General features: G+C 47.8%; 4 protein-coding genes across 8 annotated transcripts in view; all 4 read left to right on the top strand.

Moving 5' to 3' along the window:
• Slc43a2 (solute carrier family 43 member 2) overlaps positions 1-36088 on the top strand; it is a 42409-nt gene extending 6321 nt beyond the window's left edge. For both annotated transcript variants that reach the window (XM_051180028.1, XM_051180027.1), the window contains exons 3-14: positions 4090-4297; positions 5736-5791; positions 6820-6896; positions 21256-21348; positions 23459-23592; positions 23679-23881; positions 24200-24346; positions 27617-27755; positions 28940-29069; positions 32836-32909; positions 34080-34203; positions 34599-36088. In XM_051180028.1, the coding sequence (XP_051035985.1) occupies positions 4090-4297; positions 5736-5791; positions 6820-6896; positions 21256-21348; positions 23459-23592; positions 23679-23881; positions 24200-24346; positions 27617-27755; positions 28940-29069; positions 32836-32909; positions 34080-34203; positions 34599-34760 (1547 nt within the window). In that variant the 3' untranslated portion in view covers positions 34761-36088. The remainder of the gene's footprint in view (positions 1-4089; positions 4298-5735; positions 5792-6819; positions 6897-21255; positions 21349-23458; positions 23593-23678; positions 23882-24199; positions 24347-27616; positions 27756-28939; positions 29070-32835; positions 32910-34079; positions 34204-34598) is intronic.
• A 13317-nt stretch (positions 36089-49405) lies between these two features.
• Positions 49406-90239, top strand: Pitpna (phosphatidylinositol transfer protein alpha). The gene is made up of 12 exons (XM_051180045.1): positions 49406-49719; positions 53418-53448; positions 60004-60152; positions 66663-66754; positions 71041-71048; positions 72006-72080; positions 74206-74289; positions 79496-79573; positions 79723-79833; positions 80486-80608; positions 86660-86728; positions 87716-90239. Exons 1-11 carry the CDS (start codon positions 49700-49702, stop codon positions 86702-86704), a joined length of 816 nt encoding a protein of 271 aa, XP_051036002.1. The 5' UTR covers positions 49406-49699; the 3' UTR covers positions 86705-86728; positions 87716-90239.
• A 2390-nt stretch (positions 90240-92629) lies between these two features.
• Positions 92630-112048, top strand: Inpp5k (inositol polyphosphate-5-phosphatase K). The gene is made up of 12 exons (XM_051180043.1): positions 92630-92935; positions 94791-94898; positions 95196-95304; positions 99034-99150; positions 99489-99664; positions 100224-100335; positions 101142-101251; positions 108975-109161; positions 109908-110045; positions 110305-110388; positions 110517-110621; positions 110806-112048. The coding sequence occupies exons 1-12, from the start codon at positions 92880-92882 to the stop codon at positions 110863-110865; spliced, it is 1362 nt and encodes a 453-aa protein (XP_051036000.1). The 5' UTR covers positions 92630-92879; the 3' UTR covers positions 110866-112048.
• A 1577-nt stretch (positions 112049-113625) lies between these two features.
• Myo1c (myosin IC) lies at positions 113626-138323 on the top strand. Of its 4 annotated transcripts, XM_051180008.1 has the most exons (33): positions 113626-113847; positions 120393-120548; positions 120639-120754; positions 121190-121388; positions 121471-121551; positions 123025-123204; positions 123286-123384; positions 123588-123701; positions 123787-123858; positions 124201-124320; positions 124439-124521; positions 124723-124828; positions 124933-125013; positions 125260-125351; positions 128074-128168; positions 128245-128291; positions 128391-128471; positions 130827-130932; positions 131018-131135; positions 131624-131737; positions 131814-131890; positions 132152-132220; positions 132320-132404; positions 132506-132665; positions 132884-132967; positions 133539-133632; positions 133726-133781; positions 133895-134030; positions 134113-134183; positions 134265-134362; positions 134442-134541; positions 134902-134934; positions 138312-138323. In XM_051180008.1, the coding sequence occupies exons 1-32, from the start codon at positions 113773-113775 to the stop codon at positions 134926-134928; spliced, it is 3192 nt and encodes a 1063-aa protein (XP_051035965.1). In that variant the 5' UTR covers positions 113626-113772; the 3' UTR covers positions 134929-134934; positions 138312-138323. The 4 variants fall into 4 exon arrangements, with proteins under 4 accessions (XP_051035965.1, XP_051035964.1, XP_051035967.1 ...); XM_051180007.1 differs by lacking the exon at positions 138312-138323 and having other exon boundaries at positions 134902-136188; XM_051180010.1 differs by lacking the exons at positions 113626-113847; positions 138312-138323 and adding an exon at positions 114573-114719 and having other exon boundaries at positions 134902-136188.
• Positions 138324-140307: the final 1984 nt, after the last annotated feature.

Genomic DNA, 140307 nt, shown 5'->3' with positions numbered 1-140307 from the left:
TGGCCCAAAGAATGAATACTACCGATCAGTGGCCAGTACTCAGGCTGCCTGCAGGAGGTTGCTGTTGCCACCGGGACCTGAGAGAGAGAGAGAGAGAGAGAGAGACAGACAGACGGGGGGGGGGGGGGCAGCAGTGCTCTGATGACTATGTCCTGTCCTGCCTGCTGTGTGGCTTATACGACCTCTCACCCACATCTCCCCTGCTGGGCCGAGATGCTGCTTCCTGTTGCCGGATAGACTAAGGATGGGAGAGTGGCAGGAGATGCTGGGGCAGGTACCCTCCGGAGGGCTGGCCCGAGGTCAGCACCATGGAGGGGAGGGGCTCAGTCACCAGCCTGAGAAAGAAGCCTTCCCTCAGCACTGGCAGGGAGATATTCTGGAGTTCCCCACTCTCTTTGTTTGCCTGGGGTGAGGGGAGGACTCTCGCTGACCCTAGAGAAGCCTAGGGGAGCTCTGAGTGGGGTTACAGAACTCTCTTGCCTCCTCTGCCTCCTCTGCTAAGATTTTGTTTGTGAGTCTTCTGAGTGGGGCCAACAGTACAAGGCATTGTTCTCTCTTCCTGACCCTGGCAGCCTCAGTACACTGTGGTACACCAGTTTCTTGTCTGTCTTCTTGTTAGCCCTCCTTGGCTGTGTTAATCTGGGCTGTTCTGACCACCCCGAGGTTGAGGCACCTATTTAATAACAGGTACAGGTGGGACCCAAACAGGCTGGCCTGAGCTGGGTTGTCGATGGCTGCACTCTAGACTGAGCAGGGCATATCTTGGGACTTGACACTTCCTAGGTACATATCTGTTGGTCCCTTTCCTGGCTTTCTGTGGCCAGGTGGGAGAAGACAAAACTGGAACAACCTGGGTATGACTAGGCATGGGACCAAGATAACATGTGTGGGCTGTTTATTGCTAACAGAGCTCTAGGCTCCCTGAAGGTTCAGTTCCCTCCCTATGTAAAGGACATTTAAGTTTCTTCCCCAGACAAAGAAAAGAGGTTATTTGGTCCCCCCAATTTCCAGATCACTTTCTGGAGGGAGGTAAGCAGAGGCCTGGTGGCTGCATTGAAAATATTTAAGAACAGATATGGGTGATTTGAAGTATTGATCCCTACTGCTGGGTATAGGGTATAGTGGCTCCAGAATGAATGAAGAATAGACACACATTCTTCTACCCCAGCCCCCCTCATCAGAGGCCCCGTGTCTAGTTGTAGACTGGGCAGATCATCAAATAACTTGAAATGTTGCCAGATGGTGGCACACACCTTTAATCCCAGCACTTGGGAGGCAGGGGCAGGCAGATCTCTTGTGAGTTTAAGACCAGCTTGGTCTACAAGAGCTAGTACCAGGACAGTCTTCAAAGCCACAGAGAAACTGTCTCGAAAAAAAACAATAATAACAACAACTTAAGATGTCTATCCTCATGTGCTTCTACTGTATGAGGAGACAGACGATGTCTTTGGATTTAAATTTTCTAAATTACATTTAGATATGTTTGTGTGTGTGTCTGTGTGTCTGTGTGTGTCTCTCCGTGTGCATGTGGAAGTCAGCAGGTGTTACAGGTGTTGGCTCTCTGCTTCCATCATGTGAGTCCTGGGGACTGAACTCAAGTTGTCAGGCTTGACTCCATCTCATCTGTGCTGGCTGCCATACCTGCATAGTTGCTTAGAAATGCTTATCATTGCTGAGTGGAAGCCTGGTCCCCATACTCAGGTCTACTTCCTGTTCTGCTGCCAGGCCTGACACCCGAAACCATCTCTTCCCTTCCAGGAGCTGCTCACACCTGCTAGCCACAGCAACACATGGGACCAATGGGCTCAGAGAACCCCGTTTGCCATGTGTTTTGGCTGGAAGATATCTTGTAAAAAGGGGATTGAAAGTGGCTGGGTTGGGAGTTTGTCCTGAAATGTTTTGTTTGTGTGAGTCCAGGCTGTTAACTTGTGGCTCTGATCTCCCCAAGTCCCTCTGTCTTCATCTTGGATCTGCATGTTCTATTATTTCCTTTCCCTTCTTGATCTCTTTGGCTACTGGGATCTGGTTCACTGTCTCTATTCATCCAGTAAACAGCATCTGTGGCCTGGGCCCACTGAGATAATGTGACACGGGGGCCAGAAGACAGTTTCTAGCCTCAGACTCAGCCCAGTGGACAACTAAGCACAACACTCATCCATCCCATGTTGACACAGCACTGTGTCCCCTGCCACTGTGCCATCCTGTTAAGTCACCCTCATCCTGAGTCCCAGTACAACTGACACTAGCAATAACAGTTATTTACCAAACACTCTGTATGCCCACTAGGAGCTCTATAATGCTATCTGTTTTTTTTTCATGAGTGTTTGTCCCTAAAGCTCTAGAGGTACATACTGTCTGCTATATTATGTCAAGTCACATTTCTAAGGATTTGCAGCAGGAAGCAGGGGAAGGGAAATTAGAATCCAGAGGCAGACTCTGCCATCATGGTCTCCGCATGCCCCCAGCAGGGCTTATTGGTGGAGGTTGGCAGATGCCATTAGCCCCCCCCCCCACTGCTTTCTTTTCACTTTTCTTGGGTGGCTCTGAGAGGCCAGGGCAGACTCTGGAGCTCTCAGCTGAGCAGCCCCAGTTGCAACTGGGAAGGGAAGCAGTTAATCTGAGGAAGTTTCTTTGGCTCTTTGGTGGAACCTCAAAGCTCACCAGTCGGCCAGTTTCTGCAGGATTAGTCAGCATCACTCAAAGAGTGAGGTCTAGCAGTCCCATTCTCCGCCCGTCCCCATCCTCCTGCTAGTACAGTACTTCTCTCTTCCTGTTTTTGTGCTGTTTTGAATCTGGCTGAACTTTGGGGGGGGGGCACCCATGTGTGCAGGTGTGGCTGAGAGCAGCTCTGATGTAGTCAAGGGAGGGAGTGAACATCAACACTGACTCCAGTAAGAGAAGTAAGAATAGACAGACCGTCTCCATAAATAAAAGAAGGTGACTTGGTCCTGTTCCCCAAACAAAAATCCAGCTGGGGGTGTAGCTAAGTGGTAGGTAGCTTGGTTTATACACGTGGAGTCCAACCTTTTTGGCTCTGAGTTACATGGTGGTTGAAGGTGTGGAAAGTCTAGGGTAAAAGTGTCATGTGACTTGAGCTGTGCTTTAGAAGTAGAGGTGAAGAGGTTCATCCACTTTGCTCAGAGTGGCTGAGGAAAGCCCAGGTGTTCTGGTGAGACCAGCAGCTTGCCTTTCCCAAGTCCTCCTCCACACTGCCTGCAAGTGTTTCTGTGGACAGAGCTACTAAGCACATTTGAGACAGCCAAGGCTGGACCCTGAGCTGCTGTTACTGGGTATAGAGTATAGGATACTCTAGATGAAAATCACTTTTTTTTTTTTGAGACATGATATCATGTAGCCTAGACTAGCTGCAGATTCATTCATTATCTGTGAATGATTTTGAGCCCCTGGTCCTCCTGCTTAGATAACAAGCATTCACCATCATTCTAGAGTGGAAATCCCAATCTAGGACTAAGGGTGGGTGTCAGAGGACACATGAAGGCCTTTTGGACAAGACTTGTCTTTTCTGAGGAATGGCTTTCTTTATTGGATTCTTTGACTGGTCTGTGATTTCTATAAATGTTGAAAACATCTTTGTTATTTCTGCAGGGGTCTGGACGAAGAAGCTATGCCTTGTCAGTTGCCGGAGTCTTTTTTTTTTTTTTCTTTTGAGACAGGGTTTCTCTGTATTGTTTTTGAGCCTGTGCTGGCACTTACTCTGTAGATCAGGTTGGCCTCAGACTCACAGAGATCTGCCTGCCTCTATTTCCCGAGTGCTGGGACTAATGGCGTGTGCCACCAACGCCAGGTTTTTTATGGCCTTTCAAGACAGGGTTTCTCTTTTATTGCTTTGGAGCCTGTCCTGGAACTCACTCAGTAGACCAGGCTGGCCTCAAACTCACAGAGATGCACCTGCCTCTGCCTCCCCAGTGCTGGGATTAAAGGCATGTGCCACCAACACCCAGCTCAGTTGCTGGAGCATTAAGGCTCTCAGAGCAAGCTCTGAGTTTCTCAGTAGTATAATTCTGAAGGAATATTTGTCTCTTGGGTCTTTGCAAATGCCTACCGTGGTCTCTTTCTTTATATACACAGAGAATGTCACCAATGACACAGTTGGGGGCACCGCAGAGCCAGAGCATGAGGAGGTGAGCCTGGTCAATGGCTGGCTCAGCTGCAAGGCCCAAGATGAGATTCTAAATTTGGCATTCACCGTGGGTTCCTTCCTGCTCAGTGCCATCACCCTGCCTCTGGGCATCATCATGGACAAGTATGGCCCAAGGAAACTCAGGCTGCTGGGCAGGTCAGTATGGGTTCCTTGGGGGCAGAATGAGGCTAGGTGATACCTTGAGCTGCATTCCCTGCTGTAGGGAATCTTGGAATATGCTAGCAGGTGCTCCATGGGGCTCCCTAAATGCCTGCCTGGGGCAGGGTTACTACATTATCTGGCACAGAATCAATAGATACAGTGACTCTCCCGTGATCTACATGCAAGCCACAGGTCTCACACACATCTGGGATGACCCAAACTTGCTTGACTTGTCTTTAATATTAGTTAAAGATGGCTCTTCAGGTAAAGACACTTGCCACCAACCCTTATGAGCTAAATTCTATCCTTGGAACCCACATGGCAGAAGCTAGAGAACTGATTCCGGCAACTTGCCCTCTGACCACCATACTCATGCCATGGAATGCACACACCAGTGCAGTACCTATGTGCCTATACACACTAAAGTAAAATAAACAGAAAGGAACATTGGTTTCCAAAATTTTGTTTTGTTTTGTTTTTTGAGACAGGGTTTTTCTGTATTATTTTGGAGCCTGTCCTGGAACGCGCTCTGCAGACCAGACTGGCCTCGAACTCACAGAGATCCTCCTGCCTCTGCCTCCTGTGTACTGGGACTAAAGGCGTGAGCCACCAATGCTCGGCTGGTTTCTAAAGATTTTTTTACTTTATACTTCCTCCAGGAAGAACATGTTGAACATGTATAAATATGTGCAAATGTGGATTGGGTATACATGTATCATTCTTCCTCCGTGTGTGTGTGTGTGTGTGTGTGTGTGTGTGTGTGTGTGTGTGTGTGTGTGTTTAGGGGATGAGAGGTGCTGCACATTAAAATCTGCCTAATGTGTACTGAACAAGTGTTTTACAACTGAGTTATAGCCCACATGTGTCATCCTTCATATTATGTGCTTTAACTACAAGGGTTATGGATGAGGCTTAGTGGTAGATTGTTTGTCCAACATGTGCATGGCCCTGGGTTCTACCCCCAGCACTACAAAAATAAAAATGTGAAAATAAAGTTGATCAATTCATAAAAATGAATGAAGTTTTGGGGTTTTTGTTTTTTGTTTTGAGACAGGATTTCACTGTATCCTTGACTGTCCAGGTTGTCCTCAAATTCAGATCCACCTGCCTCTGTCTCCCAAAAGCAGGCGATAAAGGGATGCACCTCCACTGCCTGGCAAAATGAATGAAATTTTAGCAATTATGAAAGGCCGCAGAGGCTGCAAGTCAGTGGTATAGCAGTTGTGTAGCACAGAAGACCCAGGGTTCAGTTCTCAGCACTGAAAACAAATCCTAAGAGCCCATCATCCTCCTAGTCATCTTGCATGCCTCATGAGGCATATGTCCCTGATCTCCCTAGAATTGTTAAGTGACAATTATAAGCACAGTAAATACTATATACTAACAGCATAGTGTCAGTAGTATCAACAGTACACTTTGTGTTTGGTTTTAGTGCCTGCTTTGCAGTCTCCTGCTTGCTGATTGCATATGGAGCAAGTAACCCAGACTGTGAGTATGCCTGTTCTCTCTGCCTGCCAGAAGCTGGGGGAAGCTGTATCATCCACAGGTGTTCACTGGCCCACCTGCTTTTGGATGCTATCTTAGGCTTGGTGCTCCCTGTTCAAGCCAGAAGGGAGGCTACTTGACCCTTTACTCACTTATCTCCTGGGTGGCTGGGCAGCTCTCTGGTGGTCTATTGCCTAGGATTTAGCTCTTTCAAATGTGTGGCTAGTAAGAGAATAATCACCCCATGCAGAAGTGTGAGAGGTGATCTCAGGGTGTCTCAACCCTAAGCCACCAACCCAGTCCCTGGTAATAGCCTCGCTGATGCCACTTGAAAGACAAGCTTTATGGACTAGGCCAATTACAGGACATGGCCTTCCACGGTGCAGAAATGGTAGGCTCAGCCATCTTGTCTTCCTCCTCTATTTTGTCTCAGTACTAGGAATTGAACCCAGGGCTTACAAATGCCAGGCAAGTAAGTACTCTGCCACTGAGCAACTCTTCCCCCACACTTGAGACTGAGGTAGCCCAAGCTTGTCTCAAATTTGTAGTCCTCCTGGCTCAGCCTGAAGGCTGGGATTACGGGCATGATATACCACACCCAGCTGAGCCATGCCCTCCAGGCAGCCTAGGCCAGCCCTTGAAAAACAGTTTAGGTAACACCTGGATCCCACCCCCAGTCAAGCAGTTTAAAGGGCTTTTAGAACAATACCAAACTAGGACCTGAATTTCACTAACCTCTTAGCCAAGCTCATCTACTAATTCTCAGGAACTTGGGGTTTTGTTGTCTACGAGCAGCCTTTGGGGCTGTTTGATTTCTGCTAGGTTAACATAAAAGAGAGTGGATTCACATCTTTTACTAGAACTCAAGTTCCAGGAGGTAGGCAGGAGGACAAGGGTGCGGGGAAGGATGTTCTCCAAGCGGCACTAACCTTTGATGCCCTGTCCATTATTTTTAGCTCATCTGTAGCCTTCTCAGTATGGAACACTGTGCTCCTGTGTTCCCCTACTCATGGCTTTCTGTCTGTCCACAGCGCTCTCTGTGCTCATCTTCATCGCCTTGGCTCTGAATGGCTTTGGGGGGATGTGTATGACGTTCACGTCATTAACAGTAAGTACTAGTTTGTTAAGGAACATTTTCAGCTGAGTAAATGGTGCACATTCGTTGGTTTTCAGATCCTTTCTTTCCATTGCCCTATGTGCTTGGATGTCCCAAGCTGTGGAGGGGCTGTGGGTCTGTGTCCTGATAGCATAGCCAATCTCATAGGTTCTAAAGCAGGCAGGCGTGACTCCTAGGTTGATTTGCAGCTGCCTCTGGCCTTGCCTGTGGCATGGAGGAGCAGGTCTCTGTCAGAGAAGACAAGCAGGGAAAAGAAAGGCTATATTGCCCATGTTGTGGTTTATCCTCCATGGCTGTTATCCCAGGCTCCAGGAACTCTGGCTAACAATACCATTTGTAGACAAGCCTGTTCTGGAACCACCCAGCCCCAACCTTTTGCAGGTGCCTGGGACCAAGTGGCAACATTGTGATACTTTCCTTGGCTAGGGCACAGATGTCTGGCTAGATAGGTGCAACTGTTTCTTGGAATATAGAGCATGTGCTTGGCAGGCCCACCAGGATGCCACAAAATGGGTTTCTTTTCAAATTGGGAGAAGGGGTGTGGGGGGAGTTGAAGGAATTTAAGGAAGGAATAGAAACATCTTTCCCCAGGGAAGATTGCAGACTTGCCTGGCCAGGCAAGGGTACCATTCAGAGGCTTCTATCAACAGGGACATCTCCTGACTCAGTTTACCTCTGAACAAAGTCTGGGGATACACTACCACCATTGCTGTCTGCAGTATGGTTCTGATTTCCTGCTAATGTTTTTGTGCTGAGAGCTCTGGGACCTTTTTGGTCCTTTGATAAAAGAGCATGAAGAGGTGCTGGCATAGTTGGGACCTGCCTGTAGGCCCACATCTTCTCCTTTCCCTGCTTTCCCTGTCAGGGAGGATTAGCCCTCTGGGCCTATGTCCATGGACAGGGACAGTCCTTCAGTAAAAAAGGCCCAGTGTAGGCAGTCAGCCGGTGTGGTGAGCCCTGGGTATGGGTATTTGAGGGTGAATTAAGCACATAAACCTGGGTGCCCAGTTGCTTCCCCTCTGCTGGTGCCTGTGAGGTTTACTTTGTATCTGTTGGGGCATTCTTATTTTTGTTTTTAAATCAGATTCATTTAAAATCAAAATAGATGTTTTCTCCTCTCATAATCCCAGAGGAAAACAAATGTTGAAACAGTGAGAAATATGTCCACACTGTGAAAAGTACACAAATTCCACTAGGTTGTGTAAATGTGAAACAGGAGTCATGCATGGTTCTGTTTGTTCTTGGACAGCATGGAAACCACCAACCATTTTTTTTTTTTTTTTATCAAGATGAAAAATAAAAACCTGGCATCGCCTTTGTTATTTTAGTCATGTTGAACATCTGTTAGGGCAGATCTGAATTTCAGGGATATGAGTTTGAGATGGTCCTGGGACTTGAGGAACTTAAGTGTCAACGTGCAGAAGAATGCTTAAGTCATCATGAAACATGGGCTGCTATGGGCTGGGGTGCAGCTCAGTGGCAGAGTGCTTGTCCAGCATGCACATGACTCCGGGTACCAACCCCAGCACTGGTGGTACACACCTGTGATCCCAGCACTCGGAAGGCAGCAGTGAGACAATGTGACTTTGAGGCCATCTTGAGCTTCAGAATGAGGCCTTACACCTGTACCCCTGAAATAAAGGAAAAGGATAGCTAGACATGATAATTTGTTCTTTGAATCCCTGCGCTTAGGAGTAGAGGATCAGGAGTTCAGGGTCATCCTCAGTTACATAGGAAGTTCAGGGTCACCCTGTCCCAAACAGTAAAGCCATTCTGGATACTGTTACATAGGAAGTTCAAGGCTACCCTGGGCTCCAGCAGACCCTGTCCCAAACAGTAACAGCCATTCTGGATACTGTTACATAGGAAGTTCAAGGCTACCCTGGGCTCCAGCAGACCCTGTCCCAAACAGTAACAGTAAAAGACAAATATATGAAAAGCACCATATGGGGAGTTCCTTATAGGAAATCTTGTAGAAGCCTGCTGTGGTGGCCCACATCTTTAATCCCAGCACTCAGACAGAGGTTGGAGAATCTTTGTGATATCAAGGATAGCATGATCTACACATTGAGCTCCAGGGCAGTCAGGACCATGAAGAGACCCTGTCTCAAATAAAGAAAGAAAAAAAAAAAAAAAAAAAAAAAAAGAAAGAAAGAAAGGAAAAGAAAAGAAAATTAAAATAAGAAAGAAATCCTGTAGGGCAGATACAGTGATATGCATATAATCCTGGTTCTTAGGAAGATTAAAGTCTACACAGCAAAATACTGCCTCAAAAAAAAAAAAAAACCAAAAACATTCCAAAAAGAAAGCAAGCCTTTGTTTTGTGCGCATGCTTCCTGTTTCATTACTCTTTTTTTTTGTTAGCACACAGAAGAATAGATTTTGTGATGACATTTTTACATATACCTATCGTTCTGCTCATTCATATTCCCTCCTACTATCTCCATCACATAGAGAAAGCCTTGAAAATGAAATTGGAAGCTGTTGTCCAAGTAATGAACATTTTAAGTATTCACCATTTCAGAAATTTAAACTGTAGACTGCAAAATTCTAAATGCCTTATCCTCATCAATTTTAGAATATATTGTTCAGTGTTGTTTTGTCTGTGCATCAGGGTTATCCTTTTGACCTTGCCTGTATCGGTTTGTTTTAGCTACATAATTTGTCTTCCATTTCCCTGCCAGTACCTAGAGCTCTGCAGTCTTCCTTTAGTCTCCAGTGATTGTCCTTGCTATTGCTCAGTTCCATGCTACCCTGTAGTAGAAATGAATATAATTTACTCAGCCAGTTTCCTACTCAGGGATCTTCAACTTGGTTTCCAGTTCTTCCCTTTGTGAACATGGTTGAAATGAACATCCTTTCCTTGTATTTCTGTAAAATAAGTTCCAGGAAGTGGGATTTCTAGGCTTCTGGATTAGCATGTTTTAAATTTTAATATATGCTTTCAAGAGGGCTTCTAAAATGGAGTCTACTATTCATTCACACTTGCAGCCCCAGTAATGTGCCTCTCTCATATCCCCCTCCAAGACTACATCACTCATCTCTGTGTAGCCCTAACTGTCTTGGAACTTGCTCTGTAGATCAGGCTGGCCTCGAACTCACAGAGATCCCCCTGCCTCTGCCTTCCAAGTGCTGGGATTAAAGGCATGTGCCACCAATGATTGGCTCCATCATTTATCTTTAACATTTTTTTTTTGTACATTTATTCAACTTGATTAGTTTGTTGTGTGTGTAGGCATGTGCACATGAAGCTCGTGCGGAGGTCTGAGGATGGATTTCTGAGTTAGTTCTCTCCTGCACTATGTGGGTTCACGGGAAGGAACTCCCTTGTTCTCAAATGTCTTTATTCACTGAGCCATCTTGCTGGTCCTCTTTCATCTTTTAGTTATTTATTTTCGTTTGTTTCTTTAAGGTCTCAGTATGTAGCCCTGGCTGGCCTGTTCCGTGCTATGTAGACCAGGCTAACCCAAACTCACAGAGCCAATTGCTGCTTTCTATGTGCCTCTTTCATCTTTTAAACACTGGATAATTTCACACAGCAAAAAATGTTGTGCCAAAGTTTCAGAGTTTTTTCTTTCATCACAAATGAGGTAAAACAGCCTCTTACTCTTTTTTATTTGTTATGTGTTTATTTCTAAGACAGAGTCTCCTGTAACCCTGGCTGCTTTTGAACTTGCTCTGTAGCCCAGGCTGGCCTTCACTCCTGATCCTCCTGCTTCTACCTCTCAAGTGCTAAGATGCAGATGTGTCCCTGGCCCCTGTCACCTCTTATTAGTAATTGTGTATTTCAGTGAATTTCTTTATTGTAACATTTATCTAATTTTCTTTTGGGTTTTTTTTTTTTTTTTTTTTTTTTTTTTTCTTTCTTTATACTTTGTAAAAATCTCTTTGAAGTGGGGCAGTGGTAGCACATGCCTTTAATCCCAGCACTTGGGGGCGGGGAGGGCAGAAGCAGGTGAATTTCTATGAGTTCAAGGCCAGCCTGGTCCACAAAGCAAGTTCCAGGAAAACTAGGGCTGTTACAACAGAGAAACCTTGTTTTGCAAAACAAAAAACTCTTTGAAATACAAATAATCTCACTATAGGAAATTATTGTAAGGAGATTTTTTTAAATAGGAATTTAAAAACCTAGGGTTTTTAGTTTTTTGTTTTTTGTTTTTTTTTTTAGTCCATGAATAGGCTCCAGAAAAACTATGCACTTGGCCCCCAGGCAAAAAGTATATCTGTTCTGCTCAGGGGCGTTGGCTTGCACAGTGCTGGTTGCCTTCATCATCACTCTCTGTGTGTGTGTGTGTGTGTGTGTGTGTGTGTGTGTGTGTGTGTGTGTGTGTTTCTGGTAGCTCCTGACTCTCCCTCCCACCCACTTCAGGTACCAGGTGCTGCTAGATGGTTAGCAGGTAGTATGTAAAGCATTTGGTAGGAGGGACCTGTGTAGGTGTAGGGCTTGTCCTCTGACTTCTTTATCTAGAGCGCAGGGGTCAGTACCAGCTTCCCCAGGCCTGGTACAAACTTCTGCCTGTTTTTATAAACAGGATTTTGCTTGAATCACATTATGTGGGTTTGCTCACATGTTGTCTGTGGAGGCTGTCAGACTGTCAGGACAGAGACCATATGGCCCACAAACACACAAGTGTTTACTCTCTGGCCCTTTATGGAAAACATCTGCCAGCCTTTGGTCTAGAGGCTCCAAGAGGCTTCACTGTTCTCCACCTGAGGGTGAGGATCAGCACCCCACAGACCCCCAGGACCCTCTGGTTGTTTAGGCTAGCTCTCTAAGCACTTTTTGAGTTGTCTCTGCCCCTCCCCCAGGCTGGAGGGATCTCCTTGGACATTCCCTTGTCCCATGAGGCTTCCCACGGGACCTGCTCTCTCAAGAGAATTAACCCTGAGAGAAAAGAGGAGGACAGACTGAAACTGTTAGGCAATGTTACTGGCTTTCTGCTGAGCAGAGCTGAATCTGCTTCTAACAGCGCAGGCCTTTAGAACTGTAAGGACCGGCTCCCAGACCCAGCGCTGGCAGCACAATGACACTTTCTGTTTGTGTCTCCCATCCATGTTTTCATTTTGGGGACAAAGGAGTCTTCAAGGTTGCCTTTAGAACTCCCTAAATCAAATCTACCAGGGCTTTTAAACAGAGAATGGCTCCTTGATAACCTGGGAATGTGGGGGAATGTGTTGTCAGGGAAACCCTCCTGTGGGGGTTTCTCAGGCCCAAGGGGCTTTGTATGACCTGGGCTGTGGGCTGTTACACCCATCCGTGGAGAAGGGGCCCCATGTTGGCAAAATGCCTTTTCCTCACAGACCAGGAGGTGGCCCCCAGCCTGTTCCCCCATCTTCGCAGAGCCTTGGGAGTCTATACTCTGTCCTCTGCCTTGTAGCCCTTTCCTCTAGTGTGAAGGGAGATTCAGAGGATAGCTAACAGTCAGGGCTGGTTCTCTCAGGCCTCTTGGGGCATGAGGCATGGGCATCCCTGAGGGAGGTGCACGCCTGTCTGCTGGTGCAAGCACACACCCCACAGTGTGGAGCCTTGGCCTTCCCCGGACATCTGGTCAGCACACTCTAGTCTGTTTGCTTAAGGTCTCTAGTTTGTTCAACCCTTTAGCTCGCTCCATCAGCTGAAGCACAAACACCGGCTGGCGGCTGAGGTGGCGTCTTTGGGTTGCCACCCCACAATCCAGGGCCTGGGTTGCTTAGAGATGGGAGCAGATGCAGCCAAAATTGTGAACATATCTTTTCCACTTCATTACCCTGACCCTTGTCAGTGTGGGCGAGTTCTGGTCTGAAACCCTCACAGAAAAGTAGTTACAAAATGTTCAGGGGAAAAAAACTCTCTGTGGGCTTTTCCCATCTTATTCATTGAAGTTTGGCTTTAAACCCAAGGAAGAAATGATCCCAAGGAATTAGACTGGAGTTTGAGGAGGTCAGAATATACATCCCTCTCTTTAGAGGGCTGAGGGAGGTGTGGAAACAAATGGCCCCATCAGCAGATGGAAGTCTAGCAGTCTTCCTGCTCAGCCCCATTCTAGAGGCAGGCCGGGTTTCGTTTGCTTCCCTACCTGGAGAGTCCAGGTGCCAAGCGGGTAGGACTGTCCTGGTAACAGAGCACACATAGCATCTGATTTCCTATTTCCATCCATACCTTGGGAAGCCAGAGCAGTCAGCTGACGGCCACTGGCTTGGGAAAAATTGGTCCTCAGAGTGGTTCTACCTCATGAATTTGCTCCACATGACATGTGCCGGTGTTGGAAGGCAGTGGGGTGTCGGCAGGGATCTGAGCCTGGCAGGTGGAACGGGACGTGGCTGGGAAAAGGCAGTTTCCCTCCCCACCCCTGCACCAGTGAAGCGGAAAGGTGATCGCAAGGACCTTCCCGGTGATGTGTGCCGAGGGGCGCCTGCCTGTTTTGGTCAGGGACAGCTCAGCTTTTGAGTCCACTTGTCCAGACTAGCTCCTGGTTGGATAGTCTGGACAAGATAGACTGGATCCTGGCTTATACAGGCATTACTGAACTCAGGGTGTGTATGCCAGCCACCTGGGGACGGGAGTCATCTCTTCAAAGGACCACAGGCCTAGGCCTAGAAATGTTAGCCCCTACCCACTGCTTGGCTCTGACTTCCTTAGAGTCAGGGTGTATTCAGGGCAATGTATCCAGGGGGACTTGGATATGAAAAAGGAGTGTCACCCCACAGGTTCCCCCGAGGGTTCCTGTGAAAAAAGGGTCCCTAAGAAGGATGGTCCAAACTGTCTTTTGGCATGGCCTCTGGGGATTCTTGTCCAGTGGCCTGAACGCCAGGGGAGGGGCTGCCCGCAGCTGCGTTGTCCCCTCTGGGAATGTGACACAGCTGGGCCTGTTTATGGTACAGCAGAGGGACTGAGGGAGAGTGAGTCATCAGGCTGAGGGAAGGCTTTCATGACGCCCAGGAGCCCAGGCATGCAGGCAGGTTTTTGCTTAGCAGAATAGGGGCAGCAGAGTGGCTGTGAGAAGAAACTAAGGGCTTGGGAAGGGACTTGAACTGCTTTACCTGTGAGTGCCTGGGAGCCAGGAAGCAGCCCCTGTGGAGTGTTTCCCCTGGTTCCTGGCACCACAGCATGGCTCCAGCTTCCCATTTGGCAGCAGGAGCTGGTTCTCATCTCCAGCAGGTCCTCGAGGACCCACTAGGGCAGTCAGCTTAACACTCCCCACATCACCACCACCTCCCCGACACCAGAGGCAGGAGGAGAGAATAAGCAAGGACACAAGACCAGTGGGACGGGGCTCCCAGACCTGGAAGAAACAGGATGAGTCCATATACAGACACATGCCTGGGTGGTATGGTCGGTATGGTCCTGGATCACAGGTGGAGTGGTCCTGAGGGCTGAGGCTGGTAGGTCTGAGAGGAACATCTGAAAGGATGTAAGAATCCCCAGTGAGCCAGAATCAGACAGGATGCTTAAAAAGAACATGGAATGGAAAGAGAGCTTGGAGCAGAAATGGTTTGAGAGCCAAACAGAAGTGTCATAGCAGGCCTTGATCTGGCTACCCTTTTTGTATCCTATATTTGACTTTTATTAGCTTGTGGGAGTCCTTTGACTCCTAAGTGTTTTGGTGAAAGGTGGGGTTTGGTGTAACTCAGGCTGCCTGAGGATGGCTATTGAGTTTTTGACCCTTCTACCTTCACCTCCAGAGGGCTGGCTGGGATTACAGGTGTGACCACTGTGTCCAGTGGAGACTCTCAAGGTTTTGTTTGTGGTGAGTGAACATGACATGGAGTGTTTAGACAGTTGCTTTCAGGGATTTAAAGATGCCATAGCAAGCAAGTGCTAAAAGTAGTTGCCGTTAGTATACATACTATCCAAGGGGAATGAAATCTCAGCAAACCGCTCCTGAGCCAGCCAATGAGGGAAATCTATGGCAGGCAGGGCAACTTTGGAAGGAGAAGGACCCAGCCTGAGGGAGAAAACACAATTAGCGTCACCACTTAGGTACAAGGTAACCAATACCACAGGGAAATCCTTTCTTTCTGTGCCTTACCCTCTTGTGAGTGCTCTGACTATTGCTGTGATGTTTATGCTTTGGGTTTCATTAGTCAAGGTCAGCCTCCTCCCTACAGAGCAGTATCATCCAGTACAAGCTGACACTCTATGTACACCAGGCTGGCCTCGAGCTCACAGAGATCTGCCTGTCTCTGCCTCCAGAATGCTGGAATGGGTCAAAGGTGTGGCCAGCACTGCCTGGCCTCCATAAAATTTTGAAACGTAGTTAAACTCGTTTAACCCAGACAGGCCTCAGACACCTTATTCTCCTGCCTTCACTGTGAAGATGCTAGGATTACAGAAGTATGCCATCATACCCAGCTTGATCGTCTATTTAAAATACGCCTTTTTTATTTTAAAAGATAAAAATTATATGCTAAGAGGTAATTAGATTACAAAGAGAAACATACAATATATGGACATACTGAATGACTTCATTTTTATTAATTTTTAGTTACTATGCAAAATAATAGGTTTCATTGGGACATGCTCATATGCATATATTATTGTTCCTTGCTGATATTTGTCCCCTACTACTGTCCTCTAGCCCTTTTTCCTCACAAAACACCTTTTAGAGATTTTAGAGGTTAAACCTAGGACCTCACACATGCTAGGCAAGTATTCTCTCTCTTAAATGACACTCAGACCATGACTGTCTTTAACATAAAAAAAGAGTCTTTGTAGAAGGGCACAATCAGGTTTTTCTCCTTTATACCTCCATCTGGATTATTTCAAATCAACTGTCAGTAATTAATTTCAGCCTTTCAGCCATATATGTGGCTAAGTGTGTGCTTTGAGAGCATGGTCCTGAGGATAGGATGTGGGGCTCTGGCACATACCAGGCAAGTGCATTTTAAAACAAGAGTGTTGGTGGAGTGGCTAATGTTAAAGGTACATGCACTGTTGACGGGGTATCAGTTGGTGCATCTCTTCTGGAAGGCAGTTTGTCAGCGTATCATAAATCCCTAGAAAGTGTGCATTCCCTTTTCCTTAACAGTTCTCCCTTTGGGGATTTGCCTTGAGGAGATAAAAGCCACCTGCACTTGCCTTCATTTTTAAGATTATTCCTTGAGCTGGTATGATAACTCATGCTTGTAATCCAGCTACTTAGGAGTCTGTGGCAGAAAGATCATGATCTCAAGTAGGAGTGTGTGTGTGTGTGTGTGTGTGTGTGTGTGTGTGTGTGTGTGTGTGTGTGTGTGGTTTTTTTGAGACAGGATTTCTCTTTTAACAACTCTGACTGTCCTGGAACTCCCTCTGTAGACCAACCTGGCCTTCAACTCACAGAGATCCACCTGCCTTTGTCTCCTAAGTGCTAGGATTAAAGGTGTGTGCCACCACCACATGGCTCACAGGTAATATTTTAAGACCTGGCTTTTTGTTTTGTTTTGTTTTTTAAAGCTAATTAGCCAGGTCTAGCAGTCCAGGACCTGTAATCCTAGTGACTTGGGAGGTTGGGGTTAGGAGATAGTAAGTTAAAGGCCTGCCTGGGCTGCAGAGTGTGTTCAGGGCCAGCCTGGATGAATTAGTGAGGCCCTGTTTAAAAGAAAAAAATAAAAGGAAGCCTGGAGATGTCGGTCAGTAATAGAGCATTTGCCTAACATGCTCATGCCTTGTGTTACAGTTCCAGTATTGCCTCCCTCAACCCTCCAAAACTGTACCGAAATTTTTTTTTTTTATGAATAAATGTAAAAAGACCTGAGGTCTAAAACCAGAGACATGGTTTCCTAAATTATAGACTATCCAGATAAGAAAATACTAGGCAGTCATTTCAGAATGTGTCAGAAAGGAACTGTAAGTACTTTTAGAAAATACTTTATAATAATTTTTCAGGTTAGAAGGAAAAATCAGTGACTCATGCCTGTAATCGTAGTTCTTAGGGAGGTGGCAACAGAAAGCCTTCTTTCCAGCCTCTAGTTTGAAGCCAACCTGGGCTACATGAGACCCTATCTCAAAAACAAAAGCTAAAAACAGGCTGGAGGGGCTGGAGAGATGGCTCAGCAGTTAAGAGCACTGATTGCCTCTCTAGAGGACCAACCTGGGTTTGATTCTGGCACTCACATGGCAGCTCACACCATTTGTGACTCCAGTTTCAGGGCATCCTTCCTTGGGTGCCTGCATGCAAGTGGCACATGGACATACGTGTCGGCAAAACACCCAACCACATAGAATAAAACAAAATACTAACCAAAAAAAAAAAAAAAAAAAAAAAAAGTCAAGTGGGGGTAGTGCATACTTTTAATGCCAGCGTTTTGGAAGCAGAGGCAGGCAGATCCCTCTGAGTTCAAGGCCAGCCTACAGAGTGAGTTCCTGGACAGCCAGGGCTGCTATACACCTATAGTCCCAGCTATTTGAAAGACTAAGGCAGGAAAATGACTTGTGCCCAGGAATTAAAGACCAATATTGGCAGCATAGTACAGCTACTTCATTTAAAAAAAAAAAAAAAAAAAAAGGAAAACGTTTATAAAACATTATGTTGGGCTGGTGAGATGGCTCAGTGGGTAAAGGCACTTGCTGCCAAGCCTGATGACCTGAGTTCAATCCCTAGGACTCACATGGTAGAAGGAAAGACCCAACTCCCACAAATTGTCTTTTTCTTCCAAATGTTTACAATAAACAAGTATTCCTTTTCTAATTAGGAAACGTATTCATAATTTAAAATACAAGATAATAGATTTTGGCTCGAAGCACTCTAATGCAGTTTGCCCCGAGGCTCTGTGCTGCCCTAGGAATGGCATACTGGCCAGAATAATGTGAGTTTTCTTGGTCTGGTAACACTGTTCCAGATAGGTTGCTGGGTTTGGTGGTCAGTCCCAGTAATCCCAGTGCTTTGGGAGACTGGGGTAGCAAGATTGAAAGATTCTGGGAGACCTTGTCTTAAAAGACATGAGAAAAGGAGTATGCTCCCGGCAGCTGGACAGGAGGGATAGCTCAGCGGCTGCCGCTGCCGTTGATCCTGCTCAGGGCAGATGGTTTCCGCATGAACAGGTGAACAGCCCTTTTGTCCCTGTTCTGAGTCTAGTGTAAGGGGATCAAAGCAGGACTGCGTGCCTACCTCAAGCCCTTGTTATGTTGGCCTCTATCCTGGGTGAGGGTTAAGGCAGGCTTGGGGTGAAGAAAGACAAACGAGCCAACCACCATGCCTGCTTTTGGGGTGGTGTTCCCTAGCTCTATTGAAGAGGTTCTGGCCAGGGCTGATTCTGATGTGGGGAATTTACCCTGAGGGCAGAATAGCTGTGCGTGCATGCGTGCGTGGAGTTTCCCTAGCTTGGTCCTACCTGGAGGAAGACTAGAGCTTGGCCTACAATTGCTCTTCTGTCCCCTCTGTCTCTTCCTTTCTCCACTTGTCCTGACTGGACTGGAATCCGCTGCAGGTGTATTTCCCTTTTTCCACATAGGCAGGTGTCGTCTTTGAGTCTCTCCTCCATGGCTCCATGGAGGCCTTTCCTACAAGTATGCTTTGCTACCTGAATATGTGCATTTGGGAACCGAGTATGACCTTGAACTACAGCATCCCTTCCAGGGTGAGCAGTGAGCACAGTTACTCTGACACTTACCTGGGTGTGTTTGTGTACACTTGACTGTGCCACATTCCCTTTGTCTCCTATGCCCCTCATTTGTCCCCCTCTTACCCTTCCCAGAAAGTCTAGAATGACAAGAAAGAGCTTTTGGTGTGCTAAGAATTTGGGAGGAAACTTGGCTGGTCTTCTTGGCCTCATACTATAAAACATATACATTTGTTAATGTTCTTTTTTAGTCCTGTGATTTCCCCCCCAAGACAGTCCTCTTCTTTATTAATATTCTAAACAGCGTCACTGACCTATAATTCCCATACCATTCATTTCACCTAGCCTGTGCATATTCAGTGAGTTTTAGTGTCTTCACAGAGGTGTGTAGTCATCTCTTCAATTAACTGCTCACCCCAAACAGAAATGTGTACCCGCTGGTAGCCCTCTTCCAGGTCTCTGGCCTTTGCCTGTCACTAATCTACTCTTTGGCTCTTTGGGGTATCAACTTGGGACATTCATACAATGGAGTCATAAAACTCAAGCTTTTTAAGGAAAATTACTTACTTTATGTGCAAAGGTGATTTGCTTGCATGTATATATGTCCACCACCCGTATGCAGTGTTCATGGAGTACAGAAGAAGGCATCTGATCCCCTGGAGCTGGAGTTACAGATGGTCGGTCGTTAACCGCCATGTAGGTCCTGGAAGGAGCCGTCTCTAGCCCACTTGGGGTCTTCTGTGCCTGGCTTCACTCTTGGCTTACTGTTTTTCCAGGTTTACTCCTGTTTTAGTAGCATGTGTTATTTCTTCTCTTCTTTGTATGTATGTATCATCTTTTGTTTACCTATTCATCTCGATGGGCATTCAGTTTCCATTTTTTGCTATTATGAAGAATGCTGTCCTAAACATTCGCATGTAGCACACACTTTTATTTCTTAGAATTTGTACCTAGCAGTAGAATTTCTGGGTTATGTGATTACTTTGTTTTTTGGGTTTTTTGTTGTTGTTTGTTTTCTCAAGACGGGGTTTCTTTGTGTAGCACCATCCATTTCCAGGCTGTGGTTACTTTGTTTTACTGTCTGAAAAAGTTTTTTGATAATGTGCATTGCTTATTTATTTAATCATGATCAAAACCAGGCAGAATGAGGAATAGGCAGAGCATCCCAACTACTCCCATTTTAGTAGCAAGGAACCGACTCACAGAGGCCTTCTTTTGTCTTGATAGGTCACGCTATGAGTCTCAGCTGGCCTAGAACTTTGAGACGATCTTTTCCTTAGCTGCGATTCTGGGTGTGTGTCTCTGTGTCAGACTGCGGTCACACTGATAATAAAACAAAAATGACCCCGGGTGACCAGGAAAGGAGTACAACTTAAGCCCACAGTCACTGGCTGAATTTAATGCACTAGATGGACATAACTCTCAGAAGAGTGTGCCCAGCTCCAATGACACTGCTTCATGACTTGGTCCAGGCTCCTGAGATGGGGGAACAGCTGTGGAGGGTGGGCTTTGTCCAGTGGGTTACAATCTATCCATGGCTGGGTTGTGGTAACTTTAACTTTTAAAAAAAATTTTTTTAAATCCATATAAATTTGTGGAGGCAGGGAACACTCTTGGAGGTCAGAAGATGACTTGGGAATTGGTTCTCTGGTACCATGTGGATCCTGGACTCAGGCTGTCAGGCTTGATGGCAATTTACTCCTTGAGCTATATCTCACCAGTCCAATGTGTTTATTGATATGTCTGTCTGTCTGTCTCTGTGTGTGTGTATGTTTATGAGCATTTTGTCTGTCTGTGTGTATGTATTTGTACCATGTGTGCAGCAGAGGCCAGAAGAAAGTGTTGGGGTTAGTGATGATTGTGAGCTATGCTGTCAGTGCAGGGAACCAAACCCAGGTCCTCTGCAAGAACAAGTGTTCTTAACTGCTAAGCCATGGCTCCAGCCATATGGTGTCTTACCAGGCCTGAGAATCATTGGGATTTCGTCTTGAAATCATTTCAGATTGTCCCACTCTTGCTTTGAGCCTTGCTAATCTTGGCTTTCTGGAGGTTCCTGCCAGGTGACTCTAGGCTAGAGTGTCCAGTGGAGAGAATCTTCTATTTATACTCAAAAACTCAGAGGCAGGAATTAGAGAGCCACCTGCCTTGTTAGGATTGTGATTGGTGCCTTCCAGAAACACACTCTCAAAACCAAAAGCAGCTTTTGCTGACATCTGGTCCTTTCTGGAACTCTGATACTTTTATTTATAAAATGACACTCATTTCCCCAAATAGAGTCTTATTTTTCATGGGCTTTTTTCCCTTTGCGGGGGGCCTAAGGCTCACAGCTTTGCTCTCTGACACCTCCTTCAAATATGGCAAATATGGCAAATATGGCAAGGGCCCTGGTCTGTGTCAGGCATGGTGGGGGAGTGTGTGGACAGTCAACACCGTGTCTCGTCTTCTGGAGTTGGATTTCTTCCTTACCTTTGCCCCTTCTCCATCTCTGCCCGGGAAGGGAAAAACTTGCAGTTAGTGGCAATTGCCTAGTCTGCTGCTATGCTATGAATTCCACAGAGGGAGAGGAGAGCAGGTGAGACGTGAGGCCTGGCCATTGCTAGCTGCTGTCTTCACCCCTTCCCTCAGGTGAGTCCGACTTAGCCCAGTACAGCCGTGATTGCAGCCCAACACAAAGTCTTAAGCTTATTTAGAACGGGACCTTCTTGCCATTCTTGTAAGCTCAATTGCGCAGTTCTCTGGTATGAATTTTGCAGATGACAGTGTTGCGTCACAATGTCAAAAGATGAGACACACCTGTGACCTAAGCCTTTCTTTCCTCCACCCATCCCCTCAGCTGCCCAATATGTTTGGTGACCTTCGGTCTACGTTTATTGCCTTGATGATTGGATCCTACGCTTCCTCAGCAGTTACCTTCCCAGGAATCAAGGTGAGGGTGTGGCCAACCACTGCCCCCTCCCCTCATGAATTATCCTAGCATCTGGGCAGAGACCCCGCCTAGGCCACTGCAGCCTCTCTGAGGAGAAATCATTATGGGCATTAGGGATGGCCCCTCAGCTGCCCCTCCCACCTGGGCAGGAAGCACCTGGCGCTGCAGGAGCGAGAAGAGAAAACTGCTGGGCCTTAGGGGAGGGTGTGAGTGTTGTTCGTTTTGTGTGACCACAGGCTGGCTGGGGAAGGGAAAGTAGGGTGAGTGAGCTGGTCCCCCGGTCATGAGGGTCTCCAGCCTGTTGATGTTGGGCCGATACTCCCCCATTAGTCAGAGCTCTGCTGTCCGCCAAGTTGGTTCAGCTGTTTCCCTCCCAGGCAGGATTCTGAGCCTGTGGAGTCACATGGCATCAGGAAGAAGCCTAGGCTCACAGTCGCTCAGTTCTGTCCCCTGTCCTGTCTGCTGCTCTGCCAGAGTGTCAACAGGGCTTTTCCCTCCCGAAGCACAGGCATCAAAGTGAAGCTAACTTTAGGGGCCTGGGATGCTATGATGATGAAAGGAAGCCTCGGATGTTGACTGGAAACCTGGGAATCCATGTGGTGGGTGGTGGGTGGTAGGAACCAGGCCAGCCATCCTGTGAACTTTCTCTTGCTCCTGGATGGTCTTCTGTATATACATATGTGCTGGGCTCCATCTTAGGGAGCTGGGCAGCTACATGCTAGGACACTAAGGGGACCCTCTCATTGGGTCTGGGAAGAAATGAAGATGGTCAAGACAGGCCTGGGGACATAGATCTATCATCATAACTACTAAGGAAGCTGAGGCAGGAAGGGATGGCAATTTCAAGGCCAAGTGTAACTTGGGTTACACTGCAAGTTCAAGGGCAGCCTAAGCAAGTAAGTCAGTATTTGTCTCTCAGGTTTTTGTTTGTTTTTTGTTTTGGGGGTGTTTTGGTTTGAGACAGGGTTTCTCTGTGTAGCCTTGGTAGTCTGTGCCTTGAACTCACAGAGATCTGCCTGCCTCTGCCTCCAGAGTGCTGGGATTAAAGGCATGTGCCACCACCACCCTGCTTGTCTCACAGTTTTTAAGGGCCAGGGGTAAAGCTAAGTGGTGGACACTTGGCCAGCACACAGGAGGCCCTAGGTTCAGTTCCTAGCACTTAAGAAAGGAAGGAAGGAAGGAAGGAAGGAAGGAAGGAAGGAAGGAAGGAAGGAAGAAATGGTGATAGTCAATGCTAAATGCACAGCAATCTGTTATCTGAGGATCACCATTTACCCTGGCCAAAACACCCTCCAAGTACCGTGTCAGTGCCTATTCCACGGAGGAGCTAAAGGAGCCATCCATGTCTGTCAGTCCCTTGAGCATCTTGGAGCACCTGTCATGTGTATTCTTAAAGGCTAGAGAAACATTGATGGATGAGGCTGCCATGTTCCTGTTCTTGGGGAATTAGACTGACAAGTGAGCCCAGCAACAGAATAAACTAGACTGCTTGTAATCCCAGCACTCTGGAGGTGGAAGCAGGAGGGATCAGGAGTTCAAGACTGCATAGTGAGTTTGAGGCCAGCGAGGGTTACAAAAGAACCTGTCTCAGAACAAAGGAGAAAAACCTCAGAAGCAGCAAAATAGTCTTAGCCAGACAGTTCACTGTGACCATGTGAGGCAGGCGTAGCAGTGATAAGGTGGTCACCTCTTAAGGTGGTCACATTTGCAGCCAGGGCTGTTACACAGAAAAACCCTATCTCCAAAAAAAAAAAAAAAAAAAAAAAAAAGATGGTGACATTAAGCTGGGCAGCGGTGGCCCACATCTTTAATTCCAGCACTGGAACACAGAGGCAGGTGGATCTTTGTGAGTTTCAAACCAGCATAGTCTACAGAATGAGATCTAGACAACCAGAGCTACACACATCTCCAAAAAACAAAACAAAACAAAAAAAAAAAAAAAAAGAGGTGACATTTGGTTCAAATTGGATTCCAAGGACAGAAGGATACAGGGCTTCTAATAACCGGGCAGCTCAGCTCACAGGGGTGTGCCTTTTCATATAGCCCAGCTGTCCCTCGCCCCATCCCCGCTCTGGCTCCTCACTGATAACTCTGCCCGCTCACCTGACAGCTCATCTACGATGCTGGTGCCTCCTTCGTTGTCATCCTGGTGGTCTGGGCTGGCTGTTCTGGCCTGGTCTTCCTCAACTGTTTCTTCAACTGGCCACTAGAACCCTTCCCAGGACCGGAGGACATGGACTACTCGTAAGTCAGCCTGCTCTGTCTGCCCTACCCTCATGCCAGCCAGGGTCCCAGGCAGCACCAGCAAACACCCTTCCTATGGCCTCTAGGGTGAAGATCAAGTTCAGCTGGCTGGGCTTTGACCACAAGATCACAGGGAAGCAGTTCTACAAGCAGGTGACCACAGTGGGACGCCGCCTGAGCGTGGGCAGCTCCATGAGGAGTGCCAAGGAGCAGGCCGCACTGCAGGAGGGTCACAAGCTGTGCCTGTCCACTGTCGACCTGGAGGTGAAGTGCCAGCCCGACGCTGCAGGTATCCAACACCCGACTCACCTTCCAGGTTGGCCCAGGAGATCCTCATTTACACGGCAGGGGTAGCCCAGGGCCCCCTTAGTAGGCAATCATTGGCTGAGGCTCTGTGGATATCGATATCCTCTCCCTGAATCTGTCTCAAAGGGGCAGAGGCACCACCTGTCCTGTTTTTACAAACACGCACACCACTGAGCTTAGGAAATCGGCCCACGAGCATCAACACCATGAATCTCACCGTGAGGTTTGCCATCCTCACCTCCTGCCCAGTCAGCTGAATTGGATGCTTCCCGGCCCTGAGCCCCATGCTTTCTTCCCACAGCGGCCCCCTCGTTCATGCACAGTGTGTTCAGCCCCATCCTGCTGCTTAGCCTCGTCACGATGTGTGTCACACAGCTGCGGCTCATCTTCTACATGGGAGCCATGAATAGCATCCTTGAGTTCTTGGTCAACGGGGACCAGAAAACAGGTAAGTGTCACCCAGGCCTTGATGCTGTCACTGTCAACAGCCAAGTGGAGCCCACCAGCCTTACCAGCTGTTGAGCTAAATCAGTAGGGCTGTGAAATTGCAGTGTCTGAGGCCCTGTCTGCTTGCTGGGGCTGTTTTGTCACAGCTGGCCTGACTGTTCTTTCCTGTCCCCATCAGGGTTTCCCGGCCAAGGAGGGAGAGGACTGAAATAGCTCCATGTGTTTAGGGTGTGGGATGTATGTTTCTAGTGCCAGTGGGGAGAGCTGAGGGCTGTGCCTGTACTGAAAACACTGCCCAGAGTAGAAGACAGCAGCCCCACCCTGCCCAGTCACATCACTGATCTGAAGGGACTGACTTGGCACTTGGACAACCTGGGGGCTGAGGGGAGGACCTTTATCCTGGCAGAGGACTCTGGGTCAGTGCGGGACCATTCTAGGATCGCTGTCCCGCCCTGGGAACTAGGGAAAACAGAGGCTTCCCAGGAACGAGGGATCCAGTTGAGACTTGTTCACTCTGGGAAACAGAACTGATAACCCACAGGAAAACAGCAGCAGGTCTTCAGCTGACGAGGGACTTTGCTTCGCAGGCAGAGAAAGTCAGGACTTCCCCAGGGCCTGGCTGACTCAGCTTTAGTCACCCTGAGCAAGCAGGACAAACACATTCGGCAAATCCTCTTTGTTGGCAGTCTCACCAGCTGCCACTTTCTTTTGTTGGCTAACTTGTTTTTTACTGAGGGAAAGATAACGCAAACCCAGTCCTTGCAAGGAGCCAAATACCAGTTTTCCACAGGGACAGGAAGGCCTGCTTTCACAGAGCGAAAAGCTCCAGACACCTTCTGGCTCCTCAGTAGGGAGAGAACGTGGAAAGATGCTAAATATCATGAGCAAAAACTCATGATGGGGCTCAGTAATGGCCTCGGGGTCATTGTGGGAGAAAAAGACCTTTAGCTTTGTTTAGCACAATCGTAACTTCCTAACTTTTACCCCTGGAACCTTTTTTGTTTTGCTTTGTTTTAAGAGACAGGATCTTTCTTAGCATTCGTGAAGCCATGCACCACATAATAAATCATTGTGGTGATGGATGCCTATAATCCCAGCACTCCAAAGGTAGAAGCAGGAAGATCAGATGTTCAAAGTCATCCGAGGTTACATAGCAAATTGGAGGCCTGCCTGGGTTAAAGAGAGTATGTCTTGGTTGGTCTCCACTCCCCACCCCACCCCACCCCTGCCTTCTGGGTGGGTCTTGCTTGCTGATTCGCCTAGACTCTCAAGCAACCTTCCTACTTCAGTATCCTGTAGCTATGACTACCACATAGTGGACCACCCAATGGGGTAAACATTTTTTGTTTTTCTGAGATGTGGTAGCCTGGGCTGGCATGGGACGTGGCTTAGTAGACCAGGTTGGCCTCACTGTATGGGATGCTCCTGTCTCAGCCAAGTACTGGAATTACCATGACACCCAGCTTAATCTTTGGTATTTCATTTAAATAAAAGTCTCTAGCTGGGACCAGCTCAGGAGGTAAAGGTGCTGGTTGCCTGTGTGGACTCAGAGCACTTGGAGGGGTCAGTTTTCTCCTTCCCATGTGATTTCAGAGACAACTCGGGTGTGAGGCTTGCATGACAAACAGCTTAGCTGTTAAGATGTCTCCCTGGTCCTAATTTTCTTCCTTTTGATTTTGCTTTTGCTGGACATAGGGGCATACCCCTGTTTAATCCCAGCGTTTGGGAGATAGAGGCAGATTTTGACTTTGGAGGGGAAAAAACAATCAGTTTTAAGATGGATGGATATCCTGCACCAGTCGGTGGTGGACCACGCCTTTAACCCCAGAATTCGGGAAGCACATGCAGGTAGATCACTGATTTCCAGGCCAGCCTGGTCTATATAGAGTAAGTTTTAGGACAGCCAGGGCTACACAGACAAACCATGTCTAGAAAAACAAACAAACAAAAAAAAAAATGACATCTCAATTTACTCCTGTAATCTCAGGTACTAGGCAAGCTAAGACAGGAGGAGGATGATGTTGGCGTCAGTCTGGCTATACAATGAGACCTAACCCCCAAAGAAAAGAAAGAAAAAGGAAGAGAGAGAGAGACAGAGACAGAGAGTGAGAAAGGGAGAAAGATCAGCTTCAAGAAGTAGAGGAAACCAGGAGAGGGAGTCTGAAGTATAGTAGACAGGTATTCTGGACCCCAGTCTCTGGTATTCACATCCAGGAGCCTGGCTCTGCTCAGAAGGGTTGTCCTGGGGCCAGTGAGCCAGGGAGCCAGTGACAGAAGACTGTGGTGGAGAAGACTGGCTGCCCAGGGAGAACTGTGGTGTCCGATAACTGTGGCTGGCACATATCCTTTGACCTTTCCTTCACTCAGAGTGCAGCCGGAGGTGACAGTGACAGTAGTATCCCCACAGGGCCACGTGGTAGAGCTCTGATTCTGCCATGCAGTCTGCCTTGAGCATGACACCTCCTGGTCATGGTGCCCCAGGCAGGGCCACGGGCCTGACTCACCAGCCTGCCCTTGATGGGTAACCAGCAGCCAGGATGTCCGATGGGCTGGTCCCTCTCATATCCGTCTCTGCAGCTGTAGTGGCAAGGCCTTCATTGAGTTCTCTAGGGGTCTCCTGGGAAGCCGAGTGTGTGTTGCTGGGCCCTACCTAGTCTAGCCTGTCTCCTGTCTTTTTGTATTTTCACCATTGACCTCTCCTTTCTACTTTTCCACCTTTGCTTTCTCGATGAAGTGATGGCAACTGGTAAGCAGGGTGGGCGATTGTCAGGGGACCTTGCAACACCCCTCACAGCTACTCTCTGTTCAACCCAGGGATGTCTCTCATCTGAAAATCAAAACATCCCTCTTGATTAAACTGGTGGAGTAAGGGTGGACCATTTAGTGGTCAACTACTGTTTCATTCCCCACCCCCTACAATTTTAAGTCTGAAGATGGGAAGCCCAGACGTCAGAGTCCCTGTGAATGGTGCCTTCCTGGTACATTTCTAGGGACAGAAAACGATGGTCAGTCACATAGATAGAAAGCCTGGTCATGAGCATTGGTAATTTTGTGGTTTCCAAGTTGGAGTGACTTCCTGAAATTTTGGTGTGTGGGAGGGGGTTGCATTGTGACATACTGGAGCAGAAGATTGGCCTTTGTTCTAGCTTTGATTTCAGAAGTTAAGGTCCGTAGGTTCCCTTCAAGCCTCAGTGGCCAGGGGGCAGATTCCCCTCAAGCTGTTCCCAGGGCTGTGCCTGGAGCTCCCGTGACGTGCCCTCTTCCTTCCTAGTTGCCCTCTATACCTCCATCTTTGGCGCACTCCAGCTGCTCTGCCTGCTGACAGCTCCTGTCATCGGCTACATCATGGATTGGAGGCTAAAAGAGTGTGAAGATACTTCCGAGGAGCCTGAGGAAAAAGACAACACTCAGTATGTAGGCCACAGCCCACTCTCTGCCCCCGGAGAAAGACAACGGGGGTCATATTGCGTGTCAGGCCGGGCCTGGTGGGCAGCAGGGGCAAGCCTAGCACCCATTGTTCTCACCTCTGTGGAAATTCTCTGTTGGGATGAAGTGGGGGCCGCTGAGGTAGATGAAAGCCGAGGGAAACCCATCGTTGACATGAGCTACACAAGGGGGCTATTTTAAGCCACTTGCCACTGGGATTCATTCACTTGCCACTTACTTGAGGCATAAGCTATTCCAACCTAGTGTGCTAATGATGTGCTGATTCTGAAGATTAGGCAGGGCTCTGCAGTCCTGCTTTATAGAAGGGCTGGGCTCAGAGATCAGAGGATGAGTTAAATGCTGTCTTCTACAACTCCCATCATGTGATAGCTGTTATTTATTGTATCAGGCCCAATGCCAAGCACTTAACACAATGTCTCCCTTCAGCTTCAGTACCATGATGCAACATGTGTTAGTGTTATACCCATTTTACAGATGAGGGAACCAGGGCTAGGTGTTCACTTCTCCTTACAGAGGTGATGTAGTTAGAAAGTGGTGGATCTGGGAATTGCTGCCCTGCACTGAACATTTGCCATTCTTTCTTGTGATCATCCGTGGGGTTTCAGCGTGGGTGGCATGGCTGGAATCAGTAATAGTTAATCCACAAGGAAATAATTACAGAGACTCTCTGTTATCTAGGTTAGGCCCTAGAGCCAAAGGGCTATTTGCCATCCTGGTTCCATCTGCTGTGTATTTGTTTCCCCTCACCCTATCCGCCCCCCCCCCAAGGAGAAACCAACTCACTCCCTTATTTGGCTTATTATCTGGCTTCTAACCAGCTCCCTGCAAGATACAGGTGCAGTGAGGCTTTGCTGCACCCTCGCTGGGGCACACTCTGCTCCTCCCCCTCCCTGCCATCAGCTGAGCTCGATGAGCAGGGTTGCACTGTCTTCTCAGCTGTGAGAGCCTCTGCTCCAATCAGCCTTCTCTCAACTGAGAGGGCAGCCAGAGAGTGTCCGTAGTGCTGGTCTAAGGTGTGGTTGAGTAGCCTGTGCTGCTTGCCTCAGTTCACACCCTGGGATCCCTGAGATCTGACTTTTGGGGGAAGGCCCTCCTTCTTCCAGGGAGCCTCACCCCACAGCAAGTCCTGTGTGCTCTTTCTCCACAGAGGTGAAAAGAAGCAGAATCGAGACAGGCAGGTCCAGAAAGTTACTAATGCCATGCGGGCCTTCGCCTTTACAAACGTTCTGCTCGTGGGCTTTGGGGTGACCTGCCTCATTCCTAATCTGCCTCTGCAGGTAGGTCTGGGGAGAGACCGACCATCCAGGGGATGGGACACAGATAAGGGGTGCTTAGAGGCTGAAACGTGCATGTGACTTAATTCGTTCAGTTTGGCCAGCTGCCAGTATTTGCTGGAAGTCTGCTTAGCCTCCTCTACTCCCCAGCTGTGGGCCAAAGAGGAGAGTGAGCTGTGAAGACCAATTTTCTTTCATAGGAAGGACCCTTCCAAGAAAGCCCACTGTTCTCTGTCCTTAGGCACCTTGCATGCCATGGGCACCACTGTCGTCTGTTTCTTGGAACTGTGTGGCTTTGCATTTTCTCGGACACTTGAAATCTGATGTGTAAAGAGTTGTGGCCAAGGCAAAGAGTGTGATGGCACACACTTGTAATCCCAGCCCTCTTAGTGACAGACAGCAGTGTCCACATGACTGTTCTCCTAGAGAGAATGCTTGATCCTGGCTGGCTTACTTTCTTCGTACGAGATTTCTTTTGTCTGAGACAGTCTTCCTGTGTGTAGCGCAGGCTGGCCCCAGACTTGATCCTCCTGCCTTGGCCCTGCAAGTGCAGGGATTATAAGAATGCACCACCATGTTTCGCCTTGCATAAGATTTCTGAGTTTTTTGAAGCCTGTCTTGCTAGTATTTGCAAGCCAGCTAGACTTTGCACCTGCCTGGCCCCACCCATTGGTCTTTGCAGACATTTCCCAAGTCCAGTTGGGCCCAAGTCCCAAGTTTATAAGGTGAACGGATGCACCTAATAGCATTGCTTCCCTGTGGGTGTAGCCAAAGTGCAGATATGTCTCAAGCCAGCTCTGGGAGGAAATGAAGAGGCTCTTTGTTTACAAGGTGCCAGGTGTTGAGCTACGTTGAGTGCACAGGTGTACACACCCACAGGTACTGTCACACATACTGGCACTGGGTGTGTAGACTGGAGTAAGCCGTGGGAGACTTGCACCAGTTCTAGGGAGGACAGACAGACAGATTCCTGCCGTGGCCATCTTGTCCAGTCAAGGGATGATGCTCAGTTATAGACAAGTCATCCACTTTTTAAAAAAAGATTTATTACATATACAGCGTTCTGTCTGCATATATGCCTGCATGTCAGAAGGGGTCACCAGATCTCATTACAGATGGTTGTGAGCCACATTGAACTCAGGTCCTCTGGAAGAGTATCCAGTGCTCTTAACCTCTGAGCCATCACTCCAGCCCAAGTCATCCATTTTTTATTTAGCTCAGTTTTCACTGAAGGCCAGTTGTGAAAAGGCAGCAATGCATGTGAAAGAAGAAACAGGGCTGTGTAATCCATAGCTGCATAACCTTGCAAGCCTGTCAGGAGTAGCCCTGGCCCCTCCACCTCCCACAGTCCTGGGAGCAGGTCCTAGCTGCTAATGCAAGATGGCAGAGATGCATATGGAGGAGAGGATAAACACAGGGCTCCATGGTGGCTTTGACTAACATTGACTAACAAGGCCTTCTCAGAGATTTGCTAACAGGAAGAGGCCTTTCAAAGCCTATGATAGAGATTTGTGAGGCAGATGAAGATAGCCCCTTGCCAATAGGGCCTAGATGACCAGGCAGGGAGACCTCTGGGAAAATCCTCACATAAATGTAGATTCTTAGGATTGGGTAAGGAGATCTTAGCCTTCATGCATTTGCTTGTAATGTCCATGGTGTGAATACTCTCTCATGGCTGAGAGTATATGGAAGATGCCTTCAGAACAAACAGTAGTAATTCTGGTGAAAGAATTGGGAATTGATAAACTTTGATCATTCATTGCCCTTTTTTTTTTTTTCTTAAGACATTTAATTTAGCTTCTTTGTTCATTTGTTTACTTATTTATTGGTTTTTTTTTTTGTGTGTGTGTGTGTGTAATAGCTGTGTCTGTCCTAGAACTCACTCTGTAGACTAGGCTGGCCTCAGAATCATAGAGATCTGCCTGCCTCTGCCTCCTAAGTGCTGACATTAAAGGTATGTGCCACCATGCCTGGCTAGTTTCTTTTTCTTTCTTTTTTTTTAATTTTATTTTATTTTATTTATTTATTTTTTTGTTTTTCAAGGCAGGGTTTCTCTGTATTGTTGTGGAGCCTGTCCTGGAACTCACTTTGTAGACCAGGCTGGCCTCGAACTCACAGATATCCGCCTGCCTCTGCCTCCCGAGTGCTGGGATTAAAGGCGTGCACCACCAATGCCCATCGAAAAAAATTTTTAAATGCTATGATTATTGGTGTTTTGTCTGCATGTGTGTCTGTGTAAGGGTGTCAGATCCCCTGGAACTGGAGTTACAGACAGATGTGATCTGCCATGTGGGTACTAGGAATTGAGCCCCGGTCCTCTGGAAGAGAAGCCAGTGTTCTTTACTGTGGAGTCATCTCTTCAGTCCCCCAGCTAGTTTCTTAGTTATAAGTTTATATAATTTAATTTTTCATAATGACTGTTTTGAAACTGGCTACAAAATTCATGAAAGGGGTTGGGTGCTGGTGGCACACTCCTTTAATCCCAGTGCTCTGGAGGAAGACTCAGGTGAGTCTGTCACTTTGAGGCCAGCCTAACCTGGTCTACAGAGTGAGTTCCAGGACAGGCTTCAAAGCTACACAGAGAAAAACCCTGTCTCAAAAAGAAAAAGAAAAAAGAAAAGGTCTTCAGGGTGACTTAGTTGTGAAGCCTGATTTTGACCCTGGGACCTGCATGGCAGAAGGATTGAACCAACTCTCAAAAGTTGTCCTCTGACCTCCATACACACATCATGACACTTGTACACATGAATTAAATAATGTAATATTTTTAAAGAAAAAAGTTTAAAATTTCTTTCTTGTTTGTATGGGCACTTTGCCTACATGTGTAAGTCTGTGTACCAAGTGCATGCCTGGTGCCTACAGTGGTCAGAAGGCATCGGGTCCCCTAGAATTGGAGATGCAGACCATTGTGAGCCACCATGTAGCTGTTGGGAATTGAACCAGGTCCTCTGGAAGAGCAGGCAGTGTTCTTGACTAGTGATGTAATATATTTTTTAATTATAAAAATATGGACCAGGAAAGGTCGTTCTGTGGTTAAGAGCATTGAGTGCTCTTGTGCAAGGACCTGGGTTTGTTCCCAGCACTCACATGGTGACTCACAACTCTGGCACCAGGTACACACACAGTGTGTGTACATATATATTCAGGCTAAACACTGATAACATAAATAACATTAACTATTCCTCTGTGTGTGTGTGTGTGTGTGTGTGTGTGTGTGTGTGTGTTTGTACATATACAGAGACAGGCCTATGGTTACCAAGCTGTGACTACTGGATTTTTTTTTTAATGTTACAAAAAGTTTTATCAGCCTGGTGGTGGTGGCACATGCTTTTAATCCCAGCACTCAGGAGGCAGAGACAGGTGGATCTCTGTGAATTTGAGACCAGCCTGGTCTACAAGAGCTAGTTCCAGGCTCCAAAGCCACAGAGAAAACCTGCCTTGAAAACCAAAAAAAAAAAAAAAAAAAAAAAAAAAAGAAGAAGATTTTAGCAGGGACCAGGCACGGTGATACATGACTTTGATCACAACTCAGTTTGAGGCCAGCCTGGTCTACATGAAGAGTCCTAAGACAGCCAGGAGTACACATTGAGACCTTGTCTTGAAAACAAAACAGCCCCCCATGAAAAAAAAGAACTCCTCACTGGAGAGCTGGCAGCAGCCAACTCCAGGCCTAGTGCCTGTGCCTGAGTCCCAGGAGCCAGAGGGAAAGGACCGTGGGGTCCTGAGGGTCTCATGCTCATGCTCCATTCTTCCTCTTTGCCTCCCGCAGATCTTCTCCTTCGTCCTGCACACAGTTGTGCGAGGATTCATCCACTCTGCAGTAGGCGGCCTGTATGCTGCTGTGTAAGTCCCGGAAGGTCTGGGTGGTGTGGCGGTCCTGACCCCAGGGAACTGCTATTGACATGGGGACCCTGAAACTGGCTTATCCTTCCCTTCTGGCATATTTCATCCTGTTTCAGGGGACAAGTACTAGGGTTACTGCTGACCATGTCAGTTAAGGCCACCAGTTAAAGCCACCATACATACTGGCAGCAGGTGAGTCAGTAGGCAGACAGTTGGGTGCCCACAAGGCATGGCATTTAACAAGAAGTCAGTCTCTCAGCTGGGGTCAGCGCCTTAGGGCCTCAGGGTTTGCTGTTCAGCCGAGTCCTGGCACTGTCCCTGGCTGCTCACAGGGACAGGGTTGGGTTTTGGCTGCCTGAAGCTAAATACTAAAGTGTAAATAGTCCTCAGTAGGGGCAGTGACATGGATAACCCAGAAGTACTGGGCTGCCCTCACCCAGGGCCTCAAAGGGCCCATTTGCTGGCCCCAGTCTCCTTAAACCCTGCCTACAGTGACACCTACATCTTTTCCAAGAAGCTACACAGCTGTTTCTCCTTCTTTTGCCCAGGGCTTGGCCCACAGATTGAAACCCAAGTTCTGTTGTCCACCATGTGTGACCATGAATGTAGCTCTTTTCTTGCTTAGGGCTGCCTTGTACCTCGGGGGCAGCAGAGCCTAATGTTCCCCAAGATTAAGCCCAGGACTCCCTCCCTCTTTGAGCAGCATCTTAACAGGGGTTATTCCAGGTCTGCCTGTCCCCCGCCTTGTTCCCCCTTCCCCAGGCGTGGAGGAAGTTGTGGCTGCCCTGGCAGGGTTTGAGGGAGTCGGGCAAGAGCTGTGATGCTGAGTTTCCGTGATTGCGCAATGCTCTTGGAGGGGGGTACAGCAAAGCCAGGCTCAGCCTCCAACCTGCTTCCTGGGAATGTTTCCCAAGCCACAGACTCTGCTGGCACCATCCTTTCCACTCTGCTCAGCCCTACACCCTCAGGCTGGGGGCACATCTGAGAACGGGAGAGGCTTTCTCCAGTCTGAAGCCTCAGGCCTCAGGGGCTCGTACCCAACCATCCTGAGGCTGGTCCATAGGCACCGATGGTGCAGCCCTTGTTACCAGCATACCTGAACCAAGCCAGTTGAGGGATTTGGGAAGCCTGTGAACGGTGCTGGCTGTGACGGGTATCCTTACCTCGCAGGTACCCCTCCACACAGTTCGGCAGCCTTACAGGACTGCAGTCTCTGGTCAGTGCGCTCTTTGCTCTCCTGCAGCAGCCGCTGTTTCTGGCCATGATGGGTCCTCTAGGAGGAGACCCTCTGTGGGTAAGAACAGTCGGGGTGTCTCTCCATTCTGCTCCTGGGAAAGTGGGGCCCAAGGACAAAAGACAGTGTGGGAGCTTTGGAGAGAACCAGTTGGGTCCCTTGTGGATGGTGACCAGGCAGGAGTAGAAAGATGGCCTCTCTGGATCTGATTCCTGTTTCCATCCAAAGACCAACGTTCCAGTCCAGGTGTCATGAGTTGTCCCAGTCCCTGAAGGCTGCTGCTGAGTGACACATGGAGAACTGGGGAATTTAGATGCTGGAATGTGGGTTGACAGCCCTGGGACCTCTTGACCCTTCCTGTTTAATTTTCACTGTTTTCTCACCTGCGTGTGGGGGAGGGTACTGCCCTGTGATGCACACAGCTCCTTATGCCAGCCCGCTCCCCACCCTCCCAGGTGAACGTGGGTCTGCTCGTCATGAGCATGCTAGGCTTCTGCCTGCCACTTTACCTGATTTGCTACCGGCGACAGCTGGAGAGGCAGCTTCAACAGAAGAGGGAAGACAGCAAGCTGTTCCTTAAGGTCAATGGCTCATCCAACCGGGAAGCTTTCGTGTAGGGCCCGCCCACCGCCTCAGAGCTGTGGCCTCCTGCCTGTGCTTCAGTGACTGGCCGCTGTCATCTCCCCGCCCCAGAGGATCCCATGTGCTCCCTGGATCCTGCCTTTCAACACATTGGAGCCCACACTTCCTCACAAAGCCTGGCCCTGCCCTGGAGTGCTGGTGTGGAAGGACAGGAGAGGGCCCAAGACAAATGGACCTCCCACTGCCAGAAACTGGGCTGGCCCTGGCTTAGCTGTCACTCAAGGGGTTCTGGGGTCTTGAATCTCCATGGGGGGGCCTGTCCCTGGAGCCAAGGGGAGCCCCCAGCAAGCAGGCTGTCCCTCACTGATCTGGATTCTGCCCCTTGCCAAAGCAGAGGGGCCTGCCATCCAGTCCCCACACTACCTGTCCCTGAGCTGCATGCCCACCAACCACGCCTACCTGAGGACAAAGGCTTGCACTGTCTGCACTCCCCTGGCCTGGCTCCTTACCTCCCCTGGCCAGTCTGTGGCTGCCTGGAGGAAGGAAGGACCCGCTTCCTGTTGTTGGTGCTAACCCCTTTGTAATCCCAGTGTCCCCCACCCCCCTACATGACTAGTCCCTGGCCTGTCCTTTCCTTGAAGGCCTGTGGAGACAACACCCCCACCATACCGCCCACACCCCATCTCAGTCTGGGGAAAGGATGGAGAACAGAATAGTTATACAAAGCCTCAAGAGCCACAGCAAGGCTTCTTCCCTCAGACTAGGGGAAGTACATCTCTACTGCCACCCTTGTTCCTGCCTGCAACCTGAAGGGGACTGAGGGGACATCACAAGGGCACCCTTCCACACACACACAGCTGTTTTTCGGGGGTGGGAATAAGGCCATGACTGGCAGACATGGAGAGCCAGGCCTAAGTAGGGAAGAGGGCTAGTAAGTAACCAGGGGTGTGTGTGTGTGTGGTGTGTGTGTGTGTGGTGTGTGTGTGTGTTCATGTGCATATATGGTAGGAGAAGAACCTCAGGGTCTGCTTTTATGAGAGTGGACCAGACCAAAGCCAGCTAGGCCTGCAGTAGGCTCAAGATGGGAGAGTAAGCCTTGCTTTATGATGGGGACCTTGTGTGTGACCATGTGGTCACAGTGCCCCCTGCTGGCAGACTATCAGGGCACTGGGGCTGTTTGTGTGGGAGAAGCCTAGCCGGCTTGCCTGGCTCAATAACCCACTTACTTTGACAGCCCCTAGAAACCCTGTCTGAGACCTCTTAGGGTGCGGAGAGGGGAGAATTAGTTTTTAAGTCTATGGTCTTTCTCTTAAGTTTTATCAGAATTCTTTTTATGAAGCAATAAATCCATTTTCCTCTTGGTAATGGATGGCCCTCCTCACTAGTTGACCACTCTGTGCCTGTTTAAGATTGAGAGGGAAAGAAAGGACAAGAGGGTCTCCCAGGAAGAGGAATTAAAATGCCAGACAGAGTGGCACATGCTTTCATCCCAGCACTTGGAAGGCTGAAGTAGGCAGAGAGCTTAGGACCAGCCTGGGCTACATGGAGTGTTCCGGGGCTACATTGTGAGAGTCTGATATGCTGCTCGTGACAAACCCAGTTACACCTGGGTGTTCTGTCCTGAGTGACACGTCCAGGAAGGGGCATGGGCAAAGAAAAGCTCTGACTATCCCGTACTCCAGGCAAATAGGGTTGTGGAGAAGTGTGGGCGGTGCCCTCTGCTGTCGGTTCTTAGTGGACAGGCCAGTCCAGAAGCTTCTGTCTCTATGGTTTCCTGTCAACTCATAACCTCAAGGGTTATTATGTGGTAACTCCAGGAGAACTATAGGCTAAATAGCTTCAAGATGGTGTGAGGGTGGACATAGGTAAGAGGCCCCAGGCCAAGACAGTGAACTATGTCTTGGCTCCAGTCCGTTCAAGCTGTAAAATCATTACCCCCATAACAGTGCGCTGCAGGAAGATCATCTCTGGCTCCTTGCAGCCCACTGGTAGAGCTTACTCTTAGCATGAAGGACTTAGGTTCTGTTTCCCAAAAGAACTGGATGGGCATTTTCCAAAAACACCTCAGAGCGATGGTTCTTGATGTCTCGCTGGTTTTCTTTTGGAAAGGGTCTAGTCCAATATCGGGCACGCAGAGTTAGGGTGCCCGCCACACTTTGCCCATGCTTGTAAACATTGCAGCTATCTGAGAAGGGATGTAGCACCAGGTGTGGTGTCAAGAGGGTCCTCTGAGTTTGAAGCCACATCATGAGTTCCAGGCTAGTCAGGACTACACAATGGGACCCTGGGGTTTGTTTTTTGTTTTTTTTTTGTTTTGTTTTGTTTATTTTGAAGGAAACCCACAAGTGTGGTTTGAGGCAGACTTGAGAGTTTAATGCATTGCTGTCAGATGGTAGAGCTGTCTAAATGTGGCACAAGCCTGCAATGCCAGCATCAAAAGGCAAAGAATGGAATGTAACTGAACTGTAATGGTGCTTCACGCACAAGGTTATGACATGCAGCTGAGTGGGGAGTGACTAATCATAGGCGCTGTGCCCTTCTTGCATGTGTCACACAGGGGTCACTTGCAGAAGGTCCTGCAGTATTAAGACTATAGACTCCAAGGCAGGGCAAGTATGTGGTTCAATTGGTAGCATGTTTGCCTAGCTTAGACAAAGCCCTGGGTTTGATGCCCAGCCCCAAATAAAACTGGGCGTGGTGGTACATGCCTGTTATCCCAGCACTTGGGAGGTGGTGACATCAGGATCAGGAGTTGAAGTCGTCTTTGGTCACATAGTGAATTTGGAGGCAACCTGGGTTCCAGGAAATCCCATCTTTTAAAAAACAACAATCTGCAGGCCTCCCCTGTGTCTTGGCTTGATTCTGGTGCCTCCCAGAGGTTCAGGTGCACAAAGGAAGAGGGAAGCAGCTTGAAGGAATGCTAACTGACAAAGCCCCTCCCTGCTAGAGACATACTGAGGTTGGTTAGACATGACCTGTGTGGTCCCCATCACCACTGAGGGGCCACACCTTTTGAGCATGAGAATTTACGGGAATATCCTAGGATTGAGAAACTAGACCTTCACAAGGAAAAGAGCCCAGAGCCAACATTGCTTGAGGATCAGAGGTGTGGCAAGCCAGATGAGTTGGGGACTTCCTTGTCAAGGGCCAATCTGTCCCGACTTGGCGCAAAGTTTTCCTAGTGTCTGAGTCACAGTAGCAACCCAGAGTAGAGCAGATGCTTGGAGAAACAGTCCCAGAGAAGGAGAGGGACCCACAGTGAAAGCAAGGACTATCATATGTCTCAGTCACTAAATTAGCTAAGGCCCTCTAGGCCAGAATATCCCATTGGAGGCAACAGCCCAAGGGGTGCCAGGCTTCCAACAGAGCAACAAAACCCAAGGAAGGGGTTTTGCAAGCTCACGATGGTCAAAGTTTTCACAGGTATGGGGCAAGCTATCTGAACAAGGGTCACATGAGCCATACAGGCTGATGGGAACTTGAAAGAATAATTCTCTGAGAGGGGTAGTCTGAGACAAGGACAGAACCACGGGCAGAAGCACCAGTGGCCTGTCTTTTCATCTTTCCCCTTACCCTGCAAGCTCTGCAGGAGGAAGGAACAGGGAGCGATGTCCAGTCTTGTGGCTCACTTGGTGAGGACAGAGCCAGTCCTCTGGAAGGCCTTTGTAGTCTAGGCACTCAAAAAGAATGTCTTCCCCTTGGGGCAGTGGTGCCACACGCCTTTAATCCCAGCACTCAGGAGGCAGAGGCAGGTGGATCACTGTGAGTCTGAGGCCATGCTCCACAGAGAAGCCCTGTCTCAAAAACCAAAAAAAAAAAAAAAAAAAAAGAATGGTTTCCCTTAGGCCACTGCTGTCCACAGCTGGCTCCAGCCTTCAAAGACAAAGTACAGGCCCTTGGGGGCCACTTTCTGGGTTATGTCCCCCATGTTCACATCCATAAGTTCAGGTCAAAACTTGTACGTAGACAGTGGTGGTACACACACCTTTAACCCCAGCACTTGGAGGCAGAGGCAGGCAGATCTCTGAGTTTAGGACAGCCAGAGCTACACATCCTATCTCGAAAAGCCAAAACAAACAGAAAACCAAACACTTGCATGTAAGCCCTTACCATGGTCTTGTACATGCTGGGCAGTCTAAAGGGACTGGTAGGTCCTATGGACACTGAAGATGGGCAGAGGGACACATATCCAGGATTGCATTCATGTGGACAGGACTGTCCCAGACAGTAGTACAAACACATTCAGCTAAGTAAAGGTGTAGGAGTTCTCTTGTTTTGCTTTGAGGCAGGATCCCACTTTATCTCTTTAGTTGACTTTGACCTGGCTATCTTCCTGCCTCAGCTTTCTGAGTGACTAGGATTGTAGGTGTACACAGATATGCCCTGCTCAGTGGGATTCATTGCATTTTCGTGACAGCCTGTGTGAACCTAGACAGATACACCATCTGCAGTGACTGGTGATGGGTGGGGACAAGTTTATGACAGCCTGTGTTGAGGGTGTCCTACTCAGAGCTGTGCAGTTGTCTCCACAGAGCCAGGCTCTTGGGGGCCATTAGAGCCTGGGTGCTGTAACCGATGAAGGGCACTAAGATAGGTTCCCATGGTCTTTTGGGGCAGTGAGGTTCCTTATCTGTGCAAGTTACCAGGGCCCAACCTAAGTGTACTGGCTACTTTCCTCACACACAGACCATGGCCTGTGAGGATAAGAGCACCCAAGTGGTTTAGGGGGCTTGCTTATCCTCTGGCTGTAGCCCTTCTCTGGGTCAAGGTGAGACTGTCCCCACGCTCTAACTCACCCTGAGCCCTAGGGTGTGGGCAGAGCCTCCTTAGGGTTCAGGAGAGTCAATGTCCTCTATGAGGCAGACATCATTGCCCTGCCAGCACAGCCACCATCTGTGCTCCTTGGTCCCTGCAGTGAGTCATTCTTACATGGACAGGTCCAAGACAAGACCATGGGTCGCTTCCTAACCTTGACTGTTCTCTGAGGGAAGCACAGAGGTTAGCAGCCACATGTCATTTTCAGGAAAATCTTGAGTGTCATTTCCTCCAATGATATGGAGGCATCTGTGCCCTCACAGAGTGGCTGTAGCTAAGTCACATGAGCACAGTGTGTGTAGCATGAGGCAGAAACTTAACTATCCTGGCGCTGGGAAGGGAAGCCAGTACAGGGATTGAGGCATCCCCTCCCTCTTATAACAGGACACTGATTCAAGGTGACTGGCAATGCCAGACTGGTGGCCAAATAAAAATGGTAAGGTTGGTACCACTGACCTTGGTCCCTCAGAACTTCTACAGTGGAGCCTTAAGTTCTCTCCTTGCCTGCTTTTCCATTTTGTCTTTCGCACTTTGGGAAGATGCTTGGCCAAAGAGTTTTAGGGGCAAAAGTCCCAGCCATGGGGTGGCCCTTCTATACCACCTTTTTGAATGACTGATTGGCCAGGTGTGTGTGTGTGTGTGTGTGTGTGTGTGTGTGTGTGTGTTTGCGCGCGTGCGCATATGTGTTCGTCTGAGATGTGGTGTTCCTGTGTCAAGAGAGATGTGTAGGGATGCCTGAGTGCTGTAACACCTGTGTGTGCCTGTGTGCATGTATGTGTATGTGTGTTCTGAGATGTTCTGGTGTGCCTGTGTGCTATAACATCTCTCTCTGTGTGTATGTATGTATGTATGTGTATTCTGAGATGTTCTGGTGTGTGTGTGTGTGTGTGTGTGTGTGTGTGTGTGTGCGCGCTGAGATGTTCTGGTGTGCCTGTATGCTGTAACACCTGGAGGTAGAGGAAGGAATGGCCCATTGCATCTCTTTCTGTTACTAGGAGCATCAAGGCAGGTTAGAATCCAGGCAGTGTCAAAGGCCCATGCCTTAGAGGGAGGCCCAAAGGTGTGAGCTTATGTTCACTAGGGTCACATCATGTCTCTGATGACTCAGCTCTTACCTGTCACTTTGTTGTTCCTAGTCCGTCCCCGGCATACTCCTAGGCGCACAGTAAGCACGGAATAAATGGATGCTGAAAATGATTAAGAACTTTGTGGCTCCCATGTCTCTTCCTGCCAGGATCATACCACCCTTGCTCAGGCTACAGCCTGTGTGGGAGGGGCTCTGAGGGGAGAGGGGACAGAGAAGACCTTTGGGAAGGGATTCAGGGAAGAGATGCTAGGAGGTGAGATGAGACCTGCATCTTGGACGGTGGGCTCTACCCCCTCCCCCTGCTTTTGTCAACATTTCCCACCCCCACCCTGCTTTGGATAAAGGCAGCACAAACATCTCTTTCTCCAGGATAAGCAGAGCCAGTGTAAGCTCTGTGGCCAGGCAGGAGCAGCTTGACTTTGACCTTGACCTCAAGGACAAACCAGGACTTGGATACTGCAGCCCCCACTTGAGGAGACAGCCAGTTCCAGTCAGGTGGAGATGTGCCCCATGGGGCCAGATCTTCTGATTTTTTTTTTTTTTTCCCCTCCTGAGAAGCTTGGGATCTTGAGTTTTACATAAAATATCGCCCCTTTCAAATGGTAGCTCAAAATATTTTTTTTAAAGAAAAAATCACAGCTGCTCAGATCTGTTTTAACCCTATGTAGGCCAGTGTGAGAGGAGAGGGGGAGGTGAGGGTTCCCTTGCCTCGGGCTCAGCAGATGTTGCCTCCCTCCTGCACTGCAAGGGTTTTTTGTTTGTTGGTCTTGTTTTTTACTTCTATTTATTTCTGTCTTTCCCAGCCTAGATCATAAGGAATGCTGTTCAAAGACCGTAAATGGGTTAAACACGACTCTAATTCTCGAGCAGCACAAAGTCCCTATTTAGTGATAGGGACTTGTCAGGCTACTCAGCAGCTTGCCTCAAGCCTGCCTACCCCTGTGCATATAGGTTTAGCTGGGTAGCTAGAGTCATGGGTAATGGGGTTATTTGTTTTCATTTCTTTTTGTAGTACTGGGGGCAGAACTCAGGGCTTCCAGCCAGCTAAGAGTCCCAGCTGCAGCCTGGTGTGCTCTTTGTCTGATGTCTGTCTACCATCACAATGAATGTTCCTTAAGAGCTGGCATGAGCCCTGTGTTGGTCATCACTATACCTCTAGGGACTCAGATGGCACTGGTGTGAAATAGCTACCCCAGATTTAAAAAGACAGAGCCAAGAGTGGTTCTGCCAGTGATCCAAGCAGCTGAGGCAGGAGAAGTGGGTTGGAGGATTATGAGTTTGAGGCTAGCTGGAGCTACAGAGCGAGGCCTTGTCTTATAGCCAGAGTGGGGGAAACGGGAGGAGACCAGCATGACCTAGCCAGCTAGGCAGAGGCAGGTTAGAAGATGGAAACAATGAAACACTGTCTCCCAGAGATAGCAGAGATGGGTTACAGGTGTGACTGTAACTGAGGTGGTAAAGCAGGGGCCAGCTGGGGGCAGACTGCAGGGGGCTGAGCCATGAGATCTGGAGACAAAGATGAAGGGCAAACAAGGGCCAGCTGGGGGCAGACTGCAGCGGCTTGAGCCATGAGCTCCAGACACAAAGATGAAGGGCAAGGGCATAGTGTGAGGGAGGCAGGGAGACCGGCAGAAAGAAGACAGCCTTCAAAGAGAAGATAAAAGACACATAGGCTGGAGGTATGCTCCCCAGAGTCCAGTAACAGACATACAATCGAGAGAGGAGGGTGCTGGAAAGATGGCTCAGCGGTTCTCTTCCAGAGGACTCAGTTTCAATTCCCAGTCCCCACAGAAGAGAGAGGAACTGAGAAAGATGGATAAGACCAGAGAGAAGATGTAGAGAAGAGATTTTTAAAAAGAAGGAAAAGGAGAAAGGGTGTGTGTGGGGGGGTGGATAGTGGGGGGGTTGTGTAGGGGGGACAGTGTCTGTTAGTAACATGGAGTGAAGACCGAGAGGTGTGGATGCACACAGTAAGACCATAGTCTCTTCTTTGTCAAAGCGTGCAGAAGTAGCTCTGATGTATAGTAAGGTCCTTCTTCACAACACACTTTCCCTGTAAGAATACCACAGAGCTCATTGTGGAGGTGCACAGATCTATTCCAGTACTTAAGGGCAGAGAGGCTACCCTCATCTACCTAACAAGTTCCAGGCCTGCCAGGGCTTCATAGTGAGATTATGTCTCAGAAATAAATAAGGGTTGGGGGATGGCTCAGTGGTTAAGAGTGCTTGCTGCTCTTGTCAAGGACCCAGGTTCATTTCCCATCACCCACATCGGGTGGCTCACCACCTCTAACTCCTGTTCTAAGGGGTCGAATACCTTTTTCTGGCCTCCTCCTTCATCTATATACATGTATATGCTACATATACTCAGGCAGGCTTATACATGAGATAAAAACAAAAAAATGAGACAGGGTTTATCTGTGTAGCCCTAGCTGTCCTGGAACTGACTTTGTAGACCAAGCTGGCCTTGAACTCAGAGATCTGCCTGTCTCTGCCTCCTGAGTGCTGGGATTGAAGGTGTGCAACACCACACTTGGCTAAAAATCTTTAAACATATATATATTTTTTTTTCCTGAGACAGGGTTTCTCTGTATTGCTTTGGAGCCTGTCCTGGAACTAGCTATGTAGACCAGGCCGGCCTTGAACTCACAGAGATCTGCCTACATCTGCCTCCCTCAGCAAATCCTACCCGCGTGAGCCATCACAACTGGTTAAACATAATTTTTATAATTTAAAAAAAAATTATTTTATATTCATTGGTGTTTTACCTGCATGTATGTCTGTGTGAGGATGTTAGGTCCCCTACAGATAGTTGTGAGCCACTATGTGGGTGCTGAGAATTGAGCTCAGGTCCTATGGAAGAGTAGTCAGTGTTCTTAGCCACTAAGCCATCTCTCCAGCACAATTTTTATCATTTTTAATTGTGTAGGTGTATGTGTGTCTGTACATGGATATGTGCATTCAAGTGCAGTTGCTCTCAGAGGCTAGAAGTATCAGTCCCTCTGGAGCTGAGTTACAGGGGACTCATCTGACATGGGTTGTGGGAACTAAACTCAAGTTCTCTAGGCTGGAGAGATGGCTCAGCAGTTAAGAGCACTGGCTGCTCTTCTAGAAGACCAGAGTCTGAGTCCCAGAACCCATTTGGCAGCTCACAACTATGTGTAACTCCAGTTCATGAGGGATCTGATATGTTTTTCTGACTTACTGTGTACCAGACACACAGTGGTACATAGACATACATGAAGGCAAAACACCCATACACAGATAATAATAAAATAATTAAAAATAACACGGACTGGGCTGGAGAGATGGCTCAGCTGTTAAAGGCTAGGCTCACAACCAAAAACATAAAAATAACACAGACTTGTATCACATGCTGCAAACCCTGCTTTAGGCTCACGGGGCTCCACTAACTGAGGCCCTATAAGTCCATTATGTAGGCACTTACGGCACTTACCACAGTTCTCATTTTACGAATGAGGAACTAAGGCACAGATGGGTTAAGTAGCTCACTCAGCTCACATGTAGGAAAGTATTAGGGCTGGGACTCCGAGACATCAGGCACCAGGGATGTTTATTGGAAGGAAGCGGTGGAGAGTGGGGCATGGTTGGAGAACAGTGTGGTCCTTGCATTTGAAGGCCCAAACTTGCTACTTGCTAGGGTAAAAGAGTGATGTGGGAAGTAGAGTTCAGAGGCTGGGAATGTGGCTCGGGTGACAGAATGCTTGCCCAGCATCTGTAAAGCCCTGGCTGGACTCAGCCTCCATCACCACATGAATCAGGTATGCTGGCTCATGGCTGTAATCCTCATACTCAGGAGGTGGAAGAGGCAGGATTAGAAAATCAGGGTCATCCTAAGATACATAGTAAATTTGAGGTTAGCCTGAGCAACATGGAACAGACAAAACAAGAAAAATCCCATAAGTCAAAATGTGTAAAACCAACAAACACAAGCAAAAAATACAGATAACCCTGTCTTTTATTAAAAAACAAAAACAAAAGCCGGGCATTGGTGGCACTGGCCTTTAATCCCAGAACTCGAGAGGCAGAAGCAGGCAGATCTTTGTGAGTTTGAGGCTAGCCTGGTCTACAGATCCAGTTCCAGGACAGACTCCAAAGTGATATCCTGTATCAGAAAAAACAAAACAAAACTGGTGAGATGACTCTATGGATTTAGTGGCTTGCTGCTAAACCTGACAGCCTTAGTTTAATCCAAGGGACCCATATAAGGGAGGAGAGAGCTTTACAAGTTGTCCTCTGATCTCCACTCATACTGTGACACATGCACATACACTCACTTTTGGTGCACACATGCCACAGCACATGTGTGGAATTCAGAGGACAACTTGGAGATTCAGTTGTCAGACTTGGCCACAGTAACTTAACTAACTCACTAAGCCATTGGGCTATCCCCTATAGTGCAAAGCTTTTAATAATAATATAATTATAATTATAATAAAAGATTGGGACTGGAGAGATGGCTTGGTGGCTAAGAGCACTGGCTGCTTTTCTAGAGGATGTTGGTTCAAGTCCCAGTAACTTCATGGCTTCTAGAAACTGTAACTCCAGTTCCAGGGCCCTGACACCCTCACACAGACAGACTTGCAGGCAAAACCTCAATGCACATTAAAAAAAAAAAAAAAAAAAAATCTTTAAGAGAGAGAGAGGAAATGATTCACCCGTCTAAGTGTGATTACAGCGCTGTGGATTCCTAAGACAATCAGCATTCTAATAGACATCTTGAAACATGGAGGGTGGGATGACCTATCCAGAGGACTTTGAAATGCTTGGAGAAAGAAGTCAAGCAGGAGTGTCAAGCCTCCCAAACTGAATCTCAACAGGAAGTTAGGACTTTCTTAAGGCCTCCTAATTGCTCCCTTATCAGATGGAACCTCTCAACGGGAACTCAAAGCCCCAAGCTCAGCCTTGTCTGTAGGCCCGACTCATTTTCCAGTCACTGCAACCAGCATGTGCTGCTCCCCTACTTTGGAGGCCAGCCCTGCCCTGTACCTGGTTCTGCAATGCTTTCCCTCGCAATGGCTATCCTTCCTAGTCTCTCCTAGCTCAAGGTGCCTCCACACCTCCTCAGTTCTTTTTTTATTTGTTTGTTTGTACTTTTGAGACAGGGTTTCTCTGTGTAGCCCTGTAGACCAGGCTGGCCTCGAGCTTAAAGATCTGACTGCCTCTGCCTCCTGTCTGTGATTAAATGCCACCACTGCCTGGCCCTTTGCCTTTTTTTTTTTTTTTTTTTTTTTTTTTTTTTTGAGATAGGTTTTCTCTGTGCAACAGTCTTGGCTGTCCTCCTTGAACTAGCTCTGTAGAACACACTGGCCTCAAACTCACAGAGATCTGCCTGCCTCTGCTTCTGGAGTGCTGGGATTAAAAGTCTGTCCCATCACTGACTACTTTTTCTTCCATGGTTTTTAAAAATTATGTATGCAGTGCTCTGTCTGCATGCCTGCCTACACTCCAGGAGAGAACACCAGATCTCATTATAGAAGATTGTAAGTCATCATGGTTACTGGGAATTGAACTCAGGACCTCTAATAAAACAGCCCTAAACACTGAGCCATCTTTCCAGCTCCCCAATTTTTTTTTTAATTTTAAAATATTATGTGTATGTGTTGCTATTTGTGGGTAGCTATGTGCATGTGCATGCAAAGGCAGGAGGAGGTCAGAGGCATCAGATGCTCAGGAGGCTGTAGTTGCAAATGTTTACTGTCTGCATGACATGGGTGTTGATAGGTGCTCCAGTCTTCTGGAAGAGTTGCAAGCACTCTTAACTGAGATAAGCCATATTTCTGGCCCTTTTGTTTCTTTCTTCCTTAATTTTTCTTTTTCTTTCCTTTTTCTTTTTCTCTCCTCTCTCTCTCCCTCCCTCTCTCTCTTTCTCTCGCTCTCTCTCTTGGATAGGGTCTTGTGTGGCCCAGCCTAGCTTTAAACTGAATGGGTAGGTAAGGATGACCTTAAACTTCCTGTCTCTACAGAAGTGTTTGGATTACAGGCATGGGCTACTAGAACTGGTTTATGTGATAACTAGGGGCTTATCTCAGGACTCTGTGAGTGCCAGGCAAGCATTCTGCCAGGGGACCTATGTCTCCAGTGTGTGGCACTGCCCTTCAGTCTCATGTCTCAGCCTTTATCAACTAATTAGCAGCAATCTCTGTCTAAATAGCACTCCTGTGTGTTTGTTTTGTGCTTCCCTTCATTCAGCACGGGAGGGATCTTGTTTGCTTGGTCATCCCTCGTGTCTTAAGTGCCTAGAAAAGGACCTAGGACAGGGCCAGGTCCTCAATCAATATTTATTGAGTGGATGAGTAAATGTAGTCTCCCTAACTAGACTGCCAGTTCCCAGGGGGCACAGGATCTGGTTACTTCCTGGAGAGAGCCAGCATTTTCTAGAGAACTATCCATTGATGCTCTGGAGGAGAAAGAACTTTGTGCAGGGAGACAGGGGGACCAAGTCCCAGGCCATTTCCTGATCTGGGCTTTCAGAGTGCTAGCCTTGGGTTTCTGGGTGAACCTTGGGTTTCTGGATAAATAGTCAATATATGGAACACTTAGGGCAGCTGTGGCCATTGGTCACAGCTGTGTGGCAATATGGCACCTGCTCCCCAGTTCCTTCTTGAGCCACCATCTTGGGTAACTCACTATTGTACCCAGATCCCCTTCAAGCACCTGCTCTCTGAGTCCCACCTGTCTGCCACTGCGGTTCATTGCCTCCACTGAGTACAGTACTAGTCACTCAGGCTCCCAGGCCCCAAACTTTGTCAGTTTTTCTCACTTCCTCCCTTGCTTTTCCCCTGTAGCCAACAAGTCTTGGTTTTTTTATTTTTTGAGAAAGGATTTCTCTGTAGCTTTAGAGCCTGTCCTGGAGCTCAGTCTGTAGACTAGTCCGGCCTTGAACTCACAGAAATCTGCCTGCCTCTGCCTCCAGAGTGCTGGGAGATTAAAGGTGTGCGCCACCACCCCACCACCTTTTATTATTAATTTTTGTCGGCCCTGAATGCTCCCTGGACTTCTGCAGCTGCCTTCTCTCTGGTGTCCCTGCCTGTCACTGTTGCTCTGACACAACCCTCTCCTTTTCCCTCCCTGCTCCAACATTCAGAGGGAAAAATCATACCATAATCTATCACTGCTGAAACCCTTTCCTGTGGCCTGTAGTCCACATCACCATCACCAGCCAGGAACCTTTCCAGCTCTCCAGCTTCCAAACCCAATGCTTCAGTTATCTCTTCCAGTCATGAGCTGATCAGATTTTTTTGTTTTGTTTTGTTTTTGTTTTTTTTTTTTTTTTGTTTGTTTTTGTTTTTTTGGCAGCTTGATACAAGCTAGGGTCATCTGTGAAAAGGGAACCTCAGTTGAGAAAATGTTCCCATCAGATTTGTCTGTAGGCAAGCCTGTGGGGGTACTGTCTAGATTAGTGATTGATGTGGGAGATCACAGCTCACCCTGGATGGTACCACTCCTAGGCAGGTGGTCCTGAGTTATACAAGAAAGTAGGCTGAGCAAGCCAGTAAGCAGCATTCCTCCATGGCCTCTGTTTCTGGTCTCTGCCCTGTTTTTCTTTGATAATGGACTCTAACCTCAAAGATGTAATACATCCTTTCCTCCCCAGGTTACTTTTGGTGGTGGTCTTTATCTCAGCAACAGAAAACTAAACAAGGACAAGTCCCCAAGTGCATCCTCTTCTTTTTGACTGCATCCTTTACATACATATGCCCTCTGTTTGCTGTTCTTCCTGCCCCAGCATCTGGCAGACCTACTCTTAAATCTTGTCTTCTGGAATGCTATCCCTGGGACTCCTCCCACATATCAGGTGCCCTCCTGTGTAATCCCATCAAGCACAACTTTCACCCTCATGCTTAATGACTTGTTACCTTTTTCTTCTTGTGCTTCTGGGATTGAACATAGGACCTCCTGAATACTAGGCACGTGCTCGACCACTGAGCTGTATCCCAGCCTTCTCCTTACCTTTTATGAGACAGTGGCTTTGAACTTTCCACCCCTCTGCCTCAGCTCCCAGATAGCTAGAATTACAGGCCTGGCAGTCCCTTTCCTTCTAAATGCCTGTTAGCTTCAGCCATCACCTGCCTCCCCTCCTTTTGATCTCCAACCCCTAAGGGCAAGAAAGTACCAGTCTTGTTCTCTTTATCCAGGATAGCACAAGCTCTGGAGCACAATAAACTCTCAGTGTTGATTGGATACATGAGAAGACATTCAGCTACACCCAGAACTCAGGAGCCAGAGGCAGGTGGATCTCTGAGTTCCAGGCCAGCCTGATCTACAGATCGAGTTCCAGAACAGGCAAAGCTACATATTGAGACCCTAAAAGACAAAAAGTCATGGAGAAGCTGTGATAAGCAAATCTTACTTCTTCTGCCTACTTATTGGTAAATGAGGACACTAACAGTACCTTTCTGCATTTCTGGTGAAGTTGTGGAGTCCAGTATTTAGAGAACACATATACACACTTTTGTCTTATGATTTTTTTTTTTTTTTTTGCATCTGAATTAGGCGAGTGCTTCCCGACTAAATTAAATCTCCAAGCCCCTCATTTTATTTTTGATACGCTTGGCTCTCAACACACCCACCAGCGAAGTCTACGCATCTAGGCGCATCAATTCCTGCTGCAGAAGAACATTTACACCAGAAATGTCCCTTTAAATTCTGAGTTCTAAAACTGCCTGGGCCCCAACTCGGATGCTGACATTGACCCGGAGCCACGGCCCATTTAAGGGTAGAGGGGCGGGCCCGGGAAGGCTCCGCCCCGCGTGAGGTCAGCGCGCACTGCTGCGTCTGACGCTCTGGTTGCCGCAGAGACGCCCCGCCCCCGCGCGGCGCTGCGGAACCGGAGCTCCGGGCGGCGTCGGCAGAGGCGCGGGAGGTGCCGAGACCAGGGCAGGGCGGCAGGAGCCCGCGCGGCGACCGCAGCGAGAGCAGCAGAGACAGAGCAGACCACGACGAAGGCGCACAGGCAGCCGGGCCGGGCCGGGCCACCGGGAGAGCGGCCGCCGGGAAGCGTGCGGAAGGCCGGGCTGGCAGCTGGCAGCCGCCGAGCCGCGAAGCGACATGGTGCTGCTCAAGGAGTAGTGAGTGTCGGGTCGGCTGTGCGGAAGCGAGGCGGAAGGGAGGGTCGGGATGACGGCCGCGAAGGCAGATCGCCTGCCAGGGGATGGAGAACACCGGATGGGGCTGTTGGGCTGCCTAGCAGGGGCGGAGGGGCCAGTGGGTGACAGATAGCACCTGAGGTGGGGTCGAATAGGCCAGAGAAGAGGCTGGGAACCGGTGCGGGCCGGACAGGGCCCGAATAGGGGTCAAGGGGACAGGGAGAGCCAGAGGGGGCATGAGGAGGGCCCCGAGGAATGGAGGGCGCTGGATGTGGTGTGGCCCTATAGTGGGCGCTGGGGGATGAAGGGGCAGACTGAGGAGTTGTGTAAGGGACCAAGGAGCAGTGGGACAAGGGCAGACAGCGCCGGTGAGTTGGCTGACGGTGGGGAGGGGTTTGAGGCTGGGCTCTATGTACCAAGGGGCAGGGAAGATCAGATAAGATAGCTCCTGGAATGGAGTTGAGTTGGTGGGGAGGAGTGCTGAGGCGGAACCTAGGGCATGGACAGTGGCTGCCTTAGGCAGCAGAGGAAGGATTGTAATAATTGGTTGCAGAAAAAGAAAAAAAGGACTTAAGTCAGGGCCATGCTTGGGTGATGGGAAGGGAGAAAGCTTAGGGGACTAAGATATCAGGGCTGGGTGTGGATGGCTGGAGTGACATGGTAGGTGCACCTAAGTAGTAGGTGCAAAAGAGGAGGTTTTTGGAAAAAGCTCGGGATGCCTGCTTAGGACTTGGCAACACTTGAATGAGGAGTCTGTAAAATACCGGGCAGGTTCTGAAGTGGTGTGAAGGAGTTTCAGCGATAGAGATGGGCAAGGAGTTAGCAGGGAACAAGACCATCCAGAAAGATAGTATAAAAATGAATATGCCTGCTAATGGACGTCGTGGGTACCAGGATTTCGGGTCTTGGTTCAAAGAGATGAGGAAATTGCTTGGGGGAATTAAGGTCCCCACAAATGTTTTGGGGGTGAGGAACTATTGATTTGGGGGACAGGTGGGGCTTGCTAGATGTTTGCTCCTGAAACCCAGGGGCTTGGCTGACAGGTAGGGTTATTTTGATTGCTAAACCTTTCAGACATTGTGACCCATTCCTGAGGATCATGGTTCCAAGTGAACATCCCAAGTGCGATTGGATGTGTGTATAGACTCCATCTGAAACTAAGATTCCCGGAAGGAGGAGGCAAGGGGGCAGCATTGGGTCTTAAGCCCCAGAAGTTCAGAAATGGAAAATGTCCAAGTAGAGACACACTTGTGAAACTCTTAGTGACCAAGCAAGTGTGCAGAGGATTCTTTCCTCTGCTTTGTCCATCCCCACAGAGCTTGCTTCTTGGGGGTGTTTAAGATGTCATAGTGTGCTGTTTGAATGACAAAGTAGAGAGCCAAGAGTCATCCCACCTTGACTCTCTTGCAAAGAGCAATATTTGGAGGCCCTTTTTTGATGCCCAGGGTCAATCCAGCCAGCACTCAGAGCTTTATGTGGCGAAGAACATTCGGGTGCCAATGTTCTCCAAGGAGGACATGGTGCTCTTTGCATTTTAATCCTCAGTGTCCAAACGAATGAGCTCGGCTCACTTTTCAGTTAAAAAAAAAAAAAAAAAAAAACAAAACCCATATATTAAATGTGTAGAAGTGTCTGTAGAAATGTGTAGTTTTGAAAAGGTCAGGCAGGGGGAAGAAAGGCCTTCTGAAGAGATGAAGCAAATTTGGGAGACAGGCATTCCTTTCCTATTCTTTGTTTGAAGCCTGGCCAGGGAAAGGCCCAAGGTGATGCCTAGCATCTCTATTACCTTCCTGATGGACTTGTATCCTGTGTGTGCATCCCTGGGTGGGGGACAGGAGGAGAGACAAGGCAGGCGAGGGGCTGTAGTTGCAGTACTATGGTTCTGAGAAGGATGCAAGTGAAGGTCATGCCATGGGGAGGATGGCTCCAGTATTGGCCCAGCTGGGCCTCTGTGGCCCTCTCCCTTCCAGTTGTCCCCTGTGGCTGCTGAGGTGGTTTTTGTTCTGTGGGGGCAAAGGGAGAAATGTCTGGTTGTATTGTAAGCAGACTCAGAGCATCCTTGAAGGCACTGGCTCCTCTTTTGAGAGGAGATTTGGATCTGAAGGTTGTCCCTGTTGCTTTTTCTGACACTTCCTTCAACAGGATTTTCCTTGGTTTGACTTCTGCTAATTCTTGGATGTGATTTTCGCTGTGTTCTTGAAGATAAAAGGCATATTGTTTTCTAGGAAGTTTCTTCTGAGGGTGCAGAAATTGTGCCCTCTAAGTTGAAAGTACTTCCCTGCACCATTGGCTTTCTATAATGGAAGGATTTACATTACTGGAATCTTTCTGGAAGAAGGGGTTAGCAGGCAGTAAAGAACCTGGAGCCCATTTTTCCCCCTCTGCTGCCTATTCTGCTTGATGCCTGGCTTTTACTGTGATGTTTTCATCAGGCCTCACTGTGTGTTTTCTTGCTATCCAGAACTCTGTGGGACTAGGGAATAGCAAGCTGTTTTGCAGCCTGGAGCAAAAAGCCATGCTTGAATCTCTGCTTAGGAAGAACATGCTCATGCTTTACTGAGCAAAGACATAAAGATGCCTAGGGCCCAGCAGGTTCCAGCAAGGTTCTGAGAAGTGAGGATCTTAGCTTTGGCTCTCGATTCTTTTTTATGTATTTTATCTTGAGGCAGGGTCTCTCTGTGTAACCCTAGCTGTCCTGGAACTCAATCTGTAAACCAGGTTGGCCTCAAACTCAGAGATCCGCCTGCTTCCTCCTCCTGAATGTTGGGACTAAAGATGTGTGCCACCATGCGTGTCTCCACTTGTCTTACTTGGATTACGTGGATTTTTTGTTTTGTGTTTTGAGACAGGGTTTGTAGCCGTGGTTATCCTGGAATTCACTCTGTAGACCAGGCTGGCCTCGAACTTAGAGATCCGCCTGCCTCCGCCTCCGCCTCCACAGTGCTGGGTGGCTTGACTTTTGAGTATGATCAAGGCCTTTCTTCTCATCTCTCTGACCTTAGAGTATTGAACTGGGTGGGGTGAGTCACTGGTCTGTTGCAAGTGCAAGCCACCTGGGTATGTGCCGCTAGTCTTCTCAGTGCTTTGCAATTCTGACCCTTTTGACAATCTTGCTGGGCATGATTTCTCTATCAGCTTATTTGTGGTACCTTCCAATAACTGGAGGTGGTCAAATGCAGGAGGAAAGAAAGTGATGGGTTGGAGTGCCTTTGGATAGCTCCCAGAGGTCAGAGCTGGGTATCCTGTCTAGAACTGCCTGAGGTAGCTTGCATTGTAACATCTTTCAGAGAGCAGAAGTGGGGGCACTTGAATCTCTAGGGTTGATTAAGCATCTGGGGAATTGTCCCCTTTACAGCATTTGATCCTGAAGGCTGATGTTAGAAGTTGAGCCCACTGATGCACATCACCAGGGCCACATTCTGTGAATCTGAATCCTCATCATGATGAGCCTTCACTGTTAGCTTCTGTTCTACCAGACTCATGAGCAAGTCTAGGAGGACAGAGGGTCAAGGGAGTAGATGAGAAAAGATGTGAGTGGTCTGCAAAGTAGGTAGTGGGGAATTCAGGTTTGCTCTGAATTTTGGGATTCTACATGGGATTCCAGCAACAACACATGAACACTGTGCCAAGGTGACGCTTTCAGAGCCTAGAGTTGATACCCTCTTTTTCTTCTTTTATAGTCGAGTCATCCTGCCTGTGTCTGTAGATGAGGTAAGTCCTTTTTTTTTTTTTTTTTTTTTTTTTTGTTAATCATCTCATCCATAGTTGTTCATAATGAACATAGGCTTAGTTGGACTGGAGTGGCCACAAGGTTTGTAGCTTTCATTTGTGTTCTAATATAGAACATAAGTCTCAGTTCAAATATGCCTGTTGCTGCTTTCTGCTAAAGGAGGGCACTTGTGTGGTGAATCTGGTCCCTGAGTAGTACAGCCAGTCTCAAGCTCTTGGCTTGCTGGGTAGCTTTGAGTAGAGACTAAGGCAGATCTTCATCTGCTGGGACTGCACTATGTGGGACTATGTGGGACACATGATTGACGACGAGCTGCAGCGTGCGTGCCTGTGTGGGGCCTCCATGACTAGGCTGAGGACAGTGCTTTCTGGTTAATGTGCTTGAGGCAAACCAGCAAGGACAGAAATCTCAAGTCCCTAGCCATGCTCGTAGCTTCTGGAAAGACCAAGGCATAGAAACCTCCTTTTACGGACGGCAGAGGATGACAAACAGGCTTGGCTCACCCTCCGTCCTTTTATGGTTCCTAGGTCTGACAGCCCTGTGCCTGTGGAACTGGCAGCAGTAGTTGCCACAAGAAGGTCCATAGGCTCTGCTGACTCAGAGCTATCTATTGGATAGCACAAAACTGCCTTGTCCCGCCCTTTCTGTGAACTTCCTCTCTTCTCCCTTCCTGGTCAAGCTTGTTCTTGACTTTCCTCCGAATCCATAGCTCCACCCCAGCTTCCAGTGAAACGAAAGCCAGTCTGAACCCCAGTTGTTGGTGCAGCTCTTTTTTTTCTGTAGGACCAATAGGAAACCCCTGTGCTCCACATAGGGGCTGGATCTGTGAGGGATGAAAGCAGAGCTGGAGCATCCTTTAAAGCTGTATGTGTGTGTGCATGAACATATGTGCATGTTATATATGTGGGGTTAGAGTCACAGGTGGTTGCCAGTTGCCGGTATATAACTGCTTAGAGTCAAGCATAGGTCCTCTAATGGGGTACAAGTGCTCTTATCCACTGAGACATCTCTCCAGCCTAGGGAAGCATTCCTTAGATTAGACAAATCATCCCCAAGAGTGACACTTATGCATTGGGCTCTGAGAGGATTGTCTCCAGTGGGGTCCTGAGTAGTTGATAAAAGCAGCTGAGATCTGGGAGAGAGGGACAGATGTGAATTTGAACATGGTCTGAGAAATCTGAGAAGTAAAAGAGACATCTGGGTGCTAGTGGCAGAAGAATTAACAAAGAGTTTGAGGCCAGCCTGGGTATGCAGCAAGATTCCACCTCAAAATAAAATTTTAATTAAAAAAATAGAAGCTGGTGGTGGTGGCTCATGCTTTTAATCCCACACTCAGGAGGCAAAAGCAGGCAGATCATTGAGTCTGAAGCCAGCCTGGTCTACAGAGTGAGTTCCAGGACAGACAGGGCTACACAGAGAAACCTTGTCTCAAAAAAAAAAAAAAAAACAAAAACAAAAAAACAAAACAAAACCAAAAGCAACAGTAGCTCACTCTTCTAATTCTGACACTTGGGAGGCTGAGGCAGGATGATGGAAATCAGCCTGAGCTACATAGTGGATTTCAGGACAGCATGGGCTACAGAGTGATAACCTGTTTCAAAAAATTATAAAGAAACATGCCTTTTAGTTCTAGTACTTAGAAGGCAGAGGCAGGTGGATCTTTGTGAATTTGAGGCCAGTCTGGTCTACATGGCAAGTTCCAGGCTATCCAAGGCTACATAGTGAGATCCTCTACAACAACAAAACTGGTTGTTGGTAGTGCACGCCTTTAATCCCAGCACTTGGGAGGCAGAGGCAGGTGGATCTCTGTGAGTTTGAGCCCAGCCTGGTCTACAGAGGGAGCAGAACAGGCTCTAAAACAAAAACAGAGAAACCTGTCTCCAAAAAAAAAAAAAAAAAAAAAAAAAAAAAAAAAAAAGAAAGAAAGAAAGAACCCAGAAAAGAAAAATAAAGCTGGATATAGTGGTGCCTGAGTTTAACCTCAGCACTCAGGATTAAGAGATAAGCAGATCTCTGAGTTTGAAGCCAGCCTGGTATATAGAGTAAGTTCTAAGACAGCCAGGGCTCCACAGAGAAACTCTGTCTTGAAAAAAGGAAGGAAGAAAGGCAAATAAAACAGCAAATAAATAAGTACTGGGGAGGAGGGAAGAGACAGATATAAAGGAACCTAAGGAAAAGAGAAAGTAACTATAGATGTTGTGATATGCCTGGGTCCTAGAAACCAGGTGCCTGGTTGTTAGCTTTGGGAGAGTCAACCCACTTCCTTTGAGGGTCTTGCTGTCTATGTTAAAAAGTGAGTTCAAGGTATCTTGGCCTATATAGTGAGTTTCTGGCTAGCCAGGGCAGCATAGTAAGAACTTATCCTAAAGAGAAAATAAAAAAGTCTGGGTGGTAGTGGCTCATGCCTTTAATCCCAGTGCTTGGGGATAAAAGAGGCAAAGGCAGATAGATCTCTGTGAATTAGAAGGCAGCCTGGTTTAAGAAGTGAGTTCCAGGACAGCCAAGGCTCCACAGAGAAACCGTGTCTCAAAAAGCAATCAGAAAGGGCATACAACATGACTTCCTGACAGAAAACCTCTTATGTCCCCTTACCTTAAGTGGTCCAATGGCTGCCTCGATGCTGTACAGGATCATCCTTCCCCCAATCAGAAAGTTCCTGAGGAGTGTGGGACTGTCTCCATGTGGGTTTTCAGGTACAGTGGGTCAGAGAGTCTTGATGGGCCAAAGGCTGAGACAGAGTGCTGCAGAACGGGGTAAGAGTCATCTGGGAGCACCCCTGTGCTACTCTGACCTCTCATGGTGGCCCATGGTTGGAAGGAAGGGGCGATGCCCACCTTGAGAACACCCTCGGCTGGCAGGGTTTAGCTTGTGCTGTTTTTGCAGCATGGAGGAAGTGGTGAGACAGCAGGGCGATGGGAGCCTGGGCCAAGCCAAAGCCTGGGAAGTGCGTGCTGGTTCAGGGGCTGGCTGTGTGGTGCTGGTCAGCCTGTTCTTAGCAGGAAAGCACTGATGGGCAAACAGTAGGGGCGAAGTTGCTCTATTGGTAGCTTGAACCTTAGTTCCGGATAATCAGAAAATTCTAGAATGGGGAGAGTGAAGAAGTAAGAAACAGCCTCTGTCAGTAACCCCTTTCTGACTCACTGTTCCCATGAGAACAGCCCAGTATCATGTGACTGGTAGATTCACTTCCTATATTGGAGACTGTGACTTGAGTCCCCCTGGAGCTTCTGATTTGGGGAGAAAAAAAGGAAAGGAGAAGGTCATGGCTTTATAACCATCCTGATGGCCTGAATCGATATTTGGGGGCAGAATTAGCTTGTTTGGCCAGAGCCTTTAGTGTAACACTACCTTGGGTTTCCAGGCATCCTGTAGCAGAGCAAGAAAGCCCTGGCCGTTTGATATGGGTGTGTCCCCAGCCGTTCCTGGCCCACCTTCTGTGGACAGGGCAGACCCATGGCACCATTCCTCTATGGAAGCTGGCCTGGCAGGGCTGGCTGGGTGGGTCAACAGAGTGCTGTTTTCTTGACTTTTTTTTTTTTTTTTTTTGAGACAGAGTCTTACTGTATATCTTTGTCTAGCCTGATGCTCAGTGTGGCTCAAGGTGGCCTTAAATTCATGGCAGTCCTCGTGACACAGCCCCGTGTGCTGGGGTTATAGGTGTAGGCCACTGAGCCTAACTGACTGCATTTTCGTTGTGTGTGCATCATCCAGGGTTTCTGCTCCACATTTCACCTCCCCCGATTCCTACTCACTGGTTATCCAAGTGGTAGAGTCACTGTTTTGCTTCATTGAGTGACTTAGTCTATGGGACAAGGGGGCACCACTCAAGGGCAGGGTAACATTGTTTTCAGCCTAAGGAAGTTGGAATCCTGGTCTCCCTGGGGCTCCCTATCTGATTTTGTGGTCTGATCCCACCCTACTGCCACCCAATCATGAGTCTGACAGCTTCCCAGGATGTAGACCAGCTGTGCCAGAGGGGACCTGATGTGAAGTGTCCTGCACTTGGGCAGATCTGTCTTTACCTCTTGGATTAACAAAACTGCCTCACTTGTCTCGTTGGGATTAAAGGATCAGAATATCAAGAGAGATTAAAGGGGAAGAGGCCAGCACCCAGACTGATCCTCTTAGAGCCTGCTCTGTGATTTCCTGCAGCTGAAGGGAATCCCTGAAGACCAAGGTCTCTGTCAGCCCCAGGCCCCTCCCCAAGGGGCACTCCCAGCAAGCTGCAGCTAGTCCTGTCTACAGGCCCTCTCCCCAGCCTGCCCTTTAGGATTTGCTGAGTCAGTTATTCAATGTCCTTATGACTCTCCAAAGCAGAGCTCCTGCTGCTTCATATGAGGAAGCCCTGGCTCAGTCAAACCCAGGCCCACTTGATAAGGGTTTCAAGTGTGCCTTAGCAGGTAATAGGACTGGAAGGCACAGGGGCTAGTGTGGGGTTCCATGAGGCACCAAAGCAGCACTGGTATTCCTCAGGATTAGCAAGATCGAGGTAACTGGCTCTCACTCTCTCAGATATTTCTCTTGATGGGACTGACTGAGTCTCGATCACTTACCTTTGCCTTCCCTTGGCATTCTATGCTGGACTTTTGCTTTGGAAACTCGAGCTTCTTAAGCTTTAGTGGTAAGTAGTGAACTGTTGTGGACCACTGCTTTCCCCTCTAGATGTCACCCTGAAGTTTCCTTGCAGTGCTTAGGAAGCTGAGGTGGAGAAGGCTTCCAGGTATGACAGCCAGCCTGGAGCTTCTGTGACCTGCTCTTGCTGGCAACAGTGCCTTACATCAATGTCAGTGGTGGATGCCAGAGTTATAGCTACTTGATTTTAATTTGAGGGAGAGAACACCCCTAGTCTTACTCCTGGGGGTACCAGGAGTTCAGGGGAGGGTGTAGAGGGCAAGGAAAGCTTTATCCCACTCCCCAAGCAAGTGGGGTAATGGAGTTCTTGTCTGTCGTTTCCTTGGCCTTCTTGCCCTTGGCAGCCAGTGGAAGACACATCTTTTGAAATAGATGTAATTTCCTGCTTTGTCACAGCTCATTTTCTCTGCACTGTTCATTTTCTTTGTGTTTGCTTTGATTTTGAAACATGATCTCACAGTTTAGCCATGGTCACCCTAGAACTTGTTATGTTGACCAGGCTGGCCTTGAACTCACAGAGATCTACCTTCTCTGTTGAATGCTGAGATTACAGGCTACCATGCCTAGAGTCTTCAATATGTTTTCTTTCTACAGATAATTTCTCTTAGAAATAGGGGTCAGTCATTATGAACGTCAGTCATTAAGGACTTAAGGACATTAAGTCATCAGTCCTACACCTAGTGGTCCTAAAGGGTCAGAGGAGGCCAGTGAATTGATAGGGTGACACGTGACCCAAATAAAGGAAAACCAGGCTTTGCCATCTAGTGGCTGCCAAGGCAGAGGGGCGTGCAGCCAACACAGCCTGGGGAAGGACCTGTGATGCAGGGAGCAAGAACATGGCTTCAGCCTACTGGGAATGGGGAAAATCTGGAGATCTTCAGCCTACTGGGAATGGGGAAAATCTGGAGATCTTGTCTGAGAGGTTCTGGGGTCCCTGCCGGGTGAGGAAAACCCACATGGGAGGAAAAGGAAGTGGTTTAAGTAAGCCAGTTTTTGCCAGAGGTGGGCTACACAGCACTGGATGGCTTTCTTGAACAATAAGTCAGAGTCTTGGTCTCTGATAATTTATGTATGTGTTTTTGTTGGTGCTTTTGGGTTTTGTTTTGGCTTTTGTTTGTTTCTGTTTTGTTGAGATAGGGTTTCTCTGTGCATCCCTGGCTTTCTTGGAATTTTGCATAGAGCAGGCTGGCCTGGAACTCAGGAACCCACTTGCCTCTGCCTTCCTAGTGCTGGAATTAAAGGCGTGTGCCACCACTGCCTGGCTGCTTTTGTTTTTGTCTCACCCTGTAGCCAGAGATACCCAGGTTGCATCATACTCATGGCTGGCCTCCTGCCCCAGCCTCCTCAGTGCTGCCATTACAAGGATGTAAAGCTTTAGGGTCTGTTTAAATAAGTGAGATAGAGAGATTATTAGTAACTAACTGAGGTCTGATAGCTGAGCTGGGGCCAGGCAAAAAGAGACCCTGGACTCTATATAATGTTTTCTGGATGGTGCTGTGAGATTAAGTATGCTTTCTTTAAACTCATGGGTTTGTAAAAATAGGAAGATGAAATTGAATACTTCTGATGGTTAAAGAGAGCCTGCAATCCCAGCTACTTGGGAGGTTGATGCAGGAAAACAAAAAAGAGGGTTGAGCACTTAGCAAGCAACATAGCATGCTTGAGGCCGTGGGTTCAACCTTTAGCACTGAAATAAATAAATAAATAAATAAATAAATAAATAAATAAATAATAGAAGAAAGAAAAAGTGAAAACATGAGAGATGCCAAAGTACAGAGTTCTGCATTGCTTTGGAAAGATTTTTGACAAGGACCACTGAACCCAGAGATGGAGTTCCTGGACTACAGTTGCAGTTGGGCCATGTGTAACTGTTGAAAATAATGCCTGTCTCTTTGGTTCTTTAGTATCAAGTTGGGCAGCTGTATTCTGTGGCTGAAGCCAGTAAAAATGAAACTGGTGGTGGGGAAGGTGTGGAGGTCTTGGTGAACGAGCCGTATGAGAAGGACGACGGAGAGAAAGGCCAGTACACACACAAGATCTACCACTTACAGAGGTACGTGCCCCAGGTGGCTGGGCGGGAACATGGCCTACCTTGACAGTGGTCATATTGGCTAATTGGGAGTGTCTCCAGGTTATAAAATGGCAGCCTGAATTGCTTCATCTCTCAGATTGGGAGTGGGTGGTACTTCTTTATTTAAAGATTTTTTTGTTATTTTTTTTAAAAAAAAAAAGGTGGCTTCACTTACCCTATCATGCTCTCAGGCCTTAGACGCTATTTTGAGCTATTTTGGCATCTTGTGGGCCCTTCCATTGTCCTGAGTGCAGGAGAATATGGGTACCGTGTATAAGCAGTCACTCATTCCTACATTATGTGTTGATCATACTATATTATACACACTGTTCTTTCCTCTGTAGTTAGCTCTCACGTAATAGCTGTCTTCCACACCTTTCTTGCTTGGTTTTTGCTGGGGATTTAGCCCAGAGCCTCACTTATACTAGGCTGTGGTCAGCTCCTGAGCTTCTTCCCCAGCCCTTCTGCCTTACGCTTTCAAAGCATTGGTGGTGCACGCCTTTAATCCCAGTACTTGGGAGGCAGAGGCAGGGGTATCTCTGAGTTGCAGGCCACCCTGGTCTACAGAGTGAGTTCCAGGACAGGCTCCAAAGCTACACAGAGAAACCCTGTCTCAAAAAGTCAGAACAAACAAACAAATGAATGAATGAACAAAACTGGGCATGGTGGTGCTTGCTCAGAATCTCAGCACCTGGAATGCTGAGGCAGGAGGATGGTGAGTATGAGGCTAGTTAAGACTGTAATTAGTAGCCCTACAGACTACAGCTAGGATATCTGAATCTTCTTCGAATCCCCCAAGACAGCGCCCCTTACCAGCAGGAAGTAGTTTGGAAAGAACGACGCCCAAATTCCCAAATATTGTGTATAAATGTTTGTTTTCATTTAATTGGACTTTGTTATATAAAATTAAATAAAAAATACTCTATATGCATAAAAAAAAAAAAAAAAAGACTGTAATTAGTTCCAGGTCAGCCTAAGCTACAAATGTAAGAAAAACAAAAACAAAGAAAACCACCAATGAAACAAAGAACAAAACCCTCCTAATGAATAAGTAATATATTTAGAAAGTACTTGCTCATTGTACATGGGCTGTCAGCTGTTTGAGCAGCCCTCTCTTGAGATCCATTTTATAGTAATTTCCAGATACATAAGACTTCTGCAGAACTACTTCTGCATATTTCTACCTATAAATCTGTAGTAAATGCAGTAAAAAGTGTGGTTGGTAGCTCAGATAGTATTTAAATTCTAATTTTGTGGTATCAGATACCAGAGAAATTTTAGTACCTCTCTTTTTTAAATGTTTATTTATTTTTTTTATGTGCATTGGTATTTTGCCTGCCTGTATGTCTGTATAAGTGTGTCGGATACCTTGGTTCTGGAGTTACAGGCAGTTGTGAGCTGCCATGTGGGTGCTGGGAATTGAACCTGGGGCCTTTGGAAGAGCAGCTAGTGCTCTTGACTGCTGAGCCATCTCTCCAGCCCCAAGTACTTCTCTTTTGATCAAAGGTAGGTAAGTGTGTGTGTGTGTGTGTGTGTGTGTGTGTGTGTGTGTGTGTGTGTACATAAATTTTTTGTTTGCTTGGGGTTCTTTTTATTTTGTTTTTTGAGATAGGGTTTCTCTGTGTTGTTTTGGAGTCTGTCCTGGCACTTGCTGTATAGACCAGGTTGGCCTCGAATTCACAGAGATTCTCCTGCTGCTGCTTCCTGAGTACTGGGATTAAAGACCATCAACACCCGGCTTATATCAGTATTTTTTTTTTTTTTTTTTTTTTTTTTTTTTGGAGTGGGGGGGTTTGAGACAGGGTTTCTCTGTGGCTCTGGAGGCTGTTTTGGAACTAGCTCTTATAGACCAGGCTGGTCTTGAACTCACAGATCCGCCTGCCTCTGCCTCCCGAGTCCTGGGATTAAAGTTGTATGCCACCAACACCCAGCTTTATATCAGAATTTTAAAAATGTGTGTGTGTGTGTGTGTGTGTGTGTGTGTGTGTGTGTGTGTGTGTGCGCACTTGTCTTTGGAGGGAACCAAACAAACTTGGGTCTTCTTGAAGAGCAGTAATTGCTCTTAATGTCTGAGCCACCTCTCTAACCATTTTAAAATTATTAAAAGATTTTTTCCCCCTACATTTTCAAATAACTTTGGAACTTACTTGTGTACTGAAATTTACAGTAAACTATACATATTTGCTGAATCTCAAACCTAAATGATTTTGTTACAAAACAATGAGCTAGCTGGGCAGTGGTGGTGCACACCTTTGATCCCAGCACTCTGAGGCAGAGTTCGAGGCCACTCTGGTCTACAGAGCTAATTCTAGGACTGCCTCCAAAGCAAAACAGAGAAACCCTGTCTCAAAAAACCACAAAAAACCAAAACAAAGCAAAAACTATGAGCTGACCCAAAGGGCTTTGAAACCAGCTGAAAGCATGCACCAGTTTGAATGGGAGACAACCAGACTACTTAAGAAATGACTTGAGGGTTGGAGAAGTTAAGAGTATGTGCTGCTCTTGTAGAATATGTTGAGTTTGGCGCCCAGCACCCACATCAGGTAGCTCACAGGTCGCCTTTAACTCCAGCTCCAGACAATCAAATGTCTTTTTCTAGCCACCGTGGGCAACTGTACCTATGTGTACATATCCACACAACACACAGACATGCATACATACACATAATTTAAATTTTTTTTTAGTGAATAAAGAGCTATTCATATAGGCCTGTGACACAGAAAAGTGCACAGTAAGACAGGCGAGTCACTGGAAACTGATGTGCCAACCAGCATGGCAGAAACAGCAACAAACATCACAAGAGACCCTGCCTCAAATAAGGGAGCAGCCAAGGACTGTCACCTGAGGTTGACTCTGACTTCCATCTGAGTACCATGGCATACACATAGCCTCACTCACACACAAACAAGCACATACACACAAATAATGATACAACAAAACAAAAAAGAAACTATGGAACTGGTAGAAATAAATCCGAATCTTTTGAAATTGTAGTCAAGTACACAACATAAAATTCAGCATTTTAACCATTTTGAATTGTGCAGTTTAATGACATTAAATGCACCCACACTTCATGCAACTTAAACCTGAGTCTTGGGGCTAGAGAGATGATGGCTCAGTGGTTAAGAGCACTGTCTGCCTTTCCAGAGGCCCTGGGTTCAGTTCCCAGCACCCATATGGCGGCTCACAACCATCAGTAACTTCTAGTTCCAGAGGATCTGAATCCTCCTTCTGACCTCCATGGGTACCAGACACATAAAAATACATGCAAGCAAAACACTCAAACACATAAAATTAAATTAAGTTGAATCAAATTTTAAGAAGCTGAATTTTTAACTCCTAGCCCCTAAATGGAACTGAACTTGGTTTCATTTTCATGTGGTGAAATCCTGGGTTTGCTACTCTGGTGAAAGGACTGTGTGAACCCATGGGCTCCCAGGCTTGGTAGGGCAGGGGTCGAGCCAGCAACTCTGTGGTCTGAGTGAATCTCTCCATTGTTGCCTGCTCACTGAACTCAGCTGAGCTCAGGGGCAGAGAGTGCAGCCCTCCTTGCTTCTTCCATGCTAGAAAGAGTATAGATGCTGAGTTACTATCACTGATAGCTCTACAACACCCAATTTAAAGGGGGGTTGTTCCTGGTGGTCATTACCAGCAGCTCTCATGGAAACAAAAGCCTTTCTGGAATGCCATTCTGATACCTCATCCATCCCCTTAACATCTGTAAGGTCCATATTGCTTTAGCTTCCAGCTGTTCTTCCTTTCATTTCTCTGTGTGGCAAGCATTTTGTCTGGAGGATCTGTGCTCTCTTCTTGAAAGCTGCAGGTGTAAAGCTGCCCTTTGTCCTTGGGACGAAGTGCAACTGCTTGCTTAACTTGTAAGCACATGTGACTCTGCCCCTGGTATTCCATTGTATTACAACTATACCTTGCAGGAACTCCTCTCTCGCAGCCTTTCTGCCCCACTCCCATCCTGTTGCTTGGCATCCTGCACATCCCTTCAGCCCCTGCTCCATGTATGTGTTCATGTGTTCTGACTGCCCTGAGGAGCCTGCCTTGAGTCCTGTGCCCCCCCCCCGGGGGGGGCCCTGTGCTCACTCTATTAGAACACATTCTTTCAGGACTCATTAGTTGTCTGCCTCTGGACCATTTGGTTCCTCTATTCAGTGTCTGGCACACAGAAGCATCACCTAGATGACTGTGTATCAGTGTGCAAAGACTCTTAGATGCTTGCTCTGAGGGTTTGGAGATAGTTGTCTGCTTACCCTTTCCCTTAGGCTTGAGGCATGAATAAAGATTGTGAATTTGCTAGAGCCTATTGAAGATTATGTAAGCTCCCATCTAAAAGCTAAGAAAGGTGGAGCTGTGGATGTGACTTGGTGCTTGGCTACTTGCCTAGCATATGTGAGATCCATCCCAGTAACACACGCACACGCACGCACGCACGCACGCGAGAATTTATGTACTTTGAGAAAATTAGGTACATACGATACATACTGCTCTGTAACAGAGGAAAATTGAATAGAAGGGGCTGAGGAGATGGTTCAGTGGCTGACAACATTGGCTGCTCTTGCAGAGGACTTGGGTTTGCTTCATAGCACCCACATTGTGGGTCACAGCCATCTGTAACTCTAGTTCTAATAGATCCAAAGCCTTCTTGTAACCTGGGTAGACATACATGGAACACAGAAATAGATGTAGGTAAAACACTAATACACATAAACATAATAAATAAATCTTTAAAAATGGAAAAATAGTGATTGTGTGCACCTATAATCAATCCTAGCACTTGAGAAGCACAGGCAGGCAGGTGTCTGTGAGTTTGAGGCCAGCCTGGTCTACAGAGCAAGTTTCAGGACAGTCAAGGTTACACAGGGAAACCCTGTCTCAACAAGGGCATCTAAGTTTAAAGCCAGCCTTGGCTACATAGTGACTTCAAGGATAGCCTGGACCCTAGGTAGGGTGTTTTGTTTTCTTTTCTTTCCCAGTGATAAACATCGTGATTGAAAGCAACCTGGGGAGGAAAGGGTTTATCTCACCTCCTAATCTGCCATCAAGAAAAGTCAGGGCAGGAACTCAAGATAAGGACCTGGAGGTAGCACCTGAAGCAGCGGCCATGGAGGAGTGATGTTTACTGGCTTGCTCAGACTCTCTTCTTACACCATCTAAGACCACCTGCCCAGGGGTGGCACTACCCACAGAGCTGAACCCTCCCACATCAACCATCAATCAAGAAAAATGTCCTACACCCTTGCCTACAGGCCAGTCTTTTGGAGGCACTTTGTTAATCAAGAGTCCCTCTTCCCAGATATGTCTAGGTTTGTGTCAAGTTGACAGAAACCACCCTGCAAATGTGGGCTACAGAATGAGCTTGTTTGTTTTTAAAGGGTTGTATGTGTAACTCAGTTGGTAGAATGCTTGGCTAGCATGCCTAAGGTCCTGAGTTTGATACCTACACCACATAAACCAAGTGTGGTGGTGGGTGGCAAATAGAGGCAGAAGGATCAGAAGTCTGAAGCCAGTGTAGGTTACATGAGACTCTGGTAGGGAAGGGATGGAGACAAACACCAAGGGGCAGAGGAGAAGCAAATGCTTACCCTGGGAGGCAGATGCCTATGAAGCTGCCCTGTCCCCTGAGAACTTATGAAAATAGATCAGATGGTTTGGATATCATATTAGTCTGTGTGTGTGCGCGCGCGCGCGTGCGCGCACACACACACACACACACACACACACACACACACACGCAAGTCAACATTGGGTGTTTTTCTCTGTCACCTAAAAGATGCAACCCTGGGTGGCCTGAAACTCACTCTGTAGACCAGGCTGGCCTCAAATTCACAGAGATCCGCCTGCCTCTGCCTCCTGAGTGCTGTAATTAAAGGAGTGGGCTACCACTTCTAGTCCCAAGTTAAATTTTGAAGTAGACTCTCTAACTGAACCAGTTGGTTAGACTGGCTGTCCAGTGATCTTTAGGAACCCTGTCTCTGTCCCTACCCCCAAACACTGGGGTTACCAGTGCTGCTACTCCTAGCTTTTTATGGGGGTGCTGGGACTCCAGACTCAGGGAGATACTTCACTGACTCAGCCCTTGGAACCCATCTTCTTAAGTTAGTCAGCTGGCCCCACCATGGGTAGACCTAAGTTGTGTACAGTTGACCCTGGCAGTATTGCTTCCCAGTGATTTCTGGGAAAGTATAATGAGAACAAAATGTCTGGGAAGTGGCAGCAGGCAGCCCAGAGTCTCATGAGCTCTTGTTCATGGTGAGTGGCAGGGCAGGTGTTGGTGCTGTCTGTAGCTGGTCAAGCTGAGGTGTCAGGCCCTGGCAGGTGGCTTCTTAAACACAGTAGCCTGCTTCTCTCATGAAAATGTGCTTATCAACTTTAGACCCTGAAAAAGCGGGATCTGTGGCCAAAGGCTGCATGCAAACCTTTTATCTACTTTCTCTTGCCTCCATATTTTTTGTTCATCACCTCTTTTTTTTTTCACTACAGCAAAGTACCCACGTTTGTTCGAATGTTGGCCCCGGAAGGAGCCCTGAATATACATGAGAAAGCCTGGAATGCCTACCCTTACTGCAGAACCGGTGAGTACAGCACTGACCATAGCTGAGATTTGGGCCCAAGGTGGGCAGAAGTGGACAGTAAGACTGGAGGTAGAGTGAGTCAGGGCTTTGTGTTTACTTTTCGGAGTGAGGCAGTGGAAGGAAGAGGGGGCTCCCTAAGGCTTAGGGAGGTATGTCAGTATTATCCTCACTACTTAGCTCAGCTGATGGTCATAGCCAGAGACTGTGCAGAGCAAACTCCTTGCATTTGGGTTCAACAATTTTGTTTTTTTTGGTTTGGTTGGTTGGTTTTGTTTTTCAAGACAGAATTTCTTTGTGTAGCCTTGGCTGTTTTGGAACTTGATCTGTATGTAGACCAGGCTGGCCTCAAACTCAGAGATCTGACTGCCTCTGCCTCCCAAGTGCTAGGATTAAAGGTGTGCACCACCACTACTTGGCAAAAAATTGCTAATTTTTAAAAATTAAAAAAAAATTGTTTTACTGTATATGTTTTTTTGCCTACATGTATATATTTGCACCATGCCCACTCCTGGTGGCACAGATCTAGAAGAAGATATTGGATCTCCCAGCACTAGGGTCACACATGATTATGAGCTCTCTTGTGGGTTCTGGGATCTGAATCCAGTTCCTCTGCAATAGCGGCAAGTGCTCTTAACCACTGAGATCTCTCTCCAGCATCCCTGTTGTTTCTTAGTATTTATAATAGCAGTATACTATCCTATTGTGAATGTATAGCTGGCCAGTATTATATATGGGCTTTGCATAATGAATGTTATAAACTACAGATCACAAATATTGGGAGACACACTGGATTTGATAATGCATGCTTTTAATCCCAGCACTTATGAGGCAGAGGCAGTTGGATCTCTGTGCATTTGAGGCCAGCATGGACTATATAGGAAATTTGCTATGTAGCAGGGAAGTAGAATCATCTTTGATTTGGAGTTTTGGAAAGTAAAGGAAAGATTAGAGCCCCTGTAGGGATCCTTTGTATTCTAGAACACACTCTGGGATTTCTTCTGAGTAGTATGGACTCAGCTTTTGAAGACTCTAAGGTTTGAGGGACTATCTAGAGACAACGCCTGCATCTTTCTCCCTCTCCCTTTTCCTTTCATTCTTCCTTCCTCAAGAAGGGTCAGCCTTCCTTCGTTGGCACAGGCAGACTGGCTCTGGTTCTGCTAGCCTCTGTTCACCTGTACTGCTTTGCTGGCTATTTTCTGTTTATTCCTTAGATTGTATCTGATAGGCATGTAATCCTTATGTGACCCAGGTGTGTCCTTATCTTGTGGACTTTGGGAGTAACTGAAGTCATTGCCCACTCCAGTCTTCCTTGGTCCTATACAATTCAAGGACCTTTACCAGGAAATACACAGTCAATGGTGGGATGTAGGTTATGGACAGTTTTATTGTGGTAGCTGAAAGTACAAATTTCTTCCTATACTCTGTATAGGAAGCTTTACATGCTTAGAATTGAGAGTGTGTATGTGTATGTGCATGTGTTTGCGAGCTGTGCATGTTTGAAAGAAGGTCTTAAGTAACCCAGGCTCGTGTTATAGCTTAGGACTGGCCTTGAATTCCTGACCCTCCTTGCTTCACACCTTCCAAGTGCTTGAACACTAGGCATGCAGCACCATGGTGAGCTTGGACTCATGGTTTTGAAAATCAGTGCAAGAGCCAGGTGTGGTGGTACAGTCCTGTAATCCTAGCACCTGGGAAACACAGCTGGATGTCTGCAAGTCCAGCCCGATCTATGTAGAAAAGACTGTCTTAACCCCAGCCCCATCACATCTCCATCCCTGTAAATGCACCCCTAGAAGTTCAGATTAGGTTTGGGCATGTAATTCAGTGGTAAAGTGCTTACTCTAGCCCAAGGCCCTGGATTTGTTCTCCAGCACAGTAAATTAAGAAGGAAAAAAGACAGTGGAATGTGGCACAGGGTGTGTCTAGTATAGGGACAAAGGTGACTTTCCTTGATGTCTAATAGTCATGTTGAGCATGCGTTATAAACATCTTAGTCAGTTTGAGGCTGATGGAGCTTGGGTTTCTGGACATATAGCTTGTGCCAACTGAGATGCCACTGTCTGCTGTGGCATGCAGCTGGCATGGCAGTTGTCTACAGAGTAAATGTTACTTCACACATTGATCCTTGACAAAAGAAAGAAAAATAGAATTTCTAGATCCTGCATGAACAGAAATGGCAGTGGATGGGGAGGACCAGCTGTTTTCTTAGTAGCTGCCAACTTCTTAGTTGAATCCACTCGATACAGATGAACATGTTGACTTTTAGACCTGTTCATCTGAGTACTTCCTATTTTATAATACAAGATAGAACACATGAGGGGGCTTCTTTCTGATCCTCTCTGAAGGCTGACAGGACAGAGGTTACTCGTGCCAACATTACAGCTTGGCCTAAGTAATGTTAAGTTTGAGGAGAGGTAGATGTATGGAGCTACCCCACCCCCCTGCCTTTGGAATGGCTCCAGCCTTATTCTAGGAGAAATGAAAACAGATTTAGTATGCTCTGTCCATCATCAGATCTTTTCTGTTCTCTTTATTTTCATCTCTTTTCTCCTGAAGCTGATAGGTCTAGCTGATAAATGAAAATGGGAGGGGAGAAATATGTTTCCTTGTCTTTACTAAGTCAGGCTTTTAAAATACCACATTAAGAAACTGGACATGAGCTAGGCAGTGTTGGCACATGCCTTTAATTCTAGCACTTGGGAGGCAGAGACAGGCAGATCTCTGAGTTTGAGGCCAGCTGGACTGCTGAGTTAGTTCCAGGACAGACTTCAAAGCTACACAGAGAAACCCTGTCTCCAAAAACAAAACAAAACAAGACAAAAAAAAAGAAAAGAAACTGAACATGGTGGTTAATGGTTGTAACCCAGCATTCAGGAAGATGAGACAGAAGGATCACAACTTCAAGCAAGACCCCATCTCAAAAAAAAAAAAAAAAAAAAAAAAAAAACCTTTAAGACAAAATGCATTTTTAATCTTGTTGGGGAAACTCCATTTTCCTGTGTAGTTGGTGTGGATACAGAGACGTTTAGAAGGGAAGGGTGATTGGATAGGACTGGAGGAAGTTAGTCACTTGAATTGATACTAAAGGCCCAGAGCAGGGGCCTCACCCTCATGGGTTTAGAAATCTCAAACATCAAACTGCAGTTATAGTGAAATACAGAATATGAATCAAACTAGATACTGTTTGCTGATCAGGACGTTTTTCCTTGGGAATCTTCCATATAGAAATGAAATTAAAACTAGGATAACAATGTGATGGGGCAAACAGGCATCTTGGTTAGGGGAGCAGATTCTTTTGTCATACAGAGGCCAGACTAGGAGAAGGTGGGTGTCTTAGAGAATGTAGAGTCCAAATATGGTAGCTGATTGGAGAAGCTTAGTGGCCAGGGTCATCACTTCAGGCCAGCCTCTGTGACAGCATGACAGAGTCTCTGGCAGACTGGCGTCTTTGGATGCATATTCTTACCCGTTATTTTTGTTGTCCCCACATGACTTTCTCAAGGTGCTAATAGAGCAGTTTAACCCTACTTTAACCCTAATCTGGTGCTCCCAGATTAGGCTGTTTGTGCACACGTGACTTATAGACCTTATGCTGTCAGCTTCCCCATTCTATCGAAGCAATGTTAGTTTTACTTTTTTAGGTTTTTTTTTTTTTTTTTTTCTTTCTTTTTCTTTTTCTTTTTCTGGAGTGATGGAGTTTGTTGGCTGTCTGTGTACTCCAAAACAGCAATATGCATTACCAGAAATTTGGATAGCACACAGGGTAGAGTACAGAATGAACTAAGCTGTTGTACTGTTGTTGGGAGGAGATGCTGGGCTCTTCCCCAATGACATGGAAGCTGCAGTCATTTTCTCTGATAAATAATTGACCTGTGCTTTCCGAGGGATCCCATTACAGCGGCATGAGCGTAGAGCATGTGAGGTTTGGTTACAGTGTGAGGAAGGATGCCACCATCAAAAAGACAGCCTAGTTCAGAAGACCCTGTTCTGTGTTCCCCAGGGGTGGGGGTACCCAAGCGATTCTCTCATGGAGAGTGATTGGGCCTCAAGGCCTCAGCTGGTCAGAGACAATCCTAAGAAGCCCAAAGGGGTATCATCTTAAATCCAAGATTTGGTCTCTTGGGACTTTGAGTGAGTTTAGGGGAAGGAGGGGTTGATGTACTGAGGCTAGGGCCTAGAGGTCACTATGGAGGAAGCCATGGGGAATGGAGAAGTCTTTGTTCTTCTTCATCTGTTCATCATTATTAATCTTCTCTTTCTTTTTTCATGTCCTCACCTCGGAGCAGTTATTACAGTAAGTATTTCTGGCAGGGGAGGGGTAGGAGGGATTGGAGTTCTAAATGATTTACAAGAAAAGAAATAAAGGTGTACCTGCACTAGATGTTCTGCTGGTCTCTTGTTCCCCTCTGGTGATGTTGGGGCTGTCGAGGCTCAAGTGTTTCAGTCCTAATGAGGATCTTGCCAGTCAGTGCTTTAACTGCATTGGCTTGTGGTGGCTTTGCCAGGTAAGACCTGACTCTGGGTCTCAGAGGGACCATGGGGTTGTGTCTACCCAGGGCTGTACAGACTTTTCAGTTCAGCCAGCCTGGATGTGACATCCCTTTCCCATTGGGCATCTCTTGGCCCCATTGAACACTGACCATTGACCACATTGTGACATCACCAAGCTTGCTCTTCCAGAACCAGCCCCTTGACCCCAAGCTCTAGCTCTTCAGCATAATCCCTCAAATTCCTGTCCCTGCTGCAGGAACAAATCCCTGGCAGGGAACAGTGGGCTCTTTTTTCTCCCTTGTTAGCTCCTTTACTAAATGGCGTTTTAAACAGGTGTTACAATTTTTTAAAAAAGCACCAAGGGAGGGGGACAAAATTACAACAAAGGGCTTGATGCAGGGAAAGGAACTAGCATGAAGACTTTTCCTCAGCTAGGACACTTTGTGGGCTGCTGGTTACATTTACATCCTGGTTAAATACTGAATTCTAAATGTAGACAAGGGGGGCTTTTGTCTCACTGTGCTATAGCTCTGTGGCCTTGGCCAACTCACCTAAGATTTTTGAATATTGTCTGTCTTTGTAAACATAGGGTGAGCATATGTGTGAAGCAGACCTAGTCCTGGGGCCACAGGGATAACATTGAGGTGGCTGGTATCAAGCCAGCTCTCAACTCCAGGCTTGCATGATCCCCAGTAATGGGAGGTGGTGGTCTTCCAGCTCCAACCTTGTTGGTCACTAAGGTATTTGTTTCCTCTTCCAGAATGAGTACATGAAAGAAGACTTTCTGATTAAAATTGAAACCTGGCACAAGCCGGATCTTGGCACCCAAGAGAATGTGAGTATCACCTCTCAAGAGCCCCTGGTGGCTCTGGGCCCTTGGTGGATCTCTGGGGCTCTGCCCTATAGCCTCTCCTGCCCTGCCACAGGCTCCTCTGGGATTTCTCTTTTGCCTGGCTACGAAGGTTTCTCTAGATTGTCCTTCAATGCATTTCCTGTCATTGATTTGCAAAATGTCATCTCTAAGATTCTTTGATGGGTTTTCTTATAGAGCTGGGACTTGTCTAAAATGCAGTTTTGAATACCCAGAAAGAATGTCTTAAAAACATTGTAATTGGCGCCAGCACTTTAGTTCCAGCACTTGGGAATCAGAGGCAAGAGGATCTCTGTGAGTTCAAGGCCAGCCTGGTCTTCAAATTGAGTTCCAGGGCAGCTAAGGCTGTTAAACAGAGAAACCCTATTTTGAAAAACATTTTAAAAAAAAAAAAAAAAAAGGGAAGCTGGGTGCTGGGGGTACATGCCTTTAATCCCAGCACTCAGGAGGTAGAAGCCGGCCTGGGCTACTTTGTTTCTTGAAAAACAAAACAGAAAAGCTGAGGGAGCTGGGTGTGGTGGTACACACCAGCACTCTAGAGGAAGCAGCAGGTGGATCTCTGAATTGAGGTCAGTGTGGTCTACATACTAAGTTCCAGGATTGTCAGGGTTACAGAATGAGACTTTGTTCCAAAATGAAAACTAAAAAGAAACTGATGAAAATACTCGTGTATCTATTGATCATTGTAAAAAGCAGGATATTAAAGGGTTAGAACCAGTGGCTGGAAAGGTCATAGATCCTGGGAGAACCATTGCTCTGCTAAATGGACATAGTATTAAATGACCACTGGTATACCCATAGATCAGAGCATCTCTTAACCCTCTTCAGTGAGGAGCTTCTCTCAGCAGCTGCCAATTAACAGAGAGACCCCCAGCCAATCAGTGTGCAGAGAATAAGACTGTGAAGTGCTCAGCTCTAAAGGTCTCTAAAGGAGACCTTCACATTACATCCCTCCCTGCAAGCTTCAATGGTCTTTGCAGAAGAATGGATAAACAATGTGGTTGATAAAACAATGTTTTCCAGACACAGCAAAGTAATATGAACTCACATCAGTTTTAACAAGACCTGTGAAAACTTCTAGCCAGACAAAATCCCATCATAGAGGAAGATAGGCAAACTCCCATCGCTAGTCATGATGGTGGGTGCCTTTAATACCAGCCCGAAGGAAGCAGAGTCAGGCAGATCCCTGAATTTGAGGTCAGTGTGCTCTACATAGAGAGTTCCAAGACAGTCAGGATTACATGGACCTGGTCTCATGTCTCCAAAATAAATAAGTAGTAAAAAATAAAAATCCCTCCACTGAGGAGCTATTGCCATTTAATTGCTACTGAGAGGGGAGAGTGTGTTAGTCAGGGTTCTGTAGAGGAACAGCTTGCAGGCTGTGGTTCTGTTAGTCCAGCAATGGCTGCTTACCAAAGGAAGGTTTAAGCATCTAGTAGTTGTTCATTCCACAAGGCTGGATGTCTTAGCTGCTCTTCAGTGTCCATCAGAATCCTGAAGAAGTAGGCTCTAATGCCAGTGAAGGAACAGACTTTCACTCTCATTGCCAGCGAGAAAGTTAGGACAAACAGGCAAAGAGCAAGTGCTTCCTTCTTCTATGTCCTTCATATTGGTTGCCAGCAGAAGGTGTGGCCCAGATTAAAGGTCGATCTTCCCACTTCAGATTATTTAATTTAAAGAAAATCCCTCACAGGTGTACCCAGCCGTTTGGGAATTTTAGTTAATTCCAGATATAATCAAGTTGACAGCCAAGAATAGCCGTCACATAGTCAGTTGGGTTTTTTTTTTTTGTTTTGTTTTGTTTTGTTTTTGTTTTTTTTGAGACAGGGTTTCTTTGTGTAGTCTTGGCTATCCTAGAACTTGCTGTGTAGAATAGACTGGCTTCAAACTCACAGAGATCTTCCTGAGTGCTGCTTCCTGAGTACTGGGATTAAAGGTGTAAGTTTAACCCTTGTATAATTCTTTACTAGTAGGACTATCCCACCAGAGGTGTGGGAAAATCTGTTTCTAGCTGCCTGTTTCAGGTAAAGGATGCTTGTTGCTAACAAAACTGCACGTGCATAACAAGTGGTCTCCCATTTTCTTGTAGGTGCATAAACTGGAGCCTGAGACATGGAAACATGTGGAAGCTATATATATAGACATTGCTGACCGAAGCCAAGTACTTAGCAAGGTAGGGACTCCTTAAAAGACTTTGGGGTGCAGAAATGACTTATAAATGTTAAAGCAGGGAACCTTACCCAGCTTGATGCAGAAGGAATTTCTGGTATACATCATTTGTTTTATTGTTGTTACTGTTTTTATGGTACTACTGGTTGAGGCCCAGGGCCTCCCACATGCTAAAGAAACACTCTAGTACTCAATGACACGCCCAGCACTCTTTTTGTTTGTGTTTTTGTTTTCCTTTTTGAGACAGGGTCTCACTGTGTTGTCTTGGCAGACCTAGAACTCAGAGATTAACCTGCCTCTGCCTCCCAAGTGCTAGGATTAAAGTTGTGAACCACCTTACCTGGTAACAGGCTTATTTATTTATTTGACTGTTTGCTTGTTTTTAGTTTATCCAGGCAGGGTTTCTCTGTGTAGTCCTGACTATCCTGGAACTCATTCTGTAGACCAGGCTGGCCTTGAATTCATAGAGATATGTCTGCCTCTGCCTCCTGAGTGCTGGTATTAAAGGCAAGCACCACCACTACCCAGCTAACATTGGGTCTCACTAAGTTTCCTTACATGGCTATTTCTAAAGTCAGTGCTAAGAGTTCCCTGAGCCATGGGGCTGGAGAGATGGCTCAGGGCTTAAGAGCACTTACTGCTCTTGCAGAAGACCTGGGTTTGGCTGCTGTGGGCTCTCTCTCTCTCTCTCTCTCTCTCTCTCTCTCTCTCTCTCTCTCTCTCTCTCTCTCTCTCACACACACACACACACACACACACACACACTCATCACTCACTTTAAGTTTCCTGGTTCAGTGATTAAAGATACTTGCCACCAAGCTTAACAACCTGAGTTTGATCCCTGGTGGTAGAAGGAAAGAACTGACTTCCTCAAGTTGTCTCCTAACCTCCATGTGCGCACACTCAGATACACACCTATGATGAGGGGATCAGAGAACAGATGGGATGAGTCCTTCTCTTTGTGTAGACTCTAATTCAGGGCACCAGGCTTGTGTGGCAATACTTTTACATACTGGTCCTTAGTTTCACTTAGCATTATTGTATCTGTATAAAATACACATGTGAAATCAGAGTAGAGCTGTTTGAGTTTTCTCCCATAGTGGCTTCTAGAGATCAGACTCACTCAGGTCATCAGACTTGCTGGGCAAGAGCTTCTGTCCATTGAGCCATCTTTCCAGCCATGACTGAAATGTTTTTATTGGTGCATTCCCAAAGATGCATACCCAGTGTGGTGGTGCATGCCTAGAATCGTATTACTCAGAAGCTGAAGCAAGATGATTAGGTGTCCCAGGGCAGCTTGGGCTTATAGTGAGACTCTTTCAACAAACAAAACAATCTTTTTTATTGAAATACAGTATACACGGCAAAGTGAATACATCAAATACATGGTCAGATGAGTTTTCTCAAACTGAATATGTGAATATATTTCATAAATACTAGAATAATAAAAACTTTGGTTCTTTGAGTAATGTCTCATCTCTATTATGGGAGTGGAGAGAATATCAAAAAATAATAATGTTGACCAGATATGGTGTTGTAGGCCTTTTGTCCCAACACTTAGGAGTCAGAGACAGGTGGATTTCTGTGAGTTTGGGTCCAGTCTACTTACAGGACAACTAGGACTAAATAGAGAGACCCTGCCTCAAAACAAATCAAAACAAAAAAAAAACAAGGTCAAAGGCGGTGGTACACACCTTTAATCCCAGCACTCAGCAGCAGGCAGAGACAGATGGATCTCTGTGAGTTTGAGGCCAGCCTGGTCTACAGTTCGAGTTCCAGGACAGGCTTCAAAAACTACACAGAGAAACCCTGTCTTGAAGAAAATTTATTTCAGCTGAATGTGGTACTGCATGCCTTTAATCCCAGGTGGATCTCTAAAAACATGAGGCCAGTCTAGTCTATGTATATAGTTTTAGAGCAGCAATGACTCCATAGTGAGACCCTGTTATAAGTGTGTGTGTGTGTGTGTGTGTGTGTGTGTGTATTAAAAATCAATTTCCATTTAAAAGTAAAGAGGCTGGAGAGATGGCTCAGTGTATAACACACTTGTTCCCAGCATCCACATGGTGACTTACAGTCAGTCATCTGTAACTCCACTTTGAGGTGGTTTGACCTCTGTGGACAACAGACCACATACATGGTCCATACATTCATGCTGGCAAACACTCATACGTTTAAAAACGTCTGCAGTTCCTATGCATCACTTGGGACGGGGCAGAAGGAAGCTCATCCTTAGCTGTGTAGAGAGTCTGAAGCCAGTCTGGTTACATTGGGTCCTGCCTCTAAAACAAAATCCAAAATTAAAGGCCCAGGTGGGGAGTACATCTTTAATCCCAGCACTATGGAGGCAGAGGCAGATGGATCTATGTGAGTTGGAAGCCAGCCTGGTCTACAGAGTGAGTTCCAGAACAGCTAGAGCTACACAGAGAAACCCTGTCTTGAAAAAACAGAATAAACAAACAAATCTAAATGAGATAGATGAATGGATAGATAGATGGACAGATATTAGTAAAAGAAGCCTGCCTAGTGATACACAAGAGGATACATTCTAAACATTAGATACTTCAAGCTTCCAGTAATTACTTTTTACTTTTAAATTTATATTTGATCATTTACTTATTTACTCTTTGTGTGTATTAAGGATTGGCATCCATATACCACAGCAGGTGTGTGGAGGTCAGAGGCCAGCTTCTAGAGTCAATGCTCTGCTTCCCCTGAGTGATCCTACGATGAAACTTAGTTGGTTAGATTTGGCCACCAGCAAGCGCCTTTACCTGACACTCTATCTTAACACTTTTTGAAACTTTGATGAAGCAGAGTTAGTTATTAAAAAGAGATTTTTAACTACAGGGACTAAGAGAAAGATAGGCACTTGAGAAGAAAGTACATGCCTAAGTAAAGAGGTGTGAGCTTCTAGGAGTGTCAACATTGATACTGATTTTAGCTAGGTGTGGTGGTACATGCTTTTAATCCCAGCACTGGGGGAGCAGATGCAGGTGGATCTCTAAGTTTGAGGCCAGCCTGGTCTACAAAGCAAGTTCCAGGACAGCTAGGGCTGTTACATAGAGAAACCCTGTCTCGAAAAACAAAAACAATTAATTTTATTAAAACAAACCAGGAGATAAAGCTAGGAATTGTTAAGAATGATGACTAACGGTCCTCAGATCTGGCTGTGGTTTAGAATCATCTGAACAGATTTATGCGTTTACTTATTTATTGGAAACATTATTTCATGTAGTTCTGGTGTGCCTTGAATTCCCTATATAGTCAAGGATGGCCTTGAACTTCTCATCCCTCCACCCCCACATCCTAGGTGCTGGGATTATAGACACTTGCCACTGTGTCCAGCTACCTGACATGTTTAAAAAGAAAAATCACCAAGTGTGGTGACTCACGCTGCTAATCTCTGTGCTTAGAAGGCTGAGGCAGGAAGATTGCCACAAGTTCAAGATCATCTTGGGCTACAATATAAAAGGAAAACCCAGACTGTCAAGATGGCTCAGCAGGTGAATTCGCTGAGCCTAAGGACCTGAGTTTGGTCTCTGAGACCCACATAGTAAGAGGAAGAACCATGTCTTGAAGCTGTCCTTTGTCTTCCACACGTGAGCTGCCAAGTGTGTATGAGTGCAGGAGTGGACATACACGTGTGCACGCAGACACGTACATGTACATATATACAGTCGCAAATAAGTAAATGTAAAAAAATTAAGGATTAGAGAAGTGGCTCAGCAGTTAAGAGCACTGACTGCTCTTCTGTAGGATCCAGGTTCAATACCTAGTACCCACATGGCAGCTCACAACTGTCTGTAATCCAGTTCAGGGTACCAGACACCCATAGCAAAACACCAACACACATAAAATATAAACAATAAGAATTTAAGAAGTAAAAGGATAGATATGGCTCAGTGATTAAATGCGCCTGTTGCTCTTTCAGAGCACCTGTTATTCCAGCTCCGAAGGATCAAACATCCTCCTCCAGCCTCAAATGAAATTTTTTTCCAAGACGGTGTAACAGCCCTAGCTGTCCTGGAACTCTGCCTCCCTAGTACTGGGATCAAAGGCATGCCCCTTTACTACCCTGATGATAAAATTTAAAAAGAAAAATCCATGTTGTCCTCAACTGAAGACATTCTAAATCTCTGTGATTTAGATAGTATGGCTCAGAAATCTGTAGTTTGAGAATCTTCCCTAGTAATTTGGATGCTCACTTAAGTTGAAAAATCTCTGACACTTTAACACTGTGCTTGATCAGTGTACTGACACTTTGATACTGATAAAGTTGCAAACAAGCCTGGCAGAAAACATCACACAGGCCTTGACTTTGTGGCAAATTTAAACAGTCTGTCTAACTAGAGTTACTATTGCTGTGATGAAGTACCGTAACCAAAGCAACTTGGGGAGGAAAGGGTCTATTTGGTTTATGCTTCCATATCCCTCTTCATCTTCAAAGGAAGTTAGGACAGGAACCCAAACATAGCAGGAACCTGGAGTCAGGAGCTGATGCAGAGGCCTTGGAGGGCGCTGCCTACTGGCTTGTTCCTCATGGTTTGCTCAGCCACCAGCTCAGGATAACCCCACCCACCATGGACTGGGTCCTCCCCCATCAGTCACTAATCAAGAAAAGCCCTACAGTTTTGATCTTAGGAAGGTGTTTTCTTTTTCTCTTCCCTTTCTTTTCTTTTCCTTTTTTTTTTTTTTTTCCCCTGACACAGGGTTTCTCTGTGTACCCTTGACTGTCCTGGAACTCTCTCTCCCCGTGTAGACTACGCTAGCCTTGAACTCACCGAGATCTGCTTGCATCTGCCTCCCAATTGCTGGGTTTAAAGGCTTGTGCCACCACCACCAGGCCCAGAGGTATTTTCTTAATTGAGGTTCTCTCCTCTCAGATGACTTTAGCTTGGTCAAGTTAACATAAAACTATCCACAACTCAGTTCTATATCTTGTCTATAACATTTTTCCATACTTGAAGTATACCACCAACTTCAAGAATCACTAATGCTGGGCATGATATCAGAAGAAGGATGTCTGTTTTGAAGTCAGCTTGGTCTAATTCATTGGTGCAGGCCAGCCAGGGCTACATAGAGAAACCCTATCTCAAAGCAAACAAACCAAAAAAACTGGTATGAAATGGCTGTCTAATGAAAAATTTGCTCTTTCTTCATATTCGTCCTCCTTTTCTCCTTCACTTTCTCTCTTCCGCTATTCTTAGGACTACAAGGCAGAAGAAGACCCAGCAAAATTTAAATCTGTCAAAACAGGACGAGGACCTTTGGGCCCAAATTGGAAGGTACAGTTCCCACCCTTACCACCAGGGGGCCAGGCATGCTGTGGGTGGGTCCCTCCTCATGGAGGAGGGTGTGAGTAGGGTGAGTAGGGTTCTGGGGTTCCGACAGCCTGTCTAGTTACCAGCCTGCCTCTGGGTATTTTTTAATGCAGCAAGAACTTGTAAATCAGAAAGACTGCCCATATATGTGTGCATACAAACTGGTTACTGTCAAGTTCAAGTGGTGGGGCTTGCAGAACAAAGTGGAAAACTTTATACATAAGGTAAGTATGCAGGATGGAGCCTTTCCGTATGTCTGTGTCTCTGTGTTGGGGAAAGCAGTTTGGCCCAGTAGCAGTGACCTGTTGTTGGAATCTCTGGTTTGCTTTGCTATCCCTTCCTTTCCCTTGCACATACTGCCCTACAGTTTAATGCTGTCCATCACCACGTGTGACAAGGAAAAAAAACGAGGTGAAAAAAGGATTTGCTGTGGTTGAAGTATAAATAAAATGTTTCCTTTTTCTTGAAGCCAAAAGGCAAGAGGCACAGTGTTCTGAGTTACAGAACTGGACAGACCTAAGCTTTTTAATTCTCACATATATTAGAATCACACTTTTGAATCACTTCTCATATGCTGGCTAGTCATAACCTGGCGTTAGGGACCAGACACAGTAGGAAATGCAGCCATTGTTAGGGGCCTTGGCTTGGCCAGATCAGCCTGTCTTGGCAGTATTTGGTCAGCCATCCTTACTGCAACACTTACCTGCCAGAAACAGGAAGGCAGAGGTCATTGAGCTGTGTCTGATCCAGGTAAGGCAGCCAGCCATCACTCCTACCCTCTACCCTATTAAACTATGGGTGTTAGTGGATACCCTGGGAGGGACTGAGCAGGAGCTTTTACCTTTGGGGTTCTGACTCACTTCTCTCCTTTTATAGCAAGAGAAGCGTCTGTTTACAAACTTTCACAGGCAGCTGTTCTGTTGGCTTGATAAATGGGTTGATCTGACTATGGATGACATTCGGAGGATGGAAGAAGAGACAAAGAGACAGCTGGATGAGGTGAGTGGGACGCAGGGGACTCAGAAGGGTGGCTGTTAAGGAGACTGGTGTTTGGACACATCTAAGGACACCATGCTATCATGCTGTTGTTCGAAGGACAAGTCCAGCCCTCTTGTGGATAAACTTATTGCTAAGCACTATGGGAACTATAAGAAGAACAGCCTGTGCTCGCAAATACAGTGAGGCTGAGGTCTTGGCACAGCCGCAGAGACAAATATGGTAGTCTGCCTGATGCCAGTGAGTAATGCAGCCGCTGCAGTGATTCCTCAGTGTGGGGGATGGTGCTAGGCTGGGAACTTGAGGTGACCCTGGGGCCAGGCAGGCTAGGCTGTTCTGCCAATAGCAACCCGCAGCGAGGGCAGCCATAGCACATGCAGAAGCCCACTGCTCTGTGTGGTTATGAGCTCTTTTTGTAGCATGGAGGATATTTTTGTTTTTTGACTTTTGTTTAGGTGTTTTTGAGTTTGATATAGATCCCAGGAGGAGGGCAATGTGCTCTCTCGGAGCCTGAAGACCCAGCACTCTTGCCTCATTTAAGGAAGCATCCCCAAGAGACCCACTTAGAGGAGGTGCTCGGTGAAAAGCACCAGGCACTGGTTTCTGCGCTTGTGCATACTCTGTCCTGCAGCGTGAGAAGGCATCCTCAGCTGAGGCAGGGAAGACTGAGACCTAAGCACTGCCGTGACCTGTGGGTGACAGGATGAAAGCCCAGTGCTAGCTGGCTTAGGGTCACATGTGCTCTCTTAAGTCAGGGAGCCCCTGTTTCTTAGTGGCTACATCCATCGCTCTTGCATCGGCTTAATGTCCAGCAGAGGATGCACTGTCCAGCGGCCTCACCCAACTCTCTTGCCAGGCCTCAACTGAGGGCCTGGCTCAGGTGCTGTAGTACATGGGACACACGTCAGGACTTCCTGGTGCTGGTCTAGGGTTGAAGCTGGGCTTGGAAGCCCTTCTTTCTTCTAGAGTCTCCCAGGCTGGGAACTGTTTTTAACTTCTGTGATGACATTCTTCCTAGGCTGACTCAATCACTGGTAAGTGCTGTGCAAGTTGGTTCCTGCTCAAGGTGAATGCTCTGGTTATTCATTCAGCCACATATAAGAAGCAAGTTGCAGAATTTGGGGCACAGTCCCTGCTTCTTTTAAGAGTCCTCAGGAAGTTATAGACCTGAGTGGCTTTGCTGATTCTCTCTGAATGAGAGAGAGGCTTGAACCTTTTGGTCACCCTAGTCATGACCAAAACAACAACAATAAAAACAGTTAGCAAATGAAGCAGCAGAAAGATTTTAACTGGGATTTGACAGGGAATGTTCAGTCATCCCTGCCTGGCGTGGTCAGGATAAAGTAATTGGGTTTTGTGGAAGCATTTACTACTCTTTCTATGTTCTATGGAGATGCTAACATGGGTAAGGTTTGGGGTTTAATCCATAGCATCAATAAATAAATGAGCATATAAACAAGCAAGCAAATAAGTAAGAACTGTGCTCTAATCCTTAGAAGTCTGCAGGTGATCTCAGGGATCTGCCTTCCTCACACCTCAAACTTGGTAAATCCTCAGAGGTAGTGCCCACTCCTACTTGCAGTGGCCCTCCATTCTATAGAGGGTTGTGCCAACAGCTGAGATGCTCACTGCATTCCAGGGGAAGTGTGGATGCAAGCAACCTCTTTGGAATTAGAATTTTAAAATGAACTTGTAATGGAAGAGTAAAAGCCATCTCCGAGTCATTGTGGAACATGTTTTAAACTCTAGCGATTGTACAAGCCTTCGTGTGCTAATTTGAGCCCTAGCTTGTTTTTCTCTCATCTAAATTTATTTGTTGGGCTGGGATATGGCTTCGTGGTAAAGCACTTGTCTAGTAGGCACAAGACTGGATTTGATTTCCAATACCATTTACACAAAGCTTTTATAAGAATTTTTTTAAAGACAGGGTCTGTAGCTCAGGCTGGCCTCAAACTCCCCACCCACCTACCCAAGACAGGGTTTCTCTAGGTAGCCATGGCTGTGTTGGAGCTTGCTCTGTAGACCAGGCTGGCCTTCAACTTAGAGATCTGCCTGCCTCTGCCTCCCAAGTGCTGGGATTAGAGGTGTGAACCACCACCATACTTCTGTATTTTTAAATTATTTGCTTATAATAGTCTTTTCAAGTTCATTTGTTTTTAATTTTTAAAGATGAATTTTTCTTTTGCATTTTACTTATTTACTTGCTGTATTTATCTATGTAGGTTCATACATGCCCTGAAACTTGTGGGGACAACTTTGGGTACTCAGTTCTCCTCTCGGCAAGTGGCTTCTGGGAGGCGGACCTGGGCTTTCAGGCTTGTGGCTGATGCTTTGCCTGCTCAACCACTTTGTGTGGGCCCTGCTAATTTCTTAACTTTAGGTATTTACTGTTCACTTCTGCCATGGGAGATTTTGCTCGATTACCAATCACATACTCTTCCTTTTCATTCTTCAGTGTCATGAAATTTGGTTGACTCGTTATTTAGTGCTTATGACTTTATCACTCTTTCCCAAATAAACCCCATATTCTACTCTAACTTTTTTCCTTCATTCCTCCCTTCCTTATTTCTTTCTTTTCTTTTTGAGGCATTGTTTTACTATGTAGCCCAGGCTGGCCTGGAACTGTTGTAAAGTAAGCTGGCCTTGAGCTCACAGATTATTCTACATCAGGCCCGTTTTGTCCCTACCTGAGGTCCCAGCGTGCCCGCAGAATGGAGGCTTTAGCTGGGGCAGGAAATGCAGGGGGTACTTGGCTTCAAGAGCAGCAAGAGTGAGTATCAAGTCCTAAGGATTCTCTGTGTGACCCCATGACACTCCCATCTATGGGGTAGTCTGCAACTTCCAGATGCAGAGTCACTAGGAAGTCTGTGGCATCAACTGGTCGGCTACTTCTTGGCTCTGGGCCCTCAGGGACACTTTAGGAGTCAGTGTCCCTCGCTCTGAGTGTCCCTATCTTTTATCTCTTCTGTAGTCTCTGTTGTGGTTTCTTCATGCTCCTCTCTCTCTCTCTCTCTCTCTCTCTCTCTCTCTCTTTAAGTTTTAAAATTTTATTTATGTGCATTGGTGTGAGATTGTCAGATTCCCCTGAAACTGGAGTTACAGACTATTGTGAACTACCATGTAGGTACTGGGAATTGAACCTGGGTCCTCTGGAAGAGCAGCTGGTGCTCTTAACTGCCAAGCCATTTCCTCAGCCCTCCGTCTCTTATTTTCTTCTTTCTAAAGTAATATTGCTATCATTGTAGTAGGAATTGGAAGAGAAATAGAGATAAAAGCAGGTGGTATTCAGTCTGTTGTGTCATAATTAATTACAAATTTTTAGTAAGAATTATAAGCTAGGTGATGGTGACACACATCTTTAGTCCTAGCACTTAGGAGGCAGAGGCAAGCAGATCTTAAATTACAAAAACCTCAACCTCCATTTATTTGTTTTATATGTGTATGTATACACATGTGTATGGAGATCAGAAGACATCATTTAGGAATCCTTTCTGTTCTTCTAGCATGTGAAGTTAGTTTTTAGGGGTTACAGTTACCACTGTTATAAGTCTGGTCCTTTCTAGCCGTGACATGGACACACACACAGTATATATTTTAAAAAGCTGCAGTGGCAAGCTCTCATCTTAATTTCCTCTGACCTTACAGACAGATATGCATCTCAGACCACACTGCCTAGAGTGCCAGCCAGTGTTTTTGTTTTGTTTTTATTTAATTTTTTTCTTTTTTTGAGACAGGGTTTCTCTGTGTAGCTTTGAAGCCTGTCCTGGAACTCACTCTGTAGACCAGGCTGGCTGTGAACTCACACATATCGACCTGTCTCTGCCTTCTAAATGCTGAGATTAAAGGTGTATACCACCACTGCTCTGCCACACAGCCACTGTATTAATATAAAACACAATAGTAGCTTTATTTTTAAATACAATTTAACTTCTCAGGACTATTGTGATATTTAAGTGTCAAACAAAAACTGAAGCCAAAGAGAGGCATGGTGACACATGCCTGTAGTCCTGACATTTGGGAAGGTGAAGGCTGAAAGATGAGAAGGTAAAGGTCATTCTGAGTTTGAGGCCAACATGAGACCCTGCTTCAGAAACCCAAAATAATAATAAAACTCTGAGTTGAGAGACAGGGTTATGAAAAACCATTGCAGTCATCTGAGGTCCCAGGCCTCAAATTCCCGATGGTGCTTGATTTATAGACATGCACCATCATTGGTTTCACATAGGGAGTTCTAGATCCACCAGGGTTACGAGTAGGAGCCTGTTTCAAAAAAACAAAACAAACAAATAAATAAGTAAATAAAGACACTGAACAGAGGCAGCTAGATCTTTGTGAATTGGAGGCCAGCCTGGATTACAAAGCAAGTTCTAGGACAGCCAGGGCTGTTACACAGAAAAACCCTGTCTCGGAAAATAAATAAGTAAATAAAACAAGGCAAAATAAAACCCTTCATATTATATATGTTTCAAGGAACAGGAAATAAGCATTCTTAGGACATTTTACTACAAGCCTAAAACAATGAGACAGTAAGTTATTTCAGTAGCACCCCTGTCCCTTGGCAGGAAGGGAAGTGGCCACATTCTTTGATAGAAAGTTGCATCTTTTTTTTTTTTTTTTTTAAGAAATCTTTTTAGATTGATTTATTTTATGTTTATGAGAGTTTTGCCTGCATGTATGTATGTGCACCACAAGTATACCTGGTACCTATTGAAACCAAAGGAGTAATCTAGGTCCCATAGGACTGGAGTTAGGGTTGCAAGTTGCCATGTTACAAGTTTCTGGAAATCGAACCCAGGTCCTCTGCCAAGAGCAACAAGTACTCTTAACTGCTAAGCCAACTCTAGCACCAAGAAGCGCTGTTGTCTTAATAGGAACAGAAGCAGGTGATCTAAGGTCAGTATTTGGAACTCAATAAAAATGGAAGGAGAAATCCACTCCTGAAAGTTGTCCTCTGACATCTACATGTGTACCATGGCATGCGCTTGCCCAACTCCCCATCCTCACATATCCACAAAATAATTTTAATTTTAAAAATTAATAGGCTTTGGGGGCTACTTTCTCAGTTCACTAACCCACTGTCAATCTTGAGACTTTTCCTTTCTTAATAAGCAGTCTAGGGGCCAGAGATATGTATGGTTCAGTGGTTTAGGGCACTTGTTGCTATTGCAGAGGACTGAGGTTCGAGTCTCATCACCCACATGGCAGTTTAGGGCCCTCTGTAACAAGACCCAACATTCTCTTCTGCCCTCTATAGCCACCAGATACACATAAGCAGACAAAATACTTATGCACTTAAAATAACAATAAGTAATCTATTTCTATTTTATACCTGAACTTAAAGGGCATGCTTTTTCTCTCCATTTCCTCCTGGCATGCTAGGATCTTCACATAGCATTTTTTTTTTTTAACTTAAACTTCACTAAAATTGTCCTTGAGCTTCAAAAATAAAAACAAATAAAAATTAAGAATTAAGTCTGCAGGGAGGTTGTGGCACATGCCCTTAATCCCACAACTCAGGAGGCAGAGGTAGGCGGATGTCTGTGAGTTGGAGACCAGCCTGGCCTGCAAGAGCTCATTTCTGGACAGCCCCTAAAGCCACAGAGAAACCCTGTCTCGAAAAACAAACAAACAAAAAAGTAAATAAATAAAAGCAGAAAGAAAATAGGTCCTGGCTTATCCTTAGTGAATTTTAAGTTGTGGAGGATGGTCAGACCTGTGACAGAACTATAAATGGTATGGCTGGGGTATGATTTATGCAAACTAATATTTCTGTTTGTTTGCTTTTCAAGACAGGGTTTTTCTGTGTAACAGCTCTGGCTGTCCTAGAACTTGCTCCAAAAACCAGGCTGGCCTTGAACTTACAGAGGTCCCTCTGCCTCCCAAGTTCTGGGATCTAAGGCGTATTACCTAGCTTCTCTTCTTATTTTTACTTTGTGCACACATGCAAATGTTCTGTCCTATCTATTGGCAGGACTGAGAAGTCAGGGTACATTTATGGTGGGGTTCCATAAGCAACAAAAGCTTTCAGTTTCTTTCTGCTTTTTTCTGTTCTAGATGAGACAAAAGGACCCAGTGAAAGGAATGACAGCAGATGACTAATGCCACCCCACCCCTTTCTGCACTGTATGTACTGAATTTCTTTTTCACTGTAGAATGAGGAACTCCATTCCTCATCCTTTACTCTAATAATGGTGATGACTGTTAAAGACTGAACTCCTGTGTCTCCATGGAAAGGAGTCATGGCTCTTAGCTTTCGGGGCATGTTTTATAATGACCCATGCAGATGGACATGGGAAGGTTGGCGACAGTGGAGTGGTGTGCAGTGGCAGTTCCTTGCCACTAATCACTCTTTTCCACTTGTGACTTGAGCTGGCATGCCGGGTCACTTCCTGTGCTCGTGCCAGCATCAAGTCTAGTTCCCTAACACTGGTATTCCCTACCCTTCTCTTGGAAAACTGGCTGGACAGCTTTAGCATTTACTTCCACATTTGATACCCTCTTGGTACTAATATACTAAGTAGCACTGTCTTCAACAAAGGCAACATCTTCCAGATGCTGGAAAACTTTTTACCAGGTCATAGGGCCAAGATGGGGTGTCCCTTGTTTTACCTGTCATTCTTCCCCAAGGCCCATCCTCCGTTAGATCCCAATGCTGACTCTTCTCCAATGTGCCTGTATACTTCACGACACATTCTACAGCACAGAATGGAACGCCTTGCTCTGGCCCACTTAGACTGTGAGGAAATTATTTGCTCAAAGACTGAGCATACTCTAGCACCAAGAGACTAAGGAAACCTAGGGCCTTTTTTGCTCTCTGGCTGTTCCATGGTTTTTTTCTTCCAGTGTTGAGGATCAAACCTGGGCAGTGTGCATTCCACACAGGCACTGTCTATCCCCAGCCTAACCCATGTTCTTAAGCAGCTTCTGGGAGATGGAAGGGAAGGATTAAGAAGATGCCTGTTATGCAGTCACTACCAGGGTCTTAGTCCCCTCTCTTCCCAGGGCCTCCACCAGTTGGCATCCTTCCTCCTGCAGTTCCTCCACTCATGATTTATTGTATGCTTCTGATTTCCCTTGTTGCTTCCTTAACGTTTTCTATTTCTTTTCTAGTTTTGCAAGACAGTGGTCAACAGGAAGGCCCAGCAGCTCCACCCTCCTGAGTGGCAGGCCGTCTTTGGATGCAGCCTTTCTGTGCTCATTCTTCAGGCAACTTTCAATCCCCTACTGTAGCTATTTCTAGATGCCCTTTAACATTGTGAACAAATAGACCGTCTGGTATTACAAAGCCTGTGTGTGCGGGAGCCTGATCCTCTAAGATATATGGTGTAAGCTGCTGTATTTACAGCTCACCCCTCTCCCCATTGTGTCCTGACCCATTTCTGTATCTCCCCCTTTATTTCCAAGTGACATTTTTAGTCTTTCAAATTAGCTGCCTTTTGTGATGTGATTATTTAAGCTCACTTACTTCACTTACTTCAGCCTGAGCTATTTTGCTTCCTGGGCAGATCTTTGGCAATGTTGAGTATTCACTTGGGGAGAGAGGAGGAGTTAAAAATACAGAGATACCTGTCCCCAGTTCCACACAGTAGGAATGTGGCTTCATAACCCTGACCTCTTCTCATAGTAATCTCTTGTTCAAGTGCTCTAAGCACCAAGAAAGTACCCAAGGCCCAGCCAGTCTAAGGAAATTTAGCAAATAATAAATAACCCCTACTCAAGTCATTGTATCTCTGGTTAATCTTGGCTTAGATTATCTTGGCTTCTCAGTCCTCCTGTTGCCCACTCTGTCTGAATCTCTTTGCAGAGCCTACAAGAAACCCATCATTTCCACCTGGAGAGTTGTCTAGTGTGGGCTGTAGATGCCGATCAGACCCTGAGCTCTGTATGTCCATGCTCCTCTCCCCTGCTGGACTGGTGCTGCCACTCAGCAATAATCCTATGTCTGTGCTTTTGTAGGTCCCTGTCCTCTTTGAGGCTGGTTAGGATGCAAGAGTCCTGGTCTCTTCATGCTGCACAAAACAAGCATGCCAAAAGCTTTTTTCCCTAGCAAAACACGTCCCTTCCTGTTTCTAATCACTGGAAAGGAGTTTGCAGATCTAGAACTCAGCCCATACTGTCCCATGCTGAGTTCTGTACTGGACAATCAAAGGCAAGCAGTGACTGTAGCCTAGAACTCTTTCCACTGTAAGCTGGAGAATCCCGGGCTCCAGGGAGTGGAAGCTGCTGAGCACCTCCTAGTTTTTCTAGATTGGCAGAAACTGAGTATGCCTTCATGGAGGGAGAATGTGAGCTACATGTGTCACCTGACATTTCCCAAGCCTTGTTTAGTCAGCCAGCCCATGCTAGCCTGGGTATCTGTTAGAGAGACCAAGTCTCTTTTAGGGAGGAAGAGATAAGATGGAGTCATTGATGCTTGTTTTTGTTGGTTTGTTTGCCTTACTCATTTCTAAGTGCAATAAGGGAGTGTCTCACAGTACTGTACCTGTGAGATTCTGATTGGATACCTACCCGTGGTCTTCTTGGAGCAAGGGTGGACAGATTTGGGCTCCTCAGAATGGTTAGCTCTGATCTTCATTGAGTTCTTTTGAGACCAGGAGATTTCCTGCTATAGAAACCTCCTCTGTATTAGTCTCCTCATTTTGTGGAGTCTTTAGAAACAAACTCGGGACTGTTCTGTGGCTCTCTAATCCTAGGATCAAACCCTTGGATGGTGATCAGCATCTCAGCTGCTAGTAGTATGGGAAAGTTGGAGAAGAGGCATTCCTAATGGAGAGAAATATAAATGTTCACCTACAAGTTCCGTATTACTTGTCAATCATATTTGTGCTTAAAGATTTTCCTTCATTAATTAGGTTGAAGTTCAGAAGTGAGTTATCTTGAGGGAAACTCATACTCTAAGCAGACACTTGTTATGTGGCGTGAGGTCAGATGTTGGTCTCCTTCAGCACTTCTTTGAGATTCACACATATCAGTCACATCAGCTCAGTTCGGGCTTGCTCCTATATGCCTTTGCTCTAGCTCCTCCTGCCTCGCCACCTGTTGCCCATATATGAAAGCACCCAAATGTTACGAACAAGAATTTCCTGAGACTAGTCTGGATTTAGGGCTCCTGCTCACATAAGCAAACACAAAAGAGGGATGTTCTTCATTTGTCCCATCCTCATGGATGGTGTTGCTGCTGGGCAAGTGTTGGCTTTTAAATATCCCCTTTCCTTACCTGCCCCCCAGATCGACTCTCATTCAGAGGGCTCAAGACTGGTGATAATCCCTGAGGGTGTCATGCCCCTTAAGACTGGCTGTGCTCATTAGACTTCCAGGGTCCTACAGCAAACTAAAAGCAGCAATGCCTCTGCACAAGGCCTGCTGACCTTCTTCCTTGTGGAGAGGCATTGGGGAAGGATAGGACTGGGTCACTGTTGTGGGCATGTGTATATCCAAGTTCTCCTTTTCCAGTCCCCACCGGGACCCTGACTTGCTTGGGGTTGTTCTTAGTGCTGCTTCTTTTACAAACCACACTTTGTAGAACTGACTAGAATACCATGTTGATTTAATGTGAGTTTGTGCCTTTTTGTCTCAATCTTCCAATACAGGTATATTGGGGGAAAAAAGCAGTCTAATAAAATCCTAGACAGAGTTTTTGGAGTCCAGCTTATTAGTGATGCTCCTATGTCTGTTTTCCAATTTAGATATCCTTAAAGCTCCTACTGATGTCTTCCCAGTTTACCAGGGCAGGGTTATGAAAAGATACAGCAGTGTCTCTGGAAATTTATTTTATGTAAATAAAGTATTCCTTGTCCAAAAAAAAAATCACATCCATTTGGGCTGGGGGAATAGCTTAGTGGTAGTACTTACCTAACAGACATGGAAAAGGTCACATTAAAATACTCTCTTGTCAGTTCAATTTACTTATGCAACAATGCACATCTCAGTCATTTTTGCTTTGTCTCTTTTAGTCTACTAAGCAACACATTTTATTTGTTTACTTATTTATTTACTTACTTTTTAAGACAGGGTTTCTCTGTGTAGCCCTGACTTTCCTGGAACTCACTTTGTAGACCAGGCTGGCCTCACCGAGATCCTCCTGCCTCTGCCTCCCCAGTGCTGGGATTAAAGGTGTGCATCACCAGCTCACTATTCTTTTTTCTTTTTTTCCTTTTTTAAGCTGTGGACAGTTTATTAGATTGAGAGGGAAAACAGCAGGGCAGGCAAACTGTAAATCTTGGCAACTGTTTGAAGACTAACCCTTTTGTGAGCAGCCCCATGGTGAAGAGGTTGGGTAGGAAGAGAGAAAGAACCCAAAGCATCAGGAAAAGCATGCCTGAGCTTTGGAAAAGGAAAAAATAATTACCCTTTAGAGGCTGGAGAGATGGCTTGCAGTTGAGAGCATATACTGCTCTTTCAGAGGACCTGAGTTTATTTCCCAGCACCTGCATCACAGTTTACGACTGCCTGTGACTCCAGCTCCAGATGCTTCCAATCTTGATGGGCACCTGCACTCCTGTCCACCGCCCCCCCCCCATCCCCACAGTTAAAATAAAAATCTTGTTTAAAGGGTGGCCATGGTGCCATAGGGCTTTGATCCCAGCATTGCAGAGGCAGGTGGATCTCTGTATTTGAGTCAGCCTGCTCTAAAGAGAATACTAGACCGATTTACTCACTTCACTGGACAACAGTCCCAAGACTGCTGTTTTGTTTTTAATTTTACTTTTCTTTAAGAGTAATGTGTACCACGGGCATGCCTCGTACCCAGAGAAATCAAAAGGATCTTGGATCCCTTGGAACTGGATTAGGATGGTTATGAGCCGCTATGTGGGTGAGGAGAACCAAACCCAGGTCCTCTGGAGTGCTCTGAGCCCTCTCCAGCCCTTATATTTTAATTACTGTGTTTATGGCTGCATGTAGAAGTCAGAGGACAACTTAGAGTGATTGTCTCCATTCAGGTGTTAAGACTTGGTAGCAGAGGCTGCCCCCGCCCCCTCCCCCTCAGTTTTGAGAAAGGATCACATCACAGCACTGATGTCCTGTAACTCTTTAAGGCAGCTCAAGGTGACCTCAAACTTGTAGTAATCATCCTACCTCAGTGTCCTGGAATTAGATACACACCACTACACCTTGTTCCAGAATATACATTTAAAATAGCAGGATGCTTGTGGGCTCCTGAGACTGGGCATCACTGAGCAGTTGGTACTACAGGTGTGACCCACCATGTGGTATTAAAAAGCAGAATTTTTATTTATTTATTGGTTTTTCGAGACAGGGTTTTTCTGAATTGTTTTGGAACCTCTCTTGGAACTAGCTCTGTAGACCAGGCTGCCCTCTGCCTCCCAAATGCTGGGATGAAAGGCATGTGCCACCAATGCCCGGCCAAAAGCAGGATCTTTAAACGAGACTTGCCTGTGTGTGAATCTCATGATAAAACAACTCGGAAAACAATGCCTCTGCCTTCAAGGAATTAAGAATCAAAGACCAAAAAATAAATCGAAGTGAGTCCGGCAAAGTAAATAATCATGATCAGTCGAATAAATACACACCAAATAGGAGCCACGACTTGTTTTTCATTTTCTGAGTCCGGGAACCCGAGAATGTGCTTTGTATTCAGCAAAACTAGGTTCGAGGTTGGCATAGTGTTGCACTCATGTAATCTCGACTCTGAGGTGGGAGGTCGGCTTGGTCTGCATAACAATCTCCAAAACATAACAGCGAGACTGCTTTGGGGAAATAAAACCAATGATCAGCGAGTCACTTAAAAGAACGCAAGTGCTCTGTGACCCCTATGAGAGTGCCAATGAACGGTGCTGGGTGAGGAGGGCCAAGCGGCTGGACACACCCCGCGCTCTGCGTGACGGTCGCGAGCCAGCCCGAGGGCGCGCGCCACAGCAATTTCCGCCCGCAACGCTCCTCCCGCCTGCGCCCTCGCGCAAGGCAGGCTGGTAGCGCGGGGGCCCAGGCGGCCATGCCGCCGCCCACTCGCACGTCGGTAAAGGCGGTGTGGTAGCGGGGGCGGATGACACGCCTCTCTTAATCTCGGAGCCCCTCTCCGCTCCGCCTCTGGGCGTTTCGCTCTGCTGTAGAGTCCCGCCTCTGTTTCTCCGACCGCACCCCACACTCCTGAGCGCTCACGATCCGCCTCCTACGGAAGCCGAAACGCAGAGTCAGAATCCGGAAGAAAAACAATCCAGAGGGATCAGTGCAGCTGATACTGGCCACCAAGGGCTGCTCCGCCCCACACTGGCTGGAGCGCGGAGACACAAGTCTACTGGGTCACGGCGTGGGAATGATGTCGGCTGCGAGCCTACGGAGGCCGAGCGCACCGAAAGCCTATGTACTCGGGTGAGGACGCATTTGTAGGCCGGTCGGTTACTGACGGTTTGCTGTCTTCGATCCAGTCTGATTTGTGGGGCTGGGCACGAAAAACAGTGGGATCAAGAGGACAGGCCTACATGGTTGCCCCCAGACTCTGCCAGGCCAGTATTGAATGGGCTGTTAGACCTGATGCCCGTCTTAAACTTGGGCTGCTTAGTTGGTCATTGCGGATGCTTCCCAGGCAAGTGTCCCATTGATTTTTGATACAGACAGACTACTAAGTGTCTAAGACATTCGTCCCTTCGGCTGTAGAATAGGATTTTTGTTCCTACTTTGCATCAGCAGTACGTCATGGGGTCTTCTTGATCCGGTTATGATCTCTACAAATCCGAAATCAGATTTAGATAAGATCCTTTAGAGAAGTGGAGCCTGGTCTCATGCTTGCTCTTTAATCACGAGGAACACCGCTAATCGTCCAATTGAGCATAAATCATGGTGCATGGAATGGCTGCTAATCATCAAAACCGAGAACAGGGATGACAAATCCCGATTTTTATTCTTTATCCACTTAAAGTGCCTGAGAATAAAAGAAGTCATTGAGTAAACGAGTTACCTGTCTTAATCCTCTGTTGGACAGCAGGGGGAGACTGTAAACAGATCAACTAACAGTCCCTCAGAGAGCCTGAGAAGGTAGTTTTTGTATTATTTTGTTTATATTCATAGGGAGAGGCAGGAAGTTGCTTTAAGCTAGCCAAGAAATGTGTTTTACAAGTCATGCTTCTTAGAATATGTATCTCTAAGAACAGGGTCTGGTGGACAGGAGATGTTTCAGAACAGCCTGCCCTTTCCTTTCAGGCTTCCTGGAACTCACAGGCTTCATCTCTGTAGAGTCTTGAGCTTGCTCTGTCCTGGGAACAGTGAGGGCTTCTTGGAGCAGTATACTCACTCAAGGGCTCTACAAGTCTTTGCCTTCCTGAACTTCTGATGGGATGTCATGGTGTTTGAGAGCTGCTATTTCTCCTGATACTCTGGGACTTGTAGTGAGCCGAGATTGGAATGTTATTCCCCAACTTATGTTTCCCAATAGACAGTAGACTGTTGAGATATTTAAAATCCTGTTACTTAGAAATTTATACTTAGGCACCATGAAGACTTTGTCGAGTTCCAGGGATCTTTAAAGTAGGCGTGTGGAAGGGCATGTGCTGTTTATTTTGTTATTTTCTGAAATTTCTGTTCTTGCAGCCCTGAGACCTGTGATCAAGTACAGTTAACCTCTCATATCTTCTTGTTGCTCTTAGGAACCCATGGGTTGAGGAGAGGGAGTACAAAGTTGCTGCCTGAACCGTAGAGGATCGATGAGGTGTAGATAGCTGGAAAGGCTAATGGGTTAACAAATTCCTAGCAACCCAACTCATCATTTGTTCCTTTTCTTTGCAAAACTCCTTCTGCATTCCCTTTGGCAGCTGGATGTGTCAGGTGCTGCTGGGGTATGGGCAGCTGTGAACCTGTGTGGAAGAGTCAGTTCAAGGGGAGAGATTCCTGATTCAGGAGATGAAAGGGAAGATGAAGTCTTTATAGTCCATTGCTCCTTTCCCTCTTTTCCCACCACAAGATGCAGAAACAAGCTGGTGGTACACAACTTTGATCCCAAAACTTAGAAGGCAGAAGTCTGATCCCCATAAGCTCCAGACAAGCCTGATCTACATAAGGAGTTGGAGGCCAGCCAGGGCTGCATAATGAGACTCAGTCTCAAAAACAAGACTAACAAACGTACAGACACATTTCCCATGATCACTGTAGTGGAAGCCATTAATAGGCCCAGGTTCCTGCCCATTCCTTAGCCTCTGTTCTCTGTTGACTTCATTTAATGTCTTTTCCACAGTATACATGTTGTGACATGGAATGTGGCCTCAGCAGCCCCCACTGTGGACCTCAGTGACCTACTTCAACTGAATAACCAAAACCTGAATCTGGACATATATATCATTGGGTAGGTATCCAAAGGGCCCTTTGGTCTTCCATCTTTGTTGAGGGCTGATGTAACCCATCCTCCCTTCATTTGGAGTCTGAAGGTGAGGAGATTTCATCCTCACTGAGTTAAGCCTCATGTGTCTTGTCTTGGGTCAGTAATGGTCATGATTGGAGATAAACAGCCACATAGCTAGGGAAGGGAGAAATCTTGGTTATCAGAACCCAGGTCTGAAAGTCTGATGAAGACAGTACCATATGTCTATGGGAAAAGCAGTATCCTCCAGGCCCAGGGATGCGCCTAACTTGGAATGGTCAGTTTGCAGGAAATGAATTCTGGAATCATAAGCCTTCTTTCTGATACTGCTTTTGAAGACCCATGGACCAGTTTCTTCATGAATACGCTTTCCCCTCTGAACTTTGTCAAGGTAAGTTAAAAGTTCATGAGCAATGGAGGAATGTATGTCACTATCACTGACTCCCAATTACTTGTCTGGTGTGTTCCTCTTTCTTCCACTTATGCTCTTTCCCATTCATTAAAAGATTCAAACTTCACACTGCACTTGGATCCCCTGGGACTCCTGCCTGCCTTGTGCTCTTCCAGGGTAGCTTGGTCTGAGCTATGAGTCCAGTCCAGGGGTTAGTTTCACACCTAGATATCTATCACCTTGTGAGAATTCCTAGTGGAAATGCAATAGGGCTTATTAACATCTTGGTGCCTACTACTGTCCTGCCCTCCAGTCTCTACTTACTGCCCAGCATGAAATCTCTGAGTGTAGTACTTGCTACAATTCATGGAGTGCTCACTCAGTGCTAGACATTGTAAATAAGCTAATAAGCTCTTGATGTGTGTTGTTTTACAATTTCTTGTCATTGAAATACTTCACAGATAAACCCAAGGCTCAGAAATCACATAGGCTCTCTGGGATCTGTATCCAGAACTTTCAAACTTCTGAACTTGTGTTCTAAACTGTCACATTTTACTGCCATACTGGTGTATGCTAAGACTGACAGGTAATCTCCAGGCTAACCTGCTGATGCCACAGGGGACATGAATATCTTCACAGACCCTGATGTTAGGAGAAGAGAAGACAGGTGTAGTGGAATGTAGTTCTTAGTCTGAGGGACCAGTTAAACCCACAATGAATACACAAGCACCCATTCAGAGTACCCAGTTCACAGCTGCTTGGAAATACTCAGATTCTCTCCTTTCCCTTTCTAGGATGCATTTTACTCTTCAGTACTAATTCTCTTACCTAGTTTGTCTAGGGATGCAGGAGTAGAGCTATGTGGACCTCTGACAAGGAGACTACATGGTTTAGTCCTCCTAAGGCCAGCTCCAGAACCCTTGACCCCCCCCACCCCCACCCCATCCCAAACAAACTGAGAAGCCTCTTCTAGATTTGGCTATTTACTCATGGAGGGAGAAACCTCCTCTTTCAGTACTTATTTCTTCCCAACACTTCATCCCTCCTCAAGCCTTGACCAATTGGCAAGGGATTGGTAGGGTGGAATGGGGCCAAGGAAATTAGCTCAGCTTGTGGCAGGGACGCAACACCACCCATTCTACTCATGTGGCCTCCTATAATTGAGAGCTAGCCTAAGGTCTAGAACTGAAAGCAGGCACCCTCCTTCCCATGGCCAAGCTGGACTGGAGACCCCTATATACAGCCAGTCCCATGTGGGAATTTACAGCTGTGTGTTGAGAGCTGGAGGTGCTCTTTGCTCTCCCAGACTAGTGCCTCCTACCTGTACCTTTAGCTCCTCCTACTTAGTCTCTTCCCACTGGAACTTTCCCTGGAAGGCTCTGGCTTTTCCTTACAACCCCACCCATTCTCCCAGTCTCAACAGGTCCTGCCCTCACTCCCTCCTATCTCCGCCCCCACCCCCACCCCCAGCTTCCTGCTGGTTGCTCACAAAGTGGACTAGTCTTTGTGTTGGAGCCCAATGGCCCAAACCTGCTGTTAGTTAGGATTAAATGAAATGCAAATCTTCTCCTTAATCTTATCAGTTTCTTGGTTTCTGACCCAATCCTGGGATTTATTTGGTCCCTCATAATATAGTCCTGTCCAGGCTTCTGTTGTCATTGATAGTTGTGAATGGCGAGAAGTAGAAAACTTGGGTTAAAGCATTTATGCTAGGTCAGAGATTCAATTCCTGTTACCCCCCCCCAAAAAAAAACCAAAAAACAAAAAAACCCCAAAAAACAGAAAACCTTAAGAGAGTAGGTTAGTATATACATTTGTAGTAGCCTCAGAGGACTCAGACTCAGTACTAAGTTTGGGGTTCCCCCTTCTTTGACTCTTCTACTGTGTTAGGGCTGTTCCTGTACTATGGGATCAAGTTTCATAATTCCTGGAAGGCCCCAGTATAGTTCTCCACCCGGAGATTTCCTCCTTGGCCTTTGCACCTCATGCTCCGGAAACAGCTACTGGAGTGATGGCTGTAGACAGTCCAGCCCTGACTTTTCCCACCCCACCTCTGTAGCTACCAATAGTAGGCTCTTTGGCAAGCCCAAAAACAGTCTTCCTAGTTCCCCTGCCTCCTAGAATCTCAGTCCTACATCAGCTAGCCAGGGACAGTGGTTCCTGACAGCTGGGAAAAGCTTAAAGGTTCTCCGTGTGTATCAGGTACTTTCCCCAACCAGCTCTGGAGCCTGTCCTCAGTATCCAGTTCCTTCCTGTGTGCATTGCCTTCACCAGCATTCAACCACAGAGTCTGAAGTTATTATTTAGTTTTTGCAGCTGTGTCTCTTGTTTCCCATAATTTCCTGTGTGTGCACATGCGTGTATTGGTGTTTGCCTATATAAATGTCTGTGTGAGGGTGTCAGATCTTGAAGTTACAGACAGTTGTGAGCTGCCATGTGAGTGCTGGGAATTGAACTCAAGTCCACTGGAAGAACAGTCGATGGCCTTAACCGCTGAGCCATCTTTCCAGACCTTCCCATACTAACCTTAAACTCCTGATCCTCCTGCCTCCTCTTCTTAAGTGCTAGGGTTAAACATATGTAGTCATGCCTAACTATCTAGTTATACATATATAACACACACACACACACACCGTTTTCATGGTAAGCTAGGGCATGCATAGAAAAGTATTCATATTCATATGCTTAACCAGTATGCATAGGGCTCTGAAATTGATCTCAACATCATGGAGGATAAAGGGAAGCAAAGTGGATGGGCACAGTAGGTGTGTAGCATCAATGGATTTTTGTATGTGAGTTGCTATCAGTCAATTCAAGATTCAGAATAGCACTCTAGAAGTTTCTTGCTTGTCCTTGAGTGTATTTAAGTATCCCTAAGCCTCTGGGTGGTGGTTGCACACACCTTTAACCCTGGCACTTGAGAGGCAGGAGAGGCAGAGAGGCAGGCAGATCTCTGAGTTTGAGGCCAGCCTGATCTACAGAGCAAGTTCCAGGACAGCCAGGGCAACACAGAGAGACCCTGTATCAAAAAAAAAAAAAAAAATCTAAGCAAAAATGGGTATGGGGCCACATACCTGTAATCCCAGAACTCAAGAGGTCTTGCAGGAGGACTGTCAGTTCCAGGTAGCAAGACCAGCCCACATGCAAAGCCAGGCTTGGCCATATCATTGGGCCAACCTCTAGGTTCAAAGAGGAACCCCTGTCCCAAAAAAATAGGGTGGAAATTAACAGAGCAGCACACCTGATAACCTCCATCCTGATCACCTAAATACAGATATAGACTCTCAAATACTGCTGAGCCAAAAAGTAATATCTTCACAGTACATATGGCATGGTATTATTCCTGTTTCATCCATGAGAAGAGAGGCTGAGAGATTGGGAGGGTATACAGAGGGTCTTAGGACAGCATGCATGAGGAATACCTGGCTGTGCATAGCCTGGGCTGGAAGAGTAGTGCCTTTCTCGTGGCAAGCTACCCTCGAAGCCTCTTCTCTTTCCTCCATCTGCAGAACCATAATCAGAAACTGAAACTGTAGCTTCCAGAATGCACTGTTGGGCAGCTGAGAGAAAAAAGGAAAAGGTTGAAATTCAGACTCAAACGGGGCTCCAGGAACTCTTGGGCAGGGCTTTACATGTGGTTCCAAATTCTTTTAAAAGTCCCTGGTTGGGCTTAGAAGGGATACAATTGACCTTTGCAATTTAATGGGTAATCTTTGCCCTCTGCTGCAGATCTCCCAAGTACGTATGCAGGGGCTTCTCTTACTGGTCTTTGCCAAGTATCAGCATTTGCCCTTCATCCAGATCATCTCTACAAAATCCACCCCTACTGGCCTCTACGGGTACTGGGTAAGGACTGAGCTCTTGTCTGAGACTTGAGCTGACAAGGACTGGATGCTTTGAAGCTAAACCAAACAGGGGAAATGAACTGAGACTGGGTATTCTGTGTAGCCTAGTACCCAGACCCCACCCCAAACCCTGCCACATCCAGGAGGGCCTGGATATTCCTGACATCCTAGATTGTGGTATTGGGCTTTGTGCATGAAAAAATTAGCTGGGAAGCTGGGTGTCTGTTGCTGAGATCCTGGGGGAGATAAGCCTGCCTCCCCTCAGACCTAGGATGGTGAAAGAGGGGTGTGTATCAATCCAGAGTCTCTCCCCACCCTCCTTCCCACCTGTCCTACCAGGGGAACAAAGGAGGAGTCAACATCTGCTTGAAGTTGTATGGCTACTATGTCAGCATCGTCAACTGCCACCTGCCTCCCCATATGTCCAACAATGATCAGCGGCTGGAGCACTTTGACCGAATCTTGGAGAGTCAGACTTTTGAAGGATATGATATTCCCAACATCCTGGACCATGAGTGAGCCTGAAGCTGCAAACTGTCACCCCTGCCCTCCCCCATGCCAGCCCAGGCTAGCATTGACTGCTGAGTCTAGTTTGCTGCCTGTCAGTAGTGTTCCATCTCCCAGCCCCTCCCCACCCCTTCCTGATGTCCCATCTGCTGCACCACCCAGCTTTGCCTGCCTGATGTCTACCTTCCTCTGGCCTCTTTGTCCTTCCTAGAAACCCTGGACACTTGTAAACATCCTGGGTCAAGACCCTTGTGGTTTTTGAGTTCACCATGGGGGCTGTTTCTTAACTTGTCCAGATGGCCAGTTGGGGAGCAGAGGGCTAGAGCCTGCCCTGTATCTGCTATGTGCTTATCTGGGCAAATCCCATAACTTAAATAATAGCATGGGCACCAAGGGCTGTCATGTTGAACCCATGCATGTCCTACCCTTCATCTGCTAATGTCCTAGAATCTAGCTTCTCACCTTCCCCTCAGCTTTTTCCTCCCCAGAAGCCCTTAGGCTCAACAGGCGTGCCTCTTCACTGACCTCATCACAAACCCTCAGGCTGCCCTCCTTTTTTTCCTGAAGCCTCATTCTGTGGTTTGGAGACATGAACTTTCGCATTGAGGACTTTGGGTTGCTCTTTGTTCAGGAGAGTATAACAAAGCGGTACTACAGAGAGCTGTGGGAGAAGGATCAGGTATCAAGTGAACAGAGGTCTGTGTGTGTGTGTGTGTGTGTGTGTGTGTGTGTGTGAAGTAAGCAGAGGTCTGGGTGTGTGTGTGTGTGTCTGTGTGTCTGTGTGTGAGACAGGAGGGGGGGTTTAAACTGTCATGGAGGACTGTGAAATGTTCAGAGAATTCTCATTGTCTGGGGTCTGTTCTACTTTCTTTCTGGATGGGAAGAGGAGGTGGGGCATCCATACTGTCAGTACTGATCTTTACCTAGAAAAACCATTGACATGATCAAGAATAGGGAGCCAGGCTGGGCATTGGCAGCTCACACCTGTAATCTCAGCACTCAGGAGACTAAGGCAAGAGAATTGTTGTGATTTTGGTACCACCTTGCCTACACGAGTTCCAGCAAGTCTAAGCTAGTGTGAAATCCTAGCATCCCCCTAAAACCAAGGCAGAGAGGGAGATCCAGGTGAGCGTTGGCCAGCACAGGCCTTATAACACATTAGCTTACTTATATCCCTGCTGCCTCTCCTGTCCCTAGCCTGGTTACCTCTGGAAGATAATAGGCCCTGTTAGGGCCTTGGCTTTTGTACGTCCTCTGGCACTGTCCCTCTAGTGACCCCCCAGACAGTTGGAAATCAAGGTCTCAAGGTCTGCTCTCCACAGAGGAAGGGTAGATAGAGAAAATGGCAAACACCTGCTTCTGCTGAACCTATAAAGTCACATTTTCAGAAGATATGGGGACTGCTAAAGCAGGGAGAAAAAGAGAGTGGTGCTGACCTATTGCATCAGGACTGTGAGAAGATGGGGACTGTGTCTTTATCTACAGCTCAGCATTGCCAAGAGACGTGACCCACTGCTCCGGGAGTTCCAGGAAGGCCCCCTGCTCTTCCCACCCACCTACAAGTTTGATAGGCACTCCAACAACTATGACACCAGGTGAGGAGGGAACCAGCGCCTCGGGGGCTCTGGCGGTCTCAGTGTGCCAGCCAGCTCTGGGAGCAGGGTGGAGGTTGGGGTGTGCTACGGAATGGAGGTATCAGGGAAGCAGGAACAGATCCATCCATCTGCTCTCGGGATTGGAACCTCCTCCCCTTCCCTGAGGCACTGGCTTTGGGAGCTTCCCAGATTGGTCTGAGAGTGGAAGGGAAGGCTGATGTTAGCAAGAGTGGAGTATAGAGTAGAAAGTTATTGAAGGAGAAGGGTATAAGCAAGAGCAGAGGCAGCCTTAACTTAGGAGGGAAGGCACCAACACATTCTGGGAACACTTACCTCTACTTTCCAGGGCCCTCTAGTCCCCATTCAGGGGTACAAAAGGGTTACCTAAGATAGTTATTCACATTAAGTTCCCTGAGCGGGTCAAATACTGCATGAGAAGATGAAAAGGAGTGGAAAATCAGTTGTGGTTTTGCACAGTTATAATATTTGCACTTGTGAGGTGCAAGCTAAACCACCCTAGCAAGTTCAAAGCCAGCCAGGGCTTAGTGAATCCCATCTTTAAAAAAAAAAAAAAAAAAAAAAAACCACTCAAAGCTGGCTCAGTGGTTAGGAGCACTGGCTTCTCTTCAAGAAGACCCAGGTTCAACTCCCAGCACCCACATGGCAGTTTGAAGGGGGTCCAACACCCTCACATAGATGTACATGCATGCAGGCAAAACACCAATGCACATGGAATAAATTAAATAAAAACAGACAAACAACAACAACAAAACCATCCACCTAAAGAAAAGCAAAGCAGGAAAAAGTGAAGTTCCCAGAGAACAATACAGAGGAGGTACACATGGGCTGACGCTCACACTGTTGTCCTCAGCTGCAAGCATATGTTTGAATCAGGAGCCTGAGAAGGGTATTGAAGCAATACTAGCAGAGGGACCCACCAAAGGCAGGGAGAGCCAAATAGTCACAATTAGCTTTGCTAAGAGTCAGCCAGTATGTTTCTAGAACTTGAAGAAGTACCAAAGGAACTTAGCTGGCAGCTAAGACAGGAGGGGCCAATTACACTTGTCAAGGAGAAGTGGGTTGGTTTGTTTTTGCAGTGAGGGGTTGAACCCAGAGCCCCACACATACTAGACAAGTATTCTGCCTTTGAGCTATATACACCTCAGTCCCTAGGAGACTGTCTACTGAAGGAGGCAGCAATGTTGGTAGAGAAGAGGGACAGGCCCTCTAATCCATCAGCAGCACTGATGAGAAGCACCTTGTGGGAACAAGACCCTGGCCTGCATAGCTGTCCTAAGTGACTAGGTGATTTATGTGTCTGTCTAGCTCTACAAAGTGACTATGAATGATTTGTGTGCAGAGCATGGAATGCAGCTTTCATCTGCCATGCAGTGTTCCTGAGCCAAGATGTAATGAGAAACGAAGTCAGCTCCATTACAGGGGAGGGTGGAGGAGCTGAGAGCAGGGCGGGAAATCCTGTTAGAGTCAGGGATTGCACCAGGTGCAGTTACAGTAACCATTGTGGGTTATAGAATGAGCATGGAGCAGAGGGTATTATGATCAAAGCTAGTTAAGACTGTCACAGACACATTAAGTGCATGACCAGTTACTGTGCTCTAGAGTTCAGAGAGGTACTTAAAAGCTGTCCATAGGGAGCTGGAGTGAATGTGCTTTTGTACATAGAAGAAACTGATCCAGAGTGTCATGTGCCACAGCTACTGTAGGGTCAGTAGACTGGTTCTGTGGTTGGTATGTTTTTTGGTTTTGTTTTGCTTTTAGAGAGTTTTGCAGAGTCTTGTGGCATTAGTTTTCTGAAAGTGAAGACACCTTCTTCATTTATTTGAAAAACAGTTATATTCAAACCATCCAGCCAGAAAGCCTTAGTGAGGTTGATCTCCACTGTAGGACAGTTCTGGCTTCTCTGAAGGGAAGGGCCCGAAAGAAGTGAAGGCACATAAACTTTGTAGTCAGCAGATCTGGGCAAGTGTCCTGCTTCACCAGGATGGAGTAGCCTCTCCCAGCTTTAGAAAAAAGTGACTTGTAAGACAGGATCATGGGGACTGGAGAGATGGCTCAGAGGCTCACAGAACTTGTTACACTTGGAGAGGACCCAGGTTCAGTTCCCAGCACCAATATGGTCCCTCACAACTGTCTGTTACTCCAGTTCCAGAGCATCTGTGAGCACTGCATACATGTGGTACATAAAAATACATGCAGTAACACCCACACACATGAAATAAAAATGAATAAATCCTTTTTAAAAGGCTCATTGTATAGATGTCACAGTGAGTAATACACATTAAGGATCCACTTCAAATGATGAGTAATGGAGATCTTGAAGAATAGATACAATGGCATATTCATTTGCCTTTTGTTTCCTGTCTGGTTTATCAAACAAGCCCAAGGTACTGGGTGTGTGGCCCAGTGATAGTTATCTACTGCATGCCCTGGGTTCTATCCAGGCTGCAAAAATAATCTTGTTGACTGTTTGGTCTGGTTGGTTGATTTTTGTTTTTATTTTGTTTTGAGATAGGGTGTCACTGTATGGTTCCTGTTGTCCTGGAACTTATTATGTAGTCCAGGTGTCCTTGAACTCACAGAGATCCACCTGCCTCTGTTAGGATTAAAAGCATGCACCATTGTACCTGCCTGCCTGACCCTGCTTCTTTATCTTACTTGCTTGACATATGGTAAATCCTAGTAGAAAAGATGAACAATATAGATGTCAAAGATAGGAAGAAGGACTGACTGAGAGGGAGCATTGGATCCTCTGGAACTGGAGTTAGAAACATTTGTGAGCAGCTATATAGGTTCTGGGAACTGAACCAGGGTGCTCTGGAAGAGCAGCCAGTTCTCTTAACCGCTGAGCCATCTCTCCAGCCCCAGGTCTGGATTCTTTTGTTTGTTTGTTTGTTTGTTGAGACAGGATTTCTCTGTATAACAGCTTTGACTGTCCTGGAACTAGCTCTGTAGACCAGACTGACCTCAAACTCACAGGCATCCATCTGCCTGCCTCTGCCTTCCCAGTGCTGGGAGTAAAGGCATGTGCCACCACCACTTGGTGAGGTCTGAATTCTTTTTTCTTTTCCTTCCTTCCTTTCTTCCTTCCTTTCTTCCTTCCTTCCTTCCTTCCTTCTTTCCTTCCTCCCTTCCTTTCTTTCTTTCTCTTATTTTTCGAGATAGGGTTTTTCTGTATTGCTTTGAGCTTGTTCTGGAACTAGCTCTGTAGACCAGGCTGGCCTCAAACTCACAGAGATCCACCTGTCTCTGCCTCCTGAGTGCTGGGATTAAAGACCTGCACCACCAACGTCCATCAAAGTCTGAATTCTTAATCATCTCAGAGAGTTGGGGAGAAGCTGTGCATTGAAGAAGAAGTGCATTTGTTTGGCTTTTATGATGGTGTAAGTCTTGCTTGGCACCTCATGTTAATAATGACCAAGCAAAGATTGACAAGGTGGTTTTCCAGTCATCCCAGCACTGGGGAGGCAAAGGCAGGGGGATCTCTGTGAGTTTGAGCCTATCCTGGTCCACATAGTGACTTTCAGGCTATGCAGGGGTCCATAGTTAAGACCCTGACTCTGAACAAAAAGCCAGAGGAGTAAGAGTCTGGAGGCAGAGGCAGGCAGTTCTCTGTGAGTTTGAGGCCAGCTTGGTCTACAGAGCCAGTTCCAGGACAGCCTCCAAAGCCATAGAGAAACCCTGTCTCCAAAGGGAAAAAAAAAAAAAAAAAGTCTGGAGGCAACCTTAGGAACTGGAACTGAGAAGCAGAAGGTAGTTTAGCCAGAGTTTCCACTTCTTGGCCACTCCTTGACGCCTCAACTTCTTTGAAGCAAGTGCTGTTATCACCCCATCTTAAAGTTCAAGAAACTGAGCTAGAGAGGTGATGTCACTTGCTTGAGGGCATAGCTCTCTGGGTTAGCAGACCAGAACCTTCCTCCAGCTGGCCTGTGTTTCCATAGTTGAGTTCCCCATGGTACCACCCTCACATGTTGAAAGATGTGCTGCTACTTAAGTGGCAAGAGTGCATTGGATGTATTTAGTAACAGTGGGACTGAAGAAAGCAGGAGACAAACTGTTTCAGAGTGAGTGGGACACAGGGACTGTACCTTAAAACTGGAGACGTTTTTCTCATTGTGTTTTATTTTTAATTTTTTTTTTCCAGAGAGGGTTTGTCTGTGTAACAGCCCTAGCTGTCCTGGAACTAGCTCTGTAGACCAGGTTGGCCTCAAACTCATGGAGATCCACCTGCCTCTGCCTCCTGAGTGCTGGGATTAAAGGCGTGCACCACCACTGCCTAGCTTGCTTTAATTTTTTTCTTACATTGATTTATTGTGTGTGTACACACATGGGAATTAAGGAACAACTTTCAGAAGTTGGTTCTCCTCCACTATATAGACTCAGGGATCAAACTTTAGGCCTGGTGACAAGTGTTCTTCAGACAGAGTCACACATAGCCCAGGCTAACCTCAAACTTACTTTATCGTTGAGACTGATTTTGAATTTATAATCCTGCCCCCATGTCTCAAATGATGGAGTTACAGATGTGAGCCATCAAACCCTTCTTGTTTGTGTTTTTGAGATAGCATCTTCATTATGTAGTCCAAACTGGCCTTGAACTTCAGAGACAAGTCATTCTGCCTTCCCCTGCCTCTCAAATGTGGGTGTGTGCTGCCACGCCTATCTCTGGATAGACATTTTTGAGGAGAGAAGCTGAGTATGTGGTTTTGTAGTTAGGAGGCTGATGACTGTCCAGGGCCAGAATCTGTATGCAAGGCCTGGACCCAGAGGCTATAAGTTAACTGATACTCTAGCTGGGAAACACAGTTACAAGGTAGAATATTGTGAAAGTACTGGCATTAAATGCTTTGGAAGCAGAAATCCTGTGTTACAGGCAGCTTTATGATGAAGTACTGGGATTGGGCCTCTCCCTGGTGAAGGGTATTCTAGACAGCAGAGCTAAGCTGGGAGTGTAGAGTGCATCCGCACACATAGTGGGAGATGAGTCAGGGTGGGTAGTCAGACTTCTGATCCTCTGAAAACCTGCTCGAGGACTTGTGTTAGTGAAAACCTCTAAAGATGTTATTGTTGTGAGGGGGAGCATGTTTGTGTTCTCCTGAGCATACCTGGAGCTCAGAGGGCAACTTTGAGGGATTGGTTTTCTCTTTCCACCATTGGTTCTGGGAATGAACTCAGGTCTTCGGGCTTTGCTGCAAGCTCTTACAGGCTAAGCCACTTAAGATTTCTGGTAGAGAATTATCAGATGAGGTTTTGCTACTGTGGGGGAGGGATCCTCTGCTGAAGGAGAGAATTGCAGAAGTAGCAGCTTTCCCCCTTTGCAGGCCCTTCGCCATCACAGGCCCTTCGCCATCACAGGCCCTGACTGTCTTGTCCCTATCTGAAAGATAAGTTTAATGAATGACCGACCCAGTAGCTGCTAATGGAGCTGGATGGGGTCAGATGTTCGCCTAACTACTTACTTCTGTCACTAGAGAAAAGAAGCCTTTTTTTGTTTTTGTTTTACAAGTCAGGGTTTCTCTCTGTAGTCCTTGCTATCCTAAAACTCACTCTGTAGACCATGCTGATCACATATTCAGAAATCCACCTGCCTCTGCCTCCCCGGTGCCGGAACTAAAGGTGTGGGCCACCCGGCCCACCCATAACTAGAAAACATTTTTTGGGGGGGGGGTTTGTTGTTGTTGTTGCTGTTGCTCATGGGCTTTTGTGTTTGTGTACACATATGCGGGTGCATTTGCCCATTGCCCATGCATGCGTCTGTGGAAGCCAAAGGCCAGCATTAAATGTTCAGGGTCTTCATCACCCTATACCTTTTTTAAAAGTTCAGTTTATTAATTTTTTTATTTTATGTGTGTTTTTCCTCCCTGTATCTGTGCTCTACATTCACACCTAGTGTTTACAGACATCAAAAGAGGGCATCAGAGCTCCTGGAATTGGAGTTATGAGTGATTGTAACCAACCACATGGGTGCTGGGAATTGAACCCAGGTCCCCTGAAAGGACAGCCACTGCTCTTAACTGCTGAGCCATCCCTCCAGTCCCCACCTCCCCCTTGAAACAGGAACTCACTCTTAGTCTACACTGGCTTGGACATTTATGTAGCCTAGGCTGACCTCAGAGTCAAAGTGATCCTCCTGCCTTAGCTAGCTGAGTGCCAGGATTATAGGTGTGAGCCACCAAGCCTGATGACACTTTGGGTTGACTTTTTGGAGAGAGAGAATGAATATGAATGTGTGTAGGTTAGATGTCTGTGTCTGCTGTCTTCTTTGTTGTTTTTGTTTGTTTGTTTTGTTTTTTACCTTTTAAAAACGTTAACTTTTTTTTTTACATTTTTAGTGGGGGGGGTACACGTGCAATGGCAAACAGGATAGCTTCTGAGAATTGGTTCCCACTATTGCCTTCTACCCTGTGGGTTCTGAGGGTCAAACTGGGGTGATAAGGTTTGGTTGCAAATACTTTTACTCTCTGGCATTTTGTTTTTTTTAAGATGGGTCTCTTTCCATAGCCCTGGCTGTCTTAGAACTCATTATAAAGACCAGGCTGGCAGAACTCACAGAAATTTACTTGCCTCTGCCTCCTAAGAGCTAGGATTAAAGGTGTACACCACACCTGGCTCCCATCTTGTTGTTTGAAACAGGGTCGATTACTGATCTGAAGCTCACATTCAGTTATACTGGCTGGCTGGTGAACCCCAGCAGTCTGCCGCCCCCACCCTCCTTAACATTGGGTTTACAGATGTGTGCTGCCATACCTCACTTACATGGTTTTGAATTTTACAAAGATTGGGATTCAGACCCTCATGTTTGTATGTCAAGCACTTTCTGCTGACTTTTGTTAACAAAGTATCACAGTGGGAGCTTGGAATGTAGTTCAGTTGGTGGGGTGCTTGCCTAGAATGTACAGAAGGCCTAAGTTGGATGGCTCGCACCACATAAACGTGAGCATGGAACACACCTGTGCTCCGGGCACTGATGAAGGCAGGAGGATGAGTTCAAAGTCATCCCCACCTTTACTGAAAGTTTGAGGCCAGCCTAGATTCCAGAGACTCTGTCTAACCACAGTGACTGCGTTCTACAGAGAGCCTATTTCGTGTCGAATGTTGCTCTAGATGCAATTCAGCTCATCTAGTCATCTTAGCAGCCCTATGAGGTAACAACTGTTCTCATCTCCATTTTGCAGATGAGGAAGCTGGAGCCTAAGAGGGTTAGCTTGGTGGTTCAGAACATGTGCTCTGTGGTCATGCTGCTTGCTTGGCCTTGAGTCCTGGATGCACCACTTAGTAACTCTTTGGGAAAGTTACTCCCATTCTAAGACTCAGTCTCCCTACTATAAAGGGTGAGTGAGTGGTAACCATACTAACCACTGTGGTAAGCATTCCCCAGATTCGTGTGTGAGTCTTTACAACTTCAAAACCCAACCTAGCGTCTTTTCTGCCTTTTTTTTTTTTTTTTTTTTTTTTTTTTTAATTTCGAAGTGCCTGGAATAGACTGTTCTTAAATCAGAGTTTAATTCATAAAAATGTGGGTTTAGGCAGAAGATCTTTGGTTGATTCCTGCTGTTTCCACCCGCCACTGTGCTTCCATCAGTTCTAGCTCAGAAGCCCTAGACTGCTGGTAGACCCGAAACAGGCACATGGAGGCACATTTCTTTCATGTCAAGGCATATGTCTTGTCAACTCCTTTTATTTCCATTCTTTTTTCTACACTAAGTGAGAAAAAACGCAAGCCTGCATGGACTGATCGCATCCTGTGGAGGTTGAAGCGGCAGCCACAGGCCAGCCCCTTGGTCTCCAGTCTGCCAACCTCCTACTTCTTGCTGACACTAAAGAGCTACATCAGCCACATGATGTACAGCATCAGTGACCATAAGCCTGTCACTGGGACCTTCAACTTGGAGGTGAACTTCTGGGCTTCCCCCGGCACAGGGGTAGCTTTGCTGGGCCACACCAGCAGATCCTCTAGAGCCTAGCTGTGACATCAGGCAATCTGCAGGGGACACCTGTAGGAAGACATGATTGCCTTTTCTCTCCGGTCAGGTCTCCCAGTGTTTTGAGGAGCTGTTGATGGTTCCTTCTGTCAAAAACAAGTCCAGGCCCTCTGTGAATAGGCTTCTGTTTCCTCCTGGGACTCTCCCTTGAGGTTAATGAGTTCCATCATGCTTATTACCTATGTGAAGTGGACCTTCCTTTTATTGGTCCTAATTATATCTAGATCAAGTTGCAGAGGGAGCTCTCTCCATCCTTTATATCTTGCCACCTAATAACAAAGCAGTATTGGCCACGTTTAACTCTGCTCGCCTCAGCTTCAACCCTGGCCCTTCCACACGTTTACAGCTGTTCTCGCCACAGCATCTCCCCACAAAACTGACATCTCTTAAAGCAGTTGCCTCTTCACATTCACACTCACTCTCAGTTCTGGGCTCTGGGCTCTGGGCTGTCTACCTGGTTCTAGACCCTATTCCTTGACAGGGCAAGCTCTCCCTCTGACAAAGCCCTCTGGCCCTCTCTCTCCTGCTGGTCAGCTAGGGTCAGATAGAGTAGCCTAGCAAAGTTCTATGCCCACTGCTCTGGGTGTCCCTGTTGCCCCCACCACTCTGGAAGTACACAGTAAGGATCTCAGCCTACCTCCCACCCCTGTGTTTAGCTGAATCCACTGATGTCTGTCCCACTGATTACTATAATGCCTGAATGCCTGTGGACCATGGAGAACGACATGTTGATCAGCTATGCCTCTAACCCAGAGTTCCTCAGCAGCCCCTGGGACTGGATTGGACTATACAAGGTGATGTGGCAAGTATGGCAGGGAGTCCATCGTCCCCCCTCCCCCTTGTCCATCGTTGGGGATCACAGGATCTGACCAGAGACCACTGAAGAGTTTTACCCTTGTTCACCCCAGAGAGCCTTACCAATTTAGGGCCTGCCAGGGAAGGGAAGACAATGCAATGGCCAGCCCCAGCAGTAAGGCCACCTTCTCCTTAGGATGTTCTCTAGCTCTCATGCCCTCCTCAACCACTGACTGACTGCCTGATCTCTGCTCACAGGTAGGGATGCGCCACATTAATGACTACGTGTCCTATGCCTGGGTTGGCGACAACCAAGTCTCCTATGGCAACAACCCAAACCAGGTACATCTCCAACATGCAGACTTGACTGTATATTCTTGTCTTCCGGAAGGAAGTGTTGGATAATTTACCACTATACTGAGAAGGGCCCAGGGCCCTAGAGCTGACAGACACTATTCCTGTCGCCCCAGGTATACATCAACATCAGTGATGTCCCTGAGACCGAGGATCAGTTTCTTCTCTGTTATTATAGCAACAATCTGCACTCTGTAGTAGGGATAAGTCAACCCTTCAAGGTAAGTGTGCTGGTGGGAGAGGAGGGAGGTTACTTTGAAGGACTTGGGCCCATTGTTAGTGCTTTGAAGCAACAGACCTGTGAGGCACCTCATGCCTGTGGGGCTGTATCTGTTGGGTGGTGGGAGCATTGGGAAAGTAGGTAAGACCTGCTAACCCCTCCTGCCACCTGTTTTACCCCCGCAGATCCCGCTTCGCTTCTTTTTGAGGGATGATGCACTGTGTGATCCTGAACCACAGATCTGAGCCCCCATGGGAGTGACTGAATCCAGGGCGGAGGCTAGAGCTGGAAGCCAGCTGTGCCTCGGCACTTCCAGGAGCACTGGGTCTGGCCTGGCCCGAGGAGGCTGCTGAGTATTCTCCAGCTCTCCCCACCTCCCAGGGGAGCTCAGCCAGACTCTTCTGCTCTCTCCAAGCCAGATGAACTGGCCGTTTAATACAGGTTTTTGTTACTGAGATGTGATTGCAACAAAGTAGTGTGTCAGTGGTGAAGACTTGGGACAGTCCACTGCATATGGAAAAGACCACTAACTTGCATGCCATTTTCTTTAACACCCCCCTCCAATACTCTCATACCCAAGTAGTTGTGCCAGGCACATGCCCCATTTGGCACAGGCCTGCATTCCTATCACGCCATCCTGGGCCCTGAGCTGCCTGGGAAGGGGGAGATGTTCACACTTGTACAGGCCCCATAAATTGGGTGGCACAAACTGCACTGGGTTCCAGAAGTCTTGGTGTCTCATAATTGTCCCCATGGGAATGAGTGGAGGCTCTGAGATCCCTGTCTGCAGCTCAAGCACTATGACAATGTAGACTGTATATCTATCTCACTCTATAACGTGGACTCTGATCAGGAAGTTCTAGTGCCTAAGCAGAGCAAATGGTATAGACCCAGGTTAGTTTCTGCTGGTAAGTTAGGCCCCATGTTGCCAACCTACCCTTTACAAAGGGTTGACAGGCCTTGAAGGAGCTATGTCCACATTCCTCTTGGGTGGTCCTTTAGATCAAGGCCATCTGCTGCTACTCCTATCATGAGTCATTGACAAAACACTCTGGGCCCTGCTGAGACCTAGATGGGAAGCAGCAGAGGAATTGAGCTCAAGTCATGTTGAAGGACCTAGCATCAAGAGGCCTCAGCATTCTGCAGGTGGCATGTAGATATAGCCTGTCCTTATTCCTGCTGATTGCCTTCTGCCAATATTGATTCAACACCCCTTCTCCCAAGAGAAGACCTCAGGGAGTCTTGTCCTATAACTCTCACGTCCATCTTGTGACCTTAGAGTCACTCCAGTTACTCTAGGTATTCTATTTTGAGAGCCACTGCATGTTAAGAATTAACCCCCCCACTAGGCTTCTAGTGAGCCCTGGCCGTCTGTTCTGTGTGAGTTGTTACACTGAGGGATAATTATAAATGTGGCTTTTACACTTGTATGTGGCTCCTTTGATGGGGGTGAAGACCAGGATTTAGGTGTGGGGCTTAGAGGCTGGACCTGCCATCTGTGATCCATCCTACCCTATCTTACCCACAGGAGTCTGTTATCTAGAAAACACAAATGGTATACCTGTTGACAAGTCACTGAGAGAACCATTGTCAAAACCCCAAACCCTTCAAAAACACCAATAGCATTGCTCTTCTGATTCATGAAGCCTGGGGCTGGCTCTAGGGCCCAGGGGTCCCCACAGTTTCCCACAAATCCCCTCTACCCTTCCTACACTTAGAAACACTGCCCTGGTGTCCCAGTGCAGGGTCCCTCCTGAACCGAAAAGGGTGAGTTCAGCTGTGATTGAGAGGCGGAAAAAGGAAGGGGATTGCTCCCTCTCAGGCCCCAGGCAGGATATGGCTGTTCTGGGCCCACCCCTGACCCGTTGGGTGGAAACAGGAAATATGTGAGACTTGGTGTGTGCTGGGTCTCTGTGCCTGGCTCCGAGACTGATAAGAGCCATTGTGTGACCACTGGGATGAGCCTGCCCTGGATAGATGTGCTTCCCAGAGGAAGGAAGCTTTATAGGCCTTTCCTGGGCGGGGGAAGCTGAGGGAGAAAAGAGAAGGTGCCCGATCATCAGTGTCAGAGCAGTCCCAGAGGTTCCCTGCCCCTCCCATGCCAACCTCTCTTGGAAAAGTCTGTTTCCCCTGACTTCCCCATTCTCATTTCCTATAAGGAATGACTGGAGACCCAGAGCTCAGTCCCAGGCCAGGAAAATGTCAGCTGTGATTTAGCAACAATGAAAACAGAAAAACAGGAACACTGTGTGTGTGTGTTGGGGGATGCAGTTGAAAATAAACAGGGGGTACACACCCAGGAACTTACCTTGAGGCTCTAGTAGTGGGTAGGGCAGAGGGCTCTTGCTGTTCCCAATATCTGCCCAGCATGACCAGCCCTGGCCTCTGAAACAAGGTATAGTCAAGTGGTGGCACACACATGCAAGATCTCTGAGTTTGAGGCCAGCTTGGTCTACACAGTCAGTCCAGGACAGCCCGGGTGACAAAGAGAATCCTTGTCTCAAAAAAAAAAAAAAAAAAAAAAAAAATTGTAGTCAAGTGGTCAACACATTCCTGTCCTCCCAAGACTCAGATCACTTGAATTCAGGAGTTCAAGACTAGCTTAGATAACATTCGGACTTTTTTTTTTTAAAGGTGGGTAAGGCTCTCTACCTTCAGAGGCAGCTGAGTTGCAGGGACCTCAGTAGGGACAATGCCACATAAGGGATCCTCTTGGCTTGTGGAAAGATGTGCCCTCTGGTTAGAGGAATGGTGATTTGGCTCTCTAGCTGGTCTGGGAGAGGGCAGCTTGGGAGGCCCTGCCAAGGAGTTGCTAGGAAGGGAGGGGGTGGGGGTTGTCTCCTAACCTTTGACCTGGAACCCAGGGTCCCTCATGGGTGGATGCATCAGCTCCTCTGGTTACCTGAGACAACAGGCATTTCCTCCATCCTTCAGCCCCTCCTCTTCCTGCCCCAACCCTCTGGCCAAGAGACCTCCCAATCAGACCTGGACTGCTCCAGCTATGTCCTGAGAAACTGGACCAGCCACATCCCCTGGGGCTGGAGTTGAAGCAGAACCAACTGGCCATCCCAGCGTGAGCCAGCGGAGCAGCCAGAGCCAGTGGGCCGCTGGGCAGGTTTCGCGTTCTACAGGCTGGCTCTTCACATAGCGGAATGGCACTACAAGTAGAACTGATACCAACAGGGGAGATCATCCGCGTGGTCCATCCCCACAGGCCATGCAAACTTGTAAGCTGGGATGATACTATGGGCTGGGAGGAATGGTGGTAGGGTTTCTCCTAGACTGGGCGGCCTCCAGTACATCCATCTGGAAAGGGATGAACACTGAGATCTGTTCTGGTCTTTGATGGGAACAGAAACCTTTAGGGCAAGGAGTAAGTGGAAAGAAGGGGTAAGGGATTGCAGGCTACTAGAAGGAGTTTTTCTCAAATCAGAGGTTTGGATTTGAATTCCTCAGCCAGCTCCCTGAACCTAAATGGGCTTAGCTGGAAACTGAACATAGGTAGCAAGATGACAGTGCTCTGACACCAAAAGACTAGTACATATAAAAGTTGCAGGCGCACAGTACAGTTAGTGCCTTCCCTATGCCCGCCGGGCGCATACAACTGGTATTGTCCAACTCAAGCAGCATCATGGAACGAGAAGGTGGGTGGAGACAGAAAATTAGAAATGGGAAAGGACTGGCCTAAGACCCAAGGCAGTGTAGTGAGGGTCTAGTTTGCTTAGGACAGAGAACAGCATCTGGTGTTCCACTGAGAACTACATCGTGAGTTTTGTCTTCTACTGGAGGAATGTGTGTGTGTACGCGTGCGAGTGTAACTAAGATGGGTCTGGTCCTGCGACTTAGTAAATAAGTGCAGCACCAAACCTTGACGGGCGCTGGCCCCGGCCCTGGAGAGGGCTACCAACACGGGGCGGGGCTCAAGAGCACGCGCGCTCCCGCGCGCGCTCCTGAGTCTGGGCCTTGCGGGGGATGACGATAGGCGGCGGCCCGGCCCCTAGCGGGCCTTGGGCGGGGAGAGCGTGCCGGGGACGCGGACTCCCGAGGCGGCCACACCGTCCGGCCCAGCCCCCGTTGGGACACCCGAAGAGCCTAGCCGGTGGGTAAGCGCGAGAGGGGACGCGGACGCAAGGTCCTGGGTGGCCTTCGTTGGCAAGCTGGCCAGAGGAAGGGCCAGGCGGTTGGGCGCCTTTAGCGGCCAGAGCTGTGGTCGTGCTATCTCAGACCGGTTTTGCTGAGACAGGATCCGCTCGGCCCGACTGGTGCAGGGTCCCACGACCCGGAGGCACTGGGGCTCAGTCTCTTGGGGACGCACGCGGATAAAGCGCGGGCGCGGGATCCAGGCACCTAGTACTCCCTTAGGGCCACTCCCGCAGCCCTCCCTGCTCTGGGTTCCGGAGAAACTGGCTGAGCCCCGCCCCTTCCCGTCCTTCGCCCCCGGAGCCCAGGCGAGCCGTGATCCCTTCGAACCGATTGTGGAAATGAGGCGGGTGCGGGGCTCAGAGATGAATGGGAGAATGAATGAATGGCTGGCTCACTGTTTTATTCAATTCCGGCACGCGCCAGCCTCTTGCTCACACTCCTGCCCTCTGAGATTCATTCATTCATTCATTCATTCTTCAGGCGCCCACCATTGGGGTATTGAATCTCCAGAGAATGCCTAGCTTAGTTCTTGCCTAAGACTGGAGCAGTCTCTCGGCAGAGTCTGACAAGGAAACAGACGATTAGTACTTGATTTGGTAAGGAGGAGGCTGTGTGTCAAGGGAAATTAGAAAAGAGCTATGGAGAAGGTGACTATTGAGCTGATTCTTAGAGGATGACTAAGTGAGGTGGGGAGGCCAAGTGAGCTGCAGGTGCAAAGCCACGGACGCGTGCGGTTCCGTGTGGTTGGCGGTTGGCAGCAGTGGTACTTCCTGACTGTGTGTGGTAGTGGGTTAAGTGCGGAGAAAGAAGGGACTGGAGGGGACTACCGATGCAGTCATAGGTTCATACAGGCACACTGGTGTAAACCATGTACATTCACAAGGGCTTGACAAAGAAGCAGTGAGAGGCTTTGCACCTGGGGAACTGTGCTCTGTAAACCTCCCTTCCATTAACTTGAGACGTTAACTGTCAGATTTGCATTTATAAATGCCACAGGCCGATATGGGAGCTCTGATTGGTGGGAGGAAGACAGGGAGCAGTTAGACAGGTGTTATCTTGGTCCAGAAGAGGAGCAGGATGGAGAGGCAGGAATGAGGTTTTAGGAGGGTGGTGACTAGTGTAAGGGATGGAGAGAGAAGGACTGGTCTTAAATGCCAGGTCCTGATTACCAGCTGGAGATGTTGCCCTAACTCTCAGGAACAGTGAACGTGAAAACTCTGTTAGGAGCAAGGTGCTCTGTTAATTTTTGCTGGAGTCACAGTTAAAGGTTTCTGGCAGATCAGAGATCCATGGTTCTGGAGTTAGAATATCAGGCCCTGTGGGTAAACACCCCCTACTCCCTGCCTCTCCCCATCCCCCCTCACAGTTTCCTGAAGCCTCTAACGGTCCCTGATGGAGCAGGCTGGGCCCAGACCTAAACTGGATTTGATACTCTAAGCCAGGTGAGGAAGTGTACTTTTGTCATCTCAGCACTAGGGAGGCTGCTGGGAGGCCTGGGTTACACAGTGCGGCCAAAGGAGTAAGAGTGCCTGCTTTGTGCCCAGCACTGAGCTACAAGGGTGGCTGAGGTTTTGTTTTCCCTGCTCCAAGAGGCCATGTTTGCCTCCGTGGAAGCCACCTTAGGGTTGTTCAGAGCAGTTCCTCCAGCCCTGGAGGTTGGAGAAGCTTTTGTGGCTGTCCACAGCCCTTAACTCCACCAGAGGTGAGGCTTGGGAACACTAGGTAAGGGCAACTGAATGACCCAGAATGTCAGTTCCATTCCCTGGAGTTCCAAAACACATCTGCCCAGGTGGGAGGAGACCCAGAGGTGCTTTTAGGAAGTAAGTCTTGGGTCACTCATTGGCTTAGGTTGTAAGCCAGCCTGCAGCCAACCTTAAGCCCAGGGCCATTCTGTGCAGACCAATGTTCCCCAGTTGCCACCCCTAAAGCACATACATCAGTAGTCACATGACACAGGACCCTGTCCTTTGTCACTAGGACAGTGCAGTCCTGTTAACTGTTGGGAGGGATCAGAGCAGCCCAGCAGAAGTCCTGGATTCCAGTCCCATCCCTCTTACAAGTATAGAAATCTTGAACAAGGCAACTCACCTACCTAGTCTCAGTTCCCCCTTCTAAAATAGAATAGCAACACAGAACTCATGGTGTGGAGCCGGGCACTGATGAGAATGACATAAGCTCAGAACGCGCAGGAAGCGCCTGGCTGGCGGTGTCCCTCACATCCTCGGTTCCCCACTTCACTTACCCTCTCTGGACTCACACTTCTGTCCAGAGAGGTGGAGCAGGCCAGGAGAGGTTGCCCGAGCTGTGGCTGGCCTAAGGCCCACAGGGCGGCAGCGACACGCCCTCCTTCCGATGCGGGGCGGTGGCTGCGGGGGCGCCAGCGGGCATCCCAGGAATGCGGCTGCGCCATTCGGGACGGGTGAAGCCCGCGGGACCCCTCCACACGCGGATTCCCCTCATTCCAGCCGCTTGACGCGGCGGGGCGGGGCGGGGCGGGGCGGGTACTGCGGTCTTGAAGCCCCTCCCCCTCCAGTCCGCCCCTCCCACCCAGACTCCTCTGGCCAGAACCGGAGTTCTCTGAGGCCGCCTTAGGGGGAGGGGAACGAGCCCAGCTCCAGCTTGGGACTCCGAGCTATCCCTCTCTAAGTCTTCTAATACTCAGGGGTGGGCTGAAAGTCGTATCCTATCCACGATTTTAAACCCGGGGCATAATAGAGGACGCTCCCCCTACTCTGTCTTTTACTCATCTTCCACCTGCGACACCCATTCCCCTGGCCCGCTCCAAAGGGCCCATTTCCCAGCTGACGCTTCACGCCTCCCCCATCCCCCGGGTTGTGGTTCAGGCTGAGCTGTTGTTCACGAAGTAATGAACCATCTTTCCCCTCGAGGCTGCAGCCAGCACCTGTCGCAGGCTCACCTCCTCCCCAGGGAGTCCTGGTCCAAGGGGTGGGGGCCCTTTGGTGCTTTGGGGTCTTTACTCTGCCTTTCCTCCCTAGAACAAGTCTTTATCCTCTGTGTATGCATCAGGTTAACATCGGGCGAGAAACTGATAGGCCACTTGAGAACCCTTTGCAAGTGACAGATAGAGGCGCGCCGGGCGGGAGTGGGGAGGGTTTCCCCACTAGACAAGAAGAGTGGACTCAACCTCCAAGCGTGCGTATAGAATGAGCGTGGCTGGGAGAAAGAGGAAGAGGATAGTGGTGTTGAGGGCTTGGACAGTGCCTTAGTGCTTCATTTCAAGCAACCCAACAATTCTTCTGGCTGGTTTTAGCCTCGTTTTAAAGGTGAACAGTCTATCTCTTAAGAAGATATGGGACTTGCTCTTCCCCCCCCCCTTAGACATCAGTATGCCACAAGTGGTGGCAACTGAGCCAGAGCCCACCCCCCACCTCATACAAACACCTCCGGCCTAAAAGGGGCTGGTGCCTTCAGAGAGCCAGCTGGAAGCTGTAGTGGGGAGACTGCTGATGTTCTGGGTAGAGAGGATGGGAACTCTAGAGGGGCCAGAAAGGAAGAGATAAGAGGAACCCCAGGGGCACTGAGTCACAAGAAGGATGTTCAGGATGGAGCATAAGGGTATTGGTTGCAAATAAATGTAGTGAAGTCAGAAGGTGGCTGCCCACCCAGGAAACTCAGGCCTCTATAGGGACCATACTGTGGAAAAAGAGCACGCACTCTGCTGCCTTTCCTGGCCCTAGGGCTTGTGTTCTTTGCCGAGCAAGAGACTTTTTGAGAGATTTTCTCCCGGGACATCCTGGCACAGGTTTGTAATCTCAGCACTCAGGAGGCTGAGGCAGGAGGATCTTGAATTCCTGGACAGTTTGGGCTACGTAGTGGGGTTTAAAGAATAGAGCTGGTCCTCCCAGAGTGTGTATGGGGGTGGACAGTGTCCCGCACAGAGGCTCCGCCTGTCCAGGCGTGCCGGCCGTATTTGGACATTTCTTTCTATTTTTAACTTTCCCGGGACTCGAGGTTGGGGGTGGGGAGGGAAATCCTGCTTCCTCGGTGACCCACGGGCTTCAGCCCTGGGTCTCGCGCGGGGTGTCCGGCTCGTGTTGTAGACACGAGCCCGGAAGTGAGTTCCGGGGCTGTGTAAACGCGGCGGCCGCGCGGGTTCCGGGCCCCACCCTGGAACTAACGACGTTCCTCCTGGAAAACCTGACTCAGGCGGAGCCCTGGGCACGCAGGAGGCCCCGCCCCTCGGGCGCCCCCTCTTAGGTCCCGCGGCCCCCTCCCACCCAGCCCCGGCTAGGCCGGCTGCAGAGGGACCCCGGGGTCGAGGCTCTGAGCCCCAGAAGCCGCGGGGCGTGCGGGGGGGTGGGCGGTGCGGGGGGGCGGGCCGGCCCCTCCCTCGCTGACGCCGCGGCCGAACCCTGACCAAGAACGCGGGCAGCGGAGCGGGGCGCCAGGTCCGGCAGGATGCGCTACCGAGCGTCGGTGAGCAGGGGCGCGGGCGGGATGGGGGTCCTGGGTGTCGCTCGGTTGCCTGAAGCGCCTCCTGAGCTGGCTAGGAAGCAGACACGGCCCAGGAATTTTGGTGGAAAACGTCCCTGAAAGTTGCTAGGGCAGGAGGCCGAGGCCGAGAAGTCTACAGAACGCTCGGACCCAAGGCCATGCGCGTAGCCCCTGGTGATGGCTAAGATCCCCCACTGGAGACAAGACGATGGTAGCAGCGGTCGTGTTTGGCAGCAGCTTCGGGGTGGGTGGGTGGAGTGGTGGGCAGGTGTAAGGGAGGCAGGCCCTAGGCTCTTAGGGGTGACCTAGGAACAGAGACTCACTCCTGGGCAACTAGGGTCAGGGGAGCCGGTGAGTCCCTGGTACTTACAGCTACTCTCAATGTCTTCCTCTTCCTTGACCCTTAGCACTTTCTAAAATCTGCAGAACCTCATCCCTGGACATGGCATGGGGGTATAGCAATGCCTGTACTTGCCCCACCCTTGGGTGGCAGCTGGGATTTCCCCTGGTAGAACCCCCCCCAACCTCCTGAGGCTTCTCAACCGTGAAGAAACTGGGTAGCCTAGCAGCTGGAGTGGGGGAGTGGCTCCAGGCGAGGGAGGGCAGGCCCCCCCCTCTGGGGTGGGTGTCAAGTCCAGCTGGGGTGGTGGCCCATGGAGAAACCCTCACCTGGGAAGTCAGCTCTTGCTTGATCCCTGGGGATTTGGGGTTGGTGGGAGCAGGAGAAATGGCCTGTCCTTGTTTGCAGAATTCACTGAGCCATTTGTCCTCCAAAGCACCTGTAATACATAGCTGAGGGATTTGAGGTCACCTGAACTAACTCACTCCTCTTCACCGAGGAGGAAGCAGTCTTAAGAAAGGAGATTTGTCCAAGGTCAACACAACATTCTTTCTGCCATTCCTTCGAGCTCCTTCTCCTGACCCACCTTTCTCCACAAAAGCATTGCACCTCTCTGAATTCCATGCACTTTTCCTGTATCTGCGGGGTCCCTGGTGCTCCTGTGGGCTTTGTGCATGGCCCATGTGCTTTGTGTGACCCCGCCATATGTCCCAAACATGTTCTGTAGCCTGTGTCCAAGTGCCCCTGCCTTCCGCATCCTGCAGGTGGGGTAGGAGATGTGGCCTTGCTTTAACCTGCAGACTCCGACTTTGTCCTGTGGCTGGTTCTCTGCAGGCCCTGGGCAGTGACGGGGTGCGAGTGACCATGGAGAGCGCCTTGACCGCCCGGGACCGGGTTGGGGTGCAGGACTTTGTTCTGCTGGAGAACTTCACCAGTGAGGCTGCCTTCATTGAGAACCTCCGGCGGCGATTCCGGGAGAACCTTATTTATGTGAGAACTGTGGGTGGTGCCGGGGCAACAAGGGTGAAGGAAGTACCAGGAGCCTTCAGGAAAAGCTGCTGACCTTTCTCTGTCCCTTAGACCTACATCGGCCCTGTCCTGGTCTCTGTCAACCCCTACCGAGACCTACAGATCTACAGCCGGCAGCATATGGAACGCTACCGTGGTGTCAGTTTCTATGAAGTGCCACCTCATCTGTAAGTGTTTCTCTTACCGTTCCAGGAGTGACTTCCCCTGTCATCAGGCAAGATGACCCACCCAACCCCCACTCTGACATGATTCCTGACCCCTGCCTTGGGTGACTCACTGTTCACAACTGTGAGGAATCCCATGATTGCTCACCCCAGAGTTATCTCAGTTCTCAGTAGATGAGACTCTGGATCCTGTCCTCCAGGACCCTCAGGTCCCAGGAATGACTTATTCCTTTAACTATTTTAAAGTCTTCCACCTGGCTAGCACCCGATCTGAAGTGCTCCTTTCAGACCTCAGTGTGAGAGTGAACCTGGCCCCATCCTCAGCTGTACAGGTCTACCCTGTAAGGAATTCCGACCCTTTTATAAGAGTGGTCCAGTCAGATATGGGTGGGACGTCCCACCCTGTCCTGTGAACTCCCTGACAAGCCTCTGCTCCAGGTTTGCAGTGGCTGATACTGTGTACCGGGCACTACGTACTGAGCGGCGGGACCAGGCAGTGATGATTTCTGGGGAGAGTGGGGCAGGCAAGACAGAGGCCACCAAGAGACTGCTACAGTTTTATGCAGAGACCTGCCCAGCTCCTGAGCGGGGTGGTGCAGTGCGGGACCAGCTGTTGCAGAGCAACCCTGTGCTGGAGGTGAGGGGACTGCGGCAATCTGAGGAGAGGGTAGGACGGGCAGAAAATGCCAGGCTTCCCTCACATCCCCATCTACTCCCAGGCCTTTGGAAACGCCAAGACTCTCCGTAATGATAACTCCAGCCGGTTTGGGAAGTACATGGATGTGCAGTTTGACTTTAAGGTACCTGTGGGTGTATTGAAGCATTAGGAGGGGTCGGGTTTGCCATTCAGTAGGTTCAGTATTTGTTGAGTATTCACTGTGGGCCAGGCACTCTTCCAGGTGCTGCTGTTAGAGCAGTGACATCAGACAGATCTTGTCTTCTGGAGTGATAGGTGATAAACAGAAACACAATAATGTAAGCTTAGCAGAAAATAAGGTAAAGGTTGGAGCTGCTGCAGTTTTTTTGTTTTTTTTTTTAAATGAGATAGTCTCAATTTATAATCCAGACTGCCTTGAACTCCCGATTGTCATGCCACATCTTCCTGAGTAGCTGGGATTATAGGGGTGCACTGACACATCTGGGTCTGCAGTTTTAAAGCAGATAGGGAAGGCCTCCCTCAGCAGTGGCATTTCAGTAATGACTTGGTGGGACTGGGGAGCAAGTGTAGCAGATGCCTGGGGGAATGAGGCCAGGTAAGTGTGAGGGTCAAGGCCTTGCAGAGGTAGAGTTGTTAGTGTGTTTAAAGACTACAGTGACTCCAGAAATTGGAGGAGGAAACAAGGTACCAAGAAAACAGGAGCAGGAAGCCAGGGCCTTTTAGAATTTTGCAAAGGTTTTTTGTTTTGTTGTTTTTCCCCCCTGCCTTAGTGTAAGAATTAAACCAAGGACCTTAAATCATATGCAGAACACAGGCTACATCAGAGAGAGCCCTGCAAGAATTTTTTTTTTCTTTCAGCTAAGTGAAAAGAAATTATGAAAGGGTTTTGAATAGTAGCCTGTCATGATGCAACTTTCCTACTGAAAAGGTCATTCTAGCCTTTGTTGGGAGTAGATGATAGAGGAACCCAGCCAAGCTGGGAAACCGGTTAGGAGGCTGATGTAATAATGTAGGTGACAGATGACGGCGTCTCAAATCAGAGTGCTAGTCATAGAGGTGATGAGCAGAGGTTGGGTTCTGGGTTAAAGCAGCAGGATTGGCTGCTTGTTTGGATATAGGAAGTAGGTGAAAAAGAGGTTTCCGGGAGGACCGCAACCTTCCCTCTTGAAGAACTTGCAGGACAGAGTTGCCACTGATCAAGATGGGAGAGTGCAGTGCGAGCAGGAGTTAGTGTGGGAGAGGGAAAGCTGGAATGCATTGTCAGGCTTGTTAAATTTGCAGTGCCTGGCAGGCATACAAGTATGACTCGGAAGTAGAGAGAGTTAATCTCTCTTTCTCTCTCTTTTAAAAATGTGTGTGTGTGTGTGTGTGTGTGTGTGTGTGTGTGTGTGTGCGTGCACACACACTACATAACGTGTATGCCCACAGAGGTGAAAGCAGGTGTCACCCACTACACTATGTATGTGAAGAAACTGAGACCAGAATGGGTCCCCGAGCCCACTTACCTAGGAGCTGAGCTAGAATTAGAGCCCAGGTCTACTACAGGAGAGAAAGAGGAAGATGGGTTCTTTCTCCTGATCTAGCTGACCATCCCTGCCCCCCACCCTACCCACAGGGTGCCCCTGTGGGAGGCCACATCCTTAGTTACCTCCTGGAAAAGTCACGCGTGGTACACCAGAATCATGGAGAAAGGAACTTCCACGTCTTCTACCAGCTCCTGGAGGGGGGTGAGGAGGAGACTCTTCGTCGTCTGGGCTTGGAACGGAACCCCCAGAGCTACTTGTACCTGGTGAAGGTGAGTGGTTGGCAGGCAGGCTTGGCACCACCCAGGGGGGCAGAATGCCAGTACTGGCAACCAGCTGTGATCTTTCTCCAGGGCCAGTGTGCCAAAGTCTCCTCCATCAATGACAAGAGTGACTGGAAGGTCGTCAGGAAGGCGCTGTCAGTCATTGACTTCACCGAGGATGAAGTGGAGGTTAGGGCTCTTCTGCGGGCCCCACCCCCACCCCAAATTAACCCACTTCTTTTGGAACCCATTTCTACTTCAAGTTCCCTTCCCCCTGCTGAGTGCTTTACCAACCATCCCCTGCTGTATCTGAGCATCTCCTACTTACCCTTATGCTGATGTCCTGACCTCCCTGACCTCATAACCACCACATGCCCCTGCTGCCACCTCAGGACTTGCTAAGCATCGTGGCCAGTGTCCTACATTTGGGTAACATCCACTTTGCTGCTGATGAGGAAAGTAATGCCCAGGTTACTACGGAGAACCAGCTCAAGTATCTGACTAGGGTGAGTGTGGTGGGCAGAGGGCAAGCAAAGAGACAGCTGAGGTGAGAGAAACCAACCCCTCACTATGCCACCCCATCCTTGGCAGCTCCTCGGTGTGGAAGGCACAACGCTGAGGGAAGCCCTGACTCATAGGAAGATCATCGCCAAGGGGGAAGAGGTAAGGCTCAGATGGCCACAGAAACAGGCTCTGTGGCCAGTCCTAGGGAACCTTGCCCTTTTGTTCTCCTCTGCCTGTCTACAAGGGTCTTCAGTAGTGCTGGAGGGGCCTAATGTGGGAGCTTAGAGAGGTTCAGTGAGTCAGCCAAGGCTCCCACCTCCAAGAATGAGGCCCCTGTAACGGCTTCCTTATGGTGTTCTAAATAACACCACCACTCAACTGATTTAATGGAGCTCAGGAGACAGGGTAGTGAGAACTTCCTTGTCTGATGCCTGAGTCTGAGGGGAAGTAGGGCTGAAGGGTGTCTGTGGCATTCATCTCCTGTTTTATCATCTGTGGCAGCTCCTGAGCCCACTGAACCTTGAACAGGCCGCATACGCAAGGGATGCTCTTGCCAAGGCTGTGTACAGCCGCACTTTCACCTGGCTAGTCAGAAAGATCAACAGGTCACTGGCCTCTAAGGTGAGTACACAGACCATGCTGCTTCCAAGGAAGGCAGGAGGGTGGTCAGAGAGGCCTATGGCCAGGAGCTGGGGCAGACCCTGGGGACCCATGCTCTCTGCTGACTGGCTGGCCCTAGGATGCTGAGAGCCCCAGCTGGCGAAGCACCACAGTTCTTGGGCTCCTGGACATTTATGGCTTCGAAGTATTTCAGCATAACAGGTTAGTCCTGCACTTCTCAGCCCTGCCGGTCTCTCTGCTAATGTCCATGTTCTGCCCCTCTCCTCTGTCCCTTGCCTCTCATTCCCAGCCATGGTCCTGCTTTGCATCTCTTAGCCCTGCTGCTTGTGCCTGATCCTGTCCTTTCCCTGTCCCCGGCCTTGTGTTCCTGGCACTGCGGCGGGTTCTTCCACTGCCCCTCAGCTTTGAGCAGTTCTGCATCAACTACTGCAACGAGAAGCTGCAGCAGCTCTTCATTGAGCTGACTCTCAAGTCCGAGCAGGAGGAATATGAAGCAGAGGGCATTGCGGTACGTGCATGCCTGGGGTGCCCTGCATGTTATGGGAAGCTAGGCATTGGGAATCCCGGGAGAGAGTGGAACCCTATAATTGATGCCCTTCTCATTCTGTGCAGTGGGAATCTGTCCAATACTTCAACAACAAGATCATCTGTGACCTGGTGGAGGAGAAATTCAAGGGCATCATCTCCATCTTGGTACATCCTCTCTTCTTCTAGCCTCATGTTGGTTGGGTGACAGCCGGAAGCCTCCCTGGTGTCTTCTTGGGTCAGAATGTGGGGTTGGGCAGAGTAAGGTAGGATACTGGCCCAGGCTGCAGGCGCTCTGTTAGAACTCCCTAAGCTACGCCACTTTCTCCTGTGCCTGTGGGCTTCTTGCATGGTGTCCTCTATATCCATCATTACTTTTCCAATAAATCCCTCACCTTGTGCTTGGCCCTGCAGGATGAAGAGTGCCTGCGTCCTGGGGAGGCCACAGACCTGACCTTCCTGGAAAAGCTGGAGGACACTGTCAAGCACCACCCCCACTTCCTGACGTGAGTGGGCTGCTGGGGCAAGGGGCTCACATTCACCAGAACCTGTGGAAGGGCTGGGCTCCCTCCACAATGGCAACATCAGCTGTGAATCTGAAAGCATAGCTCAGTGGACAAGGGCTTGCCCAGCATGCACAGGACTCCTTTTGCATCCTCAGCACCCAAAACCAAACAAACCACTAACCACAAGCTAATCACAGAGAATGTGATGATGGGGACAGTACAAAAAGCCACTGTTGAACCTACCTCCTTAAGTCTTTTTTAAGAATGAAACTTGCTAAGTTTATTTTTTTTTTAAGCTTCCTTATTTGTAAATTGCTTTCTGTGTAAGGAATGTCCTACATTAAGGAGGTGGAGGCATTAGGATCTGTTCAAAGCCATCTTGGCTACATAATTCAAGGCTACGTGAGATCCTATCTACAAACAAAACAAAAAACAAAAGGGCTCTCGCTAAAGTGGGGAAGCTCAGCACACACACTGGGCACAGCTCATCTCCTAGCCAACGGCACCCTGTAAGGACACTTCTTGGGTTTTATCTTACCAAATCTCAGAAAAATTTACTCATTTAGTCAAGGTTATCTGTTTAGATTGTAGATGAATATCTCAGGGCTTTTGGAGTCAAAAGCTGTGAGCACTGTTTGCTTAATAGTACGTGAAACACACACCTTTAATCCAGCACTCCTGAGCAGAGACAAGCAGGTCTCTGTGAGTTCCAGGCCAGCCTGCTCTACTGAGCAAGAAAGAGAAAGGAAGAAAAAATGAAAGAGAGGGAGAGGAAGGAAGAAAGAGTGAGCAAGCTTGGCAATGGTGGTATGTGCTTTTAATCCCAGCACTCGACAGGCAGAGACAGGTGGATCTCTGAGTTCTAGGCCAGCCTGGTCTACAGGGTGAGTTCCAGGACAACCTCCAAAGGTACAGAGAGAGAGAAAAGAAAAAAAAAAAAAAAAAAAAAAAAAAAAAAAAGGAAAAGGAAAAGAAGGAAGGAATCAGGCAAAACATTTAGAGGGTTTTTTTCTGTAGCCCTGGGTGACCTAGAATTTAGAGATCTACTTGCTTCTGCCTTTGAAATCTTGGCCTTCAAAGCTTTCATCACCATATCTGGCATTGGTTAGTCCCCCTCTGTCTCTCCTCTCTCTCTGTCTCTTCTTCTCTCTTTCTCTCTCTTGTTTTTTTGAGACAAGATTTTTCTGTGTATCCCTGGCTGTCCTGAAACTTTCTCTGTGGACCAAGTTATCCTCAAACTCAGAGATCCTCCTGAGTGCTGGGATTGAAGGTGTTTGCAACCATGCCTGGCTGGTTTTGATTTTTTGAGACAGGATCTCATGTTGCCCAGTCTGCCCTGGAACTCACTGGGTAGCAAAGGATGACCTTGAACTCCTGATCCTATCTTCCTCTGCCTCTTGAGTGCTAGGGTTACAGGCATGCACCATCATACCAAACAATAAAATTCACTTGATTATGAAAATAGTACTGCTCATTAGAGAGTGTTGGAATGTGTGCAAAGCCTCTTGTGACCCTGTTACCCAGAGGTCATCATTGTTAACAATTCCAGGCATTTCCTTCCTGCCTCTTTCTATACATTTTTTTTTTTCCCCAAAGTCAAGAACTTACTGTGTATGAGGCTCAGGGTAATGTTATGTTCTAAAGTTTTTCCTGTATCATCAAGTGGAAAATTTTCTTCAAAATATGTTCTTCAAAAGCTGTGACCCATGGGGACTTGAAGCTCTCACCCTTCTTTGAGTGCTCCAGTGAGCCTCTCCAGGGTTTCATTTTCAGGGTTTTTTTGTTGTTGTTGCCTTTCTTTTTCTTTTCTTTCTTTCTTTCTTTTTTTTTTTTTTTTTTTTTTTGTTTGTTTGTTTGTTTTTTTGTTTTTTGTTTTTGTTTTATTTGATTTTGGAGACAGGGTTTTGGTGTTAACAGCTCTGGCTGTCCTGGAACTCACAGAGATTTTCCCTGCCTCTGCCTCCTGAGTGCCAGGATTAAAGGCATGCACCACCACACCCAGTGGTTGTTTTGATTTTTTGAGACAGGGTTTCTCTGGGTAACCCTGACCGACCTGGAACTTGCTATGTAGACCAGGCTGGCCTCATACTCACAGAGATCCGCCTTCCTCTGCTTTAAAGGCATGTGCCACTACCACCCCACTGGGTGTTTGTGTTGTTTTGTTTTTAGGTATTGAAGATGGGACCTAGGACTTCATGCATGCTAGGCAAGCATCCTACCAGTGAGCTACCTTGAAACCTGTCCTCCAGGTTTCTTTGTGAAAGCAAGGCTACCATATTAGTCTTTATGCTTTAGATCTTTCTTTGCCTGGATCTCTGGGTAGTTGCTCAGAATAGTTCTTAAAAGTAAAAAATGAGCTAGAGGTTGCAAGCATATTTAAGATTTAAGCAATCTCTTAGGACAGATTCTACTCTGAAAATGGAGAGGACAGCTTTACCACCCTCTAAACAGCTGGGTAGTGGCCAGAGGCAATGAAAGTAGCCCTAAACCAGGCATGTTTAAACCCAAGTTCCTAGTCCTAGCTCCTGGGCAAGTTTGTCTGCTGCTCTGAGCTTCTTGAACTCTACATCAGGCCTCATTCCTGCACAGTCTGCCACATTGTGTGCAGTTTGTAAGCCAGCCCAGAGGCCTGCTGGCTTCTTCCTGGATGGCTCTTCAATCTTCAACAGGCAGGGGCATGCCCCATCTCAGCAATCTAGTTTCCTGTCCTTGTCACCCTCAGGCACAAGCTTGCTGACCAGAAGACCAGGAAATCCCTAGGCCGAGGGGAGTTCCGCCTTCTTCATTATGCTGGAGAGGTGACCTACAGTGTGACTGGTGAGAATCCTGACTCTGGGTCCCATGGGGCAAGGAGGGGGCACTCCTTCACCTGTCATCTGTTCTCCCCTTTCAGGGTTTCTGGATAAAAACAATGACCTTCTCTTTCGGAACCTGAAGGAGGTGAGGAAAACTCAGGCGGACTGAAGGGGGTTGGGTACCCACAGCTCTGTGCATCTCTGGCTTTGTGCTCAACCCTGTGACCCCTCTTCTGCCTCACAGACAATGTGCAGCTCGATGAACCCCATCATGAGCCAGTGCTTTGACAGGAATGAGCTCAGTGACAAGAAGCGGCCTGAGACGGTGCGGAGGCTATGACACTGGAGTGGTGTGTGTGCGTGCCTGAGTGCAGATCACAGCCTGTGTGGCACTGTGACTGTGAGCGTGTTTTAACACCCTTGTGCAGGAGGCTGCTCTCAGGACTGCCTGCCTATCCCCACCCCCGCCCCAATTTCTGTGACATTTATTTGTGTGTGTGTGTGCTGTGGTGTGAGTGGAGGTCAGAAGACAACTTACTGGAGTCAATTCTCTTTCCACCACATAAGTCTCAGGGATCAAACTCAGGATGTCAGACTTGCCATGCCAGGAAGTGTCATTGCCCAGTGAGCCACCTCCCTGGCCTTTCTTTGTTTCTAAGTGCATACCTGTGTGCCCACCTTTCTCCATATGTAGACTGTTGTATATCTACGTGCTTCTCTCTGTATGGGTACCCATGGCATACCAGCCTGCATGGGCACTTGTGTGTATCAGCCTAGTCAGCAAACATCTCTCAGCTCTGAGGAATCAGAAACAAATAGATCCTCTCACAGCCAGGTGCATGGGTGCTTTGGGAACCATAGCAAGGGAGTAGTCTGCCTGAGGGGCTGGAGAGTCTGGGAAGGCTTCAAGGCAAAGGCAGCGTTTGAGGTGAGAGAATGAATGAGTGCTTGTCAAGTGGACCCGGAGGAGGGTGCTGGAGGCGGCAAGGGGTGAATATATTACAAGCAGGGGTCAAGGAAAGCTACATAGTAGTAGAGGAGAGTCTGGAAAAGGCAGCTGGAGGCAGTGGTGCCAGATGCAGGCAACCTTCAGCCAGCTAAAGGCAGAGATGCAGCTGTTGGACTGAGCCAGGAGAGGTCATCCCACCTCCAGGTCAAGAGGGAGAGAGGACCAGAGTACTTCGTGTGGCTCACAGAGCCATTGTGGCGCCTCAGGAACCTGCCTCTGCCTCTGTCCTCCATGTCTTCTGAGCTGCTGCCTCTGCCAGCTGGTGTTGTAGGCTTTCTTTGGGTCGCCAGCTAGTTCCCTAATTATGACACAGAAATTTATTATTATGAATGTTCGGCCTTAGCTTAGGCTCGCTTCTTGCTAGCTCTCTGTCTACATTTGCCTTGGGACTTTTTACATGGTTTTTTTTTTTTTTTTTTTTTTTTAATCATTCATGTTACTGCTTCCTCTATGTCTGGCTGACTGGTAGCTGGTTGGCTGACTCTCCAGCTGGCCCCAGGCATCTCCCTCCCTTTCTCCCCCTTTCTCTTTTCTCCTCAAGCCTAGATTCTTCCTCCTCCTAATTTTCTCTGCCAGTCAGCCCTGCCTATCCCTCTTCTGCCTAGCTATTGGCAATCAGCTTTTTATTAGACCAATTAGGTGCCTTAGGCAGACAAAGCAACACAGCTTTACATCATTAAAACAAATGCAGCATAAACAAATGTAACACACCTTTACATAGTTAAAGTGATAGTCTGCAACATTTAACATGTGTATTGCATCTTTATATAAAATAATATTCCACAACAAGCCAGTCAGTATCTTCCCTACTCAAGACACCTACCTACACAACCTGCCCTGCCCGTACTCTGTAGCTTGCTTCCCACTTTTGTATCCAGAGATGGCCCCAAGTGGACCCTTTCGTGTCCAGCCACCTTCCTTTTCTTTTCCTGACTCGGCACAGGGATCACTCTCCACCCAGTCTCTCAGGTCAGGGACCTTTCCAGCTGGGTGATGCTGTTCCGGGTCAGCCCCTGTTATAGGTCCTCTTCATGGTTTCCCGGTTCCCCACCAGCTCCTACCAATCCATCTCTCACATAAGTGCTGGAGAAATAATCTAACACGATCTCATTGCCACTCCCTTGCTCCACATTCCTCATTGGCTCTCTGTTTCCCTAAAGATAAAATCTAGTCTCTCCAGTGTAAACTCTTCTCTGCTATTCTGCCTCTTCATTCCTTAAATCCTTGCCAGGATTATAGTTCCCTGTGTGCCAAGCCTTTGCTCAGCCATCCATCTGCCTGGACTGCCTTTCTCTCCTGCTGTCTCCTACTGACATAATTTCACTTTAGGGTCACTTCCAGATCTTCCCCAGCGCACTTTACTGATCACTTCTCTCAAAAAATAGGGGGTAGGGGTATCTCAGTGGCGGGATTCTCTCCTAACACTTAAGGCCCTGACTTTGTTCTTCAGCACTAGGAAGAAGGAAAAGAATAAAAAATAAAAAAGAGGTGGGGTGTGGCATTGCCAGGAGACCTGAGCAGGCGAGCTGGGTTTCTAAGCTGAGGTCTCTAACTGGCTAGAAGGAAGTGGGGTGAAGTCTGGCTCTCCCTATTGTGAGGCAGGGGTAATGGGGGGAAGGTGGGGCCTCAGCCTAGTCCCAGCCAACCTCCTATGCCCCGTCGGCTCACCAGGTTGCCACACAGTTCAAGATGAGCCTCCTGCAGCTAGTGGAGATCCTGAAGTCTAAGGAGCCTGCCTATATCCGCTGCATCAAGCCAAATGATGCCAAACAGCCTGGTAGGTTCTCTGCCCACCCCACCCCACCCCTACCCCACCCCCAGCAGTGAAAGCCTGAGGACCATCTTTGTTATCTTCCTCTTAGGTCGATTTGATGAGGTGCTTATCCGACACCAGGTGAAGTACCTGGGACTGATGGAGAATCTGCGTGTGCGTAGAGCTGGCTTTGCCTATCGTCGGAAATATGAGGCTTTCTTACAGAGGTGGGTGGGGTCAGCCCACCGTAAATGGGTAAGGTGGGAGGATGAGGGCCTCCTGGAACCTTCAAGGGAGAAGGGGCATTCATTGCTCTAGTTTAGATATGAGGGTTCAGAGGCCCTCAGCTGCTCTGGGACCCAGGCCAGGAACCATTTTACACTATGGGCCTAATGTTAGTGTTGGAAAAGAAGACACAAGGCACACACACAACCCCACCCTCCTGAAGCCCCTGGTGAGGAGCATATTGGCGGGCTGCCACTAGAGACTGTGGTGACAAGAGCTCAGAGAGGGTGTTGTGGTTTTGTAATTATTCAGAGGACAGGACCTGAGCCAACCAGGATATAAATCCCATCTCTGCCTGCATTACTTCAGGTCCCCTATCTTTATGGGGGACCCTCAGGCATGTGGACCACATACCAGTGAGTGGGGGCACCTATAGACACGCAACAAAGCAGAGGGGCCTCCAGAGCAGACTCTGGCTCCCCGTCCCCAGGTACAAGTCACTGTGCCCAGAGACATGGCCCGTGTGGGCAGGACGGCCCCAGGATGGCGTGGCAGTGCTGGTCAGACACCTCGGCTACAAGCCCGAAGAATACAAAATGGGCAGGTGAGTGGGGCCTGTTCCTGGTGCCTGGAGGATGGAGGAGATGTCATCCAGAGGCTGACCGCTGCTGTCCTCCCAGGACTAAGATCTTCATCCGATTCCCCAAGACCCTGTTTGCCACAGAGGACTCCCTGGAAGTCCGACGGCAGAGCCTAGGTGAGAGCACTCACCCTTGCTGTCCCATGGGGGTCTTGGACTTTCTCTTCAGGAAACCTGCCCGCCCTCATTCCTCCTTCCCCACCCTAGCAGAGGCCACCAGCCTCCCTAGTCAGTCCCATTCCCCACACTTCATTGGCTGTCTTTCATTGACTCTGCCTCTGACGGTCCCTTCCTTACTCAGCTGTTCTTCATTCATGCCATTGACCAGGCCAGGCCCTTGCCTAAGCTTTGACAATTTATTTTCTTCCCCAACCACAGCCACCCAGATCCAGGCAGCCTGGAGGGGCTTTCATTGGCGGCAGAAATTCCTGCGAGTGAAGCGATCAGGTGAGAGGTCCCAGGGATCATTTGGAGGGGCAGGGTCTAGGGGATGGATGAACCACCATAGTGAGAAGACAGAGGTCAGTGATATTGTGGTATCCACAGCCATCTGTATCCAGTCATGGTGGCGTGGCACACTGGGCCGGAGAAAGGCAGCCAAGAGGAAGTGGGCCGCCCAAACTATCCGTCGGTGAGTACTTGGGTTCCATGAGGTGGACTACAGGTCCAGGTGGGTATGGGGATCAGTTGTCAGGTTCCTCACCCGAGCTGTGTCTGGATCGCCACCCCTAGGCTCATCCGTGGCTTCATCTTACGCCATGCACCCCGTTGCCCTGAGAATGCCTTCTTTCTGGATCATGTGCGCACATCGTTTTTGCTTAACCTGAGGCGGCAACTACCCCGGAATGTTCTGGACACCTCCTGGCCCACGCCCCCACCTGCTCTGAGAGAGGTCTGTGGATCTCCTGTACTGAGTTAGGGACATCTGTCAAAGTACTTAGAGGGGGTCTCCAGAGAGGTGGCCAGGGATAGGAAGCAGAGCTGGGCTATGAAAAAGAGTTCTCCAGGGAGAAAACTCCAAAGGACTGTCTGGCTGGAGGGGCCTGTTTGGGGGTTTTCGGTGGGAATGGAAGAAGTCTGGAAAGGTGTGTGACCCTGCTCTTTCCACAGGCCTCAGAGCTGCTACGGGAGCTGTGCATAAAGAACATGGTGTGGAAATACTGCCGGAGTATCAGCCCTGAGTGGAAGCAGCAGGTGTGGGGAGCAGGGCCAGCAAGTGTTCAGTCCTAGGGGCTCTGAGGATAGCAGGCATTGCAGGAGGTGTGCTAGCAGAGAAGGTGGGGGGGGGTGCTTTACCTGGTCCAGGGCCTCTCATTGGACTTGAAGTGGAGGCTGCAGTAAGTCTGGAGAAGTAAACAGAACTCCTGTTGGGGGTCATCTTGCCTCGGTTGGTAGAAGCTAACGAGAGCCCTGACTGGTCCAGCTTCACACGCACTGATCAGCGTCAGTGGTGGATGTACCTTCTGTATACCAACATGGTGTCGGATGATGATGGGGACCCACCCAGCTCACATAACCTGTGAGCTACCTACATGACCCTACGATGGACCCCAATCTCAGGCTTAAAGACCTGATGGGAATCATTTCCAAAACTAGGCCTGGAACTTGACAGTCCTGTCTTGTTTGGTGGGGACAGTGGGTAAGGAAGGGTGGAGCCGATGGGAGTGTTGGGGGCAAGGCATTAGATAGCTGATGAGGGAGCTGTTGGGTCTGCTGTCCAGATGGTCCCCAGTGCTTTGACACTGTATTCTTTTTGTCTCCTCAGCTGCAGCAAAAGGCTGTGGCTAGTGAGATTTTTAAGGGCAAGAAGGACAATTACCCCCAGAGTGTCCCCAGACTCTTCATTAGCACACGCCTTGGTAAGCCCCCCGCTTTTCATCCCCTGAGCCTCCCAGCACCATCCTATCTCCTCCTGGCTGTACCTGGCTTTCTTCTCTCCATCCTGGTTGCAGGTACAGAGGAGATCAGCCCCAGAGTGCTTCAGGCCTTGGGCTCTGAGCCCATCCAGGTAAGAACCCATCACAACTCTAGCTCTCACAGTTCCTCTGTCCAAGGGTTAGAGCAGTGGGCAAGGAAGTTGTCCCTGGAAGTCCTCAACCCCTATTCTGCCCCTGTCTCTAGTATGCTGTGCCGGTGGTGAAATATGACCGCAAGGGCTACAAACCTCGCTCCCGGCAGCTGCTGCTCACACCCAGTGCTGTGGTCATTGTGGAGGATGCCAAAGTCAAGCAGAGGATTGACTACACCAACCTAACCGGTTAGCCAGAGTTGAGGCTTGCAGGGGTGGGAAGGAGCCCCGGTCTGACCATTGCTCCCTAACCTCTGCCCTCTCCTCTCAGGAATCTCTGTCAGCAGCCTGAGTGATAGCCTATTTGTGCTTCATGTGCAGCGTGAGGACAATAAGCAGAAGGTACCCCATCAGGGCTCGGGAGGTGGGCGGGGCCCCAGCCCTGAACCAGGTTTGACTCATTCTTTGCGTCTTACTCAACAGGGAGATGTGGTGCTGCAGAGTGACCATGTGATTGAGACACTGACCAAGACAGCCCTCAGTGCTGATCGTGTGAACAATATCAACATCAACCAGGGCAGGTAAAGCACACTGGGGCAGGAGGCCACCCTAGGGGGTCCTTCTCTATGAACAAATCTTCATGCTCTTCCTTGCCTTCAGCATCACATTCGCAGGAGGTCCAGGCAGGGATGGCATCATTGACTTCACATCTGGCTCAGAGCTTCTCATCACCAAGGCTAAGAATGGCCACCTGGCTGTGGTGAGTGGGACTTAGTGATGAGTCTAAGGTAGAGCCATTGATGGCCAAGCCCTCCTTGGAGTATGTGTCCACTGTCCCCTGTTTGTTGCCTGCCCATGAAGTCCTGAGAGAGGGGCTGCTTGGGCCCCTATGGTGGCCATAAAAGAGTTATAATCAGGAGGGCAATGGGGAAGATGGAGGGAACAGTGATGCGCACGTGGGGAAGTTCACTCTGGCCAGAGCAGCCAGGGACAGAAAAAGGCTCCAGTACCAAGGCCGCTAGGCTCATCAGCTCAACTCCCTAACCTGCTGCAGGACGATCACCCTCAGCCTAGAAGTACCTGCAGTTCCTCCACTCACCACTGGGCTTCTCCCCAATAGGTGGCCCCACGGCTGAACTCCCGGTGATGAAGGAAGGCACCAGTGGACCTCTCCTGACTCCTGATGCTTTGCTTCTTCCCCTCCCCCCTCCCAGTTACCAAAGACTAGAGCTTCCAGTCAGGGATCCAGGGACACCCCCGAAGCCCACCTGCAAACTCCTGCCTCCTGCGCACCCTCTCATGAGGTGATGGTAGGGGGCCAGGGAGCTACCCCAGGAGTGGGCCAGGCCGGGCCGCAGCAATAGAAAAGCAGGGGCCTGAGTAGACCAGGCCAGCCCTCTGCTGATGCCAAATATCTGAGAGAAGGGAATTTTAACTGAGGTTTTCGCTGAGATTTTTTGATGCTTTATAGGAAACTATTTTTTTAAAAAAGCCATTTTCCTACCCTAAACACACTGGATGTGTTTTACTTACTCAAACAGGGCAAGGAATGTAGCTAATACATTGGGTGGGCTGAGCTGTGGGGCCCTCTTCTCTGGCCAAGCCTCTTCTCCTTATTCCCTTGGCACTTTGTCCACCCACCTGCACCTTTTGCAGCCCACTCTGACCTCCGCCTGGGCGCTGAGACCACCTTTGCCTACCCCATCTTCCTGCCTTAAGAATCCCCTTTTAGGGACTGGGGGTGTAGTCCAGTGGTAGAACTGGTGCTAAGCATGTGTGAGACCCTGGATTCAATCCCCAGCATTAAAAACAAAGTTTTTAATATTTCCACCTCATTCTGAGGGCATCCTGGAGTGGGGAAAAGTCTTAAGACTTTGGAAGACATCAGAGAAATTATCTAGTCCAGGTTCCCTGGAGTCACAGAGCTGGAGACAGGCAAGCCACGGAAGGAAGGCTTGTCCAGTAGCAGGTTGGGGCAAATCCTAAAGCGAAGCCCTATCCTCAGCACACCTCACTGCCTTTTCCAGGGCCTCAGGAGACCCATCAAGTGAGGATCATGTCTTAAGTATGCACCTGGCTCTCTGACCAGCATTCAACCGTGGGAGCCACCAGGTTGTCTTCTGCCTGGGTCTATGCCTTAGGATGGCAACTCCTCACACACACACTTTGAACCCAGTTTAAGGATGCTAGGGTCTTTATTGGCCTGGGTACCTCTGTGACCTGGGAGCATGGGGCCAGGGCTAGCCTTGGAGGAGCTGCAGGGGCATCACCTCTTTCTGCTGCTTCTTTTGACTGCACAAGGCCTTGGGTTTGCCCAGCTCCCTCCATGCCCTCTGGGGTTCTCAGCCCACTGCTGACACTTCTGCAATCCAGAGAAACACTAAATAAAGCAATAAGTGTTTGCCAACAGTTTCCCTGTGAGTTCCGGCGGGGGGTGGGTGGGAGAAGGCCCTAGAAGGCAGCCAGGGACTTGGTGCTACAGAAGAGGGGAGAAAGGGAGGCCTACTTAGGAGCAATAGTGAAACCAAGTTGGGTGTAGTATTGCATGCCTTAATCCCAGTGCTGAGGAGGCAGAAGCAGGTGGACTGGATTGATGTGACTCCTAGGCCAGCCTGGCCTATATACCAAGTTCCAGGACAGCTAGGGCTATGTAGAGAGCCTTCCTCAAAAGAAATAAAAAAAAATAAAAAAAAAAAAAGATACCAGTGGCTGTACTATGAACTGTCTACCAGAGGCTGTTCAACCTGGCACAGGGCTCTGGATTCTGGCTTTGGGTAAACAAACATCTGGTATGGCTTGTTGAACCGAGGAGGCCTAGCATGGGCAGTGCAAGCCCAAGAATCTGTTGATGCAAGACAGACTCAGGTGGAGAGGGGTGAGCACTTCATAGAGAAGCTGGTGTTTAAGGTAGCTCAGAGGGTTGCCCCTGGCCCTAGTTCTGCAGGTGCTGAACCCAGGTCACAGTGGCTTGTCAGCAATGGGCATTTTATTGTCCTGAGGAGGGCTGCTTCTAGGTGTTCTAAAGACTTGTTAGAAGAAATGTCTGGGACCAGATCTAGGCTTAACTTTCTCTGGGTGCTCCCGAAGGAATCACCCACACACACACTGGTGAGAGCACTACTACCAGTTCCAGGCTTTCATTTTATCAGGACCAGGAAGGAAATGCTTCTTCTCTAATAAATGAAAGCCTCTGAGCTAACTTTAGTGCACTGGAGTGAATGGGATGCTCTAGTCATTGTAGTTAGTATATAGTGATTGGCAAGCCTGGGTTACATGCCTGCCTGCCTGCCCTGCATCCACAAGCAAAGACCAAAAATGGGAAAGGGATGACTCCATCAAAGACAATCTGTTTCCTCTGCAGAAGACTGAATGCTGCAAGCAGCCACCTGCTCACAACTGGGCAGTAGAACATTGAGGAGCCTGACAACAGGGAGGTTCATCATGACAGACTGCATGCAGGGCCATAAGGAAAGGCTTAGTGCTGTTCTCTTAGGGCTTGTAAAACACAAGTTCCCAGAGAATATGGGATTCAATGTCATCTTGTAAACATATTCCCCAAATTAATTTCCAGAAAAAAAACCATAGCAGGGACCAATTAGAGGTACTTTCTATTAGTCTAAGGAAGGTGTAAAAATAACCTATCAGCTGGGTGGTGGTGGTACACGCCTTTAATCCTAGAACTCTGTGAATTCCAGGCCAGCCTGGTCTACAAGAACTAGTTGTAGGACAGCCTCCAAAGCCACAGAGAAACCCTGTCTGGAAGAACCAAACAATAAAAATAAAAAAATAACCTATCAATGCTATCAAAAGTAGCAGTGACTCCAAGAAGCTGATAACATAGACACTGAGTTCGGTGCAATTATGGCTTTATAACTATATATTGTAAATTGGGCAGAGGCAAGCCTGATTTACATTGCAAGTTCTAAGCCAGTGAGACCCTGTCATATTTTCTTTTTAAAGCCATGAGTGTTAGCAGGACGTCCTAGGGAAATCTTTAAGGGACAGAGAAGTGGAGAGGATGTGTTAGGACAGGCATGTAGTTTGTGATTTTAGATGACCTGGTCAGAGAAGGCCTCATTGAGGAGGCAATATAGAACAGAGTTCTGGTAACACATAATTTTAATTCCAAAGCTTGAGAAACAAAGGCAGGAAAGATGTGATTTCAAGGCCAGCATGGCTGACACGGGAAAACCATGTTTCATAAAAACCTAAACCTATGCCCAGCATGGTGGTGCACACCTTTAATCCCAGCACTAGGGAGGCAGAGGCAGGTAGACCTCTTGTGAGTTCTAGGCCAGCCTGGTCTACATAGTTCCAGGACAGCTAGAGCTGTTACATAGAGAAACTGTCTCAAAAAACAAAAGGCCCTAAATCTAGGCCATTCATGATAGCACATACTTCTAATCTCAGCACTTGGGAGGTAGAGACAGGAGAAGCAGCCTGATCTACACAGTAAGTTCTGGGCTAACCCAGGCTGCAAAGGGATAACCTGTCTTTTAAATACCAATGAAGAGACAGTTGGGTGAAGCACACCAGTGGACAAATGGAAGAGAAGAGATGAGAAAGGAGGAAGGAGACTAACCCTGATACCTGGAGTAAGAGTGGTCCCGATAGGGAAGAGTGAGTGCAAAGAAGGCCTGTGCCGTGGGCGTTAGAGGGAAAGGTTGTTGTTGTGTTGAGTAACAGTCCTGGCCTTCCTAGAACTCACTGTGTTCTAGGCTGCCCTTTGAACTCATAGAGAGCCGCCTGTCTCTGCCTCCCAAGTGCTGGGATTAAAGGCATGTGCCACCACTGCCCAGCTTAGTTAAAGTATCCATTGCTGTGAAAAGACACTATGACCAGGGCTACTTGTATAAAGAAAACATTTACTTGCGATAGCTCACTCACAGTTTCAAAGGTTCAGTCCAATAACAACATGATGGGAGCATGGAGGCATGTTTGGCAGACATGGTGCTGGAGTAGTAGCTCAGAGTCTTATATCTTGCAGGCAACAGGAAATCAACTGAGACACTGGGCGGTATCCTGAGCATAGGAAACCTCAAAGCCAGCCCCCATGGTGACATACTTCCTCCAACAGAGCCACACCTAATGGTGCCACTCCCTATGAGATTATGGGAACCAATGTCATTCAAACTGCCACAGTGAGGAAGTGTGAGCTGGAGAAGACGGTGATTGCCTCTCCTCTCCTTCAGCCAGCCTTTCTCAGCTCTAAGAAGACAGCAATACTCTTTCCATACCCTAAAAGACACCTGTGTAACTTTCCTAGAAGGTGGGGACAATGTGGCATTACACTTCTATCGCGGTTTAATAGTGAACTGACTTATTCTCAGCACTCTTCCAGACAGCTCACCATTGGGAATGTCACTGACCTTTGGGGAGGTCTACCCCCACTCATTTCCCGCCCTGTATGTACACTAAGACCCTCTTGGTGTCTCTTCCTGTGTTCCCAGAGCTGTTGTCTAAGGTCTGCCTCCAAATGTCACCATCTTGCACTAGGGAAGCAGAGGCAGGCAGGTCTCTGTAAGTTCAAGGCCAGCCTGGTCTACAGAATGAGTTCCAGGACAGCCAAAGCTATTATACAGAGAAACCTTGTCTCAAAAAAAAAAAAAAAGCAATAATAATTCAGTCTGAAAAGACGGTTCAGCATTTAAGCACACTGCCTTGGGGGAGGGGAGGCTGGAGAGATGGCTTGATGGTTAAGAGCACTGACTGCTCTTTTTATTTACTTATTTATATATAGTGTTCTGCCTATATGTATACCTTTTGGCCAGAAGAGGGCACCAGATCTCATTATAGATGGTTGTGAACCACCATGTGGTTGCTGGGAATTGAACTCAGGATCTCTGGAAGAGCAGCCACTGCTCTAGCCCCCACTGATTACTCATCCAGAGGACCCAAGTTCAATACCCAGCTCACAGCTGCCTGTAATCCAGTTCCAGGGTACCAGACACCCCCGTGCAGGCAAAACACCAATGCACATAAAATAAAAATAAGTAAATTAAAAGAAAGAAATCTGAAAAGGAAAAAAAGGAGAGAGAGAAAAAAAAGAATGCTCCTTAGCTAGTTCCAGTTACCTTGAGTTGAAGAGATCAGCAATAGCTGGAACAACATAGCAAAACCACATTTACTTTTTTCCTTTCAAGGGGAATGGGGAGCATGGTGGCTGATACCTGTAATCCCAGCCCTTAGGAAGCTGAGCAGGAGGGTCTCCAATTCAAAGCCAACCCAGGTTACTCAGTGAGACCTTGTCTAAAAATGGGAAAGGTGGTCTTGAGATGTAACTTGGATGTAAAAGACTACCTAGCAACACAAAGCCCTAGGTTTGATCCCCAGCACTGGGAACAAAAAAGGAAAGAAGAAGGGAGGACAGGAGAAGAATTAAAGACAGTATTTGTAAAGCATGAAGACCATCAGCTACAGAGTGGATTCCAGGACAGCCAGGGCTGTTCCACAGAGAAACCCTGTCTCAAAAGCGCAACCAAACAAACAAATCCCCGCGAAGACCAACATAGTGGGTGGGGTATCA

This window comes from Phodopus roborovskii, unplaced genomic scaffold, assembly GCF_943737965.1.
Source record: "Phodopus roborovskii unplaced genomic scaffold, PHOROB, whole genome shotgun sequence".
NCBI classification, from domain to species: Eukaryota; Metazoa; Chordata; class Mammalia; order Rodentia; family Cricetidae; genus Phodopus; species Phodopus roborovskii.
This window is presented reverse-complemented; position numbering and strand designations above follow the sequence as displayed.

Coding starts and splice junctions, on each gene's coding strand:
- Inpp5k (XM_051180043.1), top strand. CDS start 92,880: ATGATGTCGGCTGCGAGCCTACGGAGGCCGAGCGCACCGAAAGCCTAT. Junction 94,899..95,195: donor CTGGACATATATATCATTGG/GTAGGTATCCAA, acceptor TGGAATGGTCAG/TTTGCAGGAAATGAATTCTG. Junction 99,151..99,488: donor CTGGCCTCTACGGGTACTGG/GTAAGGACTGAG, acceptor CTGTCCTACCAG/GGGAACAAAGGAGGAGTCAA.
- Pitpna (XM_051180045.1), top strand. CDS start 49,700: ATGGTGCTGCTCAAGGAGTA. Junction 53,449..60,003: donor TGCCTGTGTCTGTAGATGAG/GTAAGTCCTTTT, acceptor TTGGTTCTTTAG/TATCAAGTTGGGCAGCTGTA. Junction 74,290..79,495: donor GAAGCCAAGTACTTAGCAAG/GTAGGGACTCCT, acceptor CGCTATTCTTAG/GACTACAAGGCAGAAGAAGA.
- Myo1c (XM_051180008.1), top strand. CDS start 113,773: ATGGCACTACAAGTAGAACTGATACCAACAGGGGAGATCATCCGCGTG. Junction 113,848..120,392: donor CCCACAGGCCATGCAAACTT/GTAAGCTGGGAT, acceptor GGTTCTCTGCAG/GCCCTGGGCAGTGACGGGGT. Junction 124,321..124,438: donor ACAGGTCACTGGCCTCTAAG/GTGAGTACACAG, acceptor GGCTGGCCCTAG/GATGCTGAGAGCCCCAGCTG.